Source organism: Melopsittacus undulatus, chromosome 3 (genome assembly GCF_012275295.1).
Source record: "Melopsittacus undulatus isolate bMelUnd1 chromosome 3, bMelUnd1.mat.Z, whole genome shotgun sequence".
In the NCBI taxonomy this organism is placed as follows: Eukaryota; Metazoa; Chordata; class Aves; order Psittaciformes; family Psittaculidae; genus Melopsittacus; species Melopsittacus undulatus.
This window is the reverse complement of record NC_047529.1, coordinates 76,224,875-76,327,194: the sequence shown is the minus strand read 5'-3', so window position 1 is coordinate 76,327,194 and position 102,320 is coordinate 76,224,875. Positions and strand designations below refer to the sequence as shown.

The 102,320-nt window shown below is 39.5% G+C and overlaps 1 protein-coding gene across 2 annotated transcripts; it reads left to right on the top strand.

Annotated features, from left to right (window-relative positions):
* Nucleotides 1–25,967: 25,967 nt before the first annotated feature.
* On the top strand, nt 25,968–89,593 carry SNX9 (sorting nexin 9). Of its 2 annotated transcripts, none has more exons than XM_034060495.1 (18): nt 25,968–26,166; nt 45,666–45,752; nt 48,061–48,135; nt 49,024–49,146; nt 63,642–63,825; nt 64,592–64,742; nt 66,154–66,238; nt 67,072–67,197; nt 67,500–67,617; nt 70,334–70,464; nt 71,288–71,391; nt 73,628–73,731; nt 76,748–76,825; nt 82,216–82,292; nt 82,962–83,051; nt 84,519–84,633; nt 86,190–86,281; nt 87,541–89,593. In XM_034060495.1, the coding sequence occupies exons 1-18, from the start codon at nt 26,155–26,157 to the stop codon at nt 87,586–87,588; spliced, it is 1,800 nt and encodes a 599-aa protein (XP_033916386.1). In that variant the 5' UTR covers nt 25,968–26,154; the 3' UTR covers nt 87,589–89,593. The 2 variants fall into 2 exon arrangements, with proteins under 2 accessions (XP_033916386.1, XP_033916385.1); XM_034060494.1 differs by having other exon boundaries at nt 64,589–64,742.
* The last annotated feature ends 12,727 nt before the right edge of the window (nt 89,594–102,320 follow it).

Here is a 102,320-nt window from a genome sequence, read left to right as displayed (position 1 = left end):
AGAGCAAGTTTCTAAGTAGGCCAAGTATGCCAATAACTATGACTCCTCCCACATCTTCATGATTATCCAGAGCTGAAAATATGCCTGTGCTGTAGCTGCCCTTGTTTTTTGCCTTCTAGCTCCTCATTATTATCTCCTAAGAGTATGCAAACCAGTACTTTCTGTGGTCTGCATTTCTGCATGGTACATAGGTCTATATCTTTAATGGAGTCTTATTTCTTTTGTCCTTTCAACCCACATTTCAAGATGATTCAGATATCTTCATGTTAGCTAAAATTACTACAAGTTTGAGTGGAAGATACATGTTATTTTTAGGCCATTTTAAATTGTATTGAAATTTGAATGACAATTTTCCAGGTTCTAGCTTTTATTATTATTATTGATGGATTGTTTGGGTTATTTTAAAAAGATAATATATTGAAAAGAGAAGAGGAGTTGTGACTTCAGTCAGCAGCTGGCAGTGATACATGCCTACAATAGACACTGGGGAATGAGGACCAGCTGTATCTGCTTGGCTTGCAACCCCTCTCCCAGTGCCCAAATGAACAAGAAAAGATGCCAGCAGCTCAGTGAATTCCGTTTCATTCTGAAGCATTTTCTCTATATAAATTACCTTACTAAACCAAAACTTAATAACTTCTTTCCTACTGAAAATGACAGTAAACAGCAAAGACCTTTCCTAAATTAATTTCAGCAAACTTCAGGAAAAAATCAGGTTTTATCTTGCTCTTTCATTAAAATTAAAAAGCTGTCATGTGGAAACATTTTGAAGAATGGCATTGTCCTCTTCCCTAAAAGTCAACTAGTGGATCAGATCTGTCCAAAACAAACTGAATTTAAGTATTTATTCTGATTTAATTCCCTGAGAGCAGGAGAGATGGGCTCTTGTAGTGTCCTAGTAAATCATTTAAGGTAATGGAGTCAGGGCTGATTTCATATAAAAAGGTTCCTGAAACTGGTTAATTTCTTTATTTCTTTATTAATCAAGGTACTTTAATCCATTTGAGATGTCTCTGTACAAGTAATAAAATTGGAAGTCAGAGCAAGTTTCAGAAGTAGAGCTGTGTGTTACTGTAAGTTACAAATTTAAACTTTGCCTTTTCTTTAGGCTTAATGGCAAATACAGCGTAGAACTAGACCAACCAGTCACATTTGTTTGCAATGGCCAGGAGGAAGATGCACTACATCCTTTCATGAGCAGTAAGGAAATAATCTCTTCCATGACGTGCTGGCCTGAGATATGAAGCCCGATGATTTTTAGTCATTTAATAATATCCAAGATGATGGAGTCCATTTTTTGTTTAAAAATAATAATAAAAAAAACAAAGTGGTTTTGTGTATCCCTAGAAATTTCCAATGCTTTTGATTCCTACTGAGATCTTGGCACTTGTGATACATGTGGTAGTGAGTTCCCCTAACTCAATACACATTGTCTCCCTAAAAATTATTTTTTAAACTTTAGTCCCTTTTATCTCCATTTTAAATCTCTTTTTTTTTTGTGGGTTTGGGGTTTTTTTTGTGTTTGGTTTGTGTTTTGGCTCTGTTGTTTTGTTCTGGGTTTTTACCCCATTGCCTTCTGAGGTAAAGCAAATGCATGCATTGCTTGTCCAAGGTTTGTTTATGGTACTAGTTCATCACTGAATTTAGGTTTACTGAAATTTGCTTACAGACAGACACATGCAGAGCCAGTTCTTGAGAGCAGCAGCCATTGCAGATCATAGAATCATAGAATAGTTAGGGTTGGAAAGGACCTTAAGATCATCTAGTTCCAACCCCCCTGCCATGGGCAGGGACACCTCACAATAAACCATATCACCCAAGGCTTCATCCAACCTGGTCTTGAACACTGCCAGGGATGGAGCATTCACAACCTCCCTGGGCAACCCATTCCAGTACCTCATATACAGCTTTCTCAGCTCTTCCCATTCAGAAGCAAAGCTCAGGACCCCCTGAGCTGTCTCCAGAAACAGTTTCCTCCAAGGCTTGCATCTAGTTAAGTCACTTAGGAAAAAACAAGTGTTAAACCTCAATCTCTGTTCTTGAGATTTGCCCCCAGGCAAACCCTATCAAAATTCCTTTTGTGCTGTCTGGCTGCAGAGGTGAAGAGGGGGTCTTTTTGTGCAGCTGCCTGGCAATACAATTAACTGTGCCATTTTAACCATCAGAGTGTGCATTTAAACCTTGTCAGCAGAGGCTGAGAGAACATTTGTTAAACTCTCCACAGAGCACCTTTCACCATAAAGTGGACAGATGACTTCTTACATGACACTTTCACAGTGCCTGCGCTGGAAGCTGCAATGTCACTGTGCATGTCATTTTGACTTCTGGCCTCCTGATGTTTGTGCAGCAGTGGCAGAAGCCAGTATCTGTCACTCAGTCCCTGTGCTCAGCCTCTTATAGGTGGTTTGCTTTTAGGGTATATTTCTGTAAACCCACAGGGGTTCCAGCTAATGTAGTTGTATTCCAGAGAGCTTTAATTAAGCCCATGCTTTTCCTTTTCTCTCCCCTTGTGCCTTCTTTTAGTGAAATAAGAACTCCTGATCAGAAGGGCAAGAAAGATTGGCCAAGGCTGATCACTGCAGGCTCTGGGAGAAATGCTCAGGCTTTCTGTAAAACAGTAAAGAAAGGCATGCGCAATTATTTAACAATGAAAGTATTTTGGGTTCTGCCTTCTCTGGGTGACAAGCTATAGACACTAAAAAGGGGTTGATCATGCTATATATTCTGTCTTCTAAAGGTGCAACTGGTGTATATTGTGTCTTCTCTCTTCAAGGTGTATTTGTGACAGAGAACCTCAGGTTAACAAGGTAGGATCATTAATATACCCCATCTTGCTTTACTTTTGAGTTGGGAGTTTCAGTTTGCTGACTACCAGGCTTTTTGCTGTCCTCTCCTTCTTCAGCCTGACCATGTGCAATTACTGCCTTCCCAAATGTTAAGCTCTATTAAGTAACTACCACTTCAGAGCCAACCTGAATCCTAACAGATTGCAAACCCACTGTGAAGCAGTATGCCCTTCCACATGAGGCTGGACAACATTCATATTCCAGATTGCAGGTTGTTTCATATAATTAGGCATGTATTTGATATGAGTATATGAATTTATAGGATAGTATGTAGTGTGATTTCTCACCTAAATTCATGGAATTTAATGCATGTAACCCATTACTGCAGGCACAGTATTAATTAAATCACTTCAGTGCAGTATAGCCTCTGTGAAGAACAGCTTGCCCATACCCTATTGTGAAACAGTGAGTTATCTCTCCATGTGACATATTAGTCACTGAAATACCTTTTAATCAGGCTTTTGATCAGCATGCTTTGGCTTTTCTTTGCTAAAATGTGAGCTCTGAAATGCTACTTAAGACCAGATCATTCCTTCTGCAAAAAGAGGCCTGGGGGAAGTTAAGGGATGAGATCTCCACCAGCAGAGTGTACCACAGTCCATTGCTGGGGCAATAACTGATGTACCAGATTAACCTTTATGAGCAGTGGCAAAACCTTGGTCTTCACAAGAACTGGTAGTAGGCTTTATGCTTCTGTGTAGGAACTTTCCCCCATTTCAACCCTCTGAGCTGCAGCTGCCTTGGGAGATTTAGCTGTTGGGGTAGGTGTTACTTTTGTCTGAGGTGCTGGTACAGTGTCTGTCACCCGTGTCTGAACAGTTTGTGTTCTTGCAGCTAGTGCGGGGTATATGCTGGCAGACTGGTTAATGGCATGCTTCACCTTACATGTGCTCAGTCTGCCTGTGGCCCTGTGCTGAGGTGCTAAGTATGGTTGTGCTCTTTAGTCACCTCCCTTCAAGTCCTGAAGATGGACTGCTTGTGCCTTTGCTTCTCTGCCAGTGCAGTCACACCCAGGTGGTAAAGACCCGCTCTGATGGTAGGCACCTTCTACCTGGTTTGGGATTTTGGTAGGAGTGGAGGCACAAAAATGGGTGGCTGGGGCTTAAGTTCCTTTGCGGACTTCCTGTGAAGCATCTAATTTAGGCCATGTTGGAACAGGGAACTTAAGTAAGCCTTCCAAAGCCAACTGGACTGAATAATTTACTGGACTGAGTTTCTTCTTCTGAACTCTGCTTGACCTCTTTTGGGGATGAAAAAAGAAGTCAATTCTTCTGCTCCTGGCCCACCCCAACTGCACTTCCTCCCCAGAGCAAGCCCTCAGCACGCCCCATGGCTTGTGGATAGGAGTCTATGGATGGTGCTCTGTGAGGGTGCGCACGTGCCCAGGTTCTGCTTTCTGCCCTTGCTGGGTGCTTCATTGCTGCCTGCCTCCAAGAGTGATAGGAATTATAAAGCAGCTGGTCAGTTGGTGCCCTGGCAGATACTCAGGCTCAGCTGTGTTGGCCAGAACTGCGTAGCTCCCTGTTCATCTTCATCCTGGCTGAACTGATAAATAAAGACACCCCTCAGTTAAAGAGCATTTCAGCTTCTTCACTAGTGCTTTGAAATATTTTCCTATCTCTTCTATCTGTTAATATTGGCAAGTGTCTATGTTGGCAGATTCTTGTGTTGCCAGCTTTCATGCTTTTTTCAAAAGCCATTGGGTAGCTTTGCTAAGCTTCAGCTTCTGCAGCCAAATGATAAATGGCAAGTTCTAGCCTTGTTTTTTATGACTGAGGAAGAAATGCCACCATGTCAGAGTTTTAAAACCTAGAAAAAAAGAAAACAAAACCAAACTGAATCTTTGTTGTTGTTAATAATAAAGCCATGGCACGATACTGCTAGTCATATAGTCATATTATGTGTGGGACACGTGGCAGTGAAGAGCCCTTACCAAAGGTCATGGAATATAAATTTTACCATGAAATTTTGCTAGGAGAAATTCTCCAGGCTACAACACACTGACCCAGATCTTAGTTCTGTATTGGTTTGGCCATTCAGGCAGCACTACTTTTAGTCTCTCGTGCAGTAGATTTGTTGGTGTTATGATGGGTATCTACAAGGTCCATCGCTATTAGCAAGGATACTCAGGTATTTTCTGAGGCAGAACTGTTCTCTTCCTCCAAATGCCTCTCAGTGTCCGTAGCTTGGCCTGTTGGTCCTACCTGTAGCATCTTCTGTGACATCTTTCCAAGGGGAATGTGGCAACCAGCCACCCTCTTCAAACTGTTGGTAAGCAGAGATAAACCATGGCTTTCTTTGTTACAACTGGGCAACAGAGAATACCTTGGTGTCTACATTATACAAGGTGCAGGGAGCTGCACTACTGGAGCTCAGGAAATACTTCTCAGAGGTTAAAGATTAGCCATGGTGTACTACACATCACAGTCCAGCTCTGCCCCTTGCACTTTGCCCTGCTGAGGGTTGGCTGCCTTGGGGAGAGAGCTGCTTCTGCTCTCCAAAACGCTCCCCCCCACATTTGTTTCCTGGGGAGAGCTGTCTTGCCCTAGTCAAATCCAGCTTCTTTGTCCTTTTTCAGCAAGAGAACTAAAGGCAGAGAGGTTAAATGACTAAGTAAGGCCAAGCAATGAGTCAATACCAGCAGCTGAACTGGAATTCAGGAGTCCTTGGCTTCTGCTCCTGTGTTTTCTCTCCTGCTCCAGGAGACGGGAAGCTGAGAGGCAGGCGCCTGCAAGAGAGTCAGTCTGCAGAAGACCAAATAAATACTCACTTGTGTGTGAGTGAACACAACCTCGTCTGTCTGTGCCTGGTGCTCTGAAAAGGAGTTCAGTGTGCACTTCTGCCATAAATTGCAGAGCCAGATCCTCTCTGGCACTGCAGCTGCTTTGTGCTGCATGGAGGAGCACGGCCCCAAGGCTGGCACGGCTGGGCAGGAGAGGACCACCTTGGGCTTAGCGTGCTATGGCATGACAGACTCCCCCAGGGACCACCAGCCAGGCTGTACCTGGGAAGGGAGGGGGTTTGTGCTCACCCGCAGAAGGCTGGTGGTGGAGCACATTGTGGCACTCCTCCAGTCTCCGTGGTTTGGAGACATCTGAGGACAAGGGAACTCATGAAACACCAAGATCCACTTTGCTTCCAAGTACTGAGCACTCTGCTTGGCCAACCCTTGCGACAGCACAAGGAGAGGAAAATGTGTTACAGTGTTAACAAGATAAATGAGCATAGCTCTTCTGAAAACATTGCATAGTGTTATGGATCCAGATGGTTTGATGCCAGATTTCAGTCCAGATTGAAGCTTGTACAACTGAAATGCACCCTTAGCAAGAGAGCTCCTCATGGAAAGAGCAATAGGCCTTAAAATGCAGTGAATGGTAATATAGGAAATAATTTTCTTACTGTGCCATTTGATGTGTAGATAAAATTTAAAAACTTTATCGCTTTATGTTTTTAATGTATAACATATATATCTAGTTCATATGTCATGGGATAGTGTGATGCTTGAATTATATAAAGCTAGGTTGCCTGTATTCATGGCCCTGCCATTATGAGGTGACCAAAAGGTTACTTCTTTGTCCTCCTGCCTATTTCTTCCAAGATACTTTTGCCTGTTTCCTGGCTTTGTTTGGCAGAAGCATCCAGCTCTGTCACTGAGCTGACAGTCACTGAGGGTGTTGTGCTATATATATGCTTTACGCAATATTTGTGTCAAAAAGCCTCTGTCTAAACAGACCCAATGTCAGTAAAAGATGACCCTGGAACAAATGGTCTGAAGTCCCAGAAAGCTGATCTTTCCCAAAAGTGACTAATGTGAGGCAAACGGAAAATGTTGGTCTGAAGCGAGTCAGATCCAGCTGCATGCATCTGATTAAAAACATCAGTTGCTGGACATCAAAACCAAATAAAATATGTGAAACATTTTGATGTTAACAGGAAACTGTTACCATTTTTAGGATGCATTTAAATGTGTCAGTATCCATTACCTGATACACTGATACTTTCAGTATCTATTTAAAGGGTCTCCAGTGTTCAGACAATACATGTGGTAACTTCTATCCAAAAATACTTCTATTTTCTTACATCCAATATGGAAATTCCTGTCCCCCTTGACCATCCATCTTCAGATCAAATACAGCTGCTTTTCCTGTAACTCAGCTTTTTCTTTCCAGCTGGCCTTCTGTGCAACTGATGTTTTTCAGACCTTGTATAGGTCTGTCTGAACTGTTTTCACTATAATCTGCACTCTACATAATCAGAGGAAAATGGCTTTCCAAACTTTTAAAATGCATAACAAAGTACAGAGTCTGAGGAAATCTGAGAATGCAGCCAGAAGAGCAAAAAAATCAAGGTGCAGGGAATTACATCATTTCAAACACAAAATGTGATTATCACCATACCTGAACTCAAAGAAATTCATACCAGCATGGCATGGGCATACAATTTTGGAAAGATCTGAAAATGCTTCCTACTATATAGGGTGCTATTTGTCTTAGGACTTGGATACCAGAATAGTGGTATCCTTAAGTATTTGTGGGCCTTCTGTCAAACAAAAACCATGCTCAGTTCTTCAGGGGAAAAGGACATCTAACTCTTAAGGTGAATGCTTAACATGTCAATTGCTTAACATGTCAATAATCATAGCCACCTGCTTCTAAAAATAAATGTGGTAATTACAGCCGTGCTCCAGCAGATCTAGCGAGTGCTGACAGTTGTGGCGAGATTTATTTCATCAAAGGTACAGCACTTCTTTCACAAATAACACAATCACAATCTTAACAGCACATTTTCAGGATGCCAGGCTGCTTTGACTACTCTGATCTGCTGAGACTGGGCAGGTGGCTTGACAACAGATTCTGCATAGCGTGCAAGGGGCTGATACTCCTGGTTATGATGTGTTGTGCCAAGATAAAAAATGTAGGAACCAGTTTTCAGGAAACTCAATCTCCAGTGAGCAGCTTGGGATACCGAGCAGAAGAGTACAGCAAATCAAAGCTGTATGAGATGTCTGTCATATGTTAATGCCCATGTGTGGGTTCTAATAATTTATGTTAGACAGAAGCATTAGGGGCACGGCAAAGAGGATTGCTTTGGGATCCAGCATGAAGTGGCTTCACAACTCTCCTGAAGAAACAAGAGGAGCTATTTCAATACAGCAGCCCTTACTTCTGCATGATTTGAGTTGGCCCATTACACACAGAGCAAAGGAATGTCCTCAGTTGTTCCAGAGAATGGCAAAATTAAAGTTGTCTCAGACTGAGTCCATCTGTCTCTACAGTATGTTTTGCCACCTCTGTAACAATGTGGTGATAACAGTTAGTTCCTGATCCCTCTGGCTTATCACGCTAAGGCAGACAAGGAGTTCAGCAATCTAAGTTTAGGATTGTGTTCAGAAAATAACCTCATCTCTCTATTCTTTTTCCTCAAGTAAGCAGCACAGTTCTGATGAGTGGAGAAGGTAGGAAAGGGAAATGCCTTTCTGTGGAATAGAGGCCTCTTAATTGCAGGATACCATCCATCATCTCAGGATGTGTCCAACACTGGATTTCCTTCACTGGCTTGTGAAAAAGAAATATTTTATCAAACATCCTGAAGTTTGCTCCTGTTTGGATTTAATGATGTAATGTGCTAGTCAGGGTGGTACTGAGGCACTTACACATGCAGAGGTAATTGTGAAGCACTTTGAACATCTTATTAAAAATCAGTTTGTCATTGTGCATAAACCCCGTCTGAAACAGATGCACACAAATATAGCGGTGAAAGTTGATTAAAGGTATGTAGGTCATTAGGGTGAGGTTCAAAATCAGATTGTGTTGGTGTTTGTTCTCATTCCTCTAATGGATGCAACCTCAATAGTGTCTATGTGATTTTTGGGAAAAAGATGTTGACTCTTGCCAAAAAAAAAGCTGCGTTAAATCTATTCCTCCTGATGTAAATCTAATTATAAACCAAATTATATATATATGTTGCTAGAGTGTGTAATAATTGCTGCTTCCTCCAAAGTATTTGTGATATGCACCATAGCAACTATCAAGGGCTAGCTTTTCTAAGATTTCTACGCACCGAGAGCAAAATTCTTCTGAAAATCTTTTCATAAAGGTCTTTTCCAACTTCGTTGATTCTGTGATTTTATATAAGCTGAGCTTATTTGAAATAGTAACTTTGGGTTTATTAGAAGAGTTTATACTACATTGGAAAAAGTAGTCAGATATTCCACATAGGAAATCTATATGGAGTCTATTCTGCCTGTACTTCTGTTTATTGAGTTGTGTTCTTCAGCAGGTCTCCCTGTAGGGATTAGAGTAAAAGAAAAAAAATAGGGAACAGCTGGCATTGTTTTGCAAATGAAGATCAGCATTAGAAACTGTAGGGACACCAAACACGCACATTTGCATTGCTCCAGTATAGATTGCCTCTCAGAGACATGATCTTGTCACTATGTTCTTCAAGGTCCTCCTGACTTTCCATGCTGTTCTTATTTGTGGCTATTGCATATGAATAGTGTAAATAGACTTCATTGGCTGACAGTGGTGGAGGAATGATTTGGCAGAAGAGTATGATTCACTCCATGAAGAAATTTGGCCAGCAAGTCACTAAAACAGATGTACGCGCATGCACAAACACGACGCACCCATATCTAGGGAGGATATGTAAGTAATGAGTAGCAGAGAGTCAATTAAATACTGCTGGCACATCAGAGTTAAAGAGCCAAGAAAAGGAAGTTGCCTACAATCCAGAGCAAAACACGTGATGAAATAGCAACGAACTGATGACTCAGGGATCCCTGAGTGGGTAATTGAGCCTTTCCAGGCTGTGGTGATGAATCACGGAGTGTTTTTCTGGGTGTGAGCCTTCAGGTGACAGGGACAATGTTGGCCAGAGTGGAAGTGACCTCGCCAATAAGCTTGCTGGCACATATCAGGTGCCTTTCTAAACCAGAAAGGCAGCTGGTCAGCAACACAGAGCACGCAGCTAAAGCTGAATTACAATTCAGGTTAGGATTAAATAACAATTTGTCAAGACAGAAATACACAGCTTTATTGTACATCTGAGACCAAGTGGGTGCTGTGATAGCATCTAGCTCATCAAATTTATAATTATATATGCTACCTTCAATAGAAGAATAATGCAAACTGCACTGAAAGAAAGTTGTAAAGGCATCAGTGACTGGAACAAAATCCATGAGGAGTTTTTTCCTTTGCCATTCTGAAGCCCTGATAGAGAGACGTTCAGTTTTAGTTTTGAAAACTTGTAATCAAATATAACTTTGTTGTAGCACCATCAAAATCAATGCAGTTACACTAAGTCTGGATTCAGTCATCTTTTTATGACCGCAGAGTTGGAGTATCCTTCTTAAAACTACAATATTTGAACAAAATTCCTAAGAAACCTTAACATGCTCCAGAGTTTTTAAAGTTCGCATGATTTTTTTACCAGAGTAAGTATGGGTAGCTGACTATACTTACACAGTAGGTCTACATGGCATTCTGTAAAATAGATTATCTTGTAATACAATAAGTACATTCAAAATAAAGTCATTGAAAAAGCAAAGAAATAGTGACAAGCTAGCATAGCAAGTGACAGCTCGTGGTCCCTACATGAACAGTAGTCCTGTGCTCCAGGAGAGCAGACATACAGACACCATAGTAACAGTAGTAGTGGCCACCACCTTGTAGGCTTTGGTGCTGCAAACAAGGATTTGGCTGTAATCAGTTCCCATGACTTCGTTGCTCACAGAAGTTTCTGTTGTCTGGGCAGAATTGCTGTTGCTGCAGAGGCAAGGAGGCTGGCTGGGCAGGGCAGTGGGGGAAACGGCATTAAAACCTGACAAATCACTGCTCCCACTCACTGTTATAGGAACTGTAAGAAGTCAGAAAATACAGGACTTACCCCAGTGTACCTCCCAGACTGCCATGTAGGAAAGTCCACAGACAGCAACAACCTTTTGCAAAACTGGTGGTTTTAGGGGGCAATCAATTTAAATATCATAAGAAAATGTCTCTGCCTGTTGGCAGGCAATGGCTGCCTGCTCATTGTACCATGTCATGCTGCTATCAATGAGAAGAGGTTGATCTATCTGCCCAGCAGCAGTTCTGAGTTGTGGCTCACATGAGGCTTGATCCAAAGCTTGTCCACGGTCAGTAAAGAGATGTGAGTCAGCAACATGGTAATTATTTTCAATAATGAAATATTTGAATTAGGTAGTACATTGGACTCTACCTTGTGAAATCCTTCTAAAATTATCTTCTTGCACCCAAGAAAATGTACCATTTACTTGCATTAGCCTGTTTCTCTTTGGAAAATTACACCATGCAGTGTAGCCTCTCTACATGACCCAAGCTTTGTTGAGACTAAAACTATGTGAGGGTTCCCAGTATCAAGATGAATCTGTGCAAGGTCTCTCAGACTAGAGGAAAGACCCACATAATGTCTAGTTTTAAGAATCAACATGAAGAGCATAGGCTTGAGCAGAGTGGTTTAAGAGTATTTGAGCAGTGTCAGTGCCAGGAGACTGCTGAATGGAGTTAATTCAAGAACTCCTTTGCTGAGCAGGCCCTAAAGTCTCCACAAATAAAAGTTTAATATTTCAACTATATTTATGCTGTTATGAAGAGCTGAAATATGAGACATGAACAAAAAAAAAAGAATCCCCAAAAGACAGCAGTTTATGATTTCCTGAAGTTTAAGAGAATGTAAGAAATTTATTTTGTCTTGAGTTGCTATTTTAAGAGCAAAAAGAAATTTCCTGTAGTAAAAAATTCTCTCTGCTTTTATAAATCCAAATGTACATGTTACATCAGCTCAGAGTCAAAAGATTTTGGAAATTGGCAAAGGTTTTTCTGATGAACGATTAGTATTTATCTCACAAATAATACAGCTTTGTTTCAGTCTCACATAGAACAAAAAGACATCTGAGGTTTTTTCTTGAGGAGCTCACAACTTGGAAACACCCTTTGCACTTGAGAACAGGAAACTAGCATGCTGTGCTGACTGTGCCGTCCTATAATTCTGCCTCTTGGAGATGACCCTGGATAAAAAGCTGCTGCTTCTCATGCTGGCACCTGCTCTGGAATTTTCAGTGACAGGAGAGAAGCAGATCTGGTCCAGGAGCATCATCTTTCAATTTGTCTTCCACAACTCAAAAGAAATGGCTGGAAGGGTGTAGCTGATACAGGGCATGTTGTGAAGTAGCTACAACTCCTTAGGTAAACCACCCTCAATCTGTTAGCACTTTGACTTTAAATATGGTCACTTCCATAATGTTTTTCTCCCACTTAAAAGTTCTGCAGTTTCTGGGAATATGAAGCCCTATAGAAACTGAATGTTTTAGAAATATAACAATCCAGTATTATCATAAAATATTACACAATTCATACTGTGCATTAGGCTAGGTTTACTCCATAGAGCCAGTCAGTGGTCTAGGTGAGAACCAAGGACTTTTATTCAGAGGTAGACTCCATCCACCTACATTTTAACTCATTAAAACTAGGAAAATATCTGGCTTCATCTGCAGAGAACATGCAGATGTCCATGTCCTCTGGTCCATGGACATCTGCACTCAGAAGTCTTTCTTCAGCTATAGCATAGCACAGAACAGTATGTGGGACCAGCTCCTCCACCCAATAAAATCACTAATGTCACAGAGAGGACTTTGTGGACTGAATTTAGATTCCCTGCATGGGGTCTACAATTTTGGGTGATACTTGTCCATGGGTCCTTTTTTCCTGCTCCTTTATTCCTGTGTTACCTCTTGCAATTAGATTTTACCCAGTAGATTACTTCATATCTTAATACTATTGAACTTTTGCCTGTTTGATCAGCAGAGGTGCTGGAATCAGAAGACTACTGCCAGCTCTTCAACATGCTTTCCATATAACCTTCTGTACCAGGCATTTGGGCTGGGCAGTATCATTCTTACTCATGTTGATGAGCATTTAAAACACATGAGCAGTGCCAATGACTGCTGTCAGTAAGACACGTGAGTGAGCAGTCACCAACCTGAGCACAGGTTACAACATCTTGCGCATAACTTCTTTGCACTCGAGTTAACTAGTAGGAAACAGTGTTATTTAACTTCCTTGCTGAGAAAGGAAAGCTAAAATACCTTAGCAGCTTGGGAAGAAAGATACTGCAAAAGGGTATCAGACTGCCATTATGGAGTTATTGGGCTCCCTGTTCTCTGTTGTGATATTTGGTAGCCCACATAAAGACCTTTCCAAAGCCTGAAACAGGAAACTTCCTCCTAGGTGTGAAATGTTCTGGGTCAAGGCCCAGTGACTGTCTCTGAGCTGTGCTCCCACCTGCAGAACATCTCCCTCAGATCAAGCATCATTACCAGTTTTTTTTAAGATTTAGTCTATACTTAGACTTCTTTGGAATAGGGTACTAAACATCTGGCCTGAATGTCTCTCTCTCCCACACAAGTTACCAGTTTGCCTGAGAGGGGTTGGGTTTGTTTGCTTGTTTGTTTCCTTTTGAAAAGAAAAAATACAAATAAAGTATGCATTTTGTCTCTGCCAAGTTGAGGAAAATGGGTTATGTTTAAAAAGGTTCTCTTAACACCCCCACCCCCAAACAAACCAGTAGTAAATGCTACTTAAAACAGTTTAATGTATCTAAGAGATTAGGATCACTCCTTGTCTCTGCCCTATCTAGATTGCTTTTAAATGTGACCTCCTTTCCTTGCCTAGACAGATGCTTTTTGTCTGCTGGGACCACTCAGCTGTAAAGTCATTCTGACAGCTACCTCGCTTCCCAACCTCTCCCAAAGGGCCAACACTCTTCCAAGTGGTTTTCTCCTACTGAAAAGACTATAATTAGCTGCTTCCCCCTTTTTTCTCTATTTAAAATTGACATTGTACAGCCTTTCTTCCCATCTTCTGAAACCTCATCCCCCATCCTGTCCTGCTTTTGAGCATATGTAAAGGAAATGTTATGCTATGGGAGTATAAGCACATTGTTTAACAAAGACATCACGCTGAGTTTTATAATAAGGAATCAGCATTTTCTTCCGTTCCCATTCGGCTGTGACCTACCCTTCTGTTACTCAAAATAGATATTACCTGCTTGATTCTGATCTATGACTTCCTCCCCATTTTACTAAACATTATTATTACCCTGTTTATTTTGGTAGCCTGAATATAAAGATTTCCTTTATTGCTCGAGTATATTATTTTCCCTTACATCTAATTAATTGCTTATTAAGTTTTCCTGTGCATTTTTATCAGTGGAATAGCTTTTGAAAATGTAAATCCAGCAGCAATACTCATAGATTCAAAAATTTCAGCTAAGAATGTGTTTTGATGGAGTGTTAGGGAAGTTTCTTGGCTTTTAAGGGATTTGAAGATGAGAAGTCTCAAAATCTTATAAGCAGAGACTTTTTATTTATTACAAAAATACCATGTCACTATCAGATATTGTTCACTGAGCAGAATTTAGTGTTGGTATTTTTAAGCTTCTCCAAAAAAATCCAACAACCAGCATCTTCTAAAGACTGGCTCTGCATAATTATGAGAATCATCTTTCTTACTTAAAACGAATTATTCAGACTTCTTTACTCAGTTATGCGGGTCTCAAAGCTCAGTTCACCAAATGAATGACTGAAAAGCTATTTTAAGTTATTTCATGTGTTAGTTCATCCTAGTCAAGCTTTGTAATCAAAATGTGATAAGTTACAAAGGAATTAGCATTCCTTTGTAACTTAATACAAATTTATTACTTTTAAATGTATTACAAATTTATTCCTTTGTAATGAATGACAAAGCAGGATATCTTTATAAAATCATTTTCTAGCTTTTTGCATAGGCTTTGGCAAGTATCCCATTATCTACTGACCAATGTGTGTTCAAAAATAAATGTACACCACTTCCAACAGCAATTCTGAATTACTGTGGAAGCATAAGACATTTTGGTACACCACTTTGCTAATTAAAGTCCTGTATCCATCTTGGTCTTCAGAAACTCTAAATCATGTTGTTTGTTTCCACACTTCGTTCCTGTTGCTTGTAGCCATCAGTTCATAAACCTGAAGTCTTTAATTTGCTGAATCTGTCATCTCCACCCAGTCCAACAGGATTCTACATCTTTATAAACAGATTTCCAAGCTACTTACCCTATCAGACCCATAGCATAAGCACCCGTTTCAGTTTTGTCTTTCAAACTACACAGAGGATTAGATCAATCTCATGTATTCCCTAACTTTATATTATTTGGAGGAATGTAGTTAGTTGAACAGGAAAACACCTAAGATGTGAGCGATTTTATCTATACTGTTGCAAAACTAGGAGAGTATTCAAGATCTTTATTCTATGTCTTGTCTAAACCCAAGCTTACTGCTGGGTTTTTACAGTCAGGGTCTCTAGTACTGTAGGCCCTGTACACTAGTATATGCTAGTAATGTAAGTGTATACCCTTGTAAATCAGGTGTGCATGGGAATGTTCCCAGACACTGAGGCTGACTGGCGTGGCACAGCTCTCATCTGTGCTGGCAAACACACTCAGCTTCCACAACAGCATAGCTGTCTTAAACGGCCAATTGGGAATGGTCTCCATAACATTATTGTTCTAAAACTATGCCAATGATCGTTTTAGGAGGGTGTTATTTAGCATGGGCCAAAATGGAGGCAGAGAACAATCTGATGATTTACCAGTGTATACAATTGCACTTTGCCTACCAGTACAGGCAGCACAGATGCAAAACAGGCAAATCTCTAGGATTTCTGGCTGTAAGAGAGTAGTGTAGAGGCTTGGTTCGGTTTTGTTGGTATTAGCACAGAGAGATATATTCTGTATGGCTTGATGTTCAAGAGCAACAGCAGTGTGCCAATTCCAGAGATTTTGTGACTGTGGTATCAGAAAAGAGAATTAGTAGCCATTGCTAGGACTGCTTATGCTGAAGTGATGGAGAATCCCATGAGCTGTTCTACCATGGAATTACACAGTAAAATAAATGGTTCTCTTCTTGTTTGACTAACAAGAAACCAATCTGACTTAAGCAGAGGCACACTTACAGCGTGACATCTCTTATCAGCAGAGACAACTTTCTGCTTTAGAGAAAGAATGGCCAAGTAGCGGTACAAGAACACAAAGCTGAACATACAGAAAATATACTAATTTTTCAACTTTATTTATAGAACGATCTTCAGTCCCTAATGCAGCCAGGGCACTCCCCTGCTTGCTTTTGCCACTGGCAGCACAGAATAAGCCCTAGAGAGCAAAGTGCAGCAGCAGCAGCATCCCTGCCAGGCCGCAACCCTCTGCGAATTCAGGCTGTCACCGGACCAACAGAGACTTTCATTGTGGAGCAATTCTTCTACCGGTGGTTTAAAACCAGTCTGTGCCACTTGCTCCTTGACCGGCTTACTGTAAGTCCACAGCAGAATCTGCTGGTTTAACTTTTCCACAGGATGGAATTTTGACATTGTGAAACCTGGACTCTTCTGAAGCAGGTAGGAAAAATAATAAATGCTATTAGGTTATTCTGAACTGTCTGTTGGCATTCATGTCCCAGAAGCCAACTGGCAGGAATAACAGCTATCAGGGTCAGTTATTTTGGAAAGATACTTAAAGCAAAAGCTTCTGGGTAATGGGGATACCTGAAGGAGGCATGTTTTCAGAGGAGTGTTGAAAACAGCCTGAAATGTTCCTTCACACATCCCCTGTAATTAAACATAAGTTAAGATTTCTCTTCAGACAAAGCACTCAAAAGGAGGAATTTACATCTTTAAAAAAAAAAAAATAAAAGAGAGAGAAAAAATTCTCCAGAACACAAAACCCAAGGCTGTAACACAGCCAGAGGCATTTGGCTGAGGACGGAGAGCCAGCGGCAAATGCTGCAGGAGAAACCACTGCAGATTTGGCTCTAGAGATGTTTTCAGGCAGTCGGCTGGTGCAAAGGGAATTACAGAATCTACACAGATGGGAGATATCCCTGCTCAATCAAATCAGGGTATGATGGTTGAGTTAAAGTAACAATCCTCTGTTTAAAAGAAGCACACCTGTCCATCGTATTGAGCATAGGACACACTTGAATGGATGTGTCTGTCTCAGGATCATCTCTTAGCTCCAGGTGAACAACTTTGTTGCAGAAGTTTCTCTCTGCCTGTTCCCATCCTCTCCCGAGTCATGCGACTGAGAGGCTGGGGAGTTTAAGTCTATAAATCATTTGTTCTCAAGGGGAAGTCTGAAGTTATAACTGCTTTTGTGCAAGGAAGCTTCTGAGCAGATGTAGCCTGAGAATAAACAACAGCAAGTGATTGTTGCCAGCTGGGTTCACAGCCGAAGCTCAGTAGAGTTTGGCTGGGGACTGCTAGGGAGCAGTGAAGAGGTTAGCAGTGGAATAAGTAGCCCAGGGGAGGCAATCAGAAAGGGGTTTCTGTGTTGGGAAAACAGTTTAGGAGATTAGAAACCCACTATAGGGACCTGGATGAGGGAAAGCCCTGATTCTTTTCTATGTTGCAACTACTTTACTGACTTAGGTGGTCTGCAGTGACAAGGACTTGCCTCTCCACAGAGACACTGAGGGCCTGAAAAAGTGGTAGGAGACTCTTCTCTTCAACTGAGATGTCCAGCGACTGCCATGATAAAGCTATAAAGGTATAGTACAGCCCAATCTCACACCCCAGCATCTGCAGCAGCAGCAGGGCACCATGGGGAGATTGGTATGGCTGGGAGAGCCTCACCATGAGGAGAGTGAAGGTAGCTGCCAGCAAAGGTGTACAGGGGACTTACATAGAAGTGTTTCTGGTAGGATATCTAGAATTAGATTTCCTGTCTTGAAAAATCAATCAGGATTTGCAGGGAGAAAAATAATCCACAGTAATGATCTTCTTTGCAACCAAGCCAGTTACTGAAGTAATATTATGGGAAAAACTTCTCATGCTACCTGGGAGTTAAACTACCAAATAAATTCCTTCAGCCTGAAGGCTCCAAAATGCCTTGATAAAAACACAGACAAAAAAATGTACTGAAGTGATAAACTAAGAATCAGAAGAAGAGTAAGCAGGTAGAGCTTGCAGTCATAGTGCTCCAAACCATCTGTTTGAATCAGGATGGGGGAAAAGGGTGGATACTGCATGTTTATGGTAGAAAACAAAGCTTGGAAATAGAGGATTCGCAAAACAAAAATAGAAATATCAGTAGGTTTTGTGGCACACTGCAGTGCTTAATGGATTTGCGTTGGTTTGTTTGGGTTGTTTTCTTGTTTAAATGTCATATTACAATCACCTTTCCTCTTTCATCTGCTATCATTATCTTTGAAGGGGTATCCTTTCAGTTTCACTCTTCTGCAGCAATATTGTCTGTAGCAGCAGTATTTTATGCTTGTAAAAACCTTGCAGTGATGTATCGATGACAGGCAGACACCAGCAACCTTCTGATAAAGAACACCTTTTGGGCAAGCACGTGACTAGAGACAAACTGAACGATGTGATATTGCTGAAAAAAAGTACAGGTGGAGTACAACCCCATGCTGAAAGGTACTTCCTGGTACAGCAGGTCCTCTTTTTGTCCTCAGCACTTAGGTAAACTCTCTGTGATGGACTCTAAATGTTAGCTGTTAGTTGAACAGCATAGTGCTTTTTTGTTTCATCAGTGACTGTTTTTGATGTCAAGAGCAGCTGTGCTCAGTCTTTTTTTGTCAAAAAAAGAAAAAAAGAGTAGAGCTTAGCATCTGAAAAAATTGGCTTTGTGTGGCTAACCACAAGCAGGGCACATGACTGAGTGCTGCATGCTGCTATGCTCCCCTTCAGTTCAGTTTGGACAACAGTATTCCACGAACTTAAAGAGGAACTCTCGATTTACAGAATGCATTTAGAGCTCCTCATTGAAGCAAGCTTCAAATTTTAACCCCGAACAAAAAATACGAGAAAATCTGTACTCTGGAAAAGGGAATTGCAGCATTTACTCCCCTCTGTCTTCTCTCTTTAACCTCAGCTGCAAGGGTCAGATTTCCAGGAAATATTTGTAGATTTTTGGACATCTGGCTTTCCAGGGTAGCTAGAGCTACCTCTTCAGCTGTTTCTGGTAATCTGAAGAAAAGAAGCATCAGCTAGTTTGAACATCTTAATACTCACATGCAGAAAGATATGAAGCACTTAAATCCCTAAAGTTCTATTTTTATTTTAGCACTGGTAATAAATTAAATGCTTGAGTAGACTTACTGGGCTTGCTAGTAATAGTGGAGTTTTCAAAATGACTTGAACACCTAGTCCTATAACATACCTTGGAACGGTCAGCTCCTGCTAATGAGCAGTCCTGTGCCCTGCAACCAAAGAAAAAATGCTGCTTTGCAAAACCTAATCTGAGGCAGTGATTACAAAAAGAAAAAATCATAGATACTTGAAATTTTCTGACCTGCCCACAGTCACATAATTTCCTTAGCAGCAATGCAAGGTATGCAGCCTACAAAGCCTCTTTTGTAGCCCAGCATCTAGCCACAGCCTTTGCTTTTTCTTCTGTTGTACATTATTATCCCTTTGCTAGGAGAGCATGATCTTTAGTGGCTAGAATGTGCAAAAGCAAATCACAAAAAGTAGGGTTAAAAAGGGACCTCAAGATTCCAAGCTCCTTCTTCAAGACAGGAAAAACTACATAAAAGGACTACATCTGTTTAAAGTATAATGAAATTCATGAAAGCTTTTACTTTCTCCCTTTATCCCCTTTTGTGCTTGTCTGGGCTAGAAGATAGTTTATGCACTGGAGATGTAACATGGGTTGACATGAGAGAGAAATGTATGTGCGCTTCATAACTCTTCCTCTAGCTGCAGGACACCTTAACCCTACTAGAGAAAATACAGACGAACAATAGCTCCTCAAAATTCATATTGCTTTGCGTTTGCTTTGGAGCAGTTCTTGTCACCTTGACCTGCATTCAAGATGGGCTCATGAATGCTGTGGGAGCTGCTGATCAGCAGCTTCTTTAAATGAAATAACTTAATTATCAATTATTTCTGAAGGAAACAGTGGCTCAAAACAAGATTTAAGGGGTAAAGAACACTAAGACCTTGTTTAGTCTTTTGATGAACTCATTATATAAATGCTACAAGACTAAATTTCTTAAGTAAGCTAGGAACCCCAAATCACTATAATGAAAACACACACACAAACAAAAAGTAATGAAGTCATAAATCTGTTAGAATTGGAAAAAAACAAGCAGTTTGAAAACTCAGAATCACATTATTCCAAAACATCTGTCTGTATCCTGGGGAAAAAAATGTGAATGCTGTGTTCCGGAACGCCAGAAAGCAAACATTAAACCAGGGATACAACACATTTGGGATCTATTTTGGTCAGGTCAGTAAAATGATAATTTTATTCATATGAAGGAGAGCACCTAAATTAGTTTTTTTACAGTAAAAGGCATACACTCATGACAAATATCGTTCATCTATAGGGTCTGCAAGTTTGCACAATCACAATCACAATGCAGAGCAAAGTGTGCCTTATGATGGCTTGATACTGACTGTGCTGTTAATCTGGATGTAAATGCAATACATACCAAGTGCCCATGGATTAGATCCCACTTTCATTAAGCTGTCTTGGAAAGTGCAGCTTGGTGCTACACTGGCAGGCTCATAGTGTGCCACTGCTCCCCTACATAGAGGCTCAGAGACAGGAGCAAGAGGACTCAAATCCATCAGGTTAAGTTTACAGCCTTCTTTATCTTTCTCCTCAATGAGTATTCAGTGAGGATGAATAACTGCACCATCATCTTGACATGACTTAAAAGAATAATTAATTACATTGCTAGTATGATTAGCAACCTTGTGGCTAAAGACAACTTGGGTGCAATCCTTGGCTTCTTAATGTTGACAGGAACTTGTCATAGATGTACCTGTACATTTAATCAAAATACATAGCAGATCACACTTCTCTTGTGTTGCTTTGCTGGTTGAGACTGCAGTCCCCTGAGATGGCAGGTTATGGCAGCTGGCAGAGCCCTTCAACTAGACAGGAAAAAATGGAAATACGCCACAGGCAGTCAGCACTCCAGATGGAAAGGGTCAGTAGTGGAAAGAATCAATAGTGCTAATGGTATGTTACTTTTGCTAAAGCTAGCAGGCAGCAAAATGGAAACATTTATACCTTCTAAAATATTTGTTTTGCTAAACTGTATTCTATTTTTCAGGAAAGCTGAGTTCAAAACCTATTGACCTCACATTGAAACCCAGAGGAATATGAAGTATGAACAAAAAATCCAAATGCAAAGCAACTAAAGTGGATGATACATATGCATGCACAAGTATCCTAGCTCAGATACAGGCATATATATTACACTATCAATCAGTGTACAGGTCAGAAAGGAATGCAAAAAGTATGAATTACATTAGTGTTAGGTGTTTCGGGAAATCTGTTTTATTCCTTGCACCAAAAAAGCATGAACTGTTGTATCATTTTTTTCAAAGCGTATACTTCTGAAACAGATATATATCTATCACTGATTATTCTGCTGTAAAGGCAGAAAAAAAATACTAGGACTGGTCAAAAGATTTGTACACTTAAAGGAGAAAAGGAAGAAAAACAATTTGCTTCACACATTATTATCTAAAGAAAGAACAGACCATCATGACCAAGCACCCTTCTCATGTTGCAGCCATAGTACTCATCCATAAAGATATGCACTAGGTGTTTAATCCACAAATCACCCTCTCCCTGAGTGGGATGAAATTTGCACTGAAACATGACCTTTGTAATCAGCTTCACAAAAGAGGGAAAAAGTGCTCTCAAAAAACTGTCAGTGTCCAAAAGCATATTGCAACATCATTCTGTCTCTGGAACACCCCTAGTTCTTTTTCTATGTAGCCTTTTTACATCTTCAGTTCTCAGCAGCTGTCTTTATGGATTTTTAAAGAGAAAATTGAGCCCAGGCAGTCCACTGTGACTTAAAACTGTTGGCTTCACAGAGATGTGTTAAAAAAAATGCAACACCCTCAGACTACAGAATTTAGCATAGCATAGCATTGCACTTTTCCCCTAGTGTGAAGAAAACAGCATCTTCATTAGATATGTGTTTATTAAGAATGTAACCATGTAAAATCAGAACATATCTTGAAAAAGACCACATAGTACACCAAGGTTCAAGTAATAATGGCATTTAATTACCAGCTCTAGGGAGACAAAATCCTTAAGTCAAAAGCAATTGCATGAAGCACAGATTTTCTCAGAACTGCTTATTCAAAGACAAATTCAGAAATTGAAAAACTCAGAGGAATTTGGGTGCAGTGTTGAGTGCATTTTTCTAAAGCAGCTTTTATGAACCAGGGAAGTCTTGCCTTAACGTCCTACAGTATTTCAGGATCAGCTGTCTTACTGGCTTGATAGCAATATTCCAGCACCAGGTATGGAATAAGATTGAAAACTGTGTCTGTAAACTCTTGAGCACCATTTTAAACTGCCACATAAAGTTCTGAGTAAATGAGAGGCTATCGTGCTTTGGCGTAAATACCACATGATTCAAGAGTTCACAGCTCTTCTGTCCAAAAGCTCCTTCTTTTGAAGGAAAATAACTGTATTTTTTTCCTCAAAACATGTTTCATTAAATGCATTTTCCGGATGGGATTTTCAAATGATGCCATGCTGTACAGAGTGATGCACAAATGGGATTCAACAGCTGCTCCCCTCTTGCTTTGTGCAGATAAACATTAGGTTTCATGGATGTGGCAGCCTCTATCATTTTCTGTCCAGTTTTGGAGGAGGGAAGGAGAGAGAAGATAAGAGGGAGCAATATTTTATCTATGTCCTCTGGCAAACTTCACAGAAACACCAAAGAAATGGTGTTAACCTAACTCTGAAACAGGAATGCTGGTCACCTGAGAGAAAACACAATGACACCCAAAGAACGTCATGGGGAGAGGTGGGTGAATCTGCATGGATATATGCCTTCTGAAGATGAAGAATACACCACAACTATTTTTGATTCATAAACTAAGACATTGCTTAAACAGCTCTTTTTAAGGCTCTGGAAATGTGAAATCTCTACCCATCCTTAAAACAAGAGGTGTATCAGGTAATTAAGGTAAACATAATAATTAAAGGGAGTAAGAAAAATTGGAAACATTTTTGCAATTACTTCCTAGTAATTTTTAGGCCTTCCTGATTAATGTTGTTAGGAATCCTGAGCAAAAAAACCACATAGTGTGGAACTGATGTTATCGTACATACCACACCAATAGCTTCTCAACCAATAAAAGAAAAAGAAAAAAATATAACTTCTTGCTTTATAAAACACCTGTGAAAATAAAGACCTAGGACAATATATTCTCAGTATGCTTCCTGCAAAGCCTTTGGAAATTCATGTATTTGACAGACTGCTCCCTTTGCAAAGTTCTTGCCACTGAAAATAATGATTGTTCCTCAAAATTGCTCCTCAGCTGAGGTAAATGCCTTGCAGCCACCTGAGTCACCCCCATGCATCACCTACGCAATGCTAAGGGTACAGCCTGCTAGCAGGAAGAAATCCAAGGTGCACCACACCAAAGGGCTCCTGAGAACAATAGCATAGAAATGCAAACCATGGTTCTTTCTCCAGCTGGTTTTCAGCTTGAAGGTTATCTGAGTAACCGTATTTTTCTTTATCATTCCCCACCAAGCTTGTGTAAGTCAGAACATACAAGGTCACTGACTTTCCTTGATCTTCAAGCTACAGGCAGGCCTTGCCCTGCAGAGAACAGTATTTGGCGAATGTTCTCCATGTGCTTTCTGAGAGTCCGTCTTCAATGAAAAAATTTGCATAATACCATCAGCAGGAGCTTTTAATTTGATGAGGGTCTGTGACAGATCACTTCTCACTGAGCTCTGCTGCAGCCCCTATTCCTGGGAGCTACTGCAGACAGGTACACAAAAATACATAACAAATAGAGATTTATAGAGAACATTAAAAAAATAACTTTTGTGTTGGCTAAGGGATTTTCTTCTGCTATTGCTTGGTGGGTTTTGGTTTTTTTTTTTTTGAGATGGAGATATTTAACTTACAGCATGCACTGAGGCTTTAGTACAAAGTGAATAATAAGCAAACTGTGGTTGAAAGCTGATAAGCTCCATGCAGAGCACTCAGCTTCCAACCTATCAAATGCTTAAGTATGTAAATAATCCTGCTGAAGCCACTGAGATTTCTTATATGTCTAGTGCTACTCAAACATCTAGTCTTAATTAACTAGGACTCACCTTGGTAGCAGAAAATTAACTCTTTTAGAAAATTTGGGAAATTTTAGGGGATTTCATTAGCAATTTGTTGGTATTTGGCCCTTTGTGTTAAAGAACGATAAAACTTGCAACCTGAAGTGATTCCTAAGAGTGTCTTTGTTAGCACAAGAATTAAGGGCAATTAATTGCAAATAGTATTGGAAGGATCTCATAAAAAAGAATTTTCCTGGAACATTCTCTCACACTGAAAGAAATGTTAATGTTTCCTTCATTCCTCAAACTTGCCAAGCAGTGCTCTGCTAAAAGCATACTGATTGGCAGCTGTAGAATAAGCTTTTCTGGCAGTTGTTCTGATTGCAGGTAAAGAATAACACAGACTCGAGCTTATGCAAAAGTTCATTATAAATCACATTGCAAAACACAGCATCTGGTGAAGGGGTAGAGGGTGCTTCACACACCTGTTAGTTGGGAATTCCTAAACAAGACAACACTGGGCCTCTTGATTTCACACCTCTATCCTTTTTATAAGATGCTCACTAGATGGCCAGATTAAAACATACAATGTTGGAAAGACAGCGAGAAGGTGGAAGAACAGATCCCTTAGTACAGAGACAAAGCTGTCTTCAGAGTTTTGCTACTACAGTGACCAAAACACCAGTCTGGGAGAGAGCACACAGTAAAACTGATCTTTAATAAAACACCTCAGCTTAGAGGTGGTATCATAAGGGGGCGTTTGTGGGCCACACACGAAGTTTTCACTTTAGATACTCCTGTTTTAAAGAATAAAAAGTTGGAATCATAGTATTTAATTAAATTCTGAAAAAGTTAAAAACTGCAATAAAGGAGTTTGAAAACTTCTCAAGTTAATCAGTTCGATCACTCGAAAAGTGGTGGTGACTTAACAGCCAGTTCCTCTTAATTCCTCATCCTCACCCTCCATAGAAACTATTTTGCTGGTCCTACTTGGATTTTTTTTTTCCAGCTGTAAACAAATTTTTCTCGTTTAATAAATCTGTCACACTGGGAAACGATACTAATAGAAGAAGAGAAGCTTGTAATTTCCATGGACAAGGAAATGCAGGTGTAAAGAGTTATGCAGCTTCCCAACAACCTACTTACCTTTTCAGACGCTTCCTGACAGCCCTAGCAATTACACCATGTGTTTCCTTCTAGAGAAAGGAAGCAACTCCTTGTTCTAGGCCAACCACTATACAGATATACTATGTGTATATATATATATACACACATATATATAGGTAACATATACATATACAACACTATACATATCCAGACAAGAAGTTGTGCTTTTCTGATGGTGCATTACCTTGCACAATCCCTGCTGCTACATTTTCCCATCCCCTTTACTTTAGCCTCCCATTGCATCTCTCCTGCAGGCTGGAAAGCAAGTGGGGTCACAGTCGTTTTTTATGAGATGGCTGCAGAGCACCTAACAGGAATGTTACTGACCCTGACCAGCTCCTGTATGTTATTTTCTTCTGTTAATAATTGCTGTACACTAAGGCCCGGCTGAAATAGGAGGTCAGGGACCACACACATCACACTAACAGCTGCCGTGAGTCTGGCAGAGGGAAAATTGCTTTCCTGGCTATACAGTTGCTTATAAATCTCTGGTCAAAAGCAACCGAGGGACGGATAACGTCTTCCTGCGGGCTCTCTTCCGCACGCAAGCGGGAGTATGAGGGCAAACACTGACAACTCAGCGAAGCCACTGGACGCAACCGGGGTAGGGGAGGGCCGGTCCCCCTCACGCACCCGAGGACTCACAGGGGCGGCTCCCCCGGGGCTCCCCGCCACGCCGCGGGTCCCTCCCTCCAGCCCTGACGGAGCGGCGGGGACAAACAGCCCTGCCACCCCCCGGATGCCGTTCAGTGCCGAGACGAGCCGTGCCAGGGGAAGGGGCGGCCGGGGTGGAGGCGTGCAAGGGGGTGTGGAGGGGGCAGCGCCCTGCTGCTACATCAGCCCCCGCCTGCTCAGAGCCGGGGCGTGCTGCTGAGCCAAGGAACGGCCCTCAGGCGGTGGCGACCGGGGGACGCTGAGGAAGAGCCGCCTGCGCGGCCCAGCGGCGGCGGGCGGGCCGGACACACCGACCGAGCAGCCGCGGCCCGCGGCGGGGAGGGGAGACTGAGCGCCAGCCCGCACCAGCAGCGCCATGGCCACCAAGGTGAGCAGACCCCGGCGCGGCCCGGGGGGTCGTGAGGCGGCTCCGGGGCGCCCCCTGCGCCGGGACCCCGGGCGTCTTGCAGGCCCGGTGGAGGGGCTCGACGGGCTGCGGGTCGGGGGAGCCAGTCCCCTCCCCGGGGCCTGCCCCTCGCCGCCGGCTGCGGGAAGGAAGAAGTGGGCCGGCTGCTCCTGCTGCGTTTCGCTAGGGCCTCGCCGCCGCTGCCCGGCCCCACTGGGCGGTGTGGAGGGCTCGGTGGGGTAGCGTCAGTCTGGAGCAGGGGAAAGTTGTTTTCTGCTGTTCCTACCCCGCCGCTCCCCGGCTTCCCCAGGCGACTGCAGGGTCGAAAAGCCTCCGGAGGCCGAGGGCTGCTGCTCCGCTTCCACAGTGCCCTGTGGATCGGTGCTGCCCGGCAGACAGCGGCGGTGGCGGGAGAGGCCTCGGCCGCCGGCGGCCCCGCCGCGAGGCTGGGGACGGGGCGTCCTGGCGGCCTTCCTCCCCCCCCCCCTCGGCCGCTCAGTCACGTCAGGGCGACTCGTGCAGCCCCTCTCGAGTGGCATCTGGGCGGTGGGTGTCTTGTGTCTCCTGTGGGAGCCCAGAGGCTGTAGGGTGCGACCTGTTAATAGTAAGGTCTGATCTTACAATTAGAAAGAAAAGCAGGAAGTGAAATTATTTTGTTGAGTTCTTCAACAGTATCTGTTATTAATACGACAGTCGAAATTAGCTCATACTGTCTGAAACTAGTCTCTTTCTAAATTAACAATATTTATTTACTATATTGGTTGTTGAAAGCAGCTCTGTTTGTGTAGGTGTGAGTTAACATCCACTAGTAAATGTCATCTGTAAGTTGTCTGAATATCTCAGAAAGCTCTTTTGGTATTTGAAGTAGTACTTTGAGTCATCTGATTCCATAAACTTGGCTAGCAGTCCAAAAACTTCCTTTTATTGAGGCAGTTCTCATATTGTACACTACTTGTGTTGTACTTACCAGTACTGGAGAAATTCTGCATCTTGAATGTGTCTAATGGATAAGTAGCTGCCTCTCTAGCCATTTCAGTTGATGCTTACTCATATTCTGGTAAACTTTTCCAGAAGCACAGAGAAGTTGGCTTTAGGCTTCAAAATCCCTTAGGCAGTTTAAGAAGTAATGATGTAGTGAACTTTATGCCCTGTTAAGGTTTTAGAATATTGTTGATGGGGTCAGTTTTAATATTGGGGGTTTCCACTGATTTGTGGAATGTGTGTATGAATAACGTGGATCAACCTAACTATTGTAGGTAGCAAGAAAATTACTTCTGTGTGCACATACACTACATAATGTACAGTATGTGAAGTCCTGAATCTTCATACTGATGGAAAGCGGTTTAATGTTTCTCCCCTCACTTTGAGGTACATTATGTTCATGCGATCCTGTGTTTTGTGCCAGACACATGAAAGTGTTTTATTCACACATTTGAAAACTTTTATTTTGCTTTTCTTTAATTACTATTTTGGAGTTGTTATAGGCTCAGACTGAAGGGTGTAGAATTTCCAACTTCATAACCACGACTGGCTTTAAATAAGGTGGTGCAGGATTTTTCTTGCAAGAAAGACTTTTTTTATTTATTTTTTATTTTTTCCTACACGTTGAAAGCTTTAGTAATTAACTTGAAGGTTAAAATTGGGAAGTGATAGTAAGGAACTGTTATTTTATTGTTATTTTACTATGCTGGTAACTGAGAGCAGTAGTGAAGAGAAGCTTGCTTTATTTTCTGAACTTCACCCAGGAAATAGGTGGCTCTTTGTGAACTGCCCTGCTTGGGATTTTAACTTACTAAACTTGTGCAAATGTCAGCTATAGTGAAATATACACTTCTTTAAGTGTAAGGGAGTACTGACTCAAGAAACACTTCTTAGGAGTTTGGCCAACAAACCAGTCACCATTTCAATTGGGAAGTTTTGTTGTTTTTTTTTTTATGGCAAATATATTACTTGCCTCCTTCCAAAATAGATTGTTTTGAAAAGAAATCTGCAAAGTGCATTTATATTGTGTATGAAAAAGTTAACAAAATTTAACTATAATTTGATATCTAATCTGTGAGTGTGATTTTCGCAAACTTCAAGGGTGTCAAATCCCATATAGCTGGTAGGGGCGACTGACAGTCAGGCCTGGCCTGCACTGCACAGGCTATTAGTGCTTCCTGAATTGGTTTCTGTTTAAAGTAGAATATATTTTCCAAGAAGGGCCGGGGAAAATTCAGTCTTCATTTGATGGAAAATCCTGTCTGTTCTTTTTTTCCTTTTTTTTTTTTTTTTAACCATCAAGTCTTGCTATTGGTGCTTTATTCTGGATCTAAAATTTTGCCCAGCTTCTGTTTCCAGTTTTATCCTGTTGTCTACAAGACTTAAAAATGCTTCCATCAAAGTGTGATGTTTCCTGGGGTGGAGAGGAAATAGGGAGTACTTCCATAGTTAGCTTGTGAACCCTGGTCAGTCTTCTTGCTTCCCATTTTGATAAACTACAGCCATTATGTTCCTAGAGTTTGCCAGTATGAAGAGGTAGTCTACAGTTGTGTAACTTGCTGTCTGTTCTCTTTAATCTGCTTGGATCTTCCCTGTACAATTCAAGCTCATTGGATTTCTTACTGAAGTAAAAAATAAAAGCTTTTAGGGGAAAGAACTATTTTGATACTAAAAGGCCTTCACTCATGCTTTGCTGACATATTTGTAACTTGTAGCTTGATAGGGAGTCTTCTGTTGAAACATATCAGTAGGCCCTAAGTATTCTGGAGGCTTTGAAGGCTGTGTCTGATGCTGTGAGCTGATTTAGCAATAAGCATTGCTTCTACTTCCTTGCTACTCATCCTGTGCTCTCTTTACATCCAGGAGTTGACTCCAACACCTGCCAGGCCAATCTGTGAGCTACTGTAAGTTGCTGAAGTAGCAAAATTAACTGAACGGAAACAGTGGGGCCATTTTCTCCAGTTCTAGGAAGATGCAGTGGCTGAAAGTTTACTCAGAGCTGATGTGAAAGGTTAGGTGGAATGGTAAAATTGGGAGTGGGAGATTTTAATGTTAAAGGTTGGAGATACGAGAAATGGAGGATATGAGACTTATGGTGGTAGTTCTTTGGTCAGATCATTACTGTATTTTGGTAGTGGATTTTGTGATTCCCTAAAGTCTTGCTCAAGGTTATATGCTCTAAAAAATGAAGCAAGTAAAAAAACCCAAACCAACACAAAAAAACCAAACCAACCAACAAAAAGAAAAATCCCAACCCCAAAGGATTGTTGAAGAGATGCTAATTTCAAACTTTTCCTGTACCTTAGGTGAATCTTACGTCAGGTAGGCAGTTTTTCTTTTTCATATCCACATTTAAGAACTGATGCATTAAGCTAGATACTTTATTTTGTATGCTTCCTTCAGAAGTAGGTTTGAGTTTACTAATTCCTTATTTTCAACTCTATATTACAAAAGGAAGCAAAAAGTACCTGAGCCTAAAAGAGTAAAGCTGAAAAAAATATGCAAAACTCAGTCACAAAGAAAATGCAATGCTGTAAATGTGTGTGTGATAATTGCTTGCAAAAGGTAGATGAGATTCTCATTCTTTTGTTTGTACCTCCTTGACTTCTCTGGCCTTTCTTCTTCCCACTAGAGTTTGCAAAATCCCAGCTTTATCCTTGCCCTTTCTTTTGTTTTTGAGTTTCACTAAATAGGGAGAGCTGGAAATGTCAGGAAGTGATATGCTGGCTTTTAAATAATGTGCTCCCTACCTCAGTCTATTTTTGGAATTATTTATTGTTTTAAATGCAAGCAAGCCATTTTATTGAAAAGACTGATGTTTTGCTATTTGTGGAGTCCTAATTTCAGAAGGAGGTGATGATATTAGAAGAAGTTGATAGGTTATGTGCACACTGGTAGTCAAGACAATTCTTGTGGAACCTGTGCTTCTAATGTGCGGCGAGGCCTTTAGTTTAACAGTTGAAGTTGGAACTAGGAGCCAATAAAGTCTGATTTATAGGAGTAATACTGAAGTTGGTGACATTACTTTTGTAAACTAGGTATTTCCCAAGGCAGATACTGATAATCTTGGTAAGGTTGGGCCCATCTTAGTGTCAATAGCAACAAATTTTTTCTTTGTAACTTCAGGGGCACCTGTATCCCACTGTTATATTCTTAATTGTTCAATGTTTTGTCTACTTTAAGACCGCAGGTATCTGGTTCTGTTTGTAGGACTGGCCCTTTTGTGGGAAAAAGCCCTTGAGGTGAAAGCATAGACTGAATATTTTGTTTTTAAAGGAAGGTACAGCTTAGCAATACTTCTAAAACATGGAAATGTTGTTGAAGGCTTTGTTTTTCCATCTAATCATGTTGCATTATCTCTTGTGAATGTCCCTAACCAGGTATAGTTGAGTTTAGCATGGTTCTAGTAGTTGCAGTTAGGGAAATGATTATTTATATATTAAAATTTCAGACAGGAAAGAATAACACATTAGACTTCAAATAAAGATTATTTTGCTTAAGTGTGTATCCTTCTTTTTAGTTTTCTTTTTGGTTCTCTATTGCTCTTATTAGTGTAACGAAGCCTCAAATTTTCCTTTGTGATGTGATGAAGCTGTTTGTATGTTTGCATTATGAATCAGGCAGAAACAATTCTTTGTTCTGTTTGCAGCTGGGAAACGCAACTCCCTCTGTGATAAACCCTCCAAAATACACAAACTTTGTGTTCTGAAAGTCTGCCTTCTGTATTGTCCTAACTTTGAAAGTAGGCTTTTCTAGGAAACTGCATCTTAAGAGAATATTCACTTAATAAATCTTAATACATCTGTGAGTTGAAATGAACTTCTATGCAGATGATCTCATAATCCATTCAGCATGTTCCACTATTTAAGTTCAGGAAAGCAGGATGTAATATAAAACAACTGTAATCTCATCCTTTTTATATGTAGGATGTGATGGAACAAAACTAAAAGTTAAGTAAGAATTTTGATTTTCATGGTCTCAATTATGTGAAAAGTTAGGGGATTTTTTTTTAACTGTAATTAAGTAAATGTGAAAATTTGGACTTTTGGGATTATTTTGGTGTAGTGGTTGGTTTGGGATTTTTTTGTTTGGTTTTGATTTTGTTTGGTTTGGTTTTTGGTTTTTTTTTTAAGGGGCAACAAGATGGCTAGAGAAGGGGAAAATGTCAGGTAATGCAAATTTACTGGAGGTTCCTGACCTGGAGTGAGATGTTAGGATAAGCACAAGAGCGGGTAGAATCTTATTTTATTAAGATACAGGTTTTTCTGTTCTTTTAGTTTTCTCCCTGACATTTAGATTTTTCTAAGGTTTTGTGATAAAACGGGTTGTGTTGCATTGCAGCAATTACTAGTGCAAGGTTTCTGATGTCTGTGCTGGTAAACTGGTGAGAGTCCATATGATGATATACCTGCATAATGATTCCTCTGACTCAGTTTTTCTAAGTTATTTCGAGCACCTAATCATTGAGTCATCAGAGACTCATAACCAGGGGTTGTTATTTAGAAACATGATTACAGTAGCTAAAGAGAGGGAAGTCTGGTATCAGATGATGTAATAAACTTCATATGGTTTATAGGTTCGTCAGTTCAGATTTTTGCTCTGATAGCCTTTCTCCATATATCAGTAGTGTTTCAGCAAGGAGTCTTCACAGTTAACTGTGGCTTTGTAAAAATGCATTTATTTTACTCCATTCTTTCAAGGTTTTTCTCTGTCAATTGTATTCCTCATTTAGAACCTCTGATTTTTCAGGTCTTGAAAAAGCCCCTGAAGCGTGGAATATCCACACATTCTTCTGTTTATAAAAACTTCCTTATTTGATTTGGCCATCTGCCAAATTTCAGAGTTTACAGAGATTACAAAGGGAAAAATGATAGGAAAACTTTTCAGGTTTAAATATATGGGTTCCCTCCTGTATTAGATTTACTAGTAATTCTGACGTTGGAAGCAATCTTGCAAAACATTACAAAAGCAAGTAATGGAGACTGTAAAATACTGGGAGTGATTTGTTTCTGCCAACACTGCAGCAGGAGAGATCAACATTTAGCTGTATGAAATTACTTGAAGTAAATAACTATTAGTGTTCAGCATTTGGAGCTAACTAATAGCTCATCTGTTTTAAAGCATGTTATACAATTACCAGGTCATTCACTTTACGTTTCTCTGAGAGCCAGAGGTTGTGCTTTTATTTTCTTTCATTGTATTCCTGCTTTCTCAGTGATTTATGACTGGAAAGGAGTTTCCCAAGTAACACAAAGTTCAAAAAACCAAGCCATATTGTAGTAGTCTAGTAAGCATAATATAAGTGTTACTGAGGAGGAAAAAAGTAGATGCCTATTGCTTACTGGAATATTTAATATAAGCTCTGAGCCTTATCAGCTTGTTTTTTTCCCAAAGGATGTTTTTCGTCTTTGAGCTATTAGTAAGAAGTATCTTTGAGGTACAGGGTGTGAGGGGGAGGCAGTTAAGGCCAGAATCATTGAACTTTGACATATAGTCGTCTGTAAGAACCACAGTAAGAGAAGGGCATGAGGGACAACTCTTCTTTTGGGGAGTTGGCTTTACACAGGCTGATCCAGCTGTTCTGTAGCTGTGAGGGGACATTTGGAATATGGCATGGTATGAAGGGCATGTGAGCTGTCCCGGGCACTGCTATTAAGTGTGCTGATTAGAGTCAAATCAGTGACTTTGTGCATGTAAACAATTTTGGTGTTGTTAGTAAAAACTCTTAATTTCCTCCTGTATTTTAGAACAGCTCTTTCCCCAGGCCCTTCCCCTTAAAGGAAGCCACTGTATAGGAGGGGTTTCCAATGTGCAAAATAGGTGGCTGGAGGGAGGAGGAGGTGGTAGGAAGATTGGCAGTGCAGCTTGAGGGAGGTCCTCTGGGAGTCCACGCAAAACAGCTGCTTCTGGGGATGGGCAACCATGCCTGACCTGGGGGTTTCTGCAAGTGGGACTTGCCCAGGTGAAATCATTCAGTCCCACCTTGTAAAAGATGGGACTGGTGTACAACTGGTTGATGGGCATTTTCTCATGACTTACCCTTGTGTTGCTGACTTCTGGTCTGAGTTGCCATCTGCTGCTCCTTGGCAAGAAAACTGTTGTTCTTTTATTTTGTGCATTCATATTGTATCTTTGTTTATACACAGTAGGTTTTGGACTTGGTTTGCTTTTCCCATCCTTCTGAGACTCCAGCTCTCAATATTCAGAGCAAAAATAAGTTGTCCTCTCAATTCTAGCTGAATTCAAGAAAAGCGTTTGTTTTCCTGGCTAATACAAGAAAAAGTCTAATTCTGAAGAACAATTATAAAAATCCTCTTAGCATAGCTTTAAAATGTTTCTCTTCTGTATGAGGATTTTTTTAATTGGTTATGATTATATGTGTGATTTCCAGAAGAAAGCTAATTGATATAAAACTATTACATTTATTGTTCCAGTTAGTTCTGACTTAAATCCTATGATTCCCTGGACAGCCTATACAACTCATCTCTCTGAAGCCATAAGGCCATGGCTGATGAGACACATAATTTTGTCCTACAAGGTCTTCATAATTAAGGTTAAATGTTCTATTTCCTCCACTACATTAATTTGGGGGGGGGGGAGAGATGGGGGAGGGCTAAGATTTTATTCACTAATCAAATATTGCAATAACATATGATAATAGAATGTAATTAGCGCTTACCTAGTTACAGCACAGTTCTGTCAGCAGTACTGTAATTTCCTCCCTTAATAGCCCTCTATTTGTCTTCTGAAAATGGTTGCTTATGGAATACAAAATTAAGCATCTTCCTTGATGCAAATAACTCCACCATATTCTTGGAAGCTTGTATATGGTGGTTGAATTGTAATTTTTATATCAACAGTTCTGCATTTTGTCAAGCTGCCGATTTTTCTAGTAAATTGTAAGGAAGCAGAAGTTCAGACTTTCTTTTCTGACTTCTTTGATGCTTTCTGTCACTGTAAAGGTTGCTGGTAGAAGAATTTGGGTTCAATTGAAATCAATGAAAAATGGAGATTTGTAAAGGAGAAACTTGAAATGTTGTATGAATTAATCCAGTTCTGGCATTCATTAGCTGTATTTATTTTTGGGGGGGGGTGGGGGGTGGGGTGGTGGCGGTGGTGTTTTGGTGGGGAATTTTAGATTTGAAGTGGGATAGAGCAATACTGCCAGTGTTCACGTTGCATTATATTACTGCATTAAATTGCAGGTGACCAATGTCCAGTTCAAATTCTGGGTGTTCTTTGGCCAGGTCTGATAACTGGGTTTTGCATATTTGAGCTGCAGAAAAGCATAAAGTAGCTGTAGGGTTTGATACATTAGAACCCCCAAAACGTGAACTTTGTCCATTTCTAGAGTCAAAAAGCTTCATCTGATAAAATGATATGCCAACATTTATATTGGTATAATAGTTTCCTCACTTGTGTTCATAAAATAAGGTAGGCATAGAAATGGTTCAGTTATTGGGCTTTCATAAAGTAGTGTTTCTAAAAAGGGCTAAGAGATCCTAAAACATTTGTATATTGATTAATGTTGGTTACTCAAGTAACAGAGAATTTAGCAGAAATACACATTGAAGATGTGTTCTGCTGATTTTTAGATTCCTTCCTGGATGTCTTCAGTTAGCTTGCCATTGAGTTGTTTTCCTATAAATATTACCTGTATTTGGGACTTGAAAGTAGTACGACTGTTCCATTCTGTATTTTACCAGGTCAAGCTTTATTTGAAGTAGCATCATTTTAACATGCAAGTAGTTTGCTTTGCTAGTTTTTCACTTGCTGTAGACTGGCCTGTGCTGGGGCATTGAAATGCACAACCTGTAATGGTATGGTGAGTCTGAAAAGATTTGAAATTCATTAGACAAGTTTAGTGAACACTTGTGCCTCTCCAATTACTGGGATAATTACTGTTTTTCCTGATCTCCACTCCAGTTGAGGGTGTGCTGTTGTGTGATTACAAGCTGTCTTAATGAGTAGGTCAGTCATTAAGAGTGCCACTCATTAAGTGGCAATATTTCTGGCAAAGGCTCTAGGCTTTTTCTGAAACCTTCACCACTTCCTGGCTTTGCTCTTTGGGGACAGGACTGAGCTGGTACAATACTGATCACCCTGAAGTTTGAGGCAAAAACATCAGGGGACTCAGTGTGTCAGACTTCTGAAACACACAGTTAAATATTGGTTCAGCAAACTGCTTCAAGTGTTGCAGTGTGATTTCAGAGAGACAGTAATGACTAACCAAGGCAGAGATTTTAATCATGATTGAGATAAATGTGTCCTGCCTAACATCCATAAACATCAACCCATGTTATACTTGTTGTTGTATGTCTTTGTGTACCTGGAATTAGACTTCTAAAATTTGAAATAATTTTGGCCCTAGCCTATCTGGGGACCTGGAATAGATTGGTATTAAGAAAGAAAAATATGGGGAACTCTGGGCACTTGGAGCAGTGCAGGAAATTGATTCTGAAAAAGGTCTTCTGGTATCATAGGAGCTCTTCACTCACATTTAAAGGTTTTGCAGTACATTGGTAATAACTTATAACTGGTTTATAAGTAACATTTTAAACAAGAAAAACTTCAGGTGCTTAACCCAACTGAAAGCTCAGAACTGATTCACAGGAGTATCTGAGTCAGTATTTGGAAACATCTCTAAGTCACATGGGTGCATTTCATGTATGTCTGCAGCAGAATTTCCCTTGCTTCCTTATTGTTTCTGTTACTTGGTTTGACAGTGCCCTGTAAATAAGTCTGTATCAACACCAATTTAGTGCATGAGGGTTCTTCTGAAAGTATGAGAATTTGAATGCTGCTTTTTAAAACTACTGAGTTGCTTATAGATAATTCAGACTTTAAAATTCTTGAGCACGGTTGTAAACATGGAAGATATCAGTTTCTCCTTGCTTTTTTCCATGCTCTGTGGCAGTGGTTATCTACCCACCTGATTTGTAACTGTATGCAAAGAAGCTTTAGTATCTAAAGATTTTAACATCTATTATATTCAGCACTTCTGAGAGATCTTTGTCTTTTAACCATTTTAGTCCTCATACTGCATCAGTAACTCTTAGTCCTAGATGCTTGAGCTGAACAGGGGCTTTCTGACGTGTAGGAATTCACTCAAATGCAAGTTCTTAGTGTACATGCTGCCCAAAATGCTGGCCAGGAGTGTGTTTCAGTGGGCTTTGATGTGTGCTAATGTTTGTTTATAGGTAGACAGCTGTAAAGAAGCGCATGTTCTTTAAAACAAAAAGAAGATGTGCAACCAAAAATGAGCTGAACCAGCCTGAACAGAATTCAGGTCTTCTCTCCTGACCAAAAAATGATTTTCAGCAAGACAATGAAGTCCTCTGTGGTAGGGTGGAAGAACTAATCTGTCCTCACTGAGGAAAGCCTGGGTTGCTGTGAAGAGGCTATTAAGTCATTGTCTCTATTCCTAGATATAACATTTCCAACTCCTTTTAACACCTAAAGACTTGCCTAATCTCTTCTATATTACATAAAATCATACAAAAATGATTTCAAGGTAAGCTTATTGTACCTTTAATTCTAGAAGTGCCAGTGTGTGCCACATGCGTGTTGGTGGTAATCGGGTATTTCATTGCTCTCACCCTATGAACACTTCAAAGGATTTTGTGCTTTTCGGAAACTCCTCATGCATTGTTAACCATTTTCTTGCAGTATGAGATAGTGAATACTTAATTAAATACCTGCCTGAATATTGTAAACACATGCAGCTTCTGAGGCTGAAAAGGAGCTCCCTTTCCACTTCTCCTCTGTCAGCAAACATGTTTTATTAGCTGGAAGAAATGATGCAAGTCTGTTTCTTAGCTTTTTATTTGTATTTAATTTGCTTCTAATGTTCTTATGGTTAGTGGTGTTGACTTCAAATGACTAGCTGCAGGCTATTGAAAGTATTTTAGGGTTGAAAAACTGCTAAGAAAGTGAGCAAGAAGGTCAAGAAGACACAATGTTTATTGTGAAATTGTAGAGTAATGTCAGGATCTAGCAGTTACAGCTGATGAGGGACTTGGAGTAATGATACCTGAGTATTTTGACCTCTCTTAGTCCCAAAGTGGTGTTCTGGAGTGAACTTGGTTTAGTTTTTTGGATGAGTTTGTTTTAGTTCTGCTGCTGCTGAAAGCAACAAGGAAATTGTGTTATAAAAGAAGTGTAATACTAAAGGGAGAATTTTTAGACAAGTGAATTTTAATTTTACCTATTGTTTAATAAAATTGCAATATAAAAACAGTTTGAAGGCATAGTTTGGTTTCTTCAGGCTAGTGTGCTTCTTGTCTCATAGGAATGCCTGTGAGAGGAACATATGTAGAGATTTCTTTACAGTAGGCACAACAGGAGGTAGCTGCTTCTCCAGGCTGAGAGGCATAAGGACTTGAAGAGACACTTGATATTTCTGCATAGGCTATGCAAATGTACACTTTTTCTATCAGTCTGATGCAGTTGTCATGGAGAAGCTGAAATGAAGAGTAATTCTTTTTGGTCAAATCATAGCTACAGATGTTGTAGCAGCTGCAGTGAAAATCTCTTCAATCCTGAAGTATTTACTGGCTTTTGGGTGAGTTTGGCTTTCAGAGTAAAGGGTTGGGGAAAGGTTAAGTCTGTCTAAACAATCTCCATGTTGGAAGAAAGGTAGTGTCCTCAGTGCTCTGAGATGAGAAAGAAGCAATGGGACTCCTGCCTGTGTTTCTGAAGCACTTGGTGTTTTTCTGAGCTTTTTGGACATCAGTTGTTTTAAACATCTCATAGTACCCTTAGTAATATCCACAGTGGGATTCGGCATGTGTTTTGACTTGCTGAGAGTATTTTTTCAAAGATTCATTTAAACGGGTGATTTAAGGTAGTCTGTGAATGGTGAAGTGAAACAATGGTTAAACTGTCACTTGGAGCCTTGCCTGCCTGGCCTACATCATTTCTGTAGCTTTGCTAAGGTAATAAAGGGCTTTAAAGCTGATAACATGTCAGATGTCTTGCGGTTATTCTAAACTACCTCAAAAACAGTATTAGACAGTAATCACAGTGCAAATTGCTGTAAAATATCAACCAGTACAGAGCTGAACATGCAAAAATAATCGCAATTCCCTTTTGTTTGCAAATTATTGCCACTTTTTAGATTAAATGCTTCATTTTGAACTGTTCTTTTGGATGTAATCAAGATACTGCCAATTTCTGAACTTACTTATCTGCAGCTAGTATTTTGTCTTAGTCTTTTTTTGCTGCTTTCTCAGTTTCTCTGATCCTGTGATCCTAACCTGCTGTTTCTGTTTTGTTCTCTTAGAACTGCTGTTTAAAAGACATACTTTATTTCTAAAACCAATATTGATGAGAAAAACAAGTCTGGGAGAGAAAAAAAAAAAGCACAAAACCAAACAAAATAAATAGACAAGTGACACCCCCCCCAACCAAAATCCTACCAACCAACCAAAACCCAAAAAAAAACCTTCCCCCAAAAAATGTAACAGTCCCTGCCCCCAAAAAACAGTGTCCAAAAACCTTGTGGTAGAAAATGAATAAAATGTCTGTGGAAACAGAAAATGCATTTTACTGTTCTGTGTTTCCAGATGTAGTCAACTTACTGCTTATCAGTGTTTCTCAAGAAGCTGGTTTCAAAGGCTTAAGTTTATAAGACCTACTGAAGAATATTTGTGCTGCCTGATACAGTTTTTGTAGCAAACCTCTCTGAAGTTTATTCATAACGGAAATGTTGCTGGAGTTATTTGACCAAAAGCCCTTTGTTCTTCATTCCAGCTAAAAGTTTAAGCTGCTGTCCTAGAAGAACTGTTCAGGTCTGCTTACTGCCAAGCCTGTTTAAAATTTGAGGACTTCAGTTCTGAAGAGGAGTCTTAGCTAATGATTATTTTTTTTTATAAAAATGTTTTACAAGGCTTCCCAAATGATGCTTCTGCTTCTCTAGTGGGATGCAGGTTTCTCTGAAAAGATTTACCTGCCCCATTTACTTTCAAAAACAAAATGGAATTTGTTCCTCTTTTTAATCTCCTGTGAATCTGGGAACTGCTGCCACCAACAACAATAGGACCAGAAACTGGAGATGAGGCATGAACCTGGAGGGTGTTGCCCTCCTTGCTGCTGTGATACAGCAGATGTATTTCTGAGATGGTGACATCAGTCAAATGAAACCTGTGAATCCCCGTTCAGTGCTGGATGGCTGATGCACTGAATTGCTAACTACTAAAAGGAAGGCATGCATTTATTATGGGAATTTCATGCGATAAACCTTTTATGGATATTTCCTTTATACTATCTGCAGCTGCCAGCTGTTGAAGATAAGCCACTGTGGTACAAGTTTCCTAAATTTTAATGCATGGCTGAAACAGATGAATCTATGGCATAATACAAGAGCTATTTCTAATACAACAAAATCCTGTCTGTAGGGAAAGTGTTTTCAAAGTGTGTCCAATTTTCAAGTGGCTTCTTAATTTTTAGTGCTCTGAAGCATACCTTTATTATAATGCAGCAGTTCTGCATCAAGAAGCCCAGCATTACAAAAGCATTTTGCTTCAAAAGAGTCAGCAAAAACTAGTAATTGTTCTATGTGGGTCGTTAATCATTCTTATCAACAGAGGTTTAGACAGAGAAGCTATTATAAAAGCTGCTGTGAGCACAACTGATGTGCCTTAGCTGTCAGTCTGTATGCTCAAGGTTAGTGAGGGATGCACAGTAGTTTTCATTGTCCTACTTCTCCATGAAAGAACGAGTCTGCTGCAGGTGAGTTGTCATGCAGGCAAGTGTGTGTCTGTGCACAACAGGGTTGTCAGACTTTGGGTAAGTTGCTTTTCCATCTGAGCCTAGCATTTTTCAAGTGGAACATCTTAGAAAAGACAGTCTTAAGAGAAATAGGTGCTTCTATTGCTTTATCACCTCTTCCAAGATTCTGGGGCAAATACAGAAAAGTCAGTCTGTCAGGATGTCTACAGAGATCTTGGATACTCTCCTAGTGACTTAGTGTAGTGATATGTAATCCTTCACTGCAATTTTATTTTCATGACTTTTGCCAACTTCCTTTCGACTTAATTGATGCTAAGAGTCTTGACACACTAACAGGTATGGTTCCATAGTCCTATGCCTGCTTGCAGAGATAAGTTGGCAAATCTCTTCTTTAATTTTTTTTCTCCTCCTTTGTTTTTAATATTTTGGGAAGAGTGGGGTGATACTAAACTCAGACAGAAGTGATGCAGAAAAGCTAGGTCTGTTCTGGGTCTGCCAAGAAATAATATTTTTGCTAATATATGTATTGCTTTTCAATGTGAAGAATCTTTTGTGTTTTAATATGCTTAGGCACAATTACTATTATCATTTTAAGAGACAGTAATAGTGACTGATTGTAGTTCTTGGAATTTCTAGAAGTTTAGAAGTTTCACACTAATAAGTCAGTAGATATGTAAATTGCAGTCCTGATGTGTAACAATGGTAGGTAGAACTGGCTCCAAAGAATGCCCATGTAACACTGAGAATTACTGCTTTCCTTTCTATTTTCTTCTCCGTGTTACAATCTAAACACCTATACCCATACATATTGCTGAAAGCTCATTTTCCTTTAATAAGGAGGAATTCTTACTGGTTCCCCCCATTTCTCAGCTTGTAGAGAACTGCCGGTTTCCTCTCATTGCAGAGAAACTGCAATATATGCTAATATGCCAATTCCTCCTTGGCTTGCATTGTGTGGGGTTCTGCTTAATTCGTGGTGGCCTTTTCTCACACAAGGGAGCACAAAATGAATGTGTTACAAGCTCGCAGTGGATTTGTGAGAAGCTCTGTTACCACCTGAGCAAAGAGAGGTAGGAGATGTACAGTACAATGGCTAAGTCTACTTTCTGGTCAATGAAAGGTGTTTAAACTTTTTGGGTTAGCAATCCTTTTTCTCAAAGGATCTGACAAAACAGTTTCAAAATCCAGACCCAGTTATGTCTTTGGGGGCATGAGAAAGAGGAAATACATGTAGCCATAAAAGAAACTGATTTTCTTATAGCTAATAGATTAATAATACTTATATATATTGAATATTTGCAATAGCCTTTAAATGAAGCTATGGCTTTTATTACGCTAACACAGTGTTTGAACCTCTGCTGTTCCTCTAGTTCTTGAATTATTTGATCCTTTTGCATATGACCAGAAGTGAATAGGAAGCACAACGGTTATTGTAACAAGTCTTGGGTTTTTCTTGTTTGCTTGTTTTTTGTTTTGTTTTTGTGGTGTTTGGTTTGTTTTTGTTTTTTTCTTTTCGTTTTAACCAGTGTTTTGAAGACATTGTCTTTGGTCTTCATTCTGTGATCTTTGGAATTTGTCAGAGATTCCCATTTTTTAAATATTCATAACGTTCTTAAGCTTAGACTTAATATTTGATGCATGAATTGCAGTGCCTGGGAGCTGAAATCCTTTTCTTGCTTTCTTCTCTCCATGCCTGAATGCTGTTTTGTGCAAGTGGTAAGGATCTAACTCTCAGCCAGATCTGCTACTTGGATGTAATATTTGTGGCTAGTAAGTAGGAAAAAAACTCATTGCAAAACCAAACCTTTTTCCAGTTTATAGTAGTTTGTAACTGAATGTCAACAATTTAAATAGCGTTGGGGCTGATACCTTTGACCAAGGAAAGGCTAAAGGGTTTTCCATTTTAACAATACACTTACTAAATTCAGGGAAAACAACTAGGGACTTAGTTTCACTTACTTTGGAATTTATGGAGTTTATACTACTTTCCCATTATGTCTGAACAGTAGGAAAGTAGCATCAAAACTTACTTGTCATGAGTTCTAGGCACTTAATTCCCAAAGTAGGCAAGTGAGCCCAAGAATACAAGTGATACAGAGAGTACCAGCAAAAAAATTTGAGGAATGTATTTGAGACATCAGTATACGGATCAAATTACAGATGTGCTCAAATGCTAAATGTTCTGTAATAATTTATTTCTGCAGTATTGTGGATCTTCTCATATATTATCATTTTCTTAAACTGCATTAAGGCAAAAATAAATTTTGTTTGTAACTTTTCTCCCCTTTTCTCGTTTTTTTTGTTGTGTTTTTGGTTTTTTTTTTTCAACATGTGGCATGGGCATCTGGAGTAGGTGAATAGATAGACTTTGGCACAATGACATTATTAAATTCTGTGTCTTTCTCCTGGTTTTCCTTCCCTACAATCTGAATATTTCCAGATTTTTGAGTAACTTTATTTCCCTCCTGTATCTGGAGAACCTAGTATTTGTATCTCTTCTCTTATTACACATGAATACATCTTACCTTTCCAGTCTCATCATTACTATGGGATGTGTTGTGAGTTTTCCTGAAAGCTGGTAAAATCTGCCCATGTCCTGGTGAGCACACATCATTCTCATGGATAAAAGCAAGAACTTCATACTATGGTGAACTACTTGAAAGCTAAGGCAGCACCATGGTTAAGAAAGCTGCTTTTGTCATGGGTCAGATGCTTAGCATCTGAGTGTTGTTAAATTGCTTTGCAGGACCTGGATAACTATTAGTAACCTATTGTAAAAAGACACATTTTAACACATTCATCTACTACTGCTAAGGGGAAAAGCCTGGAGGGTGGCATTTTTTCACACCCCTATGTAAAATGTTCTTGTATTTCAAAAGGTATGCTGATTGGTTTATTTTTTAAGGAAAGTAAGGCAGCTTACTCTTATGTTTGCATGGAGGCCTGCTTTACTGCTGGAAAGACAACAGTGTTATTATTGAAAGCAGTTTTCTTCATCTTGGTTTTACATGACATGATCTCAAAGTGCTAAAAGCCTCAGTTCAGAGTTAAAAGCTTTCATGCAAGGAAGCATTCAGAGTATTTGGGAGACATGGTTTTCTGGAATGCTGTGCTTCTCCAGTGGAGAAGATCAAGTGTTTGAGTTGTTATGCATGTGGTTCATATTAGCTTTGTCAGTTGAACTACAACATACAAATTTTTGCTTGGCTCTATTTTTATTTACACTGACTTAAAGTGTTTGTTGACCAGCCAGAAGTGTTTCTACATGATAACCAGGGGAGGGGGGGAAGTTGTGCTTTTTCTGGTTTTATGTCAGAAGAAGGGATGTCTAGATGGCAATCATGAAATCCTGCAGTTTTGGGGCAAGCAGGGTTTGATGGTGAATGTCTGTCTTCTGGGACTTACTTTTTTCCTGTCATATAGCTTGCTTTCAATAGAAATCATGATTTTGCTGTCATCTTCATGGCAGAAATAATTAGGCTTTAGGTTTAGGTTTTTTTCCTCCCCCCTGATGTGACAAGAAGGACCTCATTGCTGTACAGTGTCTGATGTTGTTAGTGACACCAATATAAAATTGATTTTATTGGATTTAGTTTGTTTTGTTTAGTTTTGGGTTGTTTTTTTTTATGTGTGAGTTGAGGTAACTAAAGTGTTTGTCTTCCTGGTGAAGAGGAGACTGTAGCCTTGCCTTTTTCAAGATGTGCTAGGGAAATTGGTGTGTTTCCTGAAGTAAATTTTCTGCTGGTTGTCATTCTATATGAGCTGGAGAAATAAGGGCTGTGATGTAGTCTACATTGAGTATTGAAGTTTTTGTTATAGCTGTCGTTATTGTCTATTTCTGTTTTCCTTTTCTAACCTGTAGTCTAGCTTTTCTTTCTGCTATTCTTTGATACTTCAGCATTGGCATCAATCAGATAAAATAATGTATTTATTACTTCTGGGGCACTTAAAGACTTGAGGTGTAAATAATGAAGGGTTAAATTGGTAAGTTCTACTAGTGTGAGTTTTCTTTCGATAGGGGATTTATTGTGGTCAGGTTTAGAGTTTATCTTACTGTTCGAATGAAAAGCTAAAACTGCAATTCTCGATCTTCCTTTAAGAGTCAAGGGGAAAACACTTGTGGCTGCTCTCTGAATCTATTTAAACAATTTATGAGAAAATAAATACAGTCCCTCTTAATTCCTGAGAGCTTTCTCTACTTTTAGATTGGAAAGGAATTTAATATCAGACAATTAAAAGATGTTTGGGAACATAATTTTAGGCTATATCATAATTCTTTGTATAAAATGTAACTGTTCTTTAAATGTTAGACAACTTTGTCAGTGTTTCAAACACTATATTTCTTTATGTAATGTAGTAGTACATAGTAAAGCTGTTGTATGTCTAAGCACTTCCATGAGGTTTTGTTTTTCTTTCTCCCCCTCAAGCTAATATGTGACAGGCCTGCTGTCACTGTGCATTTGCATAGCTCCTCCTGTGTGCAGAGAATTTCAAAACAATTTACATACAATTTTTTTACGTATAGCAGTGGTTACTTACATCTGCAGTTACTTGTTTTTATGAATTGCTTGCTCTCTGAAACAGTTCCCTTTACCCAAATTAGAGCTGGAATGTTGGGGGTGGGGGGGAGGAGGGATTAATTGGTTTGTTTTCTTTGTAGTTGGAAGTTGGAAGCCTTTTCCTGGAAAAGGTTGTACAGATAGTTCTGGACATGGCAGAGAACAGCCGGTTTTAAACTCTGAATCTTCCTGGGAAATAATCACAGAATTGTAGAATGGTTAGGGTTGGAAAGGACCTTAAGATCATCTAGTTCCAACCCTCCTACCATGGGCAGGGATGCCACACACTGCACCACATTGCCCAAGGCTCCATTCAGCCTTTACTTGAACACTGCCAGGGATGGAGCATTCACAACTTCTTTGGGCAACCTGTTCCAGTGCCTGGAACCATCCTCACAGTAAGGAACTTTTTTATATCCACTCTGAACTTCCCTGTTAAGTTTAAACCCATTACCCCTTGTCCTATTGCTATAGCCCCTGATGAAGAGTCCCTCCCTGGCATCCCTGTAAGGCTCCCTTCAAATACTGGAAGGCTGCTATGAGGTCTCCACGCAGCCTTCTCTTCTTCAGGCTGAACAGTCCCAGTTTTATAAGCCCATCTTGATACAGGAGGTGCTCCAGCCTCCTGATCATCTTCGTGGCCTCCTTTGGACTTGTTCTAACAGCTCCATGTCATCCTTGTGTTTAGAACACCAGAACTGCACACAATACTCCAAGTGGTGTCTTACAAGAGCAGAGTAGAGGGGCAGGATCACTTCCTTTGCTTCTTCTGATGCAGTCCAGGATACGGTTGGCTTTCTGGGCTATGAGCGCATGCTGAAGCTGGCTCATGTTTAGTTTCTTGTTGATCAACACCCCAAAGTCCTTCTCTGCAGGGCTGCTCTGAATCTCTTTTCCACCCAACCTGTAGCTGTGCCTGGGATTGCTCCGACCCAGATGTAGGACCTTGCACTTCACTTTGAGTGATAATGATCATCTCTAACAAGCTCCACAGGAGTTTTTCATCTTAAAAAGCTTGTGTTAGTGTTCACTTTGGAGTTTAAATTTAGGAAATGTTTGTTTTCTGCATGCTGAGTTGCTTTTTGTACATATAGCCTTACTCCACTTACTATTTCTGCTTCTTAAGAATAAGTTGTGCTGATACTTGCTTCATAAAATCTTTTCTAAAGAAGCTAGAAAGCTCACAGCTATTTTCTTTTTTACATACAGGCTCGTGTTATGTATGATTTTGCTGCTGAGCCTGGAAACAACGAGCTGACAGTCAGTGAAGGAGAGATCATCGTAATTACCAACCCGGTAAGACCTGAGATGGAATCAAGGCTTCAGTGCACTTTCTTGACCCAATTCTAGTAGGTGGAAGAAAAGGGATCCTAGGTGACATCTGATGAAAGCTTTGGCTATCCTCCTGAAGAATCGGTGAATAAACTAAATAGAATTTTCAAACAGTTTTATGGAAACAAAATGCTATGGGCAGTTTTGAAGGACAGGAGCCTTCTTGGGTTGTGCCTACGCACTTAGGAATTTACTCAGCTTTGTTCCTCTAAGCAGAGCTGAGTGACAAGGCTGGAGAAGGACCTACTGATGGTGGTAGCCTTTACAGCTGAATGTGTCGTCTTTTTTTATATGCCTAATGTTCCACATTTTGTGTCTATGTGGTCTTCCAGGTGCTTGCCACTTGCATTTAAATCTGACGTGCCAGTTCTGTTCTTGGTTTTAAGTTTCCTAATCAACAATTTCAGCATTCCAAGTTTGTTCAAAGAACTTAGAACAAAAATTTGTTACTAAATTTATGTGTCCTTTCACTATTAAGGCAATACGGACAAGGCACAGGGAAGGACTGTTGAAAATACTACGGGGGATTTCATAAATAGTACTTTTGAGCACTGACATTTGATTTGTGTACAGTTTGAATTTGAGTGTGCTTTTATTGTCTTGTACAATTCTTACCCTTGGTAACAACATGTTAGCTGATTCTGGTTTTGATTTTTGCATAGTGATATGGTTCAGTGAATAGACTGTCCTTTTAAAAAATACAGACAAAACCCATCTGATCTTGAGGCTAGGTTTTATTTATCTGGTTGTATAGGAAGCATGGGTTATGCCGAATAAACTTATTCTTTGAAGAGCCTAGTCATGTACATTCCTTATAATTTTTAGTTCCACTGACCTTAAATATTTGAAGCAGGTATTTAATAGAACCAGCACTTTCTTGTATAGTGTGCTATACTGTGGCAGAGGTAACATTTTAAGTTGCCTCAGGAGCTTAATGCTGCTTCACAAAAGTAGAACTAAAGACATAGTTTACCACTTTCAAGGTAGTTCCTGCTGAACAAGACATTTCTGCATTAAGGTTACTTAAAAGCAAGTAAAACTTTTTAGTTTTTGCTGTCCATGATTGAACTGTGACATGGACTGCCACAAAAGCTCTAGATCTTTCTTGATAAGTTTAGATGGCAATAGTGTAGGTCATGAAGGTCCACTGATAATCACTCTGAGCTGTAGCATTGCAAATATCACTTCTGGCTCAAGATGTCATTGCTCTTGCAGTTAATCAGGCTAGTTGAATATATAATCTGAGGTGCTGCATTGATTGTGTTCTTATGTGTAAGCTTTCAGGTACATAAGGAAAAAGGAAATGAATTTGTTATTTTAATAACTGATCTTTACTGTTTAAAATCTTGAATACATAAGCAGACTTCTTACTATGTGCAGGATTGCATACAATTTCCAAGTTAAAGAACAAAATAATGAATAAACAAATACATCTGTTAAAAGACAAATTAAGAAAACCTGAAATTCAATAATTGCAGTCCAGCGTATGTCATTCCAGTTTTCAGCTGTGAGTTAGCTTGACCCATAACAATGTGTTTAAGGAACAGCTTGATTTAAAACAGAATCAGTTTATTGCTAATAAAGGTGTCCTGGAATTGACTTTGCTGCACTGCTTAGTGTATGTAGGATATTTGTTTAAAAAACCAAACCCCACAACCAAATAATAGGATGTCCCACAGAGATCAGAGGTGAACTGCCTTATTTCAGTCCTAACTAATAGCATGAGATCTGCCTCTGAAATTCACTGTAAATTATAGTGTCTCCAGGTCTTGCCTGGCATGTGCCTTTCTTAATCTTGAGATTCTCAATATTTTTGTGGGTTATAGCTCCCACTCGCCACACACCTCCGCATCTTCAATAAGAGATGCAGAGATTTTACAGATATGAGCAACAGCTTAATTCTTTGAGTCTTGTTTCCTTACAATCTGTCGATTAAAAGTAATACTTTGGAATTGGCATTCTAATAGCTGTGTTTTGGTGCAGTCTGTGTCCAGACGATTGACTGGTTTCATAAAGTGTTGAAAATCAACCTTTTTCCATCCTTAAGTTTGTTAAGTCTAAAGTCAACAGTAGCTATGCGAAACAAGAACTCTCTGTGTTCTATATAAATATCTGCTGCTTCAGCAGATTTAAGTGAATTTGTTCGTGATCATGCGATTGTAACTGTATTTTGAACATTGCATTTGACAGCAAGACAGTGCTTCCTTCTGATCTGTTTAAAGCATGCTGTGGGATCTGTCTAGCAAAACTATTTCTATATTATTACTTCTAGGATGTTGGTGGAGGCTGGTTAGAAGGAAAAAACAGCCAAGGTGAGAGAGGACTTGTTCCAACAGATTATGTTGAGGTAAGTGCCTACACTGCTCTGCACTAAGAAAGCAGAACTACTGAAAAAACTATCCTCTGGTTTGCTGATCATGCTGTACTGCTCAAACGTAAATGTTCCAATGTTAAAGCTTAGAACATAAAATCTTACTGAGCAGCTATAGCTCATTTTGGAGACCAGTGCAAACATGCCATGCAAGCTATTGTGCTTCTTAATAATTTCCCAAGAAATGCAACAGGAGGTTATCTGTAGCAAACACTGGTGACCTGCAGAACATGAGCTATTTTAGTCTGCTTCTCAGTATGGGGGCCTCATGATCCAATAATTATTTTGTTTTCCTGTCTAAAGATACAGATATGGAAGTGAAATGAGTAATCCATGTTTACATTGGTGTTTCTGTGGCTGTTTTGCCGCATATTTGTAAATCTCTGGAATGGAATTCCATTTCTGGGGATCAGGATATAGTGTCCTAAAAACAGAGATTACTCAGTTTATATTCTTCCTGAGGCCCTTTGCTTTCTCTTGGTGTGTGTGTATCTGCTCTTTGTTTTAAAGACTAGTGCTACGGGGGTGGGAATGGAATGGGGGTCTCAATGCAAAGACTGGAATCCATTTCACTCTTGCAGAGCCCAGTGTCTGTATGTATGCAGGTTGCCAGTGGGGTGAAGACTCTGGCTGTAATTTCTGCAGTCTCCTCTTAAGGCACATCCTTCCCTTCTTTCACCAATGCTGTATTTATTGAAAGTGTGTGTGTGAGTGGAGAGGATGAGGTGATGCTGGCTCACATGACCATATTTGTCTTCAGTTGGCTAGCTCATGGTCTAGTAGCTTTTGGTTCTCCAAACTTACTGTCCCAAATCATCATTTGCATCATTTGATTAATGGAAAAATATTTTGCTACTTTTTCAGATTATAAGTGAAGGTGCAAAAGATGGAATTACCTGTGGTAACTCATTAGCTGACCAAGCCTTTTTTGATTCCCTTTCTTCAAATACAGCTCAGACCAACTCTGCTGCAAAAAGCAGTAATCAGGTATGTCTCGTAGTTTTTCAGTGGGCATGGCAAATTTTGTTGGCTTTGGTGCTTGCATTCTGCGGTTGTACTGTACTGTATTTGCGAACCCTTATAAAAGTACTAATTAAAATTGTGTTTTCATTAGGGAGTACTTTTGTTGAATATTCATTATGTGTGACTGTTCAGATAGTGTCACTGCTAGAAAATTTAGTACTTTAACACTATGAGAAATAGAGCAGTTTTAGTCTTTCCAGTCTGCAGTTATCTAAATCTGTGACTACCTCAGTATTTGTACATAAGTAAGTGCACTGGCAAATTACTTTATTTTCAATATAGCTATGTTATTATGCCAACTTTCTAAAGGAATCAAAGTTTTAAGGGGCTTTGTTTTGGTTTTGTTTGTTTTAAATGTCTACTACAATTGAGTGGACTGTGCATCATCAGCCAGAGTAAATGGATATGTATATTTTCCAGAATTTGAGTGAGAATTCTTTCTTTAATTGAAAAAGATGAAGCAAGTTCATGTGTTGTCCCCAGTCAGTGAAGAAGAGGTTGATTTCGGTTTTGCTGGAAGAAAACTTTTCTCCACCCGCTCACCCACACCACACTCATCCCCCATTCCTAGCTTTTTGCCTGGTGTGTCACTTCATTAAACAACAAATATTTAGTTTCAGATTAGATAACTGAGGACATGCATTATCTTAAATACAAGCTGTTTATCACGATCTACAGGCTTCTGCATGTCCCACATGTAGGAAGAGTTAAATGTGTCAAAAGTCCACAGATCAACAGAAGTACAAAATCTGCTTTTTCCAACAGAAGCATGTGAAGGTCTTTTGCTTCAGAAAGTAAATGCTTTACTTACTGTAGCAGCTGGGGACATACACCTCGTTTGTGGGTCAGTTAAATATCAGTTATTAGTTTTCTTAATTGTAACTTGCACCAGAGGACTTTGACATGAAGTAAGATCTCTTGAAAACTCTGCATGGGGCATTTTTGTATGACAGTGAATGTAATGGTTCATCTACTGTATAGTGCTTGATTTTTGGTTTCTTGTGTTCAGGCAGACAATGACAGGATTGTATTTTTGTGATCACACAAATAGTGACAACTCCACACCTTAGCAGTGCATCTGTCCCGATGTTTATAACTAATTTTTTTTATTGATGCCCTGTTAATATTTAGGCTAAACACGTAACTCTTGAAATGCGTCATGAATTTCTCATGTCTGACTGAGGCAAAAGCATTGATTATAGGTTCATTTACCCTCAGTAAACTTGCAGTAACTTGAAGGTATATTGGGAACCTCATTTCTTCTTCTCTGTTACACTTGCTGCAATTTTGCCTCCTATGGAGTTTCTAGCTAAGCTTTATTTTTGAAATATTTGCAGTAGCCAATTCATCTTTTTGAAGGAAGAGAATTGTAGAACTTGGTTTGATCTAGGATGAATTTCTTACTAAGATAATAAACATAATACCTTGAAAGGTAGTAGAGGTATCTATCAGAGCTTGATCTGTGCTTAACACAAGGTACTTGTGCCTGGAGAAGGGGAGTGTGAGACAGTTGGGAGAAACAGTGTACCAGACTGTATTATAGTAAAACTCTATGGCTATCATTAATGGGAGAGAGAGACGAGGAGAGCATGCACCTGGATGTGGCCAAGGTCATACAAGATGCAGAGGAAATTTCCACAGGCTAGTGTGTCTGGATCTCTTGTTTTCCTGTTTGTTGTTTTTTTTGTTTTGTTTCAGGAACCATCCTGTTGCATGGTCACAGTTTTATATCATAAATTATTTCTGTTTTCTCAAGGTTTTTTTGGGTTGTTTTTGTGTGTGTTGTTTTCCCTTTGTTTTTTTTTCCTGAAAAAACAAAACAGAAAACACCAACACAACCAAAAAAGCTCAATCACTGCTGTTTGGTTATATATAGTTTCTAGAAAAACTGCAGAACCTGATTTGAAGACTGCTTTATTCAGCTTCTGACACAGATCTGGTACTTTTTTCCAATGTCTTATTGCTAATGGAGATATAATTTGTATACTGAGCAGCCTAACTTTGACTTTCTGCTGTTAGGCTTTTCTCCTAGATCAGAGGGCTCTCTATTGCATGGTATTTTCTCCTTGCAAAATTCTATGGCTAATTGTCCTTTTGAGTAAGAAATTGTCTTACACCAGATAGATAGAATAAACAGATGCTTTTTCTACCTTCAGAAGGAAAGCTGATTTTCAGTGTCTTTGATCTTACAGCTTTTCTATAATGTGTACACTGGATGATGTGAAATAGATCAACAATGGTGTAGAAAAGCCCGATACAGTGAAAGATCTTTGGTTCCTGTAATATTGCATCCCAAGGTTATACTGAGTTGTTCATCCCCTGCGCACCTGTTTTAGAGCCACTGCTTATAAGAGTACAGTAAGAATAGTTGTGCTTCACCAGTATGACCCTTCCCCTAGGTGTATTCCTGTGTGTTAAATTGTTTAACATGACTGTGCCCAGTCTCCTGGGATTCATCTGTGTTCAGATGCACAGTAGCAAGCAATTGACTTACTCTTTTCAAGTGCTTTAATGAGTAAGTCAATTTACAAAGCACTTAAGTAAAACAGAATAAAATGTCAGATTGTTTGTCAGTGTAGAGAGAATTGCTGTAGGTGGCAGAGCAGCGGGACTAAAATGTTCATAGATATTGTCTGGTGGACTGAATAAGAAAAAGCTGCATTCCTAAATGCAGACCTTTTGTGCTATCTATCCTATTTTATACTAACATGAGGGGGTAGAGGCTTATTACAAGAAGACTTCATGAAAGCATTTCTAAATGAATAGGATGTTTTGGGATTCTTCTTACTACTACTGTATTGAAGAAGAGTACTTTCTGTAAATACGAAGTTACTTAGCATGCATGTAATTGCACAACACTCCTGCTCCCCAAGTTCAGTAAGTCAAAATGTCTTTATTCTTCTAACAGTAAGTAAAAAAACGTAACAAAACACAAAGCCCCACAAACAAACAAAAAAAACCCACATAAAAACCCAAAACAACAAAACCAGATTGTTGCATAGTCTTTCAGTACCAAGCCGTATTAAAAGTAATACATCTGTCAGAACTGAAATGTGTGAATGTGGGGTTTTTTGGTTTTCCTTTTTAAGAGAACAGTTAAACAATGATGTTGTGATTTAACCCTGGTAGACAGCTAAGCCCCACCCACTTCTTTCCCTGGTCCCACTGGAGGGGAGAATTGGAAGAATAAAAGTGAGAAAACTCAGGGTTGCAGTAAGGACAGTTTAACAGGTAAAAAGCCACATAGGCAAGCAAAGCAAAACAAGGAATTTACGCACTACTTCCCACCAGCAGGCAGGTGTTTAGCTATCTCCAGGAAAGCAGGGCTCCGTCATGTGTAATTGTTACTTGGGAAGACAAATGCCCTAACTCTGAACATGTGGTATTGCTGTGAACCCTCTTGGCCAGCTTGCTGGCTGAAGCAGGTGAGAAACAGAGACCTTGACACTGTACAAGCACTGTTCAGCAATACTAAAACATCCCTGTGTTATCAACATTGTTTCCAGAACAAATCTGAAATATAGTACCATACCAGCTACTTTGAAGAAAATTAACCCTGTCCTAGTCAAAACCAGTACAACCAGTTATATTTGAATGCAGACTTGGTCTGTAACTTTTTTCCTGTCTTAGCTTCATTTGTCATGTTCTGAACTGGTTAGCTTATCGGTTTAAGAGTACATCTCAGATGGCAGCGTGCTTCTGACAGTGTTTTAAGAAATTCCAACAAATGTCTCTTTTTAGCTTTACATATTGTAATTTTGCTGGCATATCTTCATGTGCCCTGATGTGTCTAGGGGATTGACTTCAGTGCATGTAATACAGAACCCTGAATCATTCCAGTTTTCCCAGATCAGTTTCTACATGTACATCTCTCTCTCAAATTGAAAGTAACTTCTTACATCTTTCTACACCCTTCCCTCAAACAAAAGGCTTTTGCTTTCCTACTGTGGAATCCATAACTTTTTGGTGTTAAGAAAACATCATCAGCTCAAACACTGTTCTACTTCCTGCCTGTCCCTTTCTAAGAAGGATTTTTTTATTGTTCAGTAAATAATCTCATGAAAAATAATTAAAAAAGCAATAACTAAAAGAGCCAGTATTAATTCCTGTTCTTCACTGAGAAAGACACAATGACCACAGCAACGCTATGGTGTTGTACCTTACTTGGGTTTGACACAGCTATAAAGTGACAGTAGAAAAGCGGCACAGAGGTACTTCTTCAGGAGAAGAATTCTGCATGACCCTTGGCAGTTCACTCTTCCTCAACTGATTCCTTGCATCAGTAGTGTCCCAGCAGTACCTGTCTTGGCAAAACTTGCAGCTGTTCTTTTAAAGAGCTACCCACAGAAGATGTTGGGGAGATGAAAACAATCAGAGAAAGCAATGAAGCTAATTATGCACAAACAAGAGAAAAAGAATTACTCAAGGTGGCTATTTTTACACTCAGAAAAACAGATAACATTTAATGTTAAATCTGTCCACAAATGTGGGGTTTAATGTCTGAAAAGCCTTAAAAAAATATTCCACAAAATACAGTTTAAGTAACATTTAGTTGTCCAAGGTGGAGGTTGTTGTATGGGTTTTGTAGGGGTCTTGTTTTGACCTTGCAGACCTTGGGCAGAGGAATGAGAAATCTTTCTTCTGTCAGTCTGCTGTTCCTCTGAGCAGCAATGCATTGTGCTAATTTTAGACTGTCATTTGGAACAACCAGTGAATAGTATATCAGCACTTACGTTTTTTCTATTTGTTAGAATTGCATTTATATATTACAGTTAGTTACCTTTAAACTTGTGGTGGTAGAATAATGCTGGCAATAATAGTACTGAAATGAATATAAATTATGGCAGGTTAAACCAAATAAACATCTTGAAATACATTGAACACTATTTCTCATTTCTGATGAAAAATGAGCAATATATTTTTCTCCTGTAGTATTTGATGCCAAGTTGCTTACAGGAGTTATGGCAACAATGGATATCCTATTTCACATCTCTAAATAGTGTTTCTCATTGCAGTTGACCAAGAAGTTGTTAGCTTTGGTATCATTTAGAGCCTTCATAATTAAAGTATGTATGGAAATAATGTAAAAGTCCTACTGAGTGGTCTCTTCTATTGGGGTTTTTCTTTTATTGTTGGGGATCAAGACTAGTGCTTCTCAAGTCACAGATGTACTTGCATTTATTTTGCATGTGTACCAGGTTCAGAAACTGGTGTTGTAACAGCAGTGTTCTCTCTCTACATTCTAAACCACAACTTGAGCTGTTTTTTCATTCATCCAGCTTAAAATGCTTTAAAAGTTGTGAACAAATATCAGCTTTTCATTTTAACAGTAGTGATTACCTGAGTTATTCAAATTTCATCTAAATTAAATTACAGCTGTATTGGCCCAAACTGTTTCTCCTTATTAAGAAGCTAAAACTTTTAAATCTCTAGTGGTCTGTAAGCAAACTGTACGTACAGTTGATCGTCATGTAGTCTTACTGGTTACATGTGTAACATACATGTTTGAACTTAGGATAGATAAATGTGAATTTCAGTATACTATTTATTTTAGCCTGTATGGTTTCTCCTCCTTTCCCTCTAAAGCTGAAAGCCTAGCCTTTTTTTTTATTATTTATTTTTTTAATCTTTCTTCTTCCACCAAAGAATAGAAAACTAGTATTAGAAATGGATGCGTGAAATTCAAGTGGAGTACTGCCTGTCTGTTTCAGGATAGAAGTGGATCACCAGCTATGTTGACGCAAGAGCTGTAGATGTGGCTTCACAGTATTTAAGATATGGTTAGCTGCAAGACCTATTTTTGTAAGTTGCATTTGTAGAGGAGTTTGTTCCCTTTTCTTGATGCTGATTCTCTAACCACTGCCAAGATTACTTCTGTATGAAGATGACTGTACAGCTCTTCCTACTTCTGGATAAAATAAGTATCCTGAGAGTTTGTATTTTTTGTGAATTGCAGATTTGTCAGTTAATTCCAGTGTGATCTTAGTAAGTCTACATTTCACATCTTCAGCTATGTTGTGGGCAGAACTGTGAGGTTTCATGAGTAGGTACAGGAAGCAACTAGCCTAAACCTCTCATGTTTGTATTGTTTTTTCCAGTGGTAAATATGAAAGCTCTTAGGATATTTTCTAAGTAAAAGAGAAACTACTACACAGTTGTTTGTTATGAAAAGAAATTGACTGGTTTTTGTGTAGAAAACCCTTTCCCTTCAGAAAACTGTAACATGTGCATAGGCAGGGTGAATAAACAGTGGAAGCATGTAGTTTGATGTGCAGGAGCTGAGGCTGGTGTGTAGGCAAAAGTGGTTAAATATGCACAAGGAGGACACTAAAGAAGCTATTCCTAGAGCTTTACTTTGTATCTTTTCCACTCTTTGCAACTCAGTGCTGGAAAGGCAAATTAGTTTTTAAATTTGCATACCAGAACTTCCCCCACCATGAACTGCTACTAGGAGCAATAAATGTTAAGGTTGGAGAAAATAAATATAGTGGTCTTAAGAGTGCACTGTTCCACTTACGTGGAAATTTTGGCATGTACGTTAATATGCTGCTGTAACAGCATTTCCATTCTCTGACTTAGCTGCGTGTGCAGTAAAGTATTATCATGGGAAATGTGACTCACTTGTGTTTGGTTAAGTCCAATTTGTCTTATTAAACCAGTATGCTAAATTAGATTATAAAATAAGCAGGTAGGTTCACCATGAAAGTTACAATTAGTTGTTTATAGATTTTGGAAATTATCACTTAGTTGACTAACCAACCTTACCTCTGCATAAATGTATATATTCATAAGGTTACGTGTAAAGTTGCCTGTATGTGTGCATAAGTTATGTCTAGGAGGGCATAGTGCAAAAGACATAAAAACTATGGGCAAAACTAGTGGGTTAGAACTGTTAGAAGATTTTTTCTTTTTTAAAAAAAGAAGAGGGTGTGGGAGGGAATGAAAAAGCACTCAGTGTTTTATGGTAGTTTGGCTTTCATGAGTAGTAACTTCTAGTTCCTCCTATAGGTAATGCAGACAGTGACATTGCTACGTGTAATTTGAAAACAACTCTTCTCTCCCCCATCTCAATCGCAGTACTGCATTCAGACCTGTAACAAGAATTTGTGATCAGTTCTTGTTTAACTGAAGTGCCAGGCAGTGACTTCATAAAGTACCTGAAACTGACTTGTTTGATTTGAAATTAATTGCATTGACATATTAAAAACCAACTGTCCAACATGTGACAGTACCAGTTCCAACTATGGAGTTGTCTTGAGGGTGGTTTGTTTTTTTTGGTGTCTGTCCAAGTGGAATGCAAAGGTTTGGCAACAAGTTGTTAAACTGCAGTAATGTGCTCATTCCTCACCACCTGCACCCCTGCCCTCAGGCAAAATCTGACTATTGAAATAGTCAGTTTTCCACAACTTAGTCTTTGCATGTTCTTTTTCTTGTAGCTTTGTTTTCATTTGACTTCATGAGGTACTTTAGTAGTCTAGTAGTTTGGTGTTGACTACATAAAGAATACTTGATAATAATGACAGTCTTGTCCACCCTCCTATGAGAATATCTACTTGCTTGCACACTTAGAGTGGCATGCGGCACACGTGTTGCCTGATCCCTTTCACCACAGGAGGGGGTTTACTGCAGTATATAGTTTCCTTCCTGATTTTTTTTTCCTTTCCCTTTTAAGATGGAGTCATGGGCATTTGTAACTGAAAGTGCTGAGCTGAACAGCCTCAGCCATTAATACCCGTTAAACTCTTCCACCAGAAAAAAAAGAAACGGCAACAAGGGAAACCCCTCTCTTGTTCCCAGACAGAGTGCGTTTTCCAAAAAGGAAAGATAAAGCTGTTTTTAATCTTTGTGGCCTGATACTGGGATGTCTAGAGAGCATCAGAGAGGAACAGGGAGTCTTTCTTCAGTTTCTGACATTGCTGTGACTGCTGCTTGGAAGACTATCTGAAATTTCTGATCTGTGTTTTGAGAAGAAACCATTAGGGACTGAAATCTGCTTAAGAGAAGACAAGGATATGAAGTGGTAACTTGGTTGCCATTTGCATGTGTGCAGGTGTAAAAACAGAAGCCTGAGAGAGTGCCACTGAATAAATATATGTAGGATTTTTTTAGTGGCTGAAACTTGAAGCTAAGCAAACTTTAAAAAAAAATAATTTTTGAGCCATGAGGATGACAATAGATGTGCCTTTTTCCTCCCCTCGTCCCATCACTGAGTATTGTGAATATGCATCTTTCTAAAAGACAGTACTGTATTTCAAACATGGGGTTTTTTGAGCTGAATCAGGAGTTAATAGATGGAAATCCTGTGCCTACATGGTGCAGAAACAATGCACCTCTAGTCCACTTTGGCTGTGAAAAAATTGAAAGAACTGTGCTGCTCTTCATGGAAATAACTCCGTTCTTCCACAGGCGGTTTAGGTTTTGTGTGTGCTCAAAGCAAGGGAAGTCTAGTGAGAGTGTCTTGGCTTTATTTGGTTTGTGAGCAGGCAAAGCCCAGCTCTTTGCAGGGACTATCTTATGAAGGAGGACTGGGGCTGGGAGTGGAGGTGCTGGATGATGGTTTCGTCTTGAAGGAAGCAAGATGACAGGAGCAGCTGAGGAACAAATGGGTTCCTTAAACAGCATTGTTACTGCTCTCTTGCCAACTGCTTCTGGAGGTCCACTTTCCTGTTGCTTCCATGTATTTATCCACAGTAACATTCTATTATGTGATTCTGTAAGGTTGACTGTCCCTTAAAGTCTAGCCCATATCTACTTTCACTTTTCCTAGAGCATTTCTTTAAGGAGAAAACATATTTAAGTTGTACAATAGAAAAGGGGGCCTTCCTTTAAAGTGGAAGAAGTGCTCAGGACCACAGTGCTAAGCTAGTGATAGACCAGGAAAAAGCTTCAGTGTAAAATATGATGGGCATGGCAGCTACTTCATCTGCTAATGTGTGCACTTGTTCTGCGGTAAATTCATATGATAATACATCACAGTGACTGCAATTCTGGGATTGCTGCAAAGTAGCCTTTTAGCCATTCATGTTTCTTCCTGGTGGAAAACAGCTTGATTTTTAGATGATTGTTCTATACTCAATTTTTAAAATATATCTATTCAGAGGCTGTTCTCTAAAGAACTTGAATTTAGGGTAATGTCTGAGTGTAACTTAGTGTAATGCCTAAGGCATTGTCTCTGCAGGTAACTAAGGCAACGTGAAACTGGAGAGGTGTGTTCATTCCTGTGGGCTATTCAGCTAAGTCACCATGAGTTCTTGTGTTTTCTGCCATTTCTCTGTGCCATCTTTTCAACCCCTCTTCAAGAATGCAGTACATTTCATTGCAGCTTTGCCTGTCCTGGGCTTCCCTTGATCTGGTCAGACTTACTTTCTCTTACTTCTTCAGCACAGTTTCTATCTGCAAGAGTAGATTTCAAGGGGTGTTTCTTACAGTTGGAGGTCTTAATTTTTCATGGTACCATTACCTAGATCTTAGGTACTCAACTTAGTTTTAGCATTTGAACATCGTGTTTGTTTTGGCTTTTGTCCCTCTGTTGACGCAGGAGTCACAGACAACACAGAGGCGAACAGTGTGATCAAGTGATTGCCAAAGTTTATTCAGATACAGTGCTCCTTTTATACCCTTACACCCTTAGGTTTCTTATGTAACAGCCTTGGATACTAAGCTCTAACTGGTTAGTCTAGAGGTTACTACCGTTTACAAAGCTCATGTTTATAACTTGTTATAATTCTGATTAAGTACCTTACTCTAAAAATACAGTGGGAAACTACAACCTTGGCAGAGATCATTCTCTGCGCATTTTCAGTGGAAAATTACAGAGGCCTAACAAGACAATTGACCTTGCTTATGCCTGCCAAGAATCTTCTTACTTTACAGTAACAAGGCTCAGGGTATTGGGATCGCTCACTATGTGGCCTTGGCTCTTCAAGAATTCCCACAGCCCTCAGGAGTAGAATGGATCTATTTGTCCATCAGGAGTATCCATTAATATGAGGGAGGAGTCTGCCAGAAGCAACATACTTGGTGAAGAGGTCAATAAAAGATTTTTATATAGGGCAGAGAGACACCTCATTGACTTATCTTAGCTTTACTGTTTATAATTCTGGATTCTCTGGAAAATAGCAAAGATGTGATTTCTTCCTATGTAATTCATTATGTTCATTTGGTAAAGATACTGATACTCCACTGTGAAGCTGAATATTTTCCTATTGTGGTGGAATTTTTCCTCATTCAGCTATTATTAGATATTTAAAAAAAAATACTAGACTTCTACTCCCCCAGGCCCCCCCACTGGTAATGATCTGTTTCTATAGTGAGTTTGAATCTGCCCTTAATGGAAGACTCTTAAAATATTTAATAATGTGTTCCCTCTGTTGTCTGTTCCCCAAATAGCCTTTTTCTCCTAGATCAGTAGGAGCAAGCAGGTCTGTAGTAGTCTACAGAAAGGAAAATCAGCTGCCTTTAAGGAGCTTATCCTTGAATTTAATCTCAGTGTACTGGTTTGATTTTAGCTGGCAGAGCAAAGAGTTGCGCCCTCAGCAAGTTTGCCACTGACACCAAGCTGTGTGGTACTGTTGATAACGCTGGAGGGAAGGAATGCCATTCAGAGGGACCTTGACACCCTTGTGAGCTGGGCTGATGCCAACCTCATGAAGTTTAGCCATGACAAGTGCAAGGTCCTACACCTGGGTCAGAGCAATCCCAAGCACAGCTACAGGTTGGGCAGAGAAGAGATTCAGAGCAGCCCTGTGGAGAAGGACTTGGGGGTGCTGTCAATGAGAAAATGAACACAATCCAGCTTCACTGTGTGCTCGCAGCCCAGAAAGCCAACTGTATCCTGGGCTGCATCAAAAGGAGCGTGACCAGCAGGTCAAAGGAGGTGATCCTGCCCCTCTACTCCGCTCTTGTGAGACCTCACTTGGAGTATTGTGTGCAGTTCTGGTGTCCTCAACATAAAAAGGACATGGTACTCTTAGAACAAGTCCAGAGGAGGGCCACAAGGATGATCAGGGGACTGGAACACCTCCCGTATGAAGACAGGCTGAGAAAGTTGTGGCTGTTGAGCCTGGAGAAGAGAAGGCTGCATGGAGACCTCATAGCAGCCTTCCAGTATCTGAAGGAGGCCTTATAGGGATGGTGGTGAGGGACTATTCATTAGGGACTGTAGTGATAGGACAAGGGGTAACAGGTTAAAACTTAAACAGGGGAGGTTTAGATTCTATATAAGGAAGAAGTTCTTTACTGGTAGGGTCATGAGGCACTGGAATGAGTTGCCCAGGGAGGTTGTGAATGTTCCATCCCTGGCAGTGTTCAAGTTGGACAGAGCTTTGGGTGATATAGTTTAGTGTGAGGTGTCCCTGCCCATGGCAGGGGGGTTGGAACTAGATGATCTTAAGGTCCTTTCCAACCCTGACTATTCTATGATTCTGTGGTTTGAAGGCTGATTAGTTTCTTAATTATGTATGGTGTGGCATTTGTGTGTTTGCATTGGACATTGCTTGCATACTTGGATATTAGGGGTGCTGTATCAGGTCATGTTGACTAAATAACAGCAACTTCTTCTAAGGACTTTTTTTTGTGCTGATTAGAGGGAGATCAAAGGATTATCAATTTCAGTTCTGGAAAACTCAAGGTGGGAGAACATGCAATTTAATCACAAAATACTTGCTGGCTTAATTAGAGTTTGTTCAACCCAAGCTAAGCCCCATGAATAGCTTCTTGTTTTGAATCTGTCAGCTGCTGAGATCCATGGAACTGCTGACTGGAGGTGAGGCTACCCTTTTAACAAATGCTGTCTTTACTTGGTCCTCCACAGTGCTATGGGACCTTGAGGTTCCTGAACCCTTCTCCATATCTACTACCACTTAGATGTGTCTACAGTGTGTATAGACATAAACAAATGTTTGAAGAAAGATATGTTGGACTTGATGATCAACCTAGTAGATTCTGCAGTCCTATAAGAGGAGACCTGTAAATGCTGTGAGAGGTGTTGTCTATATAAATATTCGTAATTCATCTCTTAACCTCTTCCGTAGTGCTTCAGAAAGAAATGTAGACCCTTAGGCTGAAAGGAGCTGAGTGGCAATAATGTATCCCACCCTTTTTGTAGCATATGGGTGATATGGGCAAGAGCTTACCCAAGAGCTTTCTTGGACACCTCAGAAGTAAAATTTTCTGATTTGAACAGTGCTTTCATACACATAGATAGAGATAAGGCATCTGAGAGGGCAATTTAAGTAATCTGTTTCCCCTTGCTACAGAATTTACAATCAGCAATTGTTGGTAACTTTGATTGCTCTTGTAATTCTTTAATAGCGTACCCACTATTAATATTATTGCCTCCCCCATGTTTTGCAGGAGATTTTAGGAGTTTTTTGCTACCTGCCTGTGTACCAGGTTTCACATGAACTGTAGTTCATGAAGAGGAAATATTTGCTCAGCCTTTTAGCAGTCATCCCACTTCTCATCTTTCACTTGCCAGTGATCAGCGCAACATACATTGCAGAAGTACAGGCAAATGAATGTTATGCAAACTGTTGTTCTCTACATGCTCTAAGCTAGGTTAGGAGCAAGAGATGCTTTTCCGTGTAGTTGGACTCCAGTGTACCTGATTTAATTTAGCATGACATCAGCCAGTTTATTATCTTTGCATGGTTATTTCTCTTTACAGAAACTCTTACCTGGTGAACATCATAGTAGGAGCAGGCTGGTATAAACTACCAGCAACTTCTTTGTAATTATTGAGAGTAGCAGTGTCCATGAATTAGGTAGACCTCAATGATGTTGCTCCCTTAGGGAGCGGTGTTTGTTCTTGCATGAGTTTCATCTTCAAAAAAAAGAAAATATCCCCCAAACTATCAGTATAGAAGCTGTCCACATAATGTCTCTCACTCCACCAACCCTAAGAGATCCACTGACTCTCATGAGTCTTCTCAATGGTGATTCCCCCCAGCTTGGGGGCTTAATATCCAGATCTTGGGGATTCTGTACCTAAAGAACAGGTGTTACATGATATCAACAGTATTTTCAAGTCTTAAAAGTCTGATAGCCTCTGTGAAGTCTGTCAGATAACTTCATTGTAGGAAAAGCTAAAGCAAGAGCTCTTATTCCAGAATAGTATCTCAAAGTTGAAATTAGAGGATTTTTAGTGGGGAAGAATTGAATGTGGAGTAGCTGTACCTTTTTCTGTGTAAGAAACAAACTTATTCAACATTTCTCAGAGAATAATTTGGCCTTTAATGGAAGTTTTATTAAATTTTCTCTACTGGCATATGTTTGAAGATTCAGGTGAATGTTATAGTCCAATAGAAATAAATTTGTGTTTGGTATCCCTTTTTTGATATGCTGTTTCATGGTTTAAAACATGCACTAGCCTCTGCAGTTTTGGGGACTTCCTTTTATAAAACTCAGGTTTTCTCTCTACTGAATACAACGATCTTTATAGGCTTTGTTTTGCTTTCCTTCTTCTTCTTTTCCTCCTGTACTTTGGGTGTATTGGTTTTGATTTGCGTTCCTTTTTTCTTTCTGCAAGCTAGTCTGCACTAAGTTTGGAGTAGACTGCACTTTAGTCAATGCCTTTTCAAAGTGTAGTGTAAAAATCAGGTATCTGAGCAGCATGCTAAGCTATTAATCCAACTTAATGACAGATAACTTGACAAATTGATGTAGTAGTTAGAGACATGTCTGCTCTACATTCTTGCACTGAGATTTCCACCTCCACAACAGCATCAGCAGGAGGGTGTGTGTGATTACCTTCATCAGTAGCTTATGCTGAGAGTAGGTCTACAGGGATGTGCCAGATTGTTCCTTGATAGATGTTTGTTTCTTTCCCTTGTCTTCACTGTGAGTGAGTTAAGCTCTGACAGGGAAGCTGAGCAGGTCGCTGGCCCTAACTGTCACAAGAAGAGTAATGGTGTGGGTGGGCAATTTATGATTTGCTTTCAGTAAAGCCACTAATCTGAGTTTGATAAAACAAGTGTTTGGAAAAATGTAGTCCTTGACTTCCGAGTTTGTTTTAAATGTGGTCATTGGTCCATAGTTTTACGTAATTAATAGTTCACATGCACCATACTTATGGTGTTGGTGTAAAATAATTACCATGAGTAAGAGCTTTTCCTAACACTGTTGGAAGAAATAGTTTAATTTCCCTGAGGAGATGTAACACACTTATTAGTATGCATTGATGTCACATTGCAGGAAAGCTGGTAAGTTCATCCAGGTTTTTACTGTATTTAAGACTTGTGTGGCTGGGAATGTTAAGATTTGGCAGATGTTCCTAAATCGAATGAGTGCTGAATACAAACTCATGTTCTATCAGCAGGAAGTCAGACTTCAGGAAGTATGTGGTCTTTACTCATTTCTTCAGCAGGCAGGGGGGTTGGAACTAGATGATCTTGAGGTCCTTTCCAATCCTAACCTATGATTCTATGATTCTTCTTTATTTTTGTCTTTATACAATGTAGGCAAACAATGACAATGATCCTTGGTCCAGCTGGAACGTTGGGAAGTCTGGGAACTGGGATAACGGAAATGCTGTTGACAGCTGGGCAGCGAAACCTGAAAGTGCAGCTAGCCAGAGAAACAGTGCTTCAAATAACTGGGAGGCGGCAGCAGCATTTGGTCATCCACAGGCATACCAAGGACCAGGTGCAGTAATAATGCTCTTATTTTTGAGTAAATTAGAGTAGGTGGACAGCAGAGGTAAGAATTGCTTCATCTTTCCTAGCAATGGAACAGTGGCTTATATTAAAAACAAAATGAACCAGTTTCCTAGTAGAACATTGCCACATGGGTAAACTGAACACTAGAATAATTGTCCTTTAAAATAAAATAAAAACAGACCTACAATAGCAGACACCTCAAACTTGTATGGAAACATGGCAAGCCAGTGTCTTGTGCATACATGATCTATTCTCAGGCATGTTGTTCAGCTTGATTAACTGGAGTTTTTAAACACTCTTGAACTATTTGTGCCCTGAGGCCTTTGGAGAAGTAATTTCTTAAATCCTTAGTTTTAGGAAGTGGGTAGCCTTTCAGAAGGCTTCTCTACTGTAGTAAAAGCCTAAATTATGAGGAGAACTTACAACTGGGGAATGCTAACCTGGAGTCAGTGAATATGGAATTCATCTATTAAATTCATTTTAGCATGCCAGCATCTCTTCTTTCTTTTTATTCTATTTTTTTTCCCCTCTCCCTCAATGGATTTCTAGTGTAGTGTTTTGCAAGTTGTATTGGTGGGGCAGTAGTTGTAATTGTGGAGGAATCGTAAAACAGAAGGCTGAACTAGATCTTAATATATTTACCTTGTTGGTTATTTGCATGTGTGTGCTGAGGTAGCTGCTTCTGCTTTTGAAGATTAAATATTTAACTTTCTCCTTTCCCTACCCCTGTGTCCTCTCCTATACTTCAGCAGCTGCTGATGATGATGAGTGGGATGATGATTGGGATGACCCAAAATCAACTTCACCATCTTATCTTGGTTACAAGGAGACTGAGGCATCGGAGGCAGGGGGAGTCCAGCGTGGAAACTCTCGTGCAGCCGCTATGAAGTTGCCACTTAACAAGTAATGGAAAATGGAGGGGAAAATACATATATATTTAAGAGAATTGGAACTTGACAAGATGTTTAAATGTGTGACCATTCAACCTTCTATGGAAATATTACAGTTTTGAGGTAGAAGAGGAGATGAATTTGTAGTTTGGCGTTCTCCCTGTGTGATCAGATACCACAGATGAATGGAAGCCTAAAAGCACATGACAAAGCTGTATAATTTTGAGAAGTGTTACATGGGCAAATTACACGTCTATGAAATCTGAACTTCTAGACCTACTGGTCTTTAAAATTTAACTGTCTTTAACAGTATGTGTATGCTTAGTGAAAATGAAAGGTGATCGATGGTTTGTTCATAGGGTGAGACTGATCAGAGCTGCTGCCCCAAAGTTCATGAGCAATTTGAGTTGCTAGGAATAGGGAAAAATTCTCCTCTCCTGTGTTTATGCATTACCTAGTTTGATTCTTGAGCCATAGAAAGCTTAGTTTAGAAATAAAAATCTTCCAGTAGCATAAAGCATTGTCAGGATTGTACTAGCATTATTGCATGTTGCAACTTAGTTTTTTTACTCTAAAACTACTGTTATTCTGAGAAGCTACAGTTTCATAATCTTTAAGTGGATGAAAGCAGAGTAGAAAAGTATTGTAGCATAATGTTCTCTTTGAGTATGTAACTGAAATCAACTGGCTGTGCATGGCTGGTCATTATTTTATTAATCAGTGGATGTTCTGTCCAGTTCTGCAACAGTACATTGGCATACTGCAAAACCATTTAGTGTAACCAGTATAAACATACCTTGTTTAAGAGCATTGTCCTATTGTACTCCTCATCTTTGTGCAAGCAGGTAATAGCTTGGCAGTACTATAACAGCTAAGTATCTTCCTAATTAGAAGGAGGAATGCCATTTTTATATTTTTATATAATGTGTTATGCAGACTTTAAGGGCATTACAGTTGTTTTTCTCTGTAATTGTTGGATAAATTATTTAACGTAACTCATGTTTAAAAGCACTTGATAAATCTGCAGTTTACTATTCTTTCAGTGATTGAGCCCTTGCGATCTGAAGTAGCAGGGTGGTATGCATGAGGGTCTCTGTGTGTCCCTTCCCAGAGTGGTTGTTCTGCAGGGGAGTGGCAGATGTTATTTTGTGTCCTTCTGTTATGTTTGTTCTGATGGGCTGCAGGGCAAGGGTAACTACTTTGCCTTGAAGAAGGAGTCTGTATTGCACAAATAAAAAGTGGATGTCAGCCCCTAAAACTCTTGCTTTTTCAGGGCAAATTGTTGGTTGTTAAAGTAATCCATATAAATTCTTTTCTATACTTGAGAAATACTAAAGGGTTTTTTTCCTACCATGGCAGGTAATTCTGCATATGTCAAAAGAAGGAAAAAATAGAATAAATGTATCCTTTTGTTTTATTGTTAGATTTCCTGGATTCGCAAAACCTGGGATGGAACAGTATCTGTTGGCAAAGCAGCTAGCAAAACCCAAAGAGAAAATTCCCATAATTGTAAGCTGGGGTTGTGTGTGTAGTTTCTGTGTGTGGGTGGTGTGTTTTGCTTTAGGGCTGGGGGTTTTTGGTTTGGGTTTTTTATGGATTGTTGCATTTGGGGGTTTTCAGAGCTTTTTTTAGTCCTCCTCACCCTTTCTTTTTTTCTCCAGTGTAAGTTTCAGCCTCAGGGTTGCTGTGTGTATTTGGGTCAGAAGAAGCTGATACTGAACATATAATTAGTAATAGAACTGTACTTGAAAAAAAAAAACCCAAACAAACAAAACCCATCATGTACCATGTAAATACTTTGAAATTGTTGTGGACAGCATTTTATCATTGAGGACTTCTTCAGTGTCAAATTTTAAATCCTTCTTTCTTCCAGGTGTGCTGATGTAATTGTTATTTTCAGTACTTTTTTTTCCCTATGCTGGATCTGTTACTTGTGATCATGAAAATAAGCCTTTTTGGGAGGAAAAGCGAATGCATTACGTTGTTTTTTGGTTATCTAATTAGTTAATTAGTTATCTAATAAAAAGCAGTTGCATTCATAAAGGATTGCAGTATTCAGTCATGATGGTCAGGTCAACTTATCTGTAAAACCCACTCTTCTGTATATATGCTGTTCTAATGAAATGTAGCGCAAGTAGTAAACTTTAAAAAAAAAAGGTGCAATAAAGAAGATAAATGCAACCGTGGTCAATCATTTCTGGTTGCAAGAAAACCTTCAATTTTATGGCTATCAGTCTCTCACTTTTCACTTGAGAGTTTCCACTGATTAGAGAAAGTATTTGTCTCCTTGTTTGCAGGTGTTACAACATGATTTATTTTAAAATACTTGCAATTTCTTACAGATTGGTGATTATGGCCCAATGTGGGTTTATCCTACCTCTACATTTGACTGTGTGGTGGCAGATCCCAAAAAAGGTTCTAAAATGTATGGTCTCAAGAGCTACATTGAATATCAGCTGACCTGCACTGTAAGTGTGTCTGAAACAGGATCTTCTGTCTTGCAAGTATGGGTCATTTGTACATATAAGTAATACATTCAGTGTGACTTGGTCACAGGGTTATAATAGTAAGTCATAGGTGTCACCATTTTTTTTTTTTGCCCAAAGAGTTATTTTGTTCTGTTATTTCAAGTTCTTCTGTAGTTACAGATCCAAAGCTCTAAATCATAAATCTTACTTACATTCCACATATTTACTGTTCTGGTCACACTTGTTTCATGTCACTATCTGTAAATGCCTGTCACAAGTTCAGAGTTACGTTTCTCTTGCAGAACACTAATCGGTCTGTCAACCACAGATACAAGCACTTTGACTGGTTGTATGAGCGTCTCCTGGTTAAATTTGGATTAGCCATTCCAATCCCTTCTCTTCCAGACAAGCAAGTAACAGGTAATTGTTCCCAGTTGTGAATTCATGGGATGGGAAATAAGGAGATCACTTTTTTTTATAAGGTTCAGTTATTTCTTACTGTTTGTTTTTCCTATCATTTTTAAAGAAGGTATCAGAAAGATCCCAACCTTTCACCATTCAAAGTTTATAAGTTGTAATGGTTTACTACTAATAAAATGTCAGTGCTAAGAGCATAATTTCAGAACTCTGGTTTAATTATCTAGTCCAGTGATTTTAAAACAGAAGTAATTAAAACCAAGCAAACAAGAAAAATCCCTAGTTGCTACAGAAGAGAATATTTATTATTGGAGAGAAGAGATAAATACTTACGTTCCATATTTGCTAGTTGTCTGGAGAAATAGTTTTTGAGGGCTTTTTTTATTGGTGGTGTTGTTTGGTAAGGTTTTGGGCTTGAGGGGTGTTTTTTATGTGTGATTGTGTTACGTTGTAGGAGCTCCTGGAACAAAGCTCCTGTGCGTAAAAAAAACCCTGACAAACTGAGTTCTTTGACTCACAAGTAAAATGTTGCAGCTGTTTCTCCTGTTGCTCGATTTCACACTTGATTTAAAAAGCATCTTTCATTTGTATAACATTCTGCTCTGGTTTAATGTCAGTTCAGCTTGACTGAACTCTCTGAAACTTATGGAAATCTTCTGTTCTGACTTTAAAAAAAGTGTGATTGGATCTTTTACATGCTCATGAGTTCAGTCACTGCAATTGAATATGGTGATGATTGTGCATTTTCAGTAGTCTCTGGCTTCCTTGCCACACAACAGTATGCCTGTGTGCATGTGAAGAAAAGGATGGACACCTGTATAGGAGGAAAATGCATTACTTTTGCCTATTTCCATTTCGTGTTTTCTGGCAAGATTTTTATTCTGCCTTTAAGACAGCCAGTCTAAAACAAACATGCAAAAGCTGGCACTTTGCCAGCCACATGGCTGCATGCATCACTGAAATGCCACAGCTCTGCTGTGTCTGAAGAAAGCTAAGCAATAATGTAGTTGCTGGGATAAATGCCAAAGGAATTGAAAAGTGAAGAAGGAACTTCCTTGCCTTAGCCTTATGTTTAGAATTCACCAGTATTTTTATTTAAGCCATGCATGTGGACTAAAAAGAAACCAGGAGACCTGATGGGGTCTCTAGAATTCATCTTAACTGTATCTTAAAATTTTGACTGAAGTTTGATACCACAGTAAAACCTTGCCTGTGGATTTCTGTCTTCTGGAGTCTGTGAGAGAATAGTTTGCCTCATGCCCAAAATAAGAAAGCATGTCTCCTTTTTCTGTAATGAGAACTAGAAAAAGATGGTGCTTATCTTCATTGTGTTAAAGAAGCTACTTCTCTAGACGGCTGTCAGAAAGAATTTTTGTCCATTGATCTTGGCAAAGCAAGACTTAACATATAAACTGACTTTGCTCAAGATCATGCTTTTACTGGTGATGATATGCCTAATGACCAGCACATAACTTCCGAATGTTACTGTTCCTTTGCATTCCCTGTAGGAATGCTGTCGAGATTTCAGTATGGGGTAAAGATGGAACTGGTATTACTGAAGGTTATATAATGTCTCTTCTGTAGTAGCTGATTTTTTTGAGGGGAGGTGGGAGGGTTAAATTTTCTTCTTCCCTAGGTAATTTGTGGTAAATGCACCCATAATCAAACTCCATTTTCACTGATTGTGCTCTTTACCTGCTAGTCTTGATAGTTTCCATCTTTGTAATTAATAAAAAACCCCAACACCCACCTAAATGCCCACATAAATTACTCAACCTTGTGGAGCTGCTGCCATAGTAACTATACAGTAGAGTTATGTTGAAAGAGTACATGAATTCAAGGTTTGTCATTTGCACTGTAATTAGAAGAGTGGGGTGCTAGAGGAATCTTCTCATTCCTTTCAAATACATCGTATTCATTGTATGGCTTAAGTCTGATGTCATGCCTTTTTTTTTTAATTGGAAAAGACTCTCAAGAAGGTACGGTTTGTACTAAAGCTGAAAGGTTCTTAAGAACAGACAGTGATGATGCACTACGGGTTTAAAAAAAAGAGAAAGGTTACTTTTAGAATAGCTTGTTTAAAATCTCCTAACTACCAAATAAAGTAAGTCTTACATGTATGTATTCTAACTGGTTTGTGCATAAGATTTACTAAGATTGTTTGAGGGGTTTTCCCAACACATTAGTTTACCTATATAGAAATATATTTATGAAGGTGCTTCTTTTTTAATCAATTTAATCAATTTCAGTGCTTTGTTAGCAAGGACATGACAACTTGGAAAGTAAGTAGTTCCCTTTTCTCCAATGTTTTTGAACCTTTCATTGACCAAAGATTTACTAGACTCTGTCAGAAAAATATCTGCATTCCAAGCCTGTGCCTAACTTCTCTTAGGTAATCTGAATACCTAACTTCCATCCAAGAGTTTATTAATTTTTATTTTTCCAGAAATTGATTTATGTGTGTGTATTATGGTTTTTTAATACTTCTCGGCTATTTTAAAAAGGAAGAGTACTCTTGGTTAGTAATCAATAGAATGTAATTTAAGGGTCTCCCGATTTGTCAGCATATTTCCTTCTTGCAAGTTCTGAGTCATTAAATGGATTAATAACTCACCAGATGAATTACAGCTTCTATTTTAAGTTAAATTGAGGGGGAAAAAGAAAAAAAGCTGAGGGTACTAGAGTAGAAATGTAACAATTATTGTTCCATGTATAACAGGGCGCTTTGAAGAGGAATTTATCAAAATGCGTATGGAGAGACTGCAAGCTTGGATGACGAGGATGTGTCGCCATCCTGTTGTGTCAGAAAGTGAAGTTTTCCAGCAGTTTCTCAATTTCCGAGATGAGAAGGTAGGAAGTAAAGGTCACACGCAGACTAAGACTGAGGAATTGCTCCCTGCCTCACCATCCCCTTTGAACTGAGAGTTCAGCTTTGTAGCTTTTCATGTGTCTGCCCCCCTGTGGGTGATAGTGATAAGCCAAAATCTGCTGGGTTTATTAATCGAGCTGATTGATCAAAACAAGGCATAAAGTTGCTTGTGTGAAATGCTGTATGCTGTTCCAACAGGGGTGTGCTCTTCAAAGTAGCTTTGTTGCTAGTCTCTTAAGGACCGTTTGTGTCCTCCAGCAGAATAGGAACAATTACAACAACTCTTTAGGCTGTGCCCTGCTCTGTCTCTGTTGGACTTGCTAATCACTGTGGTCCTCTGGTAATGCTCTGATAACAGAAGCTACTTTGTAGCAGATCTAGGATGTGTCTAATCCTGTCTTATATTTAAAAACACATATACACCACCCTCTCACCACCCCCCACCCCCAAAAAAAAGCAACCCGTTATTCTCAGTAGGATGAGTTGTGATAGCATTATGCTGCAGTCTTACCTGATATAACCAGACTTCTTTCTTGTTGTCCTGCTACCCCCTGCCCCAGCATTTTTTTATGCTTTTTTTAAAGAGGTTTTATTATCTACATCTACAGTAAATAACATTTTCTTCATGACTGAGCTCTGATGAAACTTTTATTTAAAAGGTTTTAATTTCTGGGTGGTCTGTAGGATAACACTTCTCAACATTTCAGTCACTGCTTAAGTACATGCCTTTAAGCATTTGCATGAACAGTGGTGTTCAGACTTTGATGGATTTTTTGTTTGTTTGGGCTTTTTTTCCTCCTCAAGGAGTGGAAAACTGGAAAGCGGAAGGCAGAAAAAGATGAAACTGTGGGAGTCATGATCTTTTCCACAATGGAACCAGAAGCTCCTGACTTGGACATGGTAGAAATGTAAGGTGGTTTCTTTTTGCATGGACATTATGCATGTGGATATACAACAGATACCAAGCTAATATAAAACTAGAATAGTAAGTGTGCACATATATTCATGGATTTGATGAGGTGTTTCTCAAGGCAGAGCTGAAAAATTGAGATTTTCATATCAATTCCTCCAAAACTTGCTGGAACTGCATGGACTTTTGACTTCAGTGGCTGAATACTGATCCTGAAATAATTTATGCAAAACTAATAGACAAAGTACTGTCAGATCATATGGAGTGGTTTTTTTATACTGGTATGTAAGTATAGTTTGGTCTTTAATCCTTCAATTGTAAACACTTCCAAAGCATGCTAGGCTTATTAAGTAGCTCAGGATAGCTGTAGGTGGACCATCAAGGAAAACAATGCTTCTGTAAAATACTTGTATATAATGCACACACAAAGTATGTTTCTAATATCTGGAATCCATGGAAAGCTATTAAAAATTTAAATGATCAAATTAATTTTAAATGGGTTACAACATTTTTGGAGTATTCATCTAGAAGTGCAAAGGGATATATTTATTTTACATATGTATACATTTATATATACACAATTTGTATGTATCGTTCTCCTGATGGTACACCTTTTGGCTTCATAGAGTGAAAGACCAAATTTACTCTACAGCCTTTATCTCACTCCTTTAGGCTTAGTAATTTTTTCGTAGAAGATATGTTGTATGCATGATGTGATTTGCTTGCTGCTGTAGAACATAAGAATTTGGATAATGGTTTGTGTCTGAAACTGTGAATAAACTAGAGCTTATATTAGCAAAGCTGTAGTGTACCTACACCTGGAAATACCCCAGCATAGGCTTTATGCAAGCAATGCAGTGGATGTTAAGATGTATGTAATAGCTGTGTAGTAGCAGTTCTGTACTAGTAAAAAAAAAAGTGGACTTTTTTTAGGTCACTACCACTTCAAATATGAGAATTTCAAACTTGACTACTTTTCTGATGTGTGTTATATATAACCCAGTGGTATAAAGCTGGTATAAAAAGGTGGTATAAAGGTGAACCAGACAGAGCTTTTTGTACATAGGGTGCAGCAGAGGGTGAGACAGAACTCTGTCAGGGAGCAACCAGTATGTGGTCTGCTAAGCAGTTTTGTAGGCAAGCAGCTTGTATTGAGACCTCACCAGAGGGTACCATCGCCTGGGCTAGGACTGACAGTCTGGTGTTGTTCTGGGGATCTATCTCAAAGCATTGCAGGAGTGAGTGTAACACCTCAGACATCCATACCAGTGGCATTCTAGTGCCTGGGAATATCTTGGGGTGCTGATATAAGTCTGTATGAACAGTCTTGAAAGCTATGGTAGTCCTGCAAGTGGACAAACCAGCTTATTGAGTAGCTGTTAGATTCTTCAGCACTGCTACTCTGGCTCTTGGACGTTGCTTAGGTTGACTTGCTGTGAGATTTGTCTCACACAAACTTTGGCTGAGAGCATTTGTAAGATCTGATGCAGCTTGAATAATTCTCATTGAAGATTGGAAAATACATGTCTGTTTTTCTTCTGTGGAGTTCACAGAGCATTGTTGTATATGCAATGCTGTGTTAAAGAGGGGTAAAAATTCAGAATTCTCTTTTGAACATCACTGTTTTATTTTTTTTTTCCTCTCAGTAGCATAACTGAACACACAGCATTGTCTGCATTATATAATGTTATGCATATGTATTTCCCTTAGAGGAACTGCTATATTTTTATTTGCCTAGTTTAGACTTTTATTAAAATACCTGGAACAATTGTTTTCTTTCTATTTGTTCACTATTTTATGAATTTTGCTACATCTATTACTCTGATGTCTCATTTTATATCAATGTGAGGTCATTCTTTAAGTTCTCTAGGGATATATTTTCCTCAAATCTGTTTTTCTTGTTCTGGTATTTGATCTCACGAGGGAGAATATTCAGCTAATAGCGCTTTTTTTGGGGGGGAGTAACTCTAGCAAGCATGATAATCCAGTATCATGTGTTTAACAGTATTTTGTGGGGGGATAGAATGAAAATTGTCTGTATCTAAAGAAGGAAATTCTGACCTTGGTGAAATGGCAGAGATTTCAAGGAATTCATTAATTTCTCTACTTTGGCTTTTTTTTTTTTCCCCCAAGACCTAAGTGACACTGCTATTATAGTATCAACATTGTGTTTAGAGCTGATGTAATACATCTGTTTAACTGCTTTTTGTTTTTGCTTTTTCCAAATGCTGCAGAGAACAGAAATGTGATGCAGTGGGTAGGTTCACCAAAGCAATGGATGATGGAGTTAGAGAGCTGCTGACAGTGGGACAAGAGCACTGGAAGAGGTGTACAGGGCGTAAGTGTCCCTTCTGAACTAAGCAGTCATTTCTGTGTTGCTTTTCTTGGTAGTGGTGGTGGTGTTATTTATAATTCAAGGCACCTTTTAAAGGTTAAAGGAAATCCTAAATTATTGTAAGAATCTTGTGGCATTCTGGTTGTTTTCAGTGTCTGGGAGTATAAGTTGTGCAAGTTTTTTGTTTATGTTTTTGGTTGGGGTGGGTTTTTTTTCTTTCTCTCATAACAGAAATATCTGGTCCCTGCCCATAGCATTAAAAATACTCAATCATTCTAGTAACCCAGCTAAAGCCCTTGTTGGACATGTTCTCATATATTAGTCATTTATCTACATTTTGGTGACATGGGCAGAGTATACCTATCCGATGAAATCATGAATGATTGCATTTTATTAACCCCTTCTTTAGGATTCTTGCATGCCAGGAGGAGTGATTTAAAGATTACATGAGTTAAAAAAAAAAAAAAAAAAAAGAAAAACCTACTTGATTCTAACTTAATCTTTAGCCCAATTCTTTTTCTCCTATCTTCTCTTCCTTCCCACAGATATTTAGGGTTGCAGAACTTCACACCAAGTCCCTATGACTCTGCCTGGGCTCTAATTTCCTAGTCCACAGCAGTGTTCAGTGTTTGTGGCCACCACAAGGCAGCTATTGAAAGGAAGCAGGTACTACAGCTGAGGATCATAATAAGAAACACTTCAGGGCAGGCTGTAGTGTCTAGCAACTAAAGACCTATCACATAAATCACCTCAAAGCTCCTCCTTTTTTTTTCTTTGTTGTTTTGTTTTTTGGTTGGTTTTTTTTTCTCTCATTTTAACTCCTGTGAAAGAGAAAAAACAGATTGTCCCCAGACTTGGGAGTAAATACATCTGAGTTATCTCTTTGCTGCTTTCTAATCTAACACTGCAGTTGAATATCTCCAGCTAAGCAGAGGGAGTGAGAAGTATAGAAGCCCAGTCTCTTCTGGTGGTGATTGTTAGACCTTAGCCCCTGCTGGATGTGAACTTTGAATTATTTATGTTTCACCACTTTGAATAAGAGGGTTTCCTTCTACACGTCACTGACCCTCCTGCTGGTCAAAAGTAGTCTGTCACAGGGCACAGCTCTGGAACTGTACAGATTTCACTTCACTAGGAAATAGTACTGAGGGGGAAGTAATAAGGTCGTTCTGATGAGACTAGAAAAATAGCATTGCTTTGCAGTCACAGAAGCACTGATCAAAACCACTGTAGTTTAGGGCTGGCTGTGACTTGTGCTTACAGAAGAAAGTCAGTGTTCTGTTCACTGCTAAAATGTTCTTACACTTGCAACACTAGTGCTTTGGGTATAGAATTAATGTCTTTTCTTATAATTAAAGCTATTAGTTAGCATAAATATAGTAAGTCACATGTGATTGTGCTAAAATTTTTAACTTTCTGGACATTCATACTGAATGAAAAAAGGACAAGGGGTAGCGGGTTAAAACTTAAACAGGGGAGGTTTAGATTGGAAGAAATTGGAGAGATTTTAGAAGAAATTCTTTACTGTTAGGGTGGTGAGGCACTGGAATGGGTTGCCCAGGGAGGTAGTGAATGCTCCATCCCTGGCGGTGTACAAGGCCAGGTTGGATGAAGCCTTGGGTGATATGGTTTAGTGTGAGGTGTCCCTGCCCATGGCAGAGGGGTTGGTACTAGATGATCTTGACATCCTTTCCAACCCTGACTATTCTATGATTCTATGGGGATATGTAAACCTAAAGATTTTCAGTAATCTCTCAGGTTTTAAGTTCCCTGTCAGCTCTAGTCCCAGCTCCTAGTCAGAAGTATTTTTGGCGCTTTTTGAGCAATAGTTACATGCGTTACATTCTATGATATTTAAAGTGACTGACAGTGGAAACATCTTAAATGTAAGGGAAAAGAAACCAAATGTGCTTTGATGAAGTTTCCACTAGGGATTCGATAAGAAGTTAATGGCTGATAACAGAACTCTAGTACTCTGAATGGTACCTGTTGTATAAGAAATACTAGTTGTCATAAATAACCTAGCTTCTGGGCAAAAACTTGTTCAAAGATAATCAATAAAATTACGTGGTTTGGGGCGACTGGTTTGAGAGTTTTGATTTCTGTGGTGTGGCTTTTGTTGTTTTGGGGGTTTTTTTGGTGGTTTCTTTTTTGGGGTGGTTTTTTTTTTTTTCGTTCTGTGATCAGATTGTGTGGGATTATGTAGCTAAGAAACAGCTGGTGACCTGGGCAGTGCAGTCTCTGAATATAAATATTTGACAACAAAAAGCACATCTACTTGTGGGCTTGTGTCTTTTCTGCTAGCATAGGTAGCTTATAAAGGATTGCTTTTGCTTTTCAGATTGATGTTTAGGCCTCTGGGGTGATGGTATTCAAAGTGGTAATGAATGCATTCAAAAATCACAGCTCATTGACTTCGTTGTGAGGAAGCAATTTATGCATACATATTCAATAAATAGATTATAAACCACAGTTTTATTATTCAGATGCTTACATCAATTTTTATCCCTAGATAATTTTGGCTTCTAGTGCCTTTAAACAAAAAAAAATCCAGTATTTGATGAGAGTTTAGGTATTATAGGTCTGTATAATAATCTCCTCCCTTAAAATATTAATGAGATCTAGTCTACATATCACTGCAGCGTTTCCCCACTGGAGGATGAATACTGCTCATGAGGGGGAGAAAAACGCCTCACTGTATGACAGGAGGACTGAGCTTATGAGTACAGTGAGATATTTTTTCTTTTCCTTTTTTATAGCTGTCGCACACAGTTTCCCTAACTTTGTGGCTTTCAAGAATCTGAATTGCAATTGCTTTATCCAGTTTTAGAACATCTGTAGCAGGGGAGGGGGTAGGAATGTGATTGTAAAGGGCTTTACTAAGGGAAATGTGAAACTTTGTTGGTTTTTTTGACATCTGCTTCAGTCAAGTTTTGGAAATGCTACAAATTTAGTCTCACTTGCCCTTGTGGGTTTTTATTTCTGTTTCACTCCCTTCCCCATCCTTTCCCACTTTCAGCACTACCTAAGGAATACCAGAAGATAGGAAAAGCATTGCAGAGCCTGGCACTGGTCTTCAGCACTAGTGGATACCAAGGTAATTCCGTAGCTTCGTTTGGACTTAAGATACTTTAATTATATCTTCATTTTTGCCAGAGATCCTAATGCTTTTGTTCTTGAGCTCTAGATGTCAAGCATGATTCTGGAAAAAAACATTAAAAACTTGCTTCCATGTGTATATTACAGGGGCTTTTATATTTTAGTCTGCAATCTTGTTTTCTCTCACTGTATAATCATGTGGTGGGGAGGGGTTTAGCTTGATCTCATTAATATATAACATGCTGTAGCCGTAGCGGTCTTTGTGAGATCAAAGGAAAAGGGAGAATATGTGGCCTTGAAAATATCTGTCACGCAACTGTCATTTGACTTAATGAAAATAACAATTCTGTGTGGAGAACTTATTACAAGATTCTTGTATACCATTTTGTGGGCTGGAGGGTTGGCTGCTATAGCCTTTTCTTGTCCTTCACTTTTTCTTCTCTTTCAGGAGCCCTAAAATAGAGCCTATCATGTTAGGTATGAAAGCTATGGGAGGAAAAAGGAGGGCATCAATTGCTCAAAGTTCTCCTAAAATGTAGTCTTTAAGCCAGTCTTAAAAATCTGCTTTGATATGTTAAGTTCTGCTGATGTTTATCAGATAACTGTAAAATACTTATTTGTGTCCCAGGGGGAGCTTATTGAAACCATTTTCTCTGACGTTTTCTTATCAAATGTACTTTTTTCTGTAGATTTAATAGCAATACTGCTCTGTTATAAAACTTTCAATATCATATCATAGAGGCTTCTTGAAAAATTTCCATCTTAAGACTTCCAGTAGACCAGTACTTTGACTACTAATCTATCCTTTGCTTTGTACTCTTAAGGCTTTTTACCCCAGAAACTGTGTATTAAAATGCAACCACTTCTGAAGTTCAGGTTCTCTGCTGCTGGAAACATGAGAATATTTCCAATCTCTGTCCTGTACTTCAACAGGATGACTGCTTAGTTAGGATTGGAGCATAATAAAGTGCCTGAAAAGTTACTTTTGGATGTGAGAACCAAGTAGGGGATTTGTATAGTTACATACTCTTAGCAGGGGTTAAAAAACCCATAAATCCTAGCTAGATACAACCTGTTGTCAGAATTCTTGAGAAAGGATTGAAAATTGCTTGAACTGTAACACACATTCTTTTGCCAGGGTAAAGGGAAAACAGTATGGCTTAAAGCTAGGTTGCAAAATTGCAGATCAACCTTACAAATGAAAGCTTCAATTTGATTTCCAGCGTATTCAAATGGTATGAAAAAATAGATCCCATGATGTTTGGGAACTAGGCAAGGTGTTTCTCTTTTGCTGTTGGCTTAGATGCACCTGGTTGTATCCTAGTATCCTGCTGAGGAAAATGCTCTGATGCCTTTGTCCTGGTTCCATGTTTTGCTTGTTTCAATAACTGGTACACCAGTGTATTTTTTTTTATAATATATGGGATTATTTGCTTTCTAATTTGAGTTCCCAGCAAAAGAATAAGTGCAGTGCATGTGTTACTTTAAATTACCTGATCACCACTGCCCTCAGTCTGCCCTGCCTGCTGTTCATGTACAGTTTAATTCGATGGCTGACCCAGGTACAGGTCTGTGGATTAAGCAGACTCTATGCAAGAGGTAAGCACCTGGGATTAAACTGACAAATGCAGCTTTCCTGACCTCAGTATTTAAAAGAAGTATGAAGTACTAGCTGGGCGGAGTATGGCTTATGATTTTTCAAGACTATCAGCAAAGAAGAATAGGTCCTTCAGCCATACTTAAAGGCACTCAATTCAGTGTCTGTTGAGAGCTGAATCTTTTCATCTTCTTTTAATGAGTTCTAGAAGTTTAAGCATACAGGCCACTGAAGATGGCAGCAACTGGTTTGGTGACATGAATTATTTCCAGTTTCTGGCAGCTGATTTTTGACATACTGAATACACTGTTAGATGGTTTGTTTGCACAGTTAGGATAGGATGTATCTACTGTCTTTACCTCTTTCATTATTGCAGCCTGCTTGCTTTGCAAAGCCTTATTGTGTGGTGAATGACTACTGCCTTCTCTTCTGATTTCCAGCCTAAAATGTTTAAGATGGCACCAGGCAAGATGCACTTGTTTATTTGTCTCACTCAAGCTCTTTTTCTTATGCTGCAGAGTGAGCCTTATCAATTAGTTTCCAGCCACAGTGCATATTAGGAGTCTGTCCCCAGTATTTCTAGAGGCAAGGATACCCTTAAAATTATTAAGGACACATTGAGAGGTTCTCATTTAACTTGGCCATGGGCCTATGTACTGTCAAATCAGTTTGAAGAACATGTCACTTGGAAGTATGATCCTGGTCCAAAAATGCATATTGTGCAGTTCCAGAGTATGCCTGGAAGCATCTTGCTGCCTGGCACTATGTTACCAATCTGATTGCATCATACAATGCTCTTGGGTACACAGCCTTAAAATAGCATGGCTTCTCTTTTGCGGCACCAAATCTGGGCAAGTCTTACTCCTATATTAAGAAAATGTGAATAGTCTCTGGTATGCCATTCAACCATAGTAAGATCTCCTAATCCTACATCACCCCTCAGGAATCTTGTTAGGCAGTTACATGACAAGTTTCACTATTCTGCCAGGTAGCAACAAGCATATCTTGCCTTTCAAGCTGCTTGTGTGCTGAACATTCAGTCTGAGGTGTACTTGTTAAGTAGTTTCCTAGTACATCAGATCCTTTTGCTACTCCTGGATTCTGTTAAAACATGCTTTGAAAGAAAACAAAACCAAAGCATTTCTTGGCAGAAAAAATTCTGCTGTACTGGTCAAGCTTTACAAACTGTTAGTTGCTTCAATATGGTTGGTGTGTTCCCTCAGAGGTGGTGATCACTGGCATTTCTAAGCAGTTGAACTGGCAAGAGATGCTCTGCTAAGCATTACTAGGTGACTCCTTGTAGCTCTGCATCTTACACATAATGCACACTGCCCAAAATTTGTTATAAATGCCACCAGCACATGGGTCTTTCTGCTTTTCAATTGGTTAAAGAAGCCCTGACATGCTGGTATATCCTTACGCTGGGACGCAGCTCAGCTTTCATGGCTTAAGAAGCCCATTTGCAGCTTTGTGTCAGTTCAGAAGCTGAGAATACTAGAAACTCAGCCGTGTCCAGGTAACAGAATTCTGACCAAAACCTGTGCTGACAACAGTGATTGGGAGCAATCTGCTGCTGGAATTCACTGGCAAGGTGGCCTGGTGTAGGGAGTGACTGACCATGGCATGGCACTGCTCATAAGGTGTAGTAGAACTTGGAGGGTGTGGCAGGTGAGAGATGAAAACTGACTCTTTGAGGCTGCCCTGGCACTACCTGGAAGAGAGATTGTAGAACAAAGGATTCAGAATGAGACGATGCTGATACTCTTTTAACACTTTACCACTTGTGTGCCTGTCTATTGCTGAGACCTACTGCCTGGAACAACTTTTAAATATGCAATCCCTTAGGCCTATTTTTGGAGGAGTGTGAATGCCCCTGCTAGTAGTAGAAATACTTCATGTACCCTGTGTCTTCTACAAGCTGGATTTCTTCCCTGCTGTTCCCAAATGAAAGCAGATCAGTGCTGGGAGGATTTGTCCAGATTCTTTGAAGCTCCAATCTGTGAAGGTCCCTAGAGTGAGCTTTGGATATAAGGGGAGGATTCTCTTTCTACTCAAATATAATACTTTTCCTCTTTCTTTCTGCTCAGATAGGAAAAAGTCATAATCATTTATAGCATTATGAAATGTACAGCAACATCTGGACCAACCTGGCTTCTGACTCTTAACTGAAGTGACACGATGATTTTTTGTTCTAGAATACAGGCGTCAGTTATCTAAGCTATCTAAGTATCTAAGTTACTTCAAGGTTACTGAAAATTACTTCTGAGCAGATGTGAGGAATTCTGAAAGAATGAAATTTTAGTCTACCTGAAATGATGAAATTGATCTCTGACTTTTTTTATTGCTTTATAACAGTGTGAAGAGTTACATACCTTTTGGATCTCACAATGGGATTTCATGTTGTTTTTATTTTATCCACACAGGCTCAAAGAGAAGAAAAATAGCTAAAAACAGTTATTTTTCTTCAGCAGTGTTTGTGTTGCTGGACTTACTGGTTCTTAGGATCAGTAGCTTCCCTTAAAGCTTTTGGCTTTATGAAACCAGTTTAATGGAAAGTAAGAATCGATTGATAGAACTGAAGCAACATTTAGTCATTATCTTTGTTTTCTTTTAGGGCATTCTAAAGTGAAGAAATCCTGCCTAATAAATCTCTAATATATATTAGTTCATACGTTGTAGTAAAAGAAAATAGTGTTCAGTTTAATCATTAATGAAATCAATGTTGGGTAATTTTCAATTACGACACTGATTAATGTCTATAGAATAAATGCAAGGTGTTCATAAGAGACTAACTGTGGCCTAATGTCAAGATGTGTCTGAAAGGATGAGGAAAAATATTTTCTTTTTTTTTCTTTTTCTTAAACTGAAATTCAGCATCTGTAAATTCCCCTTTCTCTGCCTTAATTTGCTTTCTGTACTGTTGACTACGTGCCTTGGACAAGCTAACAAGGATGGAAAAAACCTGTGGTGTTTTGGGAAGGTGAAGTGGCATGAAAAAAAAGCAAGGATGTAAGGCTTGTTTCCATCTTTGTTCCACGTAGCCATGTCCTGCTAGTAATAAAAGAGTGCTTGTGGTGTTGTCTAGCGTAGGCTTTGTGATGATGTTTGTATATTCAAGTGCAGTCTGTGGGGCCTTTTGGTCTATTTCATATGAGGATCAGAGTTAGAAACTTGCTCTCAAAACCAGCAATTCTCAAAGAGCTTGAAAATATATATTATCCAAGAGTTTCCTAAGGGTCGAAATCTTGTTGGCAAGGAAGAAGGTTAGTTGGGCCTCATGCTTCTCTGACCTCATAACAGTTACAGTCTAGGACTGTTGGTGAGCCTCAGGCTAGCATCAGTGCTTAGTAGGGCATCATGGAGAATTTATGCTTATTGGGTATGAAAACAATTTATTAAAAATCAGAACAGCAGCTGTCTCTTCAGCTTTAAGTCTATCTTCTGGTGTGATCCTCCTTGTCCTCCCTGCTCTCCCATTCTCATAGGCTTCCTGTTGTCCTGTGTGTTGGAATACCTGTGTATTTAAGCTACTTAAAATTATGAAATATGGAAGTGAATAGTGATAGTACTGTGGTAGAACAGTGTTTACATAGTCCCTTCAGAATTCATTTTCTATGAGTCCTTCAGAGTTCTCCTTTAACATTTTTCTAACTTCTTTATTACTGCTGGCTATAAAATGATGACTAGTCATTTATTCATGTAGAATAAGCTATTTTAGATATTTGCCTTGAATCAAGGCAAGTTTCTTACTGCAATTCACTTGCTGTAATTTGAACACTGTTTACTTTTAGGAGAATCTGATCTCAATGGAGCAATAACAGAAGCAGGGAAAACTTATGAAGAAATCGCCAGTCTTGTAGCAGATCAGGTAGGAGTATTATGAATGCATCAGTGTAGTGTGTACAAACATATCACCTATCTGGATCACTTCTGACTCTTTTTCTTTTAAAACATAACTGCTAGTGCTGCATACCAGTTAAATGAAATGATTATTAATACTTTTAAATGCGCTTTCATCTTCTTTACTGTGCATCAACTTAGGATGTGGTGAGAGGGTATTTCTCCTGGTGTCAGTATTCAAGTCATAAATTGATGTTTTGTGTATTAAACTTAGTCTCCAAAATGCAGATCTTAAAATAGTTTTCCAAGTCAGCAGCTATGGACATGCACCTGTCCCATATGTGCAGCTGTGCATGTAATAAGACTGTACTGGCAACTCCTCTTTAGTGAAAATTCAAGGCAAAATCCTTCATGTCATAAGCTAGTGTTGAGTAAAACAAAGAACAGGCATCTGCTAACTGGTGCTTGGTGTTTTACTCCAAAGAGCTTATATTTCCAGAAGGACTCCTTTAAATGCAGAAAAGCCTGCAATATACAATAAGTATTAAGTAATTTTAGTATGGAGTGGGTTTTTTCTGTTCTTTCCTTCCTTTTTTTCTTTTTTTCCCCCTCACCCCTCTTTTGGCATCATAGTTTCTTTACTCTGATATTAATGCGCCACAGATACTTTTAACTAATGCTTATGCTTTGTTATTAGCCAAAGAAAGATCTTCACTTTCTGATGGAAACAAATCATGAATATAAAGGATTTCTTGGTTGCTTTCCTGACATTATAGGAGCTCATAAGGTATGTGAGGGGCCCTTCCTTTTAAGGGTTGGGTGTTAGAAGGGTCTACAGCAACAAAAGTAGTGGTGTGGTACAGTGCATTTATGCAGCAGCCTGGCCCTGCTTCCAGAAACTCTGAAAGCTTCTATAAAACTGGTATATCGGTTTTTAAAATAAAATACTTAGAGGGAGGGAAGCTAGAACTTGTCGTCAGGTTTGAGACTATCATGACTAGTGTAGTAGAGCAGTAGAAACATCATTATTTTTTTCAGGTTAACTTCATGTTCCAATGTAGTGAGTAGCAGTAGTGTAAACATGTAGTATTTGAGCCTTACATAGTAGCTGATACTAAGCCATCTCAGTATTGCAGGGAAAACTTCTGTGCACTTACATGGCTAGCTTACTGATATGGATAAATAATCATGCACTGACTAGAAGTTTCTTTTTAATATTTAAAATCAGAGAATAGGGCTAACTCTTCTGAGGGGAGAGAGATAAAAAATCATGCACCACGAAAACAAACCCCAAAACAAAAAAACACCAGTAACAAAACCCAACCCCTTTGTTCTCTGTAATAGGAAAGTCATCAAATAATAAACCAGTAAATTTAGCCATTGAGTTTAGTTTGGGATAGTCTGCCCTTTTTTTGATCCTAGAGGTTTCCATCTGTTCTTGTGCATACTGTAACGTATTTCAGGAAACTAAATATTTTGAACTGTTAAACAAATACGCAAGTATTTTTATTTTTTTTTTTACCCCTTGAAGTGATAAATGTATGAAGGAAGGTCATATTTATAAGAGCAACAAAGATGGAAGCCTGTCAGTTCTATATTGTCTTTCTTAGGGCACTTACGATATTCTTCAGGAGAAATCCTTGGGGACAAATACCTTAAAAGGAGAAGAAATGTTTTTAAAACTTGAAACATGTTTCAGGCCTAGTGCCAAGAGATGTGTAAATAGATTGTCTTGAATGTTGTTTGGCACAAATGCATTGTGAAGGGGGAGGCATTTCTTTTTATGCTTATGTGACACAAGGCTTTTCCTGAATCAAAAGTTATACACTGCAGTGAGTTGTCTCTTGGAATATAGCTCATCATCACATCTTCTATAATGTGCAAATAAGGTTCTACAGGCATTTGAGTCTTTTGGATGTCTGTTGTGCTGGTAAGCTGTATTTTGAAACTTGATCCTTTTGTCCTTTCTGTACATATCCCTGTGTATTACTGCCTTTACCAAACTCAATTTCCTAGTGACTCGATTCATGCCTGTGTTTGAAGTTACTTTTTGTAAGCCCTTGGGACTCTTGAAATCAGTAGAATGAAATAACAAACTTCAGGTGAAAATGTGAGAAGGCAGAATCTGTCATTTTGTGTGTATATGTTATGTGTATAGTGTGCAAGCTCAAAATGTGGCCAGCAGCATTTTGGACGACTGTAAAGACCTTCGAGTTGACTATTCTTTTAATCTGTCTGCATTTGGTTTTTACAGGGAGCAATAGAAAGAGTGAAAGAATGTGATAAATTAGTTGCAACTAGTAAAATAACACCACAAGACAAACAGAACATGGTGAAACGTGTGAGCACCATGGCTTATGCACTACAAGGTAAACCAAATTTTGGGCTAAATAGTGATGTTGTAGACCTCTGAAATAAATAACAAACTTTGAAAGAGAATCTTTATTCTGCCAGGAATAATAAGAGCTAGGCATAGGTGGGTTTGGATTTTTGGGTTGTTCTTTTGTTGGTTGGTTGGTTGGTTTTGTTTTTTTGTTTGTTTCTTTGGGGGGGGTGGGGGGGATTATTTTGGTTTTTTTTTTTTTTTTTTAATATTTATTGTGCATGTGACTTGCTTAGATTTTCCTAAAATTGCAGTTATTTTGTTTGTTGTTTTCTTTCAAATCTTATATTGATATTACAAAAGATAGTGTTTTGGAAATACAATTTTGAAAAAAACCAACCAAACATGCAAAAAAAACCCCCACACCAAAACAGCAAAACAAAATGGCAGCACAGTCCCCCCAGACTGATTCTTTCATTTTTGAAGTGATAATGTCTCAAAGAAAAAGCACAGGCCCTGATGCATGAAGCAGTTCATGTGCAGAAGTGTGCTTTTGACTCATGGTTTAGTCAGACATGATCCAGTTGCAGTTCTTGTTGTACATAAGATTTTATTTCCTGCATGTTCTTTGAATTTAGCTTTTCCTCTTTAGGTGAGAGATGTTTTAAATATGAGATCCAGCACACTGCACTTGAAAAACTGGGGAAGCAATGAATCAGGGCTCAGGCCTGCAGGATATCAAGTCCTTAGGTGCATCCTGTTACTGACTTCAGTGGAACTACTCATTGCTGAGGGAGTTGCATCTTTTTTAGCTGACTTTAAGGCAAGAGTACTTAGTGTTGTACAGGACAAAGTCAGAGCAGCACACAAAAATGATTTTAGAAACAAACAAGGAAACTCCCCAGTCCCTTCTTGGTCACAATGATACAAGAGGACTGTGCTGTGTAGGTGGTAATCATGGAAGAGACCTCTAGGATAACTCTTACAATCTAGAATATTTCTTCTCCCTCTGTTGGTATCTCAAAATATATTTCATTTTTTATTTCAGCCATAAGCTGTGATCTGACAAGAGATGCAGAAAGTGGTGAAAGGTGTTACAGATTCAGTAATGCTAATTCTATTTTCTACTGAAACAGCCTCAGTCCAGAGTGGGTCAAACACTACTGCTGAATCTTTTTTTGAGCTAAATATTTACAGATGTGGCTTACAGCTTGATATCTGTACCCTTGGAAATCTGAATGTCCTAGCCAATATATCTGTTGGAAACACTTCAGGAAAGAGCAGTTACCTCAGTATGATAAAGTTCTCCATGTATTTTTCATCAAATCTTTGTACACCTCAGTATTGTAACAAGAACCTGGCTTTATCCAGGAGGTATCTATATTTTATCATGGAGTAAGAGACACCCTACCAATTCTACAAGCAGTTCCATTGTAACCTGAGTGCTGCAAGCAAAACAGGTTGTGGAAGCATGAGAACAGTAACTATGGTGACAGGGCTGAACATTGAGCTTGGTGCACAGTAACTAACCTGAACGAAGTGAAACTGTTTCTAATTGCCAATGGTTCTCTTAAATAATTTGCCTCCTGGGTCTGCTTGCAGCTGAGATGAATCACTTCCACAGTAACCGGATTTATGACTACAACAGTGTCATTCGTTTGTATCTGGAGCAGCAGGCACAGTTCTATGAAACGGTAAGAGGTAGTATTTCAGTGCCATTTTCCTGGCATGTACCATGCTGCCACTTCTATAAGAAAAACAGTACTTCATCTTTTTACATGAGCCTCTATCAGAGAGAAGATGTTTCAAGAATTGTACATGTAAAAAAAATACCTAGGTAAAATAATACTTTCCTACAATTACTGTCCTATGTATGTGGTTGCCATATTAGACCTAAAAACCAGTGTAGAGAAACATTATTGTTGACAGCTTGATTTTCACTTTTATTTTTCTCAATGCTAGAACTAGATATGCAGTAAGACCTGCTGCACTGAATACATCAAAAAAACATTTGAATGAAACTTTCCTCTCATAGGAATGGGGGATGAAGCGAAGCTTCTGCGATTTAAGGCCTGATGTATACAAGTTGGGGGGAGACAGGACTGCAGTTGGGGGGAGACAGGACTGCAGTGCTTTAAGTGACTTACTAAATATGGTAATGCTGACCACTTCACTGACAACCTTGGATCTCATTTAAATTTGTTCTTATGCATGAGTTCCTTTTTTAAAAAGAAAAACAACAAATTTTCTAATGTGATATGCTGCTAAAACACATGTGCTTGAGTGTGCTGGAGCCTGGCTTCTATCTTAAAGGAGCAATATAAGCAACTGGTTGCCCCTCAACAGCAGTAAAAGGTGCCAGTGTGGCTTCAGAGGTATCTTTAAGGGATGATAACTTCAGGTTCCCCATCTGATGGGGTTAGGCATGGGTTTCTCTTACTTTCTTTCAGTCTCTTGTGCAGTCCATCCCAGTTCTGCTGGTTGCAGCCTCACCAGTCTCCTTATACTAATCCTCTCTCCCCCAGTACAGGGACAAAATCCAAGTGCACACGTGGGATGCTGCTGGCTACTGTGAGAACACAGGAACTCTGTTCTGATGTGTGGCTTTGTTTAAGTAGGGAAATTGATTTAATGAAAAATACGGCTTTGTGCCTGTAATCCTCCTGCACACTGCAATGCTAGATAACCTGATAGGCAAGAGAACAGCCCTGCCTACAATACCTTCTCCAACACGAGTGGTGAGAGCACAAAATGAACAAGGCAGGAAGTGTGTACAATGAGAAGAAAAGTCTTTATAATGGAATGCTTTGAGAGTCCATTACATAATATACAAAATCTGTGGTAGAAACTGCAATTTTAAAGAAAATGAGGGAACAATTTAATTTCTTACCCTGTAATTGTATTTCTGCATAAAGTGACTACATATTAAATATATTCTGTTTCTTTGTTTCAGATTGCACAGAAGCTGAGGCAGGCACTCAGCCGCTTTCCTATGATGTAAAGAATAACTAGTCAACAATAAAGAGCAACTCCGAAGTGCTTTTCTGATTTTGGGGCAATGCTAATAAAAACTTGTTAGCCTTTGCTAACCCACCAAACCCACCAAAAAACCCCAATGACAACAATCAGTTGTAGGAAAAAAAAAAATTGTTTAAAATTTCACTTTGTCAGCTGAAATCATAAGATAAGGTTCTCTTACCTTGAATGGTCTCCCATTTGTATCATTATTTAAATAAAAACAGACAGATAATGCTGTCATTCTTGGGGTTCTAAATTATCAAACTGGTATGTTGCTATGGACTTCACGCAGACTTGCATCTATCAGATGTTCTTCCTAAAACTCTTAACATCAGACTTACAAATTTGTATCTTTTAAGTGGGAAAGCAGACAAGCTTGAGAGAATTAATACTCATTATATGCAGTTCAGCTCTCTAGCAATTCGGTAGCCAGGAGGAATTATATTTGTATATGCTTCTGGTACATGTTCATGATAATCTCCTGAATGAACACTTTGTTCTAAGTTTTGCTTCCCATGTGCAGCCATGGCATACTGCTCCTATTATGACTTCTGGTAAATATCTCTCATTCTTCCTTTTCTCCTTTTTTTTTTTTCCTTCTAACTAAATCTTGTACTTGTGGCACAACACCTCAGAGCTTATGTCAGGCTCTTTTCTTTCTTGCTATGCACTGTGTAAGATGACGAAGTACAAATAAGAAATGAGCCATTCAGGAAGGTGCAAAAACAGTTTTCCATACCAGCACTTTGACACTCCCCAGTATTATGCCATAAGGCACTGGTGTTCCTCAGTGCTGTAAAGGGATAGCTTCCCTTTTATCCCTCAGAGTTTAGAGCCCTTTGGCAGAGGGGACACTGCCACATCTAACCCAAACTACCAGATGTCCCCAGATTCCAACTAAGCTCAGGTCTTCATGTAGTAGTATGGTGTGCTATTGGCTTGGGTTAACTTTTTGTTACCTTCTAATGCAAACTAAAAGGTGACAAAAGTACTGAATAACATCGTTAGTTATCCCACAAACTCTTGTGCTTTGATTATCATCTCTTATCATGTGAGCCGGTGACCCCTTTCGTATGACTGAAGCATCATTTGAGGCGAAGGCTTTTCAAAGCAGAAAGCCACCACCAACCCTGTGCACAGTGGGCACTGACTGCAGTAATTCATTTCATGCCATAAGCAAGCACAAAAGCCAAAATGCAGTTTTTGCTAAAATGTGCCTAGAAAACAAACATTTCAGCAAAAGGAAAAACCAAACCAAGGCATTTTACCAATAAGCCATTCTAAGGAACGGGTGCAGTCTGATGGTTGATTAGTTGCCTTATTCTATTTTGCATTGGTGTTACTTTTGTGTGCTAGAAGGAAAATCTGGGCCTGCCAGAATAACCTGAAACCAAACCAGACCAGACTAAGCCTAAGTCTAGATGCTTTTCAGTGTCTCTGGTTTTGTTCACATTTTATAAACCTTGTCTTTTTTTCCTCCCAGTTTTAGTTGTTTGCTTCCAAAATTCCATAGAGTTAGTGTTGTTTGATACAGCCATTTAAATATGTACAAATTGTAAAGAATGTGTATAAATGTTTTACACCAAATGTAAGATCTGCTTGCATGTAGAAGCAGCTTCTATAATAAATTGTTACAATATGTACAGTAAATTCTGAAATCACCTTTTCAAGCCAGCATTTTTTTAGCATTTGTATATTCACTTTTTGGTAATGAAATCTCTTTGTAACAGTCTCTTGATTTGGGAGGGGGAAGGGGGGGTGGGGTAACAATCCTTAAATAGCTCCACATGCACTAAAGCTGAAGGCTCTTTACCTTGAAGGGATTGTTTTTGGAATGTAAGCGTAAGCTGTGCATTCCCAGTGCAGGAAAGCTATGACGTAGCAACTGTGTCAGAGATGCAGCATTTTGGCACAAAAGAGAAGCTGTTAAAAGACTTCTAGTAAAATGATGTTAAAACTGGTAAATAAATATTTATGTATATCCACCAGACTATTTTACTTTTTTTCTTCCTTTAAATCATCATGTTGCTTTTTAACAGGGTGATGCAGTGTGAGGCACATCCTCATAGCTTTTCATCAGCTTATACACACTGGCCAGCTGAGAAAGGAGAAAGCATCCATGTGTCTTCCATGAAGCGGGCATCCCAACTGAAGGGTATAATAGTGCTAGTGACTGCAGACCAGCAAAGGCTACGCATATGTTGTAAGCCTTCATTATTCAGGTCAGTCTAGCTCGTGGCTGATAGAGCCCTCCTGACTGCAAATAAGTAGTAGAGCACAGTGCTACTGTGTATTCCTGGCTTTGTGTCGGCATGGTGTTGACCCAGAATAGGAATTTTATTGTCTTTGGCATTTGTTTTTTAAATTAGACATCAATAGTGGCATAGTTAGGTTGAGTGAGTTGGGAGCAACAGAAAATTTTCCCCCTGAAGATGCAGTCATGAAACTGTTACTCGAATAACAAGTTGGAGTAAGACTTGAGCAGTGCCCTCCTGAATTCTGTTTGTCATAGCTGAATAATTTATCTTTCTGGAACATCAAAAAGCTTGAATACTGTTTCCTGGCTTATGCTTTTCTTCACGGGTGAGTCAAACACTGGCATTATTCCAGTGACTTTTACAAAGTCATCAAGTGCCCTAGCTACTGGGTTTAACTTTGTATTTTGATGGTTTATTCTGTTACTGGTTTCTAACACTAAAACTGTAGCCATACAAAGGGGAACGCTACCTGTAATTCTTGTCTGTGGTTAATCTCATGCGATTATAATACATGTGATTAGACTGCAGCAGCAGGCAGTGTTGTTGTTGCAATGTATGGTACATTTTTGAATGAGTACTGTCTACTGCAATTAGAAAGAATATTCTTTAATGCTGTAATGAGGACTAGCTTTGCCCGAGTACTGACATTTTTACATTACTGAGCAATTTCTGGGTTTTATGACAAAGTAGTTGAGAAAGTGCTACCATAACATACTTATTCTGTAAATTCTGATTAAATAATATACATCAATTTTACTGCTGCCAAATTTATTCTTGTTTAGTGCAGCAGACTAATTCAGACTAACAGCCTGTCAAGAAAGAGATGCATTTCTTGTGCTATGGTTCAGTTTGAAGTGCTCAAGACACTCTGCCAGTCTGGATTGGCCAGTGTACTCCACATCCTTGTGGCGTGCACCCCCCTGCAGCAAGCAAAGTGCTCACTACACAGGCATCCTGTTCAGCTGCTCCTGCCTTCCTTAGGGCTTCACACTGCGACATGTGAGCATGCACCAGAGGAAGGCAAGTTGAGGGGGAGGTCTTCAGTCACTTGTTTTTTTTCCACTGTACATACTTTCTACATTTTTCTGTAACACTTTTGATACAAGTAACACTAATAATTGATGTAATAAACAAGTACAGAACAGGAGAGGTAACCACTTGTGAAAAAAAATAAAGGCTTTTCAGTCTAAAGAATCCCCAACAAAAACACCTCATAGAACTAGAAACACAGACTGGCTGGAGACCAATCCACCCATCCTGTATTTTCCCATCCATCCATCAGCTATACCCATACTTTAAAGGACACCTGATTCACAAATACACATTTTCTTGGAATCTTGAAGATGCCACAATGTGTCAGTATGTTCTTTTACAGTAAATCAACATGTTATTGCTTGAAAAGCTTTCCTTTGCATCCATCATCTCTTCTGTAAGTTGTGTGCATATGAAATACTACCTCTGTGCTTGAGTTTTCATTAACTAGAACAGTTAACCAACATATTTAATGTTTATGTACTAAAAGTCTTTCTTCATGTTGATGTGTATTGCCTTTCTTCCCTGGGTGCATAAAATGAGCCTGTTCTCTTGCTTATACCAGTTCCATCAATATATGCCAGGATAAGAATTGTACCTCTCACCCTTCCAGTAGTCATGCTGCTGGCCCATCATTTTATGGTATTTATGCATATCACCTTGCTGTATTCCTGCCTGGCTGCATGACTTCCATACAGTGGCCGAATACTGTATGCAGATCTTTGTGCATCTGTCCCAACTAAAATACAATTCCCAACCACACTTTCAATTTACAATACTTGTTTCTGCCTGTACTTGCAATTCGGAGCTATTTGGGGTCATGCAGGTTGTTTTGGTTTTGACAAATTTATGTTATATTCCAGTTATTCTATAGACTCTGAATGTCGGTTTTCAACTTGTTTTATGCCTACCTAGTAGTCACCATGTTTAAAATATGTTCTCTTTAATTTCTTCTGAGATCTGAATGTAAGAAATTTGTCAAAATTCTCAACCCCTGCTGTTTGTATCTCTGTACCCCCTGTGTTTAAGTGGATTAATCTTCCAGTCAAGGAGGATGTTTGACTATTTACACAGATTGTTCTCAACAAACTACTGCTTTTTACTGCATTTTTTTTTCTTGCCGTCCCACCCCACCATGGCTTTTTCAACATCAGTTGTGGCTTTGGGATTTTTGCAGTATCTTTGCTAATGAAAATCAGTATCCAGGGCCTTCCTGTTGAGCTTTCTGAACTCTAGGTTGTTGTCATCTACAGAGTTAAAAACTGTTTGCTCTGTGATATACTCAATTAGTTTCTTTGAACCAGCCCTGTCAATCTGAAGCCAGCTTTCTCACATTTATTAAACACTCTTCTTCCCTTCTTCTGGCCCAAGGCTGTATTCTGTTAAAATGTATCTTTGTAAGTCACATATTTTTCTACTGGGGCTGAATCGAGAATGTGTTTCTTATGTACTGTTGTACATAATGTACACTTATGTATTGTTAACAGCAGACTTTTTCTACCCTTAGTTTTACTCTTATACCTAGCATCTTTAAAAATTGTTCACTTTTTACAATTATTTGCTAATAGCATCCATCAGTTTGAGGTAACTTTTAATTCACTTTGCCTTCTGTTATAATTAAATCTCAGTAGATCAAAATCTAAAATTGTTACTCTTCACTGGTATATTTTTATCTTCTGAAATGTCATTCCCCGAACAAACAAATAGTTCTATGAACTTCTATTCCAAGAAATACTTTTCAATTTAACGAACAAAATAGAGCAAAATTGTAAAGATATGACTAAGTTGCTAGTTTCAAGATGTTTCTTAGAGGTTATCTCAGCAGAATAATGACAAGTGGTAGGTGTATAAAAATAACAGAAAATATAGCAAGATTGTGGAAGCTTATGTGGCATTTGGACTAGATGATCTCCAGAGGTCCCTTCCAACCCTAATGATTCTGCTTTAGTTTCTTATGAATTGGATGTTATATAACTGTAGTTATTAGGCTATTCCCAAAGATACTTGCCAAAAGCAAGGAATAGGGGACAAGTAGTACGTGCGTATGCACATATATAGGGACACGTAGTATTTGTACTAGTTGAGCTGAGCTGGTCCCTGTGGGCTGTCCAGTCTGAGAAGAAAGGCATCAAACTGAGAAAATGGATCAGCCAGGTAACCAGGCAGGTTCTTTGCCCATCTAATGGAACTGATAAATGGGAAGGGAGGAGCAAGGGATACAGAAGAGAGGATTTGTGGTCAGCCAGTTTAGAGGCTTGGCTGGGACAGCGGAAGAGCATTGAAAAGCTAGGAAAGGCAGAGAAAGTCTGTGATTCTGGAGAGGGAAGAAAGAAAGAATAAAAACCATAAAAAAGGTTTCCTTTTAGGTTTTGAATTCTTTTTTAGGGTTTCCTGAAAAGATTTGCCCAAAGGGAGAGAAGGGGCAGTGGTTAAGTTAATTTTATTTAGCTACTGCGTCTCTGCCAGAAATAACTGCACTTTGGAGTCCTTGCATACTTTCAACTATAACGTCTCCTAGGAAAATGCCTCTATACTGGGCTACCTAGAAAGGGTGAGCTTAAGCTGTTAGGATCAGTAAAAGATGGTGTGGAGTCAGTGGGCTGTGCAGCTCCACTTGCATGAAGGGGTGACCAACAGAAAGGATGTGTCTGTAAACATGGTGCTGAGCTCAGGGGAGGAAGAGCACTGCACATCATCTAAACCAAAGCAGGTCAAGTGCCCTGGGACTAAAACAGAGCTCCCTGGGGGTGTCTGGCCAAGGGAGCGTGCTGTGGTCTGATGATCCAGTGTCTGTGTTTCTTCAGACTTCTTCCTGCCTGTGAGTAATGTCTGCCTTATGCCAGGAAAGGTACCTTTTGCTGTCAAACGCCTCTACCAGGATTTGTGGGTATTCTCTCTGTCATCTCACTGATGGGAAAAGTGAGGGACAAATGAATTGTCATATGCCAAGAAAGTAAGAGAAATGTGAATGGAACCCAAGTACTAATTCTGAGGAAGTAATTTGATTCTGAAATTCAGCTAAAACTCAAATTTGTAATCCCTGATGCCTGCCCAGCTCCCTTCTCTTCCCTTGGGCTTTCTCCCCCCCTCCAGCCTCTTCAGCTGATGCCTGACTCCAGAGCTCCTGATAGTTTGTAATGGTAAGGTTTCTGATACATGGATTTCTTAAAAGCCCGTTGAAATGTTTATGTGAGAATCCCTTCCCACCTTTTTTTTTAAACCTGCCACTGTAATGTCCGAGGGCATGCTAGAAATGCAGACCTTCAGAAGCCCAGAACGAGAGAGCACCACTGTTTATCTTATGTTCCTCTATTTATTTTATTATTTTTAATCAAATTCTTTGCAAGCCAGGCACAGCATCCTGTCAAGTTTAGTGCATCTAATAATACAATGATTCACCAAGTTGAACTACAGCCAGAGGAAGGTGCCTCAAAAGTGAGGGCCATACGAGTGTGAGGGACAGTTACCTATTTGTTCACAAGTTCCCATCTAGTTGACTATTATTTTTAAGCTCAGTAAAGATTTTGTTTAAAAACTCACCAGCTGGAAGTGGAAATTTAAATGTAGCATCTGGTGCAACATAGTAGCAAAGTATATGCAAGGCTGCTTGCTGTTAGGATGGAGCTGCTGAGCTTGATGCTGCCTCAGAAGGTTCCCCTCTGCACTCACCAGAACTGCATCACTCAGGACTTGTTATGCCTGCAGAGAAAGTTGAGAAGTAAGGAAACTCCTCATTTGTCTTCCCTCTTGAAATAGTGACACTTTTCTGGCTGGCTCCAAATTGCACCTACCAAACATACAGCAAGGACTCTTCTGTAGAGCACTTCATACCTCATATGTTTATGCTTACTTGGCAATACATAAATTTTACCAAGGTAACAACTAGTGCCAGTCTATGCTGCTTATAAACACAGTCTTACTGCTTGACAGAAATGAAAAAAAAACCCACAAGAAATAAAACCCCAAACAAACAAACCACGATGCGAGTGTTTATGAAAATCTTCCAAAATTCAAACCTGATTTGCAGTCATTAGAAGCTATCCAAGGACAGCTGTACTGTGAAACAGGTCTGCAGGATGGCTGCAGGAGTTGGGATCTATCTGAATTTGTTGTAAAAGCAGTACAAGAAAAGGGCAACTTTCAGGGACTGGAGTGGTTTCAGAGGGAATGGAGGGTATGTCCCTAGGACGAGTTGAGTTCAGAAAAGCTGTGTTTGTAGGTGCTGCCTGACAAAGCTCCCCTTGGAGTGAGTTGCTAGTTTCGTATTGTAATTATCTAGTGCTAGTGTCTAATAAAATGGCTGGTGGCCTTAAGTCACCATAGCTGGCTTCTGGCACAGCTGGTAAACAGCCTTAGAAATCTGCCCCACAATACCTTTTCTCCTGTGGTACTCCAGCCACCACCAAGTTAAACTCAATAAAGCCAGCACTAGGCAACAGTTCCAGTGAAGACAATCATAAAAATTAATAAGTAACTCTAGTCAACCTGCATAGATCTGTCTCTTAAAGCAGCAGATTCCTTAAAAGCGGTAATTTCATAATGCTCTCTCTGCAATATGTTGTATCCTGGCCCATTCAGGACTTCTGTTCACAGAATCACAGAATCCCAAGGGTTGGAAGGGACCTCAAAAGATCATCTAGTCCAACCCCCCTGCAAGAGCAGGGTAACCTAGAGTACATCACACAGGAACTTGTCCAGGCGGGCCTTGAATATCTCCAACGTAGGAGACTCCACAACTCCCCTGGGCAACCTGTTCCAGTGCTCTGTCACTCTCACAGTAAAGAAGTTCTTCCTGATGTTAACGTGGAACCTCCTATGCTCCAGTTTACACCCATTGCCCCTTGTCCTACCACTGGATATCACTGAAAAAAGCCTAGCTCCATCATCCTGACACCCACCCTTTACATATTTGTAAACACTGAGGAGGTCACCCCTCAGTCTCCTCCAAGCTAAAGAGACCCAGCTCCCTCAGCCTCTCCCTTCACCATCTTTGTGGCTCTGCACTGGACTCTTTCAAGCAATTCTCTGTCCTTCTTGAACTGGGGGGCCCAGAACTGGATGCAATATTCCAGATGTGGCCTCACCAAGGCAGAGTAGAGGGGGAGGAGAACCTCTCTTGCCCTACTAACCACACCCTTTCTAATGCGCCCTAGGATGACATTTGCCTTCTTGGCCACAAGGGCACATTGCTGGCTCATGGTCATCCTCCTGTCCACCAGGACCCCCATGTCCCTTTCCCCTTCACTCCTTTCCAGCAGGTCAACCCCCAACCTGTACTGGTACATGGGGTTGTTCTTCCCCAGATGCAAGACTCTACACTTGCCCTTGTTGAATTTCATCAAGTTTCTCCCTGCCCAACTCTCCAGCCTGTCCAGGTCTCACTGAATGGCAACACAGCCTTCTGGTGTGTCAGCCACTCCTCCCAATTTAGTGCCACCAGCGGACTTGCTGAGGGTACACTCAGTTCCCTCATCCAGGTCGTTGATGAAAATATTAAACAGCACTGGTCCCAGCACTGACCCCTGAGGGACTCCACTAGTCACAGACCTCCAGCTAAATTCTGCCACATTGACCATAACTCTCTGCCTTCTTTCTTTCAACCAATTCTTGATCCACCTCACTACCTGATCATCAAGCCCACACTTTCTTAGCTTATCTATGAGGATGCTGTGGGAGACAGTACCAAATGTCTTACTGAAATCAAGAAAAAACACATCAACCGCTTTACCATCATCCCTCCACCTAGTCACTTCCTCATAGAAGGCTATAAGGTTGGTCAGACATGGCTTCCCCCTCGTAAAACCATGTTGGCTGTTCTTAATGACCCCCTCATCCTTGATATGCCTAGAGATGGAGTCAAGAATAAGTTGTTCCATCACCTTTCCAGGGCTGGAGATAAGGCTGACCTGTCTATAATTACCCGGGTCCTCCTTCTTGCACTTCTTATAGACTGGCGTGACATTTGCCATCCTCCAATCCTCAGGCACCTCTCCTGTTTCCCACGACTTACCAAAGATGATGGAGAGTGGCCTAGCAATGACCTCCGCCAGCTCCCTCAGCACCCATGGGTACATTCCATCCGGACCCATTGATTTATAGATGTCCAGATTGCATAGCTGATCCCTTACCCAATCATCATATACCAAAGCAAACTCCTGCTTTGTCCTGACTCCTTCTGGGGCTATAGGAATCTGGGGCCCCTGAGGAGAATCTGCAGGAGTAAGGACAGAGGCAAAGAAAGCATTCAGCACCTCTGCCTTCCTTATATCCTCTGTCTCCAGGGCACCCACCTCGTTCAGCAGTGGGCCTATATTGCCTCTTGTGTTAGTTTTATTTGCTATGTATTTGAAGAAGCTCTTTCTGTTGTCCTTAACCCGACTAGCAAGATTAAGTTCCAAGGAGGCCTTAGCTGTCCTAATTGCCTCCCTACATCCTCTAACAACTGTCCTATATTCCTCCCAGGTGCCAACCCCTCCTTCCATAATCCATAGATTCTCTTTTTTCACTTGAGTTTGCCCAGCAGTTCCTTGTTTAACCACGCTGGTCTCCTAGATCCCTTACTTGATTTCCTACCCAGTGGGACACTCTGATCCTGAGCTTGGAAGAAGTGGTCCTTGAATGCTGACCAACTATCTTGAGCCCCTTTACCACCTAGCACCCTTTCCCATGAGACTTCCCTTAGCAGTTGATTGAAGAGGCCAAAGTTGGCCCTTTGGAAATTCAGAACTGTGGCCTTGCTAGGTATTCTATTCCTCCCATACAGGATCCTAAACTCCACCATCTCATGGTCACTGCAGCCAAGGCTGCCATTGACCATCACCATGTATCAGGGCAGCTGTCTGAACAGAGTCTTCTAAGATTAAACTTCAATTACTCTGTCTTCTAAAAGGCATTTTATACTCGCAGAGCATCTCTGCTTTTATTCAGGCATGCTATGAACTGTGCATCAGTGTTTCCATGTGGAAAAGATCTGCACCAGTTCTAGACTTTCCATGTAGTCTGCAATAAATCTCCATGATCAAACAAAGTCTATCTCAAATTTCTGGAAGGAGTAAAGAAAGAACTTCTACCAAAATATGCAGGGAATATTATTTAAGACAGCTACTCTGTAAGAGCAGCATTGGAAAGTTGTCATTGTATCCCTCTTTTTGAAAGACACAGAAAGCGACTGGTGGGATAACCAAGCAGTAACTCTCCCTATGTGTCGGGAATAATAACAGGCCTAATAACAGAAGCCAATCATCAGCAGACCAATTAGGCAAAAAGCATCAGGGAATGAAGAAGAGAGAAGGGAGAGGGAGGGACAAAGAACAGGAAGGGTAAGGGGACCATAAAGAAGAGAAAATAAACTCAGGGGGAAGGGCAGCAAGGAAGGCAATCCCAAGAGCTAATGTGTGTGACACAAGTAGGGCTGTTACTTTTGGCTTCAGGCAGGAAGAGGTGGCAAACTCCAGCCTCCCCTGCCCTCTAAAATTAGTTTTACAGGACAGTGTGGTTCTCACACCCAGGAGCTGCCTTCCCTGAGATTCACAGCTTTGATGAACTTTTCCAGCCACACCCAAGTGCAGTCTGTCCACCCCATCCCCTGCTTTACCAAGCTGCTCAAATCACTTTGGCCCATCCAGGTTCCTGGTACTACCGTGGTACCAGCAATGGCAGTGGGTACCAAAAGTGAAGAAACATTCTAGGAACAGAATGCAGGGTACAGGGAAAGACAGTTTCTCACCCTGCCTTCCACACTGGTAACTTTGAGGTGTTCCCCACCACCACCATTTGAAGGTAAAAAAGGGTGTTAGCCTGCACACGAGTTCAGTTCTAATCCCTGCAATTTTCAATCAGCAGGGCCAGTGGGTCCTACACTAATCCACTCACCTATGTGGACTAATAATTTCTGCTATGCATGCCATGACCAATCCGCAGGCTAGCAGGGCTAGCAGCCCCTGAGGACTACAGACACAACGAAATCTAAACCACCTGGACTCTGGGTTGGGAACTTCTTATTCTCAACCTCAAGCTCCCATAATGGTTTATGTGTTAACAGTGGGCACAGCATGAGTTAGAAGTACAGCATGAGTTAGAGTTATAGGCAATTCTTTTTGCAAGAGCAATGCAAAATCTTGTTTCAGTGAAGCAGCACAGCACACCCAAATAAGTCAGGTTTACAAAAAACAAATACTAACAAGCAGAATGAAAGCCTACCTATGTTTACTTGTACATACACACAGTCTGTAGATTTAATTGGTGCACTGAGAACAATTTAACATACCAGACTGGTGGTTCAAATAATTTCAAACCATGTTATTTTCTCAGTCCTTCTCTTTTCTGATCTGCTCCTCTCATTCACACACTCTGCTATTTTGCCAGTTACCCCTTTACAGCAGCACTGACAGAGGTAACACCTTGTTCTACAGTCTTCCTTTTCTTTCAAGAAAAACATCTGTTATTCACACTGCATTCACCATAAATCATGGGGCTGTGAAGTAGCTTGATTCCTTATCCAGTTTGCTCTATTTTACTGGTTTAGGTTTTTTTTAACCTTCTCCATTTCATGCCTGGTGTTGTGCTGAGGAACTCCATTAACTATCCTAATTCAAACTAGTTCATATTCAGTCTTTTCAAACTATTTGGTCTAAGTCCTTGTATCATAAAGCTGTTGAGAAGGAGAGTAACACTTGTGTTTTATCATCCAATGCCATTTCTACAAGTTTGGGATTGTTTTTTGGTTTGGTTAATCCCCAAAACCTCAGTCTTCTGGGGAAACAGATATGTTTTCCTTCCTTCATGGGAAGGTGTCATTACACTGCCTCTTGCTCCCCTTGCCCTTTGGTTTGAAACCCCTCCTCAATCTGAAAATTAGTAGACAGGGCTTGCTAAAGCATGAGGAGACATTATACCACAAGCCATCTCTTTATAAAATGAAATCAGAGAGGCAAGCCTAACTTCAATTTAAAAGCACTACATGTATTGCACTGGAAACCACTAAAATGGAAAAAATGTTGACATGTGATAATAGAAATGCAAATCTATGTGTGCAAGACAGTTTGGGTTGCTCTGAGAGAATTACTGAATACATTTTTTTTTTCTGTGTGGGTTAGTACCTGGCACACAACCAGTGTCCATTATCAAAGGCACTTGATGGAAATTATGTATCTTCAGAGAGATGCAGCAAATAAATCCTGAACCTTACACTTCGGGAATGTTTCCCATAGAACTTATATGAGAACTGTAGTTCAGGATTATATCGAAGATTTGGGAGACATTAACCTACTTATTGCAGGGATATGAGGCAGCCTTTTTCAGTAGTGGTGCTGGTTGCTAGATAGCTGTTGTGTTGCATCAGGCTAAGGGCACAGATCACTGCTGCCCCATGCTGTGTTTAAAAACAGAACTGGAATGTTAGACTACTTTAAGATATCAGCCTCCACAGTTTTTATATGTGCATTTCTCTGAAGCCAGAAAATACACTCACCTAACTAACAAAATCCTGTTATAAAATGCTACAATTATAAGTACCCAACACTGAAAATTAACATGCTCTATTATCCTTATGAATGTTCAAACAACTCCTAATGCTTGATGCTAAACTCCATAGAAGATATTCTCCCTTGAATGTCTGATCACACTGAGAGCCAACTCTAGTTCAGTAAGTTTTAAATAAATTAACATTAATTACAGTTATGAATTGAGCTTGGAAACTCCATTCTCCTTGCTCTATCTTCCCACTCCTTATTTCTAAATGCCTCATTATAGCTCTCATCCGTTCCATATGCTCCTTTTTCTTCTCATGTATAGTCTCTATTACCCAATAGGACAAAACAACCAAAGATTTTTATGTTAACAGAATTCATTTACAAATGAATCATAGTAAGAGGGATCAGAAGCTAACATTTTCCTCAATAAATAAAGTGTACTGCACCATCAAAACTGTATATATGTACATCTAAATATATATCCCTGCTGTGACTTGACCGACTGTATTTTCTCATCAACTTTTCCAAATTTTTTACAACTTGGTTAGTCTAAAAAATACAAGGGTGGTTTTTATTCTTTTAAGTTATTCAGCTTTCAGTTCACCTTCTCTATCATAATCAGCTTTCTGTTGTATACTCATATTTTCCACTCTTGTATTCATCTGTTTCTGGTTAGCCATAACATCTCAACAGACAATGAAACTCACAAATTCTGAACAACCAGGAAAACTCTATTCTTATTTCTTACAATTATTGTGCATCAACAGAAAAGTTCATTTTTTTTCTTAAGAATTAAGGTAGGAATGACTTTGTTGCACCAGGCAGTATCTTCCAGTACCCTGGCTGTAACAATGGAAGCCACTACGGACTAGAGAAATGCCACAACAGGCAATCTGGGATTGCCTCTTTCTAGAGTTTTCTTTACAGTTGGTTCACAGACAAGAGGAAGGCCTTTTCCACCTCATCAAAACCATATCCCCTGATATGGGGTAATTATAAACCCCTGCTTGCACTGTTGATGTTCAACACAGGTGTGCACAATTTGTCCAGATAAGAAAAGCCATATATTCATTGATAAAAAGTGCCAACATACATGCTGCACCACTCTCTGTGTAGATATTAAGCAGTACACTTTAATTTTGAACTGTCTATTTTATGAAGCATTTTGTTTTTCCTATCAGGAGTTCCAGAAAATGAGGCAAGAAGCAGTGGAACACTCTGTGGCTTCCTAGTCCTTTGAACATAAGAGAGGAATACCTATAACTAACCATAAGCATTTCAGTCTGGAAGAAATAAAAATTTTATCTGGTCATCTGGTCATTAATACTGCCTAAATAAACACTGCTCATCTGCACATAGTTTGGGGATGAAGGAGGTTAAGCTTTAAAACAGCTGCTGTAACTGAAAATAGTCTTAATAAGAAAAGGCTAATACCTGTGAATGCAGTCAATCTGCCTCTCTAGCTACATCTTTCATTTAGCACACACACAGCTAAAATCTAAGTGGAAGAGGAGGTGAGAAATTCCACTGACCTCCCAACAACACTTCAAACACATTTTCTCAGCAGCATTTATAAAACAGTTAGCACTCTACCAGAGCATCTCTCAGCTACTCCTGGTACACCTTCAGAGCTTCAATTCACAGCTCAAACTTCTGCCAACCTGCAGCTACAGCCTACAGCTATATAGGCCCTGACAGTCTGAACCTAAAGCCAGGTGGCTTCCAGTCCAATCACCTTTAGCAGCTGAACCTGCACTATTTATTCACTCAAGAATTCTCACCCAAGCAGGGAGCTGTGTGATATTTAGGTTACTAATATACTTAGACATATGTTTTAGTGTCCCACTGAACAGGAAGCATAGGTCTGCTTTATTAACCCACCCCTCTTCTTTCCATATAATTGGTTAAAGGGTAATACTGATAGAGAAATATTAGTATTAAAAGTTTCTTTTTAC

Bases quoted from the DNA above. Each gene is read 5' to 3' on its own strand.
- SNX9 (XM_034060494.1), top strand. The intron at 45,753-48,060 runs GTAAGACCTGAG...TATTACTTCTAG, and splicing joins TCATCGTAATTACCAACCCG to GATGTTGGTGGAGGCTGGTT. The intron at 76,826-82,215 runs GTAATTCCGTAG...GTTTACTTTTAG, and splicing joins CAGCACTAGTGGATACCAAG to GAGAATCTGATCTCAATGGA.